This window comes from Natator depressus, chromosome 14, assembly GCF_965152275.1.
Source record: "Natator depressus isolate rNatDep1 chromosome 14, rNatDep2.hap1, whole genome shotgun sequence".
NCBI classification, from domain to species: domain Eukaryota; kingdom Metazoa; phylum Chordata; order Testudines; family Cheloniidae; genus Natator; species Natator depressus.
In genome coordinates this window covers 43,937,101-44,081,279 of record NC_134247.1, presented here as the reverse complement: position 1 = coordinate 44,081,279, position 144,179 = coordinate 43,937,101, and the positions used below count along the sequence as shown (strand labels likewise).

General features: G+C 46.4%; 3 protein-coding genes and 1 pseudogene across 3 annotated transcripts; 3 read left to right on the top strand and 1 right to left on the bottom strand.

Moving 5' to 3' along the window:
* Window positions 1-25,365: 25,365 nt before the first annotated feature.
* On the top strand, window positions 25,366-35,048 carry LOC141998067 (killer cell lectin-like receptor subfamily B member 1B allele B). Its single transcript, XM_074970705.1, has 7 exons — window positions 25,366-25,369; window positions 26,365-26,451; window positions 28,231-28,329; window positions 28,705-28,818; window positions 31,866-32,020; window positions 32,352-32,461; window positions 33,301-35,048. The coding sequence occupies exons 1-7, from the start codon at window positions 25,366-25,368 to the stop codon at window positions 33,419-33,421; spliced, it is 690 nt and encodes a 229-aa protein (XP_074826806.1). The 3' UTR covers window positions 33,422-35,048.
* A 26,036-nt stretch (window positions 35,049-61,084) lies between these two features.
* On the top strand, window positions 61,085-76,653 carry LOC141998632 (killer cell lectin-like receptor subfamily B member 1B allele C). Its single transcript, XM_074971483.1, has 6 exons — window positions 61,085-61,223; window positions 71,852-71,950; window positions 72,543-72,692; window positions 74,191-74,345; window positions 75,593-75,705; window positions 76,122-76,653. The coding sequence occupies exons 1-6, from the start codon at window positions 61,085-61,087 to the stop codon at window positions 76,243-76,245; spliced, it is 780 nt and encodes a 259-aa protein (XP_074827584.1). The 3' UTR covers window positions 76,246-76,653.
* On the top strand, window positions 76,254-79,845 carry LOC141998066 (uncharacterized). The gene is made up of 3 exons (XM_074970704.1): window positions 76,254-76,333; window positions 77,839-79,209; window positions 79,825-79,845. The coding sequence occupies exons 2-3, from the start codon at window positions 78,181-78,183 to the stop codon at window positions 79,843-79,845; spliced, it is 1,050 nt and encodes a 349-aa protein (XP_074826805.1). The 5' UTR covers window positions 76,254-76,333; window positions 77,839-78,180.
* Window positions 79,846-80,730: 885 nt separating this feature from the next.
* Window positions 80,731-132,268, bottom strand: LOC141998028 (killer cell lectin-like receptor subfamily B member 1B allele B; annotated as a pseudogene).
* Between the last annotated feature and the right edge of the window lie 11,911 nt (window positions 132,269-144,179).

The window sequence follows — 144,179 nt, the reverse complement described above, 5'->3', positions numbered from 1 at the left end:
CCTCCATGCAGGTACCATTATGAATACATATGGGAACATCACACCCTAATTGTGATTAGTGGGGGCGGAGTGGGGGGCAGAGTGGGGGGCAGGGCCTGGGGCAGAGCAGGGGTGGAGCATGGGCGGAGCCACAGGTGGGCTGGGGAGCTGGCCTCCCCAAGCGGCAGCTGCACCCCCCGCCCGTGACAGTGGGTAAGAGCGGGTCGGCTCCCACACACCCAGCCAGCGCTGCAGTGTCCTTAGGCAGGGGCCGTATAAACAGAGCCGAATGCACCGGCACCGCATATTCTGCGTGAGGGGGAGGGTCCAGGGGTCTCTGCAGGGAACTGTGACTCTCTGTGAGCCAGGCCAGGCGGCTCGGTATCCTTTACAGCCTCTTTCCCCACCTCCCCACCTCAGGCTGTGAGCCTGGGCTGCCGTCAGGCACAGGGGCACCAGTTTAATAATACTGCGTAGGGCCCCATAAATCCTAAGGACGGCCCAGGGCGGCTAGTGTGTGTGTGTAGGGGTGGGGGGAGACAGTCACTGGTATCACAGGTGGGGGGCCTCTGGGAGAGCCAGGGCAGTTAGTGTTTATGGGGTGGGGGGAGACAGTTGGTGGTATATCACTGCTGGGGGGGTGGAAGGTTTTGGAAGAGCCAGGGCAGTTACTGTGTGTGTAGGGGTGGGGGCAGACAATCACTGGTATCACGTTAGTGGGGGGGGGTCTCTGGGAGAGCCAGGGCAGTTAGTGTAGGGAGGGGATGGTGGGGGGACAGGCAGACTGTGATCACCATGTGAAGGAGGGCCTGGAAACAGCAGAGTCAATAGTGAATGGGGAGCAAATTGGAGGGTGTGGGCATGTTTAGGGATGGCAGGTTCAGAGCTGGGGCGGGGGATGTCACTCGTGAGGGCAGCGGATCCGTCACCGCAAGGGGAGTTCTGGCCATTCGTGAAGGGCAGACAGCCCGGCAGAGTTTGTCCAAGACCTCACAGGGGCCTGGAGGAGCAAAGGAGGATGCTTCTGGCAGAGCCAGGTGAGGAGGAAACCACCTGGCAGTTAGTCGGGGTGCCACGGGGCTGGAGAGAAGAGGGAAGTTGTCACAGAACAGACAGACTGACTGACATCGTGACAGCGTTGAACTACCCGTGACTGGGTTCCCTGTCCCCAACCCACCCGCCTGTGAACACAAAAATCCTGGCCGCCTCCTTCGTACCTGCAACCCCATTCAAGCTGCTGTGGTGACCTTCCCCTCCCCTGCTTCTGCCCCGGACTCCTTTGCTGCCAGCCCTGCAGTGTGGGCACTGTGAAGCCAAGAGGTGCAGCTTTCCGAACGGTGAGTGGGGAGGGAGACGGGAATCGGCCCTCGGCTGTGGCTGTGGGGTCAGACAAGATCAGGGCTGGCACTTGGGATGGTGAGCGGGTGTGTGGTGTAGGGTTCCTGAGAGAGCAGCAACAGGGGGCCATATGCTGCCACATACGTCCCTACTGGGGGTCAGGCAGGGACGACAGAGAGTGAGGGAAGGTCTGGAAGGGTGCAGCAGCTGCTCAGCGAGTGCCCATCCACACTGCAACGTCAGCCACGCTTGTTCTAACCTTTAATTCCAGTGACCAATGATGTTGCTGTGGCAGTTTGTGTATGATCTCTAGGTGCCGTTTTAAAAGCACCATTTTCTTTTGTTTGCCATTTCTTCCTGGTTGTCGGAATTGGGAATTCTTTGAACAGTCACCATTGCTCTTCCTCCGGGGGTTACTTGTTAGACAGCCAATAGCATTTGTTCTTTTGTGGCAGCCAGTTCCAGGGGCAGAATTTGCACCCAGGTCCCTTTGGCAGCTGGATTGGGGGCTGAGGGTGGGTGGGGGGGACTGAATAAGAAAAACTTTCCACACAGTAATTTGCGGGACCATCATGCTAAATAATTTGCACTGAATGCAGGAGTTACTATCTCAAATTCTCTAGTCTGGGTTATGCAGGAGGTCATATTAGATAAAGTGGCCGCTTCTGTTACTCTAATTTTATTTCTATATCTTTTGGTGTAGATAGGCTGCATCCTGGGAATAGGAAAGGCGGGTGGGTGGAAGCAACCAAACATAAATATTTTCAGTCTGTTATGGATTTTAGGGAAAAATTTAAGAGCAGAATGGGTTAATAATCAAAAGGGGCCAAGGGAAATCTGAAGGGCTTTTACAAATGTATATATAAGCACTAGAGAGCATTGGATGCAAATCTAATTTATCTGGGAAGATCTACAGAGAAACCTAAAAAGAAAAGGAGTACTTGTGGCACCTTAGAGACTAACAAATTTATTTGAGCATAAGCTTTCGTGAGCTACAGCTCATTTCATCGGATGCATTCAGTGGAAAATACAGTGGGGAGATTTATATACACAGAGAACATGAAACAATGGGTGTTACCATACACAGTGTAACCAGAGTGATCACTTAAGGTGAGCTATTACCAGCAGAAGAGCGGGGGAAAAAAAACTTTTGTAGTGATAATCAAGGTGGGCCATTTCCAGCAGTTGCCAAGAACAGTGGGGGTGGGATAAACATGGGGATATAGTTTTACTTTGTGTAATGACCCATCCACTCCCAGTCTCTATTCAAGCCTAAGTTAATTGTATCCAGTTTGCAAATTAATTCCAATTCAGCAGTCTCTCGTTGGAGTCTGTTTTTGAAGTTTTTTTGTTGAAGTATTGGCACTTTCAGGTCTGTAATCGAGTGACCAGAGAGATTGAAGTGTTCTCCGACTGGTTTTTGAATGTTATAATTCTTGACTAACACGGCTGCTACTCTGAAACCAGAGAAACCTAAGAGAGGGCCTGACCCAACTCCTGTAGAAATCAACTCTCATTGACTTCAAATCTAGCCTTACTGGACTGGGTCAATATTTTAACTTTTTTGCAAATATTATTGAATAAATGAAAACTTTAAACTTTGTTCAAAAACTTTCAGGACTTTTTACAAATTCAAAGCTCATTTTCTCTTCAGTTTTTCCCGCTATCATTTTTGATCTTTTTCCAGTTGAAAAGTCGGAGCAAGTTTATTTCTTTAAATGAGAAAACACTGTCAGGTTCTTTTCTCCCCTTTTCCAATGAAAGCGAGAACTTGCAAAACGGCAATGAATTTTTTTTTATCAAAAACCATAAAAACTGACAAATTTCCACAGGACACTTTTGTTTTTGTTTTTTGCTTTTGTGTTTTAAAATTTTTATTCAACCAGTTCTTGAAAGTAGGTCCATTAATACATGAGGAATATGGGACAGGGGAGAAATGACACATTTCCAGATGACAGCAAATTGGGAGGAGTTGTGTACACCAAAGAAGAAGAATACACAGGGATTAGAGCATTTAGAAATATGGATAGAAAACAGGATTCAGTCTGGGGGACAGGAAGGCAATACATGAGGGGAAAACTAGCAAACAAAAAACAACTTACAATATGTTCCTATACTGTTTTGTGTGTTTGATACTGTTATCCCTATTTTGTGGTGCTATAGAAATAACAATTTAATACTGTAGTCAGTAAAATGTACTACCTGACCACTAGATGGTGCTGCTGCTATAGACAATCAGAGTTGAGACTATATCTAGGCCAAGCTTTTCAAAAATAGGAGCCTAAAGTTGGGTATCTATATAGATTGAGAAGCTAAGTAAGTGACTTGGCTTGCAAGGGTGCTGAGCACCCAGTAGCTCCCACTAATGTCAGTGGCAGCTGTGGATGATCACCACCTCTGGAAAACACACCAAGATGCCTCAAGCTGGGAAACCAGAAATTGAGGCACCTGAACAGAGTGGACACTTTAAAAATCGTGGTAATGGAACTCAGATCTCCTAGCTCCAGTCGAGTGCTTCAACTGGAAGCCTGTCCTTTCTTTCTTCCTTCTGTCTCAAAATCAGTGAGTGTTGGAGCACCTTGGGTTTAGTAGGACTGAGGACCTAACAATAGTGTACTCGGTGCTTTAAGGAATAATGGTAATAGGCTTGCTCACAAGTCATAGCAAGTGTGTGGAGAACTCTTGCAGGATCTGAGATTACTTGTTATGCTACTGCATGGTGCCTTATGCAGAATTTGTTTCAAGTGAAACCAGAAATTCTCAAGGTGAATGGTGCCCTCTGCTCTGGCAGAATCTTAGTCAGAGGCATTTAGAGGTACTCTGGCCTGACCTTTCTGACTGGGTCCATGGAAAACTTAATAAAAGCATCTTTGTGGAGTGCATGGTAATGTCTGGGTGCAATAAAGCAGCAATTAATGTGCATCATAAACAGCACAACTGAGAGTAGCAGGGGGGAGAATCTGATTCTGTAGAATTTTAAGGGAAATTTTTATGGCTTTTCAGCATGTTGTGGAAGTGACACTGTTAAAGGTGACTTGTAACAACTAAGTAAATGCGGAGGGGGGTGTATTGAATGTGAGCCCTTTCTTGCTGTTTTCAGGTACATGAAGGTCTGAAGGGGTCTTTTATGTTAAATTATGGATGTGGGCATGTTCACAGCATATACACAGAAAAAATAGATAAGAACAGAACCACTCTTGCTGGAAGGTTACAATGTAACACTGTTTTATTTCTTAGAATTGAGAATAGTAACACAAGAACCCAAAACAGAGAGAGAGCAAACAGGCTGCTCCCTGCGGTGGCGAGACACAACTTACTCACCTTGCTTTACTCTGGCTCATTCACATGCTTTGCCACAGAGCCCCTTGTCTGAAAACAAGACCAGGAACCTCCTACTCTTAAAGAGAGCACTTGCAATTCTAATGCAGTCCTCAATACATGGGGGTCGGGGTGGGGTGGAAGGGATTTGCCTTTATATATTAGAAATGTGGATCTTGCCTGTCCTGTTTGTCGGGAGACTCTATGGCTAACCAGAGAACTAGTGCGTTTATTGTATCAATATCAGATTCTGAATGTGGGGTTTGTTAGTTGTGCTCCTTCTCCTGCCTGGCTCATCAGCAGCCGAGCTACAACATTGGATAGAGCTACGTAATTTGGGAGTACATTACTTGGCACAGTAGCCCCTTTAAAGTTAAAGGGCTTGTTGATCGGATGTTTTGAGCAGAACTGTTAACAATATCCTGTTTGAGGGGCCTCTCCTCTTGTGGTGGTGATAAGTATGAAGCATCAGTATGACTGGTATGAAAACATAATCTAGGCTGTGTTACTGAGTCTGCCACTTACCCAAAATACTCAGCTAACACAGCTAACCTCAGAAAGATGCTTCCAGCACCCAAAATTCCCATTGTCACTTTATACCAACACAGACTGACTGTCTCTAAAGCTCCATTTTGGGGTGAAATATTGTCATTGTCTCTTTGGAATAAAAATAGTCGCTGGGTATTTTAATGTTATATTGTGACATGTTGGTATTTTCCTAGATCAACAGCAGGGAATGAAAGAAACCCGTGGGGGAGAGGGGAAAACCGCAAGGGACGCTAGAAAAAATCTTCATTTATTTCAGTGCATATAATAGCTCCCACATCATTACCAAAAGTTAACTTTTCATTACTGAGATGTGCTGTATGATACATAAAGGATACACTGTCTGTGCCCCTTACAATATTAACAAAAGAAATGGTCAGACATAGGCTTGACAGAATTTGATTTTTATGTTTTACAATTTTGACAGATAATTCAACGTTTATTTTTAGCATTTTTCCATTTTTATCGATTTAAATTTTCACAGTTGTAGGAAATTATTGCAGAGGGTCAGACAACAATTATTTAACGATAGTAGATGTTGAGATTCAAAAAGTTAAAGCTTTATAACCGTTAAAACAAATTGTCAGTACCATATGTCACAGTATACAAAGTAAATATCCTTAAATCAAACTCTGAAGCCCCAACTACTTTGTCTATCTGTAAATTTTGATTATTATTGACTGGAAATATTTTTGGGTCAATTTGTGTGTGTGTGTGTGGTGAAATCTGTTTACTGATATTTACTGATAAGAATCTAATCTTTCCAAGCTTAGTCATAAGAATGGCCGTACAGGGTCAGACCAGTGGCTCATCTAGCCCAGCATTCTGCCTCTGACAGTGGCCAATTCCAGATGTTTCTGGCAGCTGGAGACTTATGGGCACCTGGACCATAGAGTTGTGTCCCTGATCGTCTTGGCTAATAGCCATTGATGGACCTAGTCTCCATGAATTTATCTACTTCTTTTTTGTACTTTTGGCCTTTACAACATCCCCTGGCAATGAGTCCTGCAGGTTGTCTGGGTATTGCATGAAGAAGTACTTCCTTTTGGTTTAAACCCGCCTATTAATGTTATTGGGTGACCTCTAGTTCCGTGTTCCCTATTCACTTTCTCCACACCATTCATGATTTTATAGACCCCTATCATATCCCCTGCCCTTAGTCATCACTTTTCTAGGATGAAAAGCCCCAGTTTTCTTAATCTCACCTCATATGGAAGCTGTTCCATCCCCCTAATCATTTTTTTTTGCCTTTTTTGAGATAGGGCGACCAGAACTGCACACCTGCCATGGATTTATATAGAGGTATTATGACATTTTGTATTTTATTACTTATCCCTTTCCTAATGGTTCCAAACATGGTTAGCTTTTTTGACTGTCGCTACACATTGAGCAGATGTTTTCAGAGAACTACCCATGATGACTCCAGGATCTCTTTCTTGAATGGTAATTTAGATCCCATAATTTTGTATGTATAGTTGGGATTATTTTTCCAATGTGCATTACTTTTCACTTACAAACACTGAATTTCATCTTCCATTTTGTTGCCCCGTCACCCAGGTTAGTGAGATCCCTTTGTAACTCTTCACAGCCAGTGTTGGCCTTAACAAACTTGAGTAATTTTGTATCATCTGCAACTAGTCTCTTACAATGTGTATAGTACTGCATCTAACACACTGACATAATGTACCGGAAGACCAGACAATGGTCAGTTGGCAGGTTTTTGCCACCTCATCCTTTCCGTTTTTTGGGCAGATTATCATTAAAGGAGTTAAGTATATGTACTTCCAAAGCCCATAGTCTCCCAGGCCCAGATCCACAAAGGTATTAGGCCCCCAACTTCTATTGGTTTCAATGGAAGTAATGAACCTAAATATCTTTGTGATCCTATTGACTACTTTGAGGTCTGTATGAGTCCCTAATAGCCCAGTCTTAAAAGATACTGAGCACTTATAGCTCCCACTGACTTCAGTTGGAGTTGAAGGTCCTTAGACTGTGTCTTACATGCTCAGCATCTCTCAGATGATTTGATCACGGCTATTTATTAAGCTAACAAAGATTGTTTCACTGCTTACCTCATCCCTTCATTCCCCCCATTTATTTGTTTAATCTACATGTTGCCAGTCTGCAGATGATGAAATTTCCTACCTCACAGAGCTACTGTCTTATGTGTACGATGCCTAACATGACTGGGGCCTTTAGGGGCACCATTACAGAAATACTTAGGAATGGGTTAAGCAACAAAATTAGCATTGACATATTGCCACAATTACGCATGCAACTGTGGGAATTGTATGCACAAACTAATTTTGCAATTGCACACTTTTCTGTACAACTGCACTCGTAAGGTTTTGAAGTTTAGGTAAATAACATCTAAAATAAGTGTCCTGAATTGCCTCTTCGTTACAGCTGTATTGGTTTCCTCTTTAAATTCATTTCTGGTTTAATACAACTGACAAGCATTCAGGTATAAAGTCTTTGTACATTACTAGGAAGTTAAATACATTTGTCTCACAACTGTCAAATAATGGTTTTTCTAAACTTATTCAGTGGCTTCTAACGTGAAGATTCTTTACATCAAATTATATTTTTATAAAAATATAAAGTAATTTCATTGTTTTATCCTCATCAAGTTGTTGATTGCATCCTAAGCATCTGTAGTTTATTTTGAGAGGGAACTGTTTGAGCATTTGCCTAAGGATCATCTTATGGTTAAACATAGACTTAGTCAGGCAACATTAGTATGGCTCCGAGCCCTGCCACAGACTTCCTGTGTGACTTTAAACGGATCCTGTCTCTCTGCCTCAGTTTCCCTATCTGTAAAATGGAGATATTTACCTACTCATAAAGCCATTGAGAGGATTTAACATGTGTTTATAAAGCTCTCTGAGGGCTCCAGATAGGATGTTATTTATTAGTACTAAATACTACATTTAATTGTAATTAGTCAGTTCTCTGAAAAAATGTACTACAGAAATGCTGAGTACAATAGTTATTATACCCTGAGTCCCTCTTTGAGACAGGTGGCTGGGGTTTCTCACTTTAGACTCAAGATTTAATGCGTGCAACCCTGTTCATCTTGCATCTCTTTATATTCCGCTAAATTATTAGATGTTAAAGGGTAGCTAAGCCCACGCTAAGACTGTCCAACTTAGGATATAGGCCTGTGGTGGAAACAGTGACATCTTATCAAAGGTTTGAACTGAGAAACCACTTGAAAATGTAGACAAGTTATAGCTGCAGATAGAAGAGCAATATTTAGACATTGTTAATCAGATTAGACAGAACTTCAGGATGCATGAAGATTATTTTCTGACCACACAATATAAAGTTAAACCAAAGAATCATACAGGTAACGATTGTGTAATGAAGCCAGACACACAACTCCATCATGTTATTCACTCTTAGATGTGGCTATCCTTCACTTCCTCCTTCCTCCCTTACCTGTTCCCCTTTGGAACACAGGGTTAGATGCTTTTTTTAATAGACCTAACACAAGTGTGAGCCTTTGAAAATGGGTGGGATTAAGCTCTAGGTGTTTGCCTTCACTCTGCTCAAAATCACTATTGTTTATTACTAGGAGTAGACATAGGGGCAGATTCACAAAGCTACTTAGACACACAGACTGAAGAATTAGACACCTAACTCCCAGTTTTAGGCTCCACGGAGATCCACAACACTCCCACCAAGCACTGCAGACACCTACCTTTTCATGGGAAAAATTCCCTAGGTGCTTTTGCCTCTGAGCATAGGCCGTGCTGCCTCATTGAAGGTGTCAGGATGCCGAGCTCCCGCCTAAGTCCCCACACAATCCACGACGCAGGGTAGGTAGGTGTTTGCCCATCTAGCTCTCATGCAGGCCCTGATCCGGTAAGTGTGCTCAGGGGCTGCCTCCCACATAGCCTCCCATTCAAGATGCGGGCAGCACTGGAGGTGAGAGCGGCACCCACCTTATAACTTTTAGCCCGGTGGGTGGAGCACTCACCTGGAATGTGGGAGACCCAGGTTCAATGTCCCTCTCTGCCTGAGGGGGAGAAGGGATATGAAGAGGGGTCTCTCGGGACTGTGCGCCAGCCACTGAGCTATGGGACAGTCTGATGGGGAGAGGGTCCCTAAGTCTCTCCTGTTGAAGCTGTTCCACTGTGGATAAATAAATATCCATTTGAACGGGGGGACTGGACCACGAGTCTCCCACCTCTCGAGTGGGTGTCCTAACCCTTGGACTACACAGCCATTTATTCTCTTTCCCCCAGAGGCGCCGACTTTCCAATGTGCTGCGGGGTGCTCGACCCCCCAGCTCTGCCCCAGGCCCCACCCCCACTCCACCCCTTCCCCCAAGCCCTCACCCCGCTCCACCCCCACCCCACCTCTTCCTGCCCCATTCCGCCCCCTCCCCAAAGTGCACCCACCCTCGCTCCTCCCCCTCCCTCCCAGTGCTTCCTGCACACCGCGGAACAGCTGATCCAAGGTGGGCGGGAGGCGCTGATCAGTAGGGCCGCTGGCAGGTGGGGGGCGGCAGGGAGCTGGCTGCAGCATCCACCATTTTTTCCCCTGGAGCCCTGGAGCACTCACGGAGTCGGCGCCTATGCTCTCCCCCCTTCTCTTGCTCCAGAAGCATATGATATGTGAGCAAGGGTCTGAATGAGCTCTCCCTTTCCCTCTTTTGATGCACTGGGGGCAAAAGACCTCAGGAGCAGACCGTATTTGCATAGACACACCTAATTTGCCAAGGTGATCAGCAGACAGACCTGCTTTGCCAAAATGACCAATTTTTGCTGTTTTGGGTTAAAAATCACTTTACTCTTGAATGTGGCAGTAATAAAATGTTGTTCTCCTTACTGTGTGACTGAAGGGCAGCAGAATTGTGGAGGGTCACCCTAACTGTAATCTCAATAGCTAAGCAGGGGGTAATGATGTCACATGTTAGTGAAAGGGGAGGGGACTGTTCAGTGATCACCAGAGGTGAAATTGCTGATTAATAGGTCTAAGGGGCTGAGCCTTAGCCCTGGTCTGGGGAGAACTACCTGGTGAAATTGCTAAGCGGTGGAGCCTCAGAACACGACATTGCTACTAGAGGGAGAGGCGACAGTAGAGACAAGGGTGAGCAGCAGCAGCAGCAGCAGCAGCAAAGAGGTGGCAGAGGCTACAGAGGTCAGCCACAGAGGCATTGATCAGTCCCCCCTTTCAGGGGTGGGAATGAGCCATGTGGACACACCCCGAATTCTGGGACTTTGCTGACTTCGGACAACCAACTGTGAGTGGGGTGCAGCAGAGGGAAAGGGGAGTTGTGTTTTAAAGGGACATTCATCCATCAGACTTCCACACCACAAGCTGGGAAACTGGGGCAACTGACACGGCCCAAGATATTGTGGAACAGTTTGCATACAGTTTGCATACTTTTGAATCATTGTTGCAGTGTTTTCCCAAAGAAATGCTGAGTGCCCTCTCCCTTTTATTGAAAGTTTTCGTTTGTTATACACAGACTCAGTGCTTGTGAGTGAGGTGCATGTTGCCTCTTAGAGGTGCCTGGGGTGGTGTTTAGTTTTCCCAGATTACTGGGTCGGGGCTTGAGCTGGTTCTCTTTTGCAGTGTTAAGAGGAATCCCTAGATATTGAAACTGGCCCTTGTTTCTGCCTACAGCACCTGGCAGAAGTATATCTGTACCCTTCTGCCAGGTGGTGTTGGCAGGAACAAGGGCCAGTTTCAATATCTAGGGATTCCTCTTAACACTGCAAAAGAGAACCAGCTCAAGCCCCCAACCAGTAATCTGGGAAAACTAAACACCACCCCAGGCACCTCTAAGAGGCAACATGCACCCCGTGTGTGCGTGTATATAATATATATCAAAAAAGGGACTTAAACTTGAGTGCAAAGGGTGTCCCACCTTCAGGTTTATTGCAGAGTTTGCGTGTGTGTGTCTCTCTCTCTGCTCCAAAAGCGTTTGATATATATCACTTGGACATAAACATGTGTACAAAGTGTCCAAAGCGGCCTTGCTACTTGGCTGCTAAATATGTTGTTTCATGCATGGCAGACAAAATCTATGCATCCAAACAAACTCTTTTATACATGAATTGGATAGAACTACGTGATTGGTATGAGCAAAGATCCTCTGCACATCACATGTGTTTTTCATGTACAAATACTTGCATGCAAATATATTGTAACCTTAAGGCCTTTTTTTTTTTTTTTTTTTTAAATGGCCGTCTTCTTCTGAGAGCTTTGCCTGAATAAGGCTTGGGCTGTATAGTACATGTCGTGCTCTGCTAAACAGCAGTTCTCCTGGAGTGAAATGTGCTGCTGAACAGTGGACAGCAATACTGCGCGGTACTTTAGGACAAGAACTGAAGATGATCACAGTAAGAGCAGGTTTATTGCAGTAGTGCCTGGGGACCATCAAGAAAGGAAGTGGTTTAGGGTGCTTTTGTAGGGCTTGGGCAATCTGGGTTTAAGTCCCTGCTTTGCCACAGACTCCCTCTGTGACCTTGGGCAAGTCACGTAGCCGTTCTGCGCTTTGGTTCCCCAACTGTAAAATGGGGATAATAACCCTGCCCTGCCCCACAGGGGTGAGTGGGGGTAAAGATTTTGACGAGTTCAGACCTATGATGATCATGGGTTCCATATAGGTATTTCTGACAGGTAGAATGGGCCCCCACTGTAGCAAGTGTTGTACAAATAGAGCTGATTGTCCCTGCCCCCAAAACCTTAACAGTCTAAATATACAGGACAGGGAATGGGCATAACAGACAAGCAGAGTAAACGAATGTGATGGCCTGGAAATATCCTGCTACTGCCCCAGTAATTTGTATTCCTTGGATGGGGTTTAGTTAGGAGGGGATTAGCTGCTGAACAGACAAAGGAAGGGGGTGAAGGGGCATAGGAGAGGGAGGAAAGGGAAGAGGAACATGGAAGCATGATGGGGTGAGGCTGAGGGGAAGGCACTGGAGGAAACCAGTCCCTGCTGTAGCACTTGTTGAGGCAGCTTCTGCGTCTGCTCCTGCAGGCTACTGTCTCTTTGGCCTCTGGGACTAGTTCCTCCATGGACGTTTTCTTTCCCCAGCCCCACATCATGGCTCGGGGTGGGGGGTTGCTGCTGCCTGGGTCCTGGTGCTCTTGTAGGTTGCGGTGGGAGAGATCGCTTCTGCACAGTTCTGGTTCTAGAGGTATTGGGCGGGGGGGGAGAGGGGGTCCTTCCAGCTGGGCCCCACCTCTTCCTCTTCCCCTTCCCCAGCCCACTGTGGCAATACCTGCTGCTTTTGGATCTGCTCTTGCTGTCCTTCGTAAACGTGAATTGTGACACTAGACGTAGGGGGTTGGGGGGTCACTGTTTGTTTATTTTGGGTTTTAAAAAGGTAGAGATGTTTATTTTACAGAGATTAAGAATCTATGTGGTGTTCTTTACTGGACTACAACAGTTTCCAGAGATGATAGATGTTGGTCTAAACTTTTTAATGTTGTCCCTCAAATTCTGCTTTTTATTTTGTATTTTCCATGAGAGTGGGTGTCACAACCCACACTGAGTTAAAGATAGCCCTGCAAAGTTTTCTGCTGTTTGCTTGCTGGTTTGTACAAGAAAGGAAACTGAGCATTTCACCTGCACAATTAACACTTCAGACTTCTGATACCGCAAGCCCCTGAGCCCAGCTACCTTTTTCCAGAGAGTTAGGCCCTGATTCTGCAAGCTCGTCTGCATGTTTACCTTAAAGCAGGGGTCAGCAACCTTTCAGAAGCGGTGTGCCGAGTCTTCTAAAAAGTTAAAATGTATTACTGGCATGTGAAACCTTAAATTAGAGTGAATAAATGAAGGTCTCTTTCTATAAGTCTTTAACCCATAACTAAACTATTGTTGTATGTAAAGTAAATAAGGTTTTAAAAATGTTTAAGAAGCTTCATTTAAAATTAAATTCAAATGCAGAGCCTCCCGGACCGGTGGCCAGGACCCGGGCAGTTTGAGTGCCACTGAAAATCAGCTTGCATGCTGCCTTCGGCACGCGTGCCATAGCTTGCCTACCCCTACCTTAAAGCAAGTGCATACTGCTCTTGATGCCAGTGGGACTGCTCACATGCGGAAAGCGAAGCATCTGCATAAATGTTTGCAGGGTGAGAACTTGTTTTGAAACCTACTGGAGAAAACAAAATCAGATGACAATTTTTTCGCACTTCTGGTCAACAGACGGGTGCCATAATGATTAACAGCTAGCAAAATCTCTTTTGTGCATCATCCTGTTAACCACAAATTCTTTCCCCTTATTGGCCACCTGCTTTTGCTAAACATCCGCAACATTTTTTCACTAATTGCTCTGCCCACAAAATACATGTTCCCAGACCTCTTTTTTTTTTTTTTTTTTTTTTTTTTTTTTTTTTTTTTTGCTGAATAACTGCACAGTTTGGTTTCCAACTATATGCTACTTACTCGAATTAAGTGGCGTCATTTCAGAAAAAAAAATTTGGGGGGGTTGGGGGGAGATTGTATCAGCAAATAGAACATTATATGTGATTATGTTCTATCCTGCAAGGTTGGAGGGGTGGGGAAGGAGCATATAGACTTATGAAAAGTTGGGTAGGGAGCAAACCAAGGCTAGTATGTATGTGGGGGGGGGCAACAGCCCCCTTTGCCCAAGATCAGATAATGCCCCTGCTCTAATGTTCACTGTAGAGGATCTTAAAGTAGCAAAATACTTTACATACAAACGCTCCCCATCGTATTGCTTTGTGCTGTAGAAACCTGCACGTTTGCCCTTCTTGCCTCTTGCTCACTTAAACTGCAACGTTTTGGTGACTTTAATAGTATAGGGCTTTTTGTGTCTAGACTGAGACTTCAAAGCAGCCTAAGGGAGTTAAGTACCCAATTCCTATTGAATTTCAGTGGGATTCGAGTGCTTAAATGTCAGGGTCAGATGAAATCTCCTAATTTTTTAAAAGGAAACCATATAAAATGAAACATGAACCTGTATTTCATTGTTGTATTTTGGAATAAAACTTCTTCTTCGAGTGCTTGCTCACGTTCACTCCAATCAGGTGTTTGCGCGCATGGGCACGGTAGCTGGAAGATTTTCCCCCTAGCAGCATCCGTGGGGAAAAATCTTCCAGCTACTGTGCCCGTGCATGGACGCACCTGATTGGAGTGGACGTGAACAACACATCTCGAAGAACAACACTTACCGAGAAGGTGAGTAACCATTTTTTTCAACAGATCATGCTTAAAAACGTCCCAGGGTTGATAGATAGAGCAGTGGCGGGTTCTGTGGTCAGAGTTAGACGTGGAGGCTTGTACCACAGCAGCCTGTTCAGAAGTTGTTGCTGAACCCCCCCTCCCCCCAATTCATGAGAACAAATTCACGCACGTTTTACAAACAACGAAGAACAAAATTGGGAGATTTTCATCTGAGCCTGAGATTTAAGCGCTCGAATCCCACTGAAATTCAGTAGGAATAATTGGGTACTTAACTTAACGCATCTCATTCAGACTCCTTTACACCTTCTTTGAGGTATTTCAATTACTCTGCTTCTAACAATGTTTTTTTTCATCCTCCATAACGGTTTCACTTTTCCGGAGGACGCAGAGTAAGAGGTCTCTTTACAAAATGCATCTGAAATAAAGAGCACGTGGTGACACCAGCAGAATCGTTACGTTTAGTGATCACACAGGAAAAGAGAACAAAATGAGTCAATGATCAGGCAGGATTTGGTCATTGCTGAGGCTTTTGTGGTATAGATTTCTCCAGCGGAGCTGACCCAAACACCAGCCTAGAACACAGGCCTGAGGTCAGAGTCTGAGGCTGTTTATTAAATAAAGTATTTTGTTCTTAGCATATCGGCCTATGGACACACAACAAATTATATTGGTGCAATGCAGTAGAGTACCTCAGTGTAAGGGTAGCGAGCTCAGGGCACTTCAGTCCCACTCTCCTTGTGCCTGGCAGCACTCAGGAATAACATGACTTCTGTCTTATAAAAGAATGATACTTGCCCCTTCCCTTTCTGTTACTGATGGACAACAATCCCACCGGCAGAATCGGAATGTGCTTTAAAAAATCCTCTTTGTGAGTGAAGTTTGAAAAATTGTTTCATTTCTGTTCCTCATCCCCCTTCCTGCTTCCATTTTAAGCCCCCTATGCACCTTCTATGCTGTCTCCTCTCCTTTCTCACCTGTCCCTTGTTCTCCTGCCCTCTTCTCGGTGTAAACATGTGTAAATGTCAAAGTGTAAAAGTGCAGGAGGGAGGGAGCAGAGCAGCTAACAGAATGTTTTTTAAAGGCATCAGGGCTGGCGACACTGTCGCGCTCCATCGGCGCAGCTGGACTGATACAGCTGCCCCGCTGCAGCACGTCTGGTGAAGACACGCTATGCTGATGGGAGAGCGTTCTCCCTTCAGCCTAATGATTCCACCACAGTGAGAGGTGTGCGCGTTGCTGGTGGGAGAGCGTCTCCTGCCCACATAGCCTGGTGTAGACACCGCTTTATGTTGATGTAACTGATGTCGCTTGGGGGGTGGTTTTTTCACACTGAGCGACGTAACTGACATCGACTTAAGCAGTAGTGTAGACAAGCCCTTTATGTTCGTATAATATTTTAAACATTTAAAAAAGAGACGAGAGCAGTGGTCCCATCTTTATATTTGCCAATCCACTTTTAAACAACCTTAACGCTAGAGCAGGGTGAAATTCTTTGGCCAAATCTATTTTTCAATTAAAAACGCAGATTCAGGGTGAGTGAAACATTTTGTGAATTCACGTCTAATTCACTAAATTGTTTTGATCAAAGACAAATCTAAAAAAGTTCCCCCCAAAATGGAACAATGGAAATGGAAATCTTTTAAAGATTTTTTTAAAAAACAAAACACTTTGAATCTAAATGGCTTTTCATTTTGAAATGTACTTCAAAAAACATTTTTTTTAAAAATGAAATGTTTGGTTTTGGGTCAAACAAAATGTTTTGTTCAATCTGGAACAATTTTTTGTTACTTTTTGGTTTGCTGTTTTATTTTTCAAATTTTTTGGGACAGTCCATGAACTGAAAAAACAGTTGTTTGCACAGCTCTCCCCATAGCAGCATCCGAAGAATACCCACTGTGAAATAACCCAGTTCATCCGAGCCAGGGCTGGAAATACAACCCAACCCCCTATTCTAACACCAGACGGTGCTGCTTTTTTCCTCACTTGACATGGTGAGTCTTTTAAAGATTTGGCCATTGATTTTTATGCCTAATTACAACATGAGATGTCGATAAAATTTCATATAAGGACTTAGGGGTCAAATCCTCAGCTGGTATGAATGGGCACAGTGACATTGACTTCAATGGATCTGCAGCAATTTACACCAACTGATATTCTGACTCTAGCACTTCCTTATGTGTGAATTATATATTTTTCTTTCAGTCTAACCTTTTTGTAGATCCACCTAAAAAATAAAATTATAGAAATGTAGGTCTGACAGGGACCTCAAAAAGTCATAAAGTGTTGAGGCAGGACAAAGTAAACCTAGACCATCCCTAACAGGTGATTGACCAAACTGTTCTTAAAAACCTCCAGTGATGGGGATTCCACAGCCTCCCTTGGAAGCCTGTTCCAGAGCTTAACTACCCAGAGAGTTAGAAAGTTTTTCCTAATGTTTAACCCAAATCTGCCTTGCTGCAGATTAAGCCCATTACATCTTATCCTACCTTCAGTGGACACGAAGAACAACTGATCACTGTCCTCTTTATAACAGTGTTATGGGAAAAGGGAAAATAGGAGAGAGATAAAGGACCCCTGGTAAAGGTAGTGTTCTGGTTCCCTGAGTTAGGGTCTATCACCCATGGACGCAGCAACAATGACACTTTACTAGAATTAAAGGTGAACCAAAGAGGGTTTATTAACATAACATTGGTAGGTAAATAAGGATAAATTTAGCAACAATAATAATAACTTGGTGGTCTGAGAAACAGAAGGCTCGGAGCTGGTCCCAGTATTCCCCAATACAGACTATGAACTAACAACAAAATTAATACTTGACACATGAGATGACAATCGGAACAAGGAAGGCAGGTGTGTCCGTCTGGTCTGCCACAGCTCCTGATGAGGTGGATCCGGACCTTCGACCGTGTGATGGATGAACACAGGAGGAACTTGGATCAGTTGGAACAATCTTTCAGGTAAGCTGGACCTCAGGTAAGTGCTGACGATGCTGCACTTGTCTCTCGAAGACCTCACAAACACAACTGACACGGGCCGCCTCTGGGGCGGACAGCACTCGGTGACTGGCGTGCAGGGTTCATATACCCAGCAGCATCTAGGCAGATTCGCCAGGTCATGTGCGCAGTCTTTTCCCGCCACACTTGAAAAGAGTGCCAAAAGCTGAACAAGAAGGAACCCCAGTGTGGCCCCCAAACTACAACATGTACAGATTCGAAATGGCGACGACAGGAAATTTTTCAAAATAAAAGTAAATGACAGCAAATGACCATAGAACCTTCCAACAGCTCTCAACATATTTGAAGACTGTTATCAGGTTCCCACCCCCCAGGGTTCTTTTCACACGACTAAATATAGCCAGGTCTTCAGGGTCGAGTGGGTTGGTTTCTTGAGGATTGAGCAAGCTCTTGCTGTCGTAGCCCTTCATAGATTCCATGGCCAGAAGGGGCCAGTGTTATCATCTAGTCTGACCTCCTATAGAACACAGGCCAGAGACCTGCCCCAAAATAATTCCTAGAGCAGATCTCTTAGGAAAAAAAACATCTGATCTTGACTTAAACATTGTCAGTGATGCAGAATCCACCATGATGCTTGGTAAGTTGTTCCAGTGGTTAATTACTCTCACTGTTAAAAATGTATGCCTTATTTCCTGTCTGAATTTGTCTCGCTTCAACTTCCAGCCATTGGATCATGTTCTACCTTTCTCTGCTGGACTGAAGAGCCCATTATTAAATATTTGTTCTTCCTGTAGGTACTTCTAGACTGTAATCAAGTCACCCTGAACCTTCTCTTTGTTTAGCTGTATAGATTGAGCTCCTTGAGTCTATTACTACAAGGCATATTTTCTAATCCTTTAATCATTTTCATGGATCTTCTCTGAACCCTTTCCAATTTATGACCACCCTTCTTAAATTGTGGACACTGGAACTGGACACAGTATTCCAGCAGCAGTCACATCAGTGTCAAATACAGAGATAAAATAACCTCTCTACACCTACTCTAGATTCCCCTCTTTATGCACCCCAGGATCTCATTAGCCCTTTTGGCCAGTGTTGCCCTGGGAGCTCATGGTCAGCTGACTATCCACCATGACCCCCAAATCTCTTTGAGTCCCTGCTTCCCAGGAGAGAGCTCCCCCCCAATTCTCTAATCATGCCCTGCAGACTTTGTTCCTAGATGTATACATTTACGTTTAGCCATATTAAAATGCATATTGTTTGTTTGTGCCCAGCTTACCAAGTGATCCAGATAGTTCTGTATCAACGACCTGTTCGCTTCATTATTTACCACTCCCCCAATTTTTGTGTCATCTGCCAACTTTATCAGTGATGATTTAATGTTTTCTTCTAGGTTATTTTTATTAATGTTAAATAGTGTGGGTCCAAGAACTGAACCCTACAGGACCCCACTGGAAACAGACCCGCTGGATGACGATTCCCCATTTATAACTACACGTTGAGACATATCCATTAGCCAGCTTTTAATCCATCTAATGTTTGCCATGTTAATTTTATAGCTCTCTAGTTTTTTAAATCAAAATGTCACTTGGTACCAAATCAAATGTTTAAGTATGTTATGTCAACACTATTACATTTATCAACTAAACTTGTAATGCCAACAAAAAAGATATCGAGTTAGTCTGACAGGATCTATTTTCCATAAACCCATATTGATTAACATTGATTATACTACCTTCCTTAAATTCTTTGTTAATAGATTAATTAATTAATTAGCCCTGGTAAAGCTCCCCCTGTTGGACACGCACCAGGCTTCTGAGTTTGGGTCCCATCATGCTAGACCCTTGTGTTGTAAGTTTCCTGACTCTGAGCAGGCCCCAGTGCTCTCTCTTTCATTGGCTTCTCTGGCATGCTCCCTAGATGCAGGCGCTATGTCTGTGGCCCCTTCATGGAAATGGGACCTTGTGTTCCAGTTACCCTAGGCCCCCAGGATCAGTGCTGACCCCCACATAGACATCCCAGTAGCTAAAGCACTCTTCTCCAGAGCTCTGACCTTACAGGTGTTTGGGGTTACAGTTTACCTCTCCAGGGAAGCATGAGAGTTAAAGCATGTAACACAGATATTGCAAAAGACTCCCAAACCAATCACTGTTCATTTTAGATAGCTCCAGAGATGTACAGCTCTTGTCAAAACACTAAAACATCTATACTCCATTCCTGTTTCAGTTTCCTCAGCATGCTGGAGTGTTCGTCAGGATTTGGGGCAGCGTCCTCTCAGGATTCCAAGTCCCCTCTCCTGAACCTCTCTCCTCACGACTTCTCCTCCGCGATGTGCAGTCTGCTCTCTCCTCCTGCCTGCTTCTTTGACCTTGGCTGGTCCCACAGTCAAAGAAGGTCCCCTCTGCTGCAAAAGCATCCCTCTCTATTCCTCTCTCCTGCTCGAACTTCCTCTGTCTCAGAGTCCCTCTGAGCCTTTGGAAAAAATCACCATCTGGTTTCTTTGTTCTCCTGTTTTTAGAGTTTCCATTCTCCAAAACCTGCTCCCTTCAGACCATCTGGGTCAAATTGGTTCTCCCAGACAAGGCACCCTCCTTAACATACCCACAATTTGGGCAGAGACCAGGTATTAAGGTTAATAATTTATTTTATTTGTTCTACAGGTTCTTCCAGACCATGGAAGGAAAGGAAGAGGGTGTGTTATACATCTCTGAGACCCTGCCAGACACTCTGAGGCTTTCAGTGATACAGGAATTTCATAAAATTAACCAGAGTTCATAAGCTGTACAGAGACAGAGTCCCCAAATCGTCTCAGTTGCATTTTTCAAGGAATTTGGCAGGTGAGCTTCTCTGAAGGAGGTGTTGATTATTCCTATGAATAGTGGGCATAGCTTTTCCTACCTGACTTTTACCAGCCAGGAGGGGCACGGATCTGTTTCACAGGTTGTATCTCTAATATTTTTCAGGATTTCTTGAGGTTCAGTGTGTATGATGGGGGCAAACTCAGAGATGGTGGGGTGAATAATACAGTCTGCTCAGCAATGGAATTTTCTTTCCCAGTCAGCTCCATTCGTACATATTGGGTTGATCTTATCAGTGAAGCATGTTGACAGCTCTTCACAGCAGTGGACGCCTGGGTCTCATGTCTGGGCTATGCAGCCTGGATTGCTTAACCAGTTCATGTGCAAAATAGCTCCATTGACCATGATTCTGCTGCATGGATGTTGGAGGATCAGAAGGGTTGTTTTGCCTCCTTTACTGCGGTGCCATAGTCTCTAAGATTGCTGTACAGAGGGGTGGATTTGCTGCAGTAACAGGAGGGGTATGAGGGATGGACAGAGAAGTGAGGTGGAGACGACTCTGGAGCTGCAGATTTATCAACCAAGTAGTTAATAAACTAATGTTACTAGCAAGTGCTACGTGAGACCTAGGGGTGCCGGCATTACTGCATAAGACCAGTTTCCTCCAACTGTTCTTCTTACTTGTCAGGTCACCGTGTGACAAGGGAACCTGACTATTTTACTGTGGGCACAAATTCTGCAGAACTTTGGCTGACTCCTACAACCCCGGCATCAGACACAGGGCTCTATCCTGTGAAGTGCTGAGCGCCCTTTCCTCCCGTTACTTCAGTAGGAGCTGATGTCGCTCGGTGCCTTGTAGGTTTGAGTCCTAATGCAACAGAGCAGCTTTTCCCTGGCCCAGGCGCAGCTTGCCAAGGAAGTGCTATTACAAGAGTCTGAATATCTCAAAGGAATGGTACTAATGCTGTTCTTGCAGGTTTAACCACTGGCCTTCATTTAAGTCACGGTGGTTCTCAAACTTTTGTACTGGTGACCCCTTTCCCACACAAGCCTTTGAGTGTGACCCCCCCCTTATAAATTTAAAAACACTTTTTTATATCTTTAACATCATTATAAATGCTGGAGGCCAAGCAGGGTTTGGAGTGGAGGTTGACAGCTCGTGACCCCCATGTAGTAACCTTGCGACCCCCTGAGGGGTCTCAACTCCCAGTTTGAGAACCCCTAATTTAAGATAAGTTAAGAAAAGCCATGGCTGGGATGATTTAGTTGTGGTTGGTCCTGCTTTGAGCAGGGGGTTAGACTAGATGACCTCCTGAGATCTCTTCCAACTCTAATCTATAATTCTATAATCACAAGTCCCCACTTAAGACAAAGGTGGACGTGAGCCCACGCAGAAATTAGCACTGTGTGGGAGAAGACTCCGCTGTGTATTGTTTGACTAGAAATATATGTGTGTGTCTGTGTGAAGAGATGCATCAGGCAGAGCAGAGAGAGAGAAACCTGGGGTGGAGGTTGAGAGGGGGACAGACACACAGGCTGAACAAGCCACTAGAAGCATGGTTTGGCCAGGGGAGTAGCCTAGAGAAAGGATTTGGGTTGGAAAGCTGAAAGGAGTTTTGGACCTGTGAACAAAGACACTGGCTCCTGTTTGGTTCCTCCTGTGTTTGGGGAAACAGGACTTTGTACATTCTTTGTAAATCAGATTGCATCAAAGGTAACAGGCTCCATCAGCAATTTCTCTTCCTAACTGGAATGACCCACAGAGCTCCCAACTTTGAGCAGACAGTCAGGTTAAAAGGGGTAACAATGTAGAACCTGAATAGAATAGCTAGAGAGAGGGGTATGACTGTCCCTAGTGATGAGATAAATTAAAGATGTCTGTCTCCAGTGGGAAATATGAATTGTAATTAAAAAGTTCTTATTTTTCAATCTGTTTTCCAGTTTTATGCAATGATAAGAATTTCTTATCTTAAAATGCCCAGAGCTTCTGAACCAAACACACCAGGGAGCAGCTTTCTTTTAATGTAGGAAAAATCAACAGTTTATGTGAAATCCCAGCACCAGCTCTAATGCATTGAGAGAATGTCTCAGATTAGCTAATGCAATTGTACTTTAAACACTCTTTATCTCTAGTGCCTGGATTTCTCTCTTAGATTGCTAGGAAAGAAGGAAGTCAAAACCTTCTGATAGACACTTCCTCTTACTGGATATGTCTGTCATCTTGGCTCATGCATAAATACGAGGCAACTCTTAGACAGTCTGTCTTCTTGTAGCCTCTTATCTTCCTCTGCACTTGCCATGGCTGGAGAAATAGTATGTGCTGATTTAAACATTCCTGGAGCTTTTTCCACTTCAAAGTCACTGCATCCATCTCAGCACCCCAGTAAGTATATTTAGCTTCTTAGTTTTGTACTGGTATGCTCTCCTTTTTTTGGTTTCAATTCCAATTTTTTGAATGTATTTTTTTGTTTTTACGGGTAGCACAGATATTTAAAGAAAGATTTTCTAGAAACAAAGAGCAGGTGTGAGTCTCTGTGTTTCATTCGAATGTTAGGACTCAGCAAATATGAGGTAATTTACCATCTGTCAGAACTAGGAACTGAATCTCTTTAATGCAATATTGTGCATTTTACTTTCACGTTAATACAAAGTGTCACAGAAATCTTCAGAGCTACTGCCAGTCTATACATGTAAATTACATGTGAAGAACAATACAGGGTTATATTATGGCATTTTTCTACTTACTTCATAAACACTTGGGGGTGGATACTCATGCTGTATTGAAGATGCAGTACATAGTATAGTGGGATAAGTCATAGGTAAAGAGTAATGCACTGATCCAGTCTTGGGAAGACTGAACACAAGGAGTCTGGGAGACTCATATAATTGTCTTTCATTTCTTGTTGGAGAGAATGTTATGTCACACAGATCAGGGAGAAGGGACTGGTTTTGGAAAATTGCTGAGAAGTCAGTGCAGAGGGTCATGGAGGTGATTCCACATGTGAGGGAAGTCTGGAGAAAAGGATCTGCTAAGATTCATGAAGAGGCAAGTAGGGAGACTGAAGTCTAGTATCCCAGGTTAGGAAATAGGTGAGGAGAAGAGAAAGAAATGAAGGGCAACTTGGTCAATAAAGGATGAAGAAAACTGTGGGGGATGCAGCGGGGGGTTGTACTGGATTCTGAATAGACCTGGATAGGGAAGATTTGTGAGGAGTCAAGTCATTACACTTCAGAGCAGTTAAAGTTTGGACAGCTCTTAACTCAGGGGAGACCAACGCAGCAGGAAGGAGAGGAGGAAAAATAATAGCTTTCAGTGTTCCAGGAATAATGAATATACAAGGAACTGTAAACTAAACTTAAAAGGATGTAAAATGTAAATATATAAATCATAGTATATTTTTTACAAGACTCTCCTGAAAAGATTGGTATCTGGAAATAAAAAATCCTAATAATATTTTGCAGAACTGTGGTAAAATAGTAAATATATTAGCTATTTTCAGAGCATATTTTCTACAGAGTCAGGCTACTAATGAGAGGACATTTTAGATGACTATTCTGCTGTTAATCTTAGAATCAAAATATATAAAGCTGATATTTCAGTTGATGAGCAAATTAAATACTAACAGTCCAGATATTGTATCACTCAGTCTGTGTACAGTACAGTATATGCAGGATTACATATAAAAAGTTAAAAACCATTATTTAGTTTGCGCAGTGAAGCATTCAAAAGTTAGGAAATGCCGGACATACAGTTGCTTGTACAACCTTAATTCTGCCCCACTGTGCAACCATTTTGTATATTCAATGAGGCAGGGATCCTTTGGAAAAAAGTGGTCTTTAATTACATGGACATATATTGTCGTCATGCACATGCACAAGGGAGCAGAGATAAGTTTCCGGCATTTCCTAACTTTTGAGGGGTTCACTTTGCAATCTAAATAACATTCTTTTGAGAAAAAACAAGGAGTCCTTAGAGACTAACAAATGTATTTGGGCATAAGCATTCATGGGCTATAACTCACTTCATCAGATGCATTATAGCCCACGAAAGCTTATGCCCAAATACATTTGTTAGTCTCTAAGGTGCCACAAGGACTCCTCGTTGTTTTTGCTTATACAGACTAACATGGCTACCCGTCTGAAACCATTCTTTTGAGAGGTTTTTTTGTATGTAATTTACCAGAGTGTTTTTTTTTAAAGGAAAAGGGTAAAACCAGATTCTGTTATGTGCCACTGTAGCACCCCCCATCGTGTATTTTCAGCGAAGTTTGAACCCTGAAGCTTCAGCACAAACTGCTACTGCTTGGACAGCAAGACTAATTCAATTCGCTGGCTGCTGCAAAACACGTATCGCAGGGGGAGGAAATAGACCACTGGGTTCAGGTGCTGGTTTTTGGGGTGGCTCTTGGTGGAGCCCAGTCCATGCCAGCTCTCTCTCCCTTCAGGCCTCTAGGAGTTGGAACTTCTGTCTCTTGTGATGCACCCAGGCCACTGGGGTCATGGGCTGGGTCCAGGACGTTGTTGGGGAAACCTGACCCAGCTCTCTACCCCCAGGGAGTTGCGGGAGCTCCAGCCCCATGCGGTGCCCCCTGGGGCTGGAAAATGGAAATGGGCTGGTGTGGCCAGGAGGTGGGTCTCTACACAGGTCCTTTGCTTCACTTGGAAGCTGGAGCTTAAACTGTGGAGCCACAGTAGTTACACTTGTCAAAGAGTTTCTAGTACAAGCCTAATTTTTTAACACCTTCTCTGACTCCCCCCCACCCCTTCTATCTTGAAATTTGTTAATCTGGGGCCAGAAAAGAATTTTTTTCTTTGAAAAATTGAAATCAATTTAACAAATCATTTAATTATTTTAATTAAAAAACAGAAAAGCAGCTTTTTACTTTTTTAAAAATACACCATTTTTTGTCCACGTATGTCTCCAGAACATCTTGTTCTATTAAGGACATAAGTTTTATTTATTAAGTCTCAATGAGAACTCTCACATAAGAAGGACTTTTATGAATAACGGGCTACAGTTTTTGAAGTTACTCGAAGTTAAGTTCTTTGATATTGAAAGTGCTGAAGTCTCCTGTCGTGATTACCAACTCGGTGGGGCCTAGAGACTGTTACTCTTTTTATTTTAAATGATGTTTTTAAGTCTCTTGCCCTTTTCCTCTTTGAGGACAGCTTTGAAAATGTAAAGCGACTTCTAGGGTTGTACTTCATGGTGGCTTTTCTAATTTTTTTACAGCAGTAGTAGTACTGGAGGGGCTGTACAATGGGTAAGCATCCTCTTAACATAGCATATGATGCCTTGGAGACCAATACAAGGGCTGTGGCCACTGGAATAGTCCTGTGTAGATATTCCTGACCCCACTCCCCAGGCCTCATTACAGCAGCCCAATGGAGGACAGAAGATCTGCCTTTTAAGGGCCAGTGAGAAGATCTGGAGAAGATCAAATCTACCCTTTGCCAGAAGCTGGGAATGGGTGACGGGATGGATCATTTGATGATCACCTGCTCTGTTCATTCCCTCTGGGGCACCTGGCATTGGCCACTGTCAGAAGACAGGATATTGGGCTAGATGGACCTTTGGTCTGACCCAGTATGGCCGTGCTTATTAGAAGCGTATGTACAACCCAGTCTGAAAATTATCTGAACCTTGACAGGTTTCAAAGGGTGGACTCAGCAACTTCTCAGGCCTGCTCCTCGCTAGGGAGGTTCCAACCTCTCTCCACAGTGGCCATGGGAGGAGACCTCAAAAGCACAAGAACAAACACTTCCAGCGTTCTTCATCACAGTCTTCCTCCTCTGTCTACAAGCAGCTGGTTTAATGGGACACACAGGAGCCACACAAGTCTCTAGCACCTTCCCCCCTGACATTCTCTGTCCCCTCCTGTACGGGGAGATTTCAGCAAACCAGGAAAGTGCCTGAAACCGCTATTGCTTATTGCTAAAAGCAGCCAAGTCAGCAGGCCATAAAGTGGCCATGCAGCAGGCTCAGCTTAACCAAGGCAGGAGGGGAGGGGGTTTTGGGTGCCACAGAAAGGGCAGCTTGACCCTGTGTGCTTCCTGTTAAGAATTGTGTTGAAGTTGCTGATGCATGCATTTTAGAGGCCTCAAGGCTGCAAACTCTGGGAAAAAAACCCCACACGTGGTTAATCAATAATCAGAAGGAAACCTCTTGCTTGGCCGTTGAAACTGCTTGCTTAACAAGGTTTCTTTAAGGGACATGTCTCTGTGTTACTAATGTATAAATAAGGGGGAAAAGTTTGAGGATTGGTCTCTCCCTCTGGATACATCTTGTGTTCCCCACCGGCAGACGGTCTGCCGCTGTGCCACTCGAGAGCCACACTCAGCTTCGGTAATTATCGAGGGTTGGGGGTGTTTTACTAACCTGTTGTGGACATGTGTAAGTGCTTGAGACTAAGTAAAGTTTAGCTTTAAGTGAAATCACCCTTGTGTTGTCCTGTTTGTGCCAGCCATCTATCGGTCGGACGGCCGTGTTTCCCCTGATTTACTCTGTGCAAGGTGATGTCAGGAAATAAGTTACCAAAAGCTTTGGGTTGAAAGAACTCTGGGTAACACTCCCTTCAGTCCTTGTCTATTCTTCTTCTACAGCGACTGGTGCACAATAAATAACTTCTGATTGCTGGGCTTTGGAGACTGTCACAAGGCAGGGCTTCTTCCCCGCTTGCCAAGGATTCACTGCCACACCCACAGTCTCCTTTAAGTAGGTTTATTGTCCAAACTTAAACAAACAGTTCCTCGGCTCACCCTTTAGATGTTAGACTCTTCCTGCCTCCCTTCCCAATGGACTCTGGCAGTCCTGCTTCCTGCAGCTTCCTAGATTTCTCTGTCAGCTTCCTTCTCGCAGCTGGTCCTCGCTCAGTGGAACTTCCCCTGTAGCCCCAGGTGCAATGCCTCCCCTCTTGACTGGCCCAACTGGGAGCACCTGCTATGGCACAGGACACTGGACCTGCTTCAAGTGACAGGAGCCAGCCACCCTGTGACAGAGACCATTCAAGATAGATATTCCATCCAGTTCTGCACCAGGTCCCCTCCTCAGGGACTCCCCCTCACAAGAAAGTCTTCCTGGAAGAAGGGGACTCACTCCTCTTGAAAGTAGCTATAGAAGTTCCTCTGTGTAACCGAGGGAAGGGACTCTACGCCCACTACTTCCTCATCCCCAAGAAGGAAGGTCTATAACCTATTCTGGGCCCCGAAGACCTGAACAAATATGTCAGGCTTCAAATCCTTCCCTCACTCTTCAGGAGACTTGTATTTATCTCTCAACATGAAAGATGGATACTTCCACCTGGCTATCGGGAAGAACCATTGCAAATACCTGAGATTCTGCATGGGAGTCAGGTACTTTCAATTCACAGTTCTTCCCATCACCTTGTCAACAGCACCATGGGTAGTTACCAAGTGTCTGCTGATGGGGTTGGCACACAGCAGACATTGAGGGATACATGTCTACATGGATGGATGGATGAAAAAAGCCAAGTCAGAGGCAGCCATTGCCGCCACTTGCAGCCTGTTTTTGCCATGCAGTTATATGGTGAAATATCTCCCCTTTACGAACACTATGGACCAAACCGCTGACAAAACTCCACGGAATGCCATTAACTTCACTGGAGTCACTGTCACAGTTTCACAGGATCGGAGCTGTGCCCCAGCTTTTGAACCTTCTCTTGGAGGATCCCCCTCAGTGTGCAGAGAATCTGTGATACAGGATGATGTGAACTTGCTAACTAGTAAACATTAAAAAGAAAAGGAGTACTTGTGGCACCTTAGAGACTAACAAATTTATTAGAGCATAAGCTGTAGCTCACAAAAGCTTATGTTCCTTTTCTTTTTACGGATACAGACTTACCCGGCTACTACTCTGAAACCTAGTAAACATTAGTTATCTTTGGTATTTTCTTCAGCTTTCCTCTACTTCCATCGAGTTAGACAACTAATGTTGCCCTTGTGAGGGTGATGTGGCCTCAGAGTTTTAAACTCTGAGCATGACCATTTTCCTCCTCATATTACATGAGCCTGAACTTTATCCTTATCTCCAGCTGAGCAGCCTCCAAAGGAGGAGAAGTTTCCATGTTTCATTATAAATCTTTACACTAGGTTTTGACTCTTGCAGATATCCCTCAGTGCCCACGCTGGCATCGGCTGACTCTATGGCTCGGATGGGCTGGGAACATCATCCTGGTGGCAGCTGTGATCGCGCTTCGTGTTTGGGGTGAGTATCTCAGCACCATAGATTCACTGGCTCAGTGAATTCTCCTTTTCCTCTGCAATTCCATTTAGATTCTATTTTTTGGCCTCCAAAACATTTCTGAATAAATTACCAGGCATTTCTTCACTGCCATAGACATCAAAAGTGTTACATAAACAAAGTAGAGTTGAGCGCTTGATACATGAAACATGCATTATTTGTCTGTAACAGCTCCACTGTGAGATGTGCAAAAATGTGGAATGAACCTTACAATGGACAATGAGTGAGATTCCATCTCACGCTGCTTCTCTGTCCCCATCATAACTCAATAGATATCCCATGGTATTTGGTGAGTTGATACTTTTTACCTTCTCTCTTTTGTTACACGTCCTTGTGAAGGTCAGACTGAAAGACAGAGAACAACAAATGGAACTGAATGTAATTCCAGCCTGAAGGATTCCCAGTCTTGCTTAAATCAAAGTTTGTATCCAAAGCCAAACAACAACTCAACAGGTAACTGTATCTGCTGTTCTTTGTGCTCTTTGCAACATTGTGTCCACCTGGAAGAACTCTCACTCCAAACTCACTGATTGAAAATTCAGCTACTGTGTCACAATAACTTATACATAGCTGAGATGTGCCATACCCTCATCTTCCCGTCTTTATTTTTCTGGTCATTTGTTCTGTTTGATGGCTGCAAAATAAATACTACAACTGGCTGAAACATTTCTGATTCTTAATCAGAAAAGAGGGTTTTGCCAAATTTTATTTTTCATGAGAACATTTATTTTTCAATTTTCTGAAATTTTTCCAAAGGGGAAATTTTCTGAGAAAAACTAAATATTTAGGTTCAAAATCATGGCCTTTTCAACACTTTCCTATACATTTTATCTTTTCACATCTTTTCTCCAGTGGGGAGAAAAATAGGAGAGAAAGGGAAAAAAAGGTAAAAAAGGGGAAAACCCTCTGATAATTTGCCAGGGAAATCCCACTTTTCAGGCAGCTCTAATAAATAAGTTTTCACCTGTTTGTGCAGAGTAGTAGGAGTGATATCTAGTGGTCATTCAAAGTACTTCCAATGAGTATGAAACATTTTATATCCTTTCACTTACCATTGTAGTGTGATCACATGTGGGGTGAAACTTGCTAGCTGTTTAGTAACACACAACATTATACGATACCACAGGAGAGGAATTGAAAAGCAATTCCAAATCCCAGGGAGTTTCAAATGTTTTTGCATGGTGCAGCATATTTTAATACAGAGCACCTAATGGATGCCTGCCTTCCCTTGTGTAAACTCCCAGACCCCACCCTCCTCACCTCCCTTTTGCAATCCTATAACATCCCAATGGCAACTACAGAAGTTGCTCATAGAAAAGTAGTACTGGGAAAAATTGTAGCTGTCTTGTAGAGAGATATAGCAGCTGGAAACAAGGAGAAGCCAGGCAGATGTGACCTGTCAGCTTTCATGGAGTACCTACAAGCACCCCATAGACCATAATTCGGAAATATTTGCCGCATCCAACTGAAATTTCCAGAGAGATTTTTAGGGAGGAAAAAATGTAGTTACACAAGCTGGTAAATCCTCTGTTAGTCAAAAGAGGATGCTGGGATTTTAATGATCACAAGCGTAGACACACCCAGAGTGGGGCAGTGTCAGAGCGGGGCTTAGAACCCAGGTGTTCAGCCTCCCTACTCCACCCCTAGGTAGCGCTGGCTTTCCCTATACTGGTTTTTGAGGCACTGAGTACGGGCACAATACTTCCCACTAGGAGAGCCTGTTTTCAGTTGCTTTTATTTTTGCTGAAGATTAAATGTTCAGGCTGAACCTTTCCATGCCAGGGGTCTGCCTCAGCCTGATTATTATTATTATTTTTTTTTTTAGTTTCAGACATAACTGTCCAGCTGTTTCTGAGAACCAGCCTAGTGAAAATACATTGTTTTTCTCATGTTAAAAAATTCTGGAGACTTTGTCTTTCAGAAGCTCTAGTGCTGTCCCCGTGCTGTGGAATAGGGACTTGACACTTGACAAGGGGGTGGCTTATGAATCAGGGATCTGTCTGCCTTTAGCTGCGCCTGTGAATATCTGCCCAAATTTGGCCAAGTGATAAGCCTTTGAAAATTCATGATTCTATCAACAATGAGCATGCTCCAGCCCAGAGCTACAGGGGGCTGAGTAGGACGTTCCATGCAGGTTTGGGTCCTGACAGCGGCGCTGAGAGTGGGGAGCCTGTCTCTCACACGCTTGCTGTGTCCTCCTGAGCCCTGGCAGCATGGAGGAGGAAGTTGCCTGAGTTGAATGCAGAAGGAACAAGAACCAGAAGACGGGGGAGAGAGTACATTTGGACTGGTGGTGGGGGAGAGTTACTTAAACCAATCCTCTCACAGGTGGTCACTCACTGTGTTCCTCCATTCATTGGGTGCCTCAGTTGAGAGCCTGGGGTGTGATTTGTAGCAGTGCTGAGCCGTCACAGCTGTAACTGAAATTGATGGGAGCTGTGCCCTGAACATATGAAGTACTATAGAATGCTAAGTACTTTAAATGCCTTGATTTTTCAGATACCTTATTCCTGCCTAAGTACCTTTTTGAGGGTCTGAGTCTCAGGTTGGGCACCCGGTATTAGTGGATACTTTTGACCTCAAACTCTCCGTGCCTAAGTTCCTCATCTGTAAAATGGAAATATTGCAATCCCCTGATCTCACAGGGGTGCTGTGAAAATTCATTACTGTTTTGTGAAGCACTCAGATACTATAGAGCAGGGTGCCAGAGGAGAGCCCAGGAGGAAATTAATAGTTCTGCCTTCAGAGCCGGCTTTGAATAGTGCACAGTACTACTGGGGCTACACATTGAATGAGAAGAAAACAAAATATTGAACAGCTGCTCAGTAAGTCAGCAGCACCGTCCGTCATGTGCCCTGAATGAAGCAGGGGTCTGGTGGAGAAAACTGGCATGTGGCTATGTAATTATGGACTGGATCATAATAAATATGCACAAGGGGGCGCAATAAAGATTGCACAGGCAACCTTAATTCTGACACTTACTAAGTTTTGAGTGCTTGACTTTGCAACTGTAATACTGTTCTTGTAAGGTGGTTTTGTGTGTGTGTGTGATCAGCACGCAGCCCTCAATTGTCTGGGAGCATTCTGGGAAGCCAGAACTTCCTACGAGAATCCCTTACCTCCCTCCTCCTACTTTTAAAATGCTCCAGAAGTGATTCAGCAGAGAAGGCAACAGTTTTGTTGTGTCTTTCATTTCAGAGGTTCGGTGCTCCTTGGGGGGAAATGCATTGTGTGATACTGAGCCTGCAAAATGTGAATTGTGGGCCCAATCTTATGAATTCATATTCACATTACAGCTCTGCCAGAGCACCTCTCTCCTGACCCGCACCTCCATCTGCTATTTGAATAATGGGCCTTTCCTCAAACAAACAATGAATAAAGAGAAATGTCTTGGCTGAGAATGTTTATAGTTTGAAAGCCCCTCGTGAACGTAGGGAAGCTCAGCACTCTTCAGAACTTTCCGGCCTATTTAATGTTGCCTTTTCCATGTCTGTTTCTAGAGGGCTGTGAGTGCAGACTGTGCCCCGCTGGCTGGCTGCCGCACAAGAACAAGTGCTATTGGGTCTCTAAAGAACGGAAAACATGGAATGAGAGTCGTGTGGACTGCTCAGCGAAGAGCTCTCAAATGCTCGTGATCCAAGACAAGGAGGAGATGGTACAGTAAATAAAAATGGCTTAACCCGCCCCTTGAGAGATGAGTGTCACTAGTTATAATGTAATACAATGAGCTTGCAGCAAAACAACAATGCCCCAGCTGTATGACATTTGGCTTAAGAAAAATCTTTTACAGAGCACATTAAAATATCACTGTTATGTGGAGGGGAAGGAGGGGGTGAGACTGGGAAAGGGAAATATCAGCAATTGGGTTTATATCTATTGCAGAGCTATGTAGCAGGTTCTCTTCCTTCATTTGCCGAGAGAGCAAAGAAGCCAGAGAATTCTAGCAGGTTATATTCACCCAGACTCCTCCGTCCTGTCACTTACAGGCGTATATACTGAGTATTCCACAATTGAACCTGGTTTGGCTTGGACTCCATGTTACATCCCCAGAGAGGAAATGGACCTGGGTGGACGGCACCACGTTCGATGAAACACTGTGAGTGTTCATGGTTCCTACTTTGGCTTTGAAACTGAGTGTGTCTTGCATGGTGCACAAGTGGGAACACAAGGTTAGTGCTCTCTAGTGCTAGCAGGAGCAGAGGCTGTCTGTGAGCACAAGTAAAGTTAAGCACCAGGCAGAGTCCTCCATGGAGAGATGGTCAGTCTCAAGCCCCCTGTGTGCTTGCAAAGCCACAGGATAAAGGGGGGTCAGGGTCTCTTTGGAGAATGGGCATGTCTGGGAAGACACTAGCTTAAGCCCAATCCTTGTCTTGCTGAAGAGGCACTTGCTGAAGAGTTCACACCTATGTTAGCTCTCAGCTGTGCTGCTCTGCCTGAGTAAGGTGGCCCTTGTCCAGCAATGCGCTCGTTAATGCAGGGTCAGGGTCCCCTCTCCTGCTGAGCAGTACAGTTTACCTCCACCAGGGCTGCCATGGGGGTGGGGGAAGGGGTGGTACTTTCCCAAGCCCCGCCCACCAACTAAGCTCCACCCACTTCAGACACCAGTCAGTGCACATGGCACAGTTGTACAAAACAGGACCACATGGGCGCTGCTGGGCTCCTCGGCTTGGCTCCCCAGCAGAGGGATTTGAATACACCCACGGGCAGTATTGGTCAATCATCGCAGTGGATTTTGCGATGTTTTCCAGCACTGAACCGAGCCTGCCCAGCTCCTTTCCCACTCTGTGAGGCATATTACTCACTAGGGCTCTGTAGAAAAGTACGAATGAAGGAAGCTAGTATGGAGACAGACCACCCCTCCGAATGAGGTATAGCTGCTAAAGATCTTGCTCAGTAAAGCTAAATACCCAGTGACTCCTGCTCTTTGTTCCCCAGGTTCCAGCTAACAGGAGCTGCTGAAAGGGAGAGCTGTGTGATGATCAAACGGAACCATGCTCTTTCGGAAACCTGCCTGGCTTTAGCTAAATGGATTTGTGAGAAAGTTGCCCTGAAATAAGCAGTCACACCAATGAGCTGCACTTGCATAACTGAAATAGCAAGTGTCCTTGTTTATTTTCTAAAAGAAAAACACATTTGCTAATTAAAGAATTCTAAAGCCTCCAACAAACCCATTTTCCAAGGAAGATCCTTTCACTTGTTCCTCAGGAGCTGGGTCTGATTTCATGAGGAGCTGGCTGCCTCCTGGGCATCGTGTGTGAGCAGACACACTTGGCTCTTAGGAACCGTTTGAAAATTAAAAGTTGTAAAGCACCAATGTTACCGCTGGAGACCTATATGCCATTTGGCCACATCTCAGAAAGGCACCATTTTGAACATTCTTCCACCCTGCCCTACTTTCAGTCGTAGCCTCTAATTCTGTGGGAGATTTAGGTGAAGAAGCACCAGTTTGTATTCCCACATCTGGTAGTTGTTTACCATTTATGCACCCAAATCTGAGCACACAATTGTTCTTGTCACAGACCCACAGGGTCTGGTCTATGCCCAGCCTGTAACTAGTCCCTGTACTGGGCTGGGCCTGGCCCGTGGCCTCCAAGACTCTCTGAAACTGGGCCCTCAGCAACCAGCTATCCCCCCACCCTTCTCTCTCTCTCTCTGTGGCTCCCTGAAGCAATTCTAGACTCCTCCGGGAGGCTTGTGTACACTGTACCCTGCAGCACACACTGCTCCCAGTGAGTATTAGCAGCAACACCGGGCAGCCTTTTCAAAACAAGGTAACAATTTATTAGTCACCTGGCTACAGAATCTGTAAGTCCTTAGGGCAGCATAGAGAGGCAAAGGTTAAGGCCTGGTCCGCAGTTGCCAAGCCAGTGCAATCAGCCAGCCAAGCTGGTTTGGGATCCATTTTTGTCTCCGTCTCCTTCTCAGTCCCAAGTGCAAGATTCTCTGTCTCTCCAGAGGCCAGTCCTTCTCCCAGCCATCACCTTTCCCCTTTGTTCTCTAGCTGGGGCCTTTGTCCTGCTTCTCTTCCAAGATGTGACAGGGGAAATCTCCTTCATTTTGGTTGGTGTTTGCTAGGTCTGAACATCATGGCCAGTGGGGTTCCCATTGCCTTTCCAGATTCTCCATTGATTTGGGTCAGTTTCTACCAGTCCTTTAACGACCCCTTCATACCATCCCAGACAGTTGTGTGATGCAAACACCTCCTGTCTCTTAATCTGCCCCCAAGAGCAGGTTTAACCCTTTTGCCCCCCCCCGTAGCAGTGCAAAGCGCACAGGGAAACTGAGGCACACGTGTCAAAATATTGCAGAAAATGCCCACTTTGTCACGGTATTTGCTCCCCAAAACACCCTTGTAGGTACAATTCTTTGTGTGCTAATCTATAGTCCATAGTGAGACCTCCCATTGGAAAATCTGATCCTAATCTCTGCAGACACTGCTCTGGGAATTCACAAGATTCAGAGCCGGCACTTGCTAGCCATTGAGAATCACCCTCTGTCCATAAACTGCTCGTCCAGCCGGACTGGCCAGTTTTTCAGCTTTTCTGGTTGGGCGGGGGCAGGGCAGGGCAGTGTCACTGACACACAGGGTCTGTGCTATGCCCAAACCTTCCATCAGTCTCCTGCTAGTAACTACTTTAACGTCCTGGACCCCAAGGATCCCCACTGTTCTGCAACAGCCGGCCTGTAGCCTCAACAACTCTGAGACCAGGGCCTTGGGGCCCAAGCAACCCATTTGGCAAGCTGAACTGAGGTAGGGTCTGTTCAGACTTTCCTCTCCAGGGTGCAGTGCCCTCAGTGAGTATCTGCAGTGACCCCAGGCAGCCTTTTCAACATAAGGTACCAATTCATCAGTCACCTGCAATACAGAAGCTGAAAGGCTGTAGGCTAGCATCAAAGAGGTAGTCGTAGACCAGAGATCCGATGGGGAAGGTTCCCATGGGTTCACCATGCCCTGCTTCCCTGGGTTCCATCTTTGTTCTCTCCTTGTCCTGCTCTGACTCCAGCAGCAACCTCACCCCTTTGCTCTCCAGCCACAGCCAGGGTCAGCTGCCTCAGCTTCCCCTTTGGTAGTGTGACATTGCACTCCATATGTTTATGGAAATATGCTTATGAGTGTAAATATAATGTAACTGGAATATGCTTTATGCAAAAGGTCTCTTGTAAATTATGATTACAAAGCTTATAATCTACTGAGTGCGGTCATCCTATTTGTATGAATGTATCATTCTTGTATCTAAAACTAGAAATATGAAGTATTACTCTGAAGTCCTATTGTAGTTATGCAAAGTGTGGGCCATTAATGGTGGCTTGGAATCTTAATGACAGGTTTCAGAGTAACAGCCGTGTTAGTCTGTATTCGTAAAAAGAAAAAAGAAAAGGAGTACTTGTGGCACCTTAGAGACTAACCAGTTTATTTGAGCATGAGCTTTCGTGAGCTACAGCTCACTTCATCGGATGCATAGCATATCGTGGAAACTGCAGAAGACATTATATACACACAGAGACCATGAAACAAAACTTCCTCCCACCCCACTCTCCTGCTGGTAACAGCTTATCTAAAGTGATCATCAAGTAGGGCCATTTCCAGCACTAATCCAGGTTTTCTCACCCCCCCCCACACCCCCCTCCAAAAACCACACACACAAACTCACTCTCCTGCTGGCAATAGCTCATCTTACAATGTGCACAGCAATAATCCAAGTTTAACCAGAACGTCTTGGGGGGGTTTGTAGGAAAAAACAAGGGGAGATAAGGGGAGATAGGCTACCTTGCATACCTATCTCCCCTTATCTCCCCTTGTTTTTTCCTACAAACCCCCCCCCCAAGACGTTCTGGTTAAACTTGGATTATTGCTGTGCACATTGTAAGATGAGCTATTGCCAGCAGGAGAGTGAGTTTGTGTGTGTGGTTTTTGGAGGGGGGTGTGGGGGGGGGTGAGAAAACCTGGATTAGTGCTGGAAATGGCCCTACTTGATGATCACTTTAGATAAGCTGTTACCAGCAGGAGAGTGGGGTGGGAGGAAGTTTTGTTTCATGGTCTCTGTGTGTATATAATGTCTTCTGCAGTTTCCACGATATGCTATGCATCCGATGAAGTGAGCTGTAGCTCACGAAAGCTTATGCTCAAATAAACTGGTTAGTCTCTAAGGTGCCACAAGTACTCCTTTTCTGGAATCTTAATGGCTCCCATTAACTAGGACAATTGGTTGTGAATGGCTCAGTTTACTTGCAAAACTTCCTGGGTACCTGCAGGCCAGTGCTGGAAGGATGAAGGCTGGGGTCTCACAGGGCATGTGACCATGTCACATGATACTGGAATCCATCTTAAACCTGGTGCTTTTCTATTTAGAAGACGGGGTGGTAACCCAGAGAAAGACAAAGGATTCCTGCCTTGTGCCAAAGCTATAAAAGGCGGTGGAACAGAACAAAGGGGTCCAATCATGTGAAATCTCCTGCTTTTCACCTAAGATGTCTGCTGGAACTAACAAGGTCTGTACCAGGGGAAAGGATTGGGCCCAGACTAGGAAGGAATCTAGTCTGTGAAAGAAGCTTATTGGAACATCTTTGAGGGTGAGATTTTACCTGTATTCAATTTCTTAATGTATTAGGCTTAAACGTACATGTTTTGTTTTAATATGCTTGGTAACTTATTTTGTTCTGTGGCACCTTATAGACTAACAGACGTATTGGAGCATAAGCTTTCATGGGTGAATACCCACTTCATAGTGGAGTCTAGGGAATTCCCCACGAAAGCTTATGCTCCAATATGTCTGTTAGTCTATAAGGTGCCACAGGACTCTTTGCCTCTTTTACAGATCCAGACTAACACGGCAACCCCTCTGATACTTTACTTTGTTCTGTCAGTTATTCCTTGAAACCACTTAAATCCTACTTTTTATACTTAATAAAATCACTTTTGTTTATTAATTAACCCAGAATACGTGATTAATACTTAGGGGAGCAAACAGCCATGCATATCTCTCTCTATCAGTGTTATAGAGGGCGGACAATTTATGAGTTTACCCTGTATAAGCTTTATACAGAGTAAAACGGATTTATTTGGGGTTTGGATCCCAATGGGAGTTGAGTGTCTGGGTGCTGGAGATAGGTGACCTGCTGAGCAGTTTTTGTTTAAAGCTGGCAGCTTTGGGGGCATGGACCAGACCTGGGTCTGTGTTTGCAGCTGGCAAGCATGTCTGCCTCAACAAGGCAGGGTTCTGGAGTCCCAAGCTGAAAGGAAAAATGGGCTCAAAGGCAAATTGAGCACGTCAGGTGACAGTCCCAAGGGGGTCTCTGTGACCGAACCCATCACAGGTAGGTGTTCAAGCCCAGGCATTGAGGTTTCCATTGTTCTGTAGGGTCTCCCGTTCAACCATGTGGATTGGAACCCAGACAGCCTGTGTGTTACTGAAAATCTGCCTCTGCATGGGGGGGAAGCGTCTGGAAGAGCGGGGCTCTGTCTGTGGGGGACAGACTGGCAGTTAGTCGGGGATATGGGGGAGGGTCTGGAAGAGCGGGGCTGTGTCTGTGGGGGGACAGACTGGCAGTTAGTCGGGGATATGGGGGAGGGTCTGGAAGAGCGGGGCTGTGTCTGTGGGGGGACAGACTGGCAGTTAGTCAGAGGCATGGGGGGAGGGTCTGGAAGAGCAGGGCTCTGTCTGTGGGGGTACAGACTGGCAGTTAGTCGGGGATATGGGGGAGGGTCAGGAAGAGTGGGGCTCTGTCTGTGGGGGACACTGGCAGTTAGGGATGTGGGGGGAACGGTGTGGAAGAGCAGGGCTCTGTCTGACAGACAGACTTGCACTTGGGTTCATTATGGGTGGATGGAAGTTTCTGAAAGAGCAACTTCCATTTGTGAAGAGCAGAGTGTCAGCCAGGCATATGGGGAGGAGGAAGGTTCTGGAAGTGCCAAGTTCTGTTTGTGACGAGGCAAGGGGGAGATGCTGGCAGTAAGTCAGTGATGGGGACAGTGGATGAAAGCTAGGCTCATGGGATGGGGGGCCCACGGGTGGTGGGGAGTTAGGGATCTCACCGGGGCTGTGGAGGGGAGTGGGGAAGAAGTGGCAGGGCTGGGGCAGTTAATCAGGTGGGGGCAGAGGACAGACTAGCAAGGCATCAGGTCAGGGATAGTGTGTGGAGGACAGCTTTTAGAAGTAATGGGGTTTATTAGTGAAGCACAGACTGAATGGCCATCAGGAATACAGAGATGGAAGGTTCTGGAAAAGCCTGGTTTTGTTGGGGGCAGAGCCTGGCAGTTAATCAGGCATTGTGAAGTCGGGGCTAGAAGATTGTGCCAGAGCCAGGGCAGTTCCAGGAGGTGGGGGTGGGGTAGAGAATAGACTAGCAGTTAGTCAGGAATAGCACAGGGGGGTGGGAAGGAAGCTCTGGGCTCTTAGTTTTGGGGAGACAGTCAGTCAGGGGTGTGTCTGTAGGGATGGAAGATTCTGGAAGAGCAAGAGTCTGACTGTGAATGGGAAACAGAATGAGGAGTAGAGCGTAGGAATGGCAGGCTCTTGCAGAGCCAGGGGAGTTACTAAGGAGGTACAGACATGAGCAACTGAGAAGGGGTTCTGGCAATGCATGAACAATAGACCGATTGGTGGTTAGCAGAGCTGGTCAAAATTTTCAATCAAAGCCTTTTTTTTTTTTTTTTTTTTTGTTAAGTCTTTTTCATCAAAACTAAAATTTGGTGGGGAAAAAATTGTTTACGCCAGTTTTGCATTTTTGTCTAAAAGCCAGCATATATTGATGATTCAGTTGCCAGAACCTGCAAATTCTTCCATTTTCAATAAAACCCTGAAAGCTTGATTTAAACAAGTTTTCAGTCAGTTCTATCAGTTAGTGCAGGATATCGCAGCACCTGGAGAAGCAGGGAATAGCTGAAGGAAAATGCTCCAGATGTACTGGATAGAGCAGGGTAGGGAGCAGTTTTCCCATCCTGTGAGAATTTTGCAGTCTTTGAAGTCTTCCCATCCTGAATCGAACCAAAAAGTCAAAATCCAAAAATGTTCATTAACCAATAATCTGGAGGAGAAAAAATATTCAGGTCAGTTGAAACACTTTATTTTGATTTTTGACCTTTTACTTTTTTTTTTACTATAAATTAACTAAAATGTCAAAATTAAAAGTTGTTTTGAATCAAAAAATGAAACTTCATTTTGACAACATCACAACAGGACACTTCAGGTTCAAAACTTTCTCACATTTCTTTCAAATCAGGAGGTTTGTCAAAACTAATCCTTCCTGCAAATAGTTTTGGTTTTTCTGATTTGAAAAACTTTGTTGGAAAATTTCCAACCAGCTCTAGTGCTGGGGCAGCTCCAGGGGTGGGGACTGGCAGATTAGTCAGGGGAATTGCAGGGGCCTGGAGAGGGAGGGGGAAGTTTTGGTAAAGCTGTAGGGTGACTAACTATCCCATTTTGGCAGAGACAGTCCCTTTTTAAAGCCCTGCCCTGGCCGTCCTGTTTTCACAAAAGTGGGCATTTGTCCCATTTGTTTTTGCCAACTTGATCAGTTAGCAAGAGCAAACAGGACAAATGCCCACTTTTGTCAAAAAAGTGGGGTGTGGAGGAACTTGCGGCAGAGGGGGGTGAGCAGCGATTCCAGTCCTGTGCAGGAGCGACTCCAGCCCTAGCCTTACACAGGGGACAGGCAGGGCTTGAGCGAGCAGCAATGCCAGCCCCAGCCTCGCACAGGGGAGCAGGCAGGGGCTCAGATGAGCAGTGATGCCAGCCCCAGCCTTGTGGGGGTGGGCAGGAGGGGGCAGGGCTCAGGCCAGGCCCAGCCTGAGAGTGGGAGGAAGGGGGCAGGGCTCGGGTAAGCCCCGCAGAGTGGGGGCTCAGATGTGCGGCTTGGGCCAGCCACGGGGACGGGGGATGCTCAGACTAGTCCCATGTGGTGTCCCATTTTTCCTTTGGGAAATATGGTCACCCTATAGAGTTGGGGCAGGCAGTGTGCCAGTCTACTTTAGTCCTATCCAGTTACCTCTGATTGGGCTCTCCCTGCAAATTCTCCTTTGTACCTGCAACAGCCTTCAAGCTCTGATAACCCTTCCTTCATCTGTTCCCTGCCCTGCATCAGCTGGTAACACCCTCACACCTGCAGCATGTGGATCGTGGAGTCAGGAGGTGGAACTGAACTGCAGCTTTCCAAACTGTGAGGGGGGAGCGGAGATGGGGAACTGGTTCTTGGCTGTAAATGCATAGAGTCAGCCAAGGCCGAGATTTGGGATCTAGGAGGTTGCTCTGACTACTGAGTAGGGAAAATAGGGGAATGGGGCCTAGGACACTACTGGCAATCAGTCAAGGACATTGGGGGGACCTGGCGTTGGGAGAAGGGGTTGGTCAGGTTGGGTCCATGTACACTAACTTCCACCATGTTGGATGTCTCCAAATCCAGTCACCACTATTGCGTTGTATACTGTACTGAACTGGGCTAGAGCTTTATAACTGAGATCACATGCAGCATGCCTAGAATCTGAATGGTTATTTGTGTAGGTACTAAATGCTTTTAATTCCAGTGTTCTTAACCTGGTAAAAACTTGCTTGCTAGGAATTGTTACCCTTGTCATTCGGACTAGATAGGGCCCAATAATTTTCCATCTCTAATATTTAGGATTGTGATTCTTAGCCTTGTCAGTGACTCGCTTCACTTCAGCTGTAACAAGCTGCTTAGAAGCATAACTATTTCAAATCAGAAACTTAAAAGCAACTAGAGGACTTATGTGCATTTAAAGATCTTGGAGGAAAACAGGATTGCAGATCTTCTATGCCACTACTGACCAACCCTAACGTAACAACAGGGTGCCTCAAATAGTGGTGTTAATAGTTCATTAGCTAGCTGTCCTCCTAAGGCCTGGTCTACACTAGAAACTTTTGCCAGTATAGTACTGTCGGTCAGGGGTGAGACTTTTTATCGTGACATCTCTATACTATACTGGCAAAATCCTAGATATAGATGCAGTTATACCAACGTAAAAGTACTTTTGATGGTGTATATATAATTTTGCTCAGGGAACTGGTATAAACTCTACTGGCAAAAGCGCTTTTTTGCTGGTATAAACTGCATTTACACTAGGAGGGTTTGCTGGTATAGTGTTACTGGCAAACGTTTTCTAGTGTAGACATGGCATAAGTTATTTCTGAATCAGTGTCCTAGCAAGGTGCTACAGATGCTGTGGTAATGGAAGAGCTGGTCTTGTTTTAAAAAGTAACTCAGTGCTTTGTATTGCTGTACTGGCAGCTTTTTACATAAAATGTAATGCTAAGCTCCTGCTTACTTTTTGGTCACTAAGCCAGATTTTCAAAAATGCGTAGAATCCACAATTGCAGTCAGATTTTTTCCAAAAGAGCTCATAAATTCAAGGCCAGAAGAGGGCCCATGAAGATGCCTTTGTGAACATTTAAGGTGGTGTAGAAATAATCCTTTTTTACAGTTTAGGCTATTTTTTTGTATTAGTTGGCAAGATTTACTCTGTCCACTAGGTAATATTGCTACAGCTTCATACAGTTACAGATGAGATTATATTTATCTAGTGGCCCCAAAAAGGACAGAGGGGGTTCTGGTGGTGTGACATGTAAACTTTGCAGCATGTTAACTTCTGGGGAAATAACTGGTTTCTGTGTGATTAATACCTGGAAACTGACTTCTGCATACTTAGATTCCGTAAAGGCCTGATAAGATTGTACCCTCAGCTAAGGGAGCCTGTTTTCCCCCTGGGGACTTGAACTTGGTTTTGTTTAAACTAATGGGACGACTATTGGAATCTCTAGCCATGTGCTCCTTACTACACTTTCCATGGAAGGTGATATTCCGAGTTACTATCCCTTCTGCCAGATGGGTCTCCGAACTGTGTGCCCTCACATCTGAACCACCATACACAGTCTTCTTTAAAGATAAGGTGGAACTTCATCAGAGTTTTCTCTCTAAGAAAGTTTCAGATTTTCATATCAATCGATTAACTTACATATATTTTATCCAAAACTACACACATAGCTCTACCAAATTCATGGCCATGGAAAACGCGTCACGGACTGTGAAATCTGGTCTCCCCCCGTGAAGTCTGGTCTTTTCTGTGCTTTTGCCCTATACTATACAGATTTCATGGGGGAGACCAGGGTTTCTCAAATAGGGGGTCCTGACCCAAAAGAGAGTTGTAGGGGGGTCACAAGGTTATTTCAGGGGGGCTGTGGTATTGCCACCCTTACTTCTGTGCTGCCTTCAGACCTGCGCAGCCAGAGAGCGGCGGCTGTTGGCTGGGCACCCAATTCTGAAGGCAGCGCCATCACGAGCAGCAGTGCAGAAGTAAGTGTAGCAGTACCGCAATCCCCCTTACAATAACCTCACAACCCCACCACAACTCCTTTTTGGGTCAGGACCCCTTCAGTTACACCACCGTGAAATTTCAGACTTAAATAGCTGAAATCATGACATTTTTTATTTTTAAAATCCTATGACCGTGAAATTGACCAAAATGGGACATGAATTTGGTAGGGTCCTACATATAGGGACAAGCGATGGCTACATGCATGGGATGTGAGATGTAATTGACTTAATTTGCAGCAGGGGAGACTCAGATTAGAAAGTTTTTCCTAATCTCTAACTCAAAGGATAGTTAATTATTTACTCCATTATCTTTCTGCGTACTGACGTTACATTTCTATGATTCTGGCCTGGTGATGCCCGTATCCAAAACCATAACTCTTCTTTGATTAAAACCTCATGTTTTCAATCCCTGCCCCACCCCAAATAATACATCATACCCCTAAGGTGCACCCCTCAGCCCTAAATAAATGCTGAGGAATTTTGGCATGTTATTGTGAGGAGAAATTGTTGTGTGGCTTCCTTTTCACTTGGAGGAATAAAAAGGTTACCTGAAGATGCAGTCCATCACTGTCAGTGGACCTGTCCTACATGGGCATTAGGATATGGTTAAGGGGGAGTTATGTTCCATCATAACTTACTTCCTTTTTTAGGATTTGCCTTGGTGTGGGATGTCATATCTGTGACATTTCACTCCATATTCTTTATGAAAATATGCTTATGATATAAATATGACATAACTGAGATGGCTCTTGTAAGATATCATTGGAAAGGCTATAATTTACTGAATGTGATTATCCCATTTGTATGCCTGTATCATTTCTGTATCTGAAGTTAGGAATATTGACCATGTATCTGTATTTCAACTATGCTGCTTTGGGTGATGTCCACTGCTAACACTTCAGGTATAACAATGGAAAAGTCAGACAGGGCTGATGGCCCATCAGCAAGGACAATGGGCTGGGAAAAGGCTTGGCCTTCCTGCGGATGCTCCATACTGCCACTGACTCATGGATGCTGAGATATTAGAGTCAGGTGGTCTTGTCACCTGATATTAAACATTACCTGGAACTTCTTGTAACTTTCCACTGGAAGGGAAGTGGGGTCAAGTTTGGGAAACAAAGGATTCCCACCTTATATAAATCCTATTTAAAGGTGGGGAGGAAGGCAAAGGGGACTCCTCCTCTCCATGGCCTGTCTGCCCAAAAAAAAAACTGCTAAAGCCATCTGAAGGGAAGGCGGGGGGCAGAGGGGTCTGAAAAGAAATATAACGGGAACTCTGAACCACAGAAACTTTGCAACCTGCCTAAAATAACATTTAGGGTAAGACATTACATTTTGTAACCTGTTTCTTAAGTATATTGAGCTTAGCTTCTGTATTTTGCTTTATTCGGTCAGTAATCTGCTTTGTTCTGTCTGTTCTCTTATATTCACTTAAAATTTACCTTTTGTAGTTAATAAAATTATTGCTTGTTTATAATATAACCCAGTTTATGTAATTTCTAACTGTGGGGGGCGGGGGTGGCAAGAAATGGTGAATATCTCCCTCCGCATTGAGGGAGGGGGTGAATTTCATAAAACTTTTGGGTTTGTACCCCTTAAAGGGAGTGGGCTCCAGAGTGTTGGGGTGAGCCCCAAAGGCTGAATCTTTCCAGAGCGGATCTCCATCTCTCTGTGCAGCTGGGTGTGGCCCTGCCTGTGTGCTTGGCTGGAAGAGGCTTGTGAGCCTAACCCAGCAAGGCCGGGTAAAGGGGACCCAGGCTGGCAGAATAGGCTGACTCAGTGGCACCCTAGCACATCAGGTGACACCCCAAAGGGCCCAAACCCATCACAACATCTACCCAGCTTCTTGTTTTTTTGTTTTAAAGCAAAGATTTTGTTAATGAAAAATATACTGAAGCAAAATGTTCAAAGTGACCTTATAACCTAGCTATTAAACGTGTCAGGATTTTGTATGCACAATCTTATCTGAGGTTTAAGTCGTATAAACTGACTTTTGTAAACTGGCCCTATATTTTTGAGTTTTGCTTGAATAAGGACTGCAGGATTAGACCCTCTAATGTAGAACATCATTCACTGCAATTGTCTCTGGGTTGAAATGTTTAATATACAGCAACATTACACAACACTTTAGATCAAGATGAGAAGAACAGTATGGTAACTGCAGGGCTGGAATTTGATTTTTTTTTTCTTCAGCTGCCAATCATGCGAATATTCATGTCGTAATACAACTACTTCAATGGGCACTGTATACTGAGAACTTCTTGTACGGAGATCTAGAGTCTACAGGCATTCCGTAACTGACTACACAATCTCAAGATAGGCTAGATGTGGTTAAGCATCTTGATGTCCCTCTAAATCTATCCTCTCATCCAGTAACTTCCATTTGAGTGGGCATTAAACCCATTCATTTAAATGCAGCTCCGCAAAACTTTCTGCGGTTTACTTCTTTTCAACGAAAGGAAATGCAGGGTGTCAACAATATAACTGTACACTTCAACGTGCAGTACCTCTAACTCCTCAGCTCAGCTCCCTTTTTATAGACATCTTAACACCGGTCAGTTCGGTAGAATAGACTTGTTTATTTACTACTGCCAAAAGCCTGTGTGACCGTGTATGCCTGTGTTACCACTTGTTAACCACGAATATTGCACATTTCTTTTCTGCCTGCCTCTACTAAGCAACCAGAGCACTTGCTGCTAGCTGTTCTGCACAGTCTCTCAAAACATTTCCGTGCAGCTTAAGGCTTTGTTTAAAAATGCACAGCCGCTTCCAGCTATATGCTGTTGTGGTGCTGTTCATTTTAAAGCTTTGTTTTTCAAGCTGTAAGGTGCGCTCTCCTGGGTTATGAGGCAAGTGTGAGGACCTGACTGGTTAACAATGCTGAGTCTCCTCCTCTACCTCTTGCTGCTGTTGCCTGGCTGGAAGAAGGAGGAGGAACGAGGAACAAATATAGTACCTATATTTAAGAGAGGGGGCAGAAGCAGTTCAGGAAACTAAAGGCCCATTAGTTTGACCTCAATTATATGTGAGGTCTTAGAACAAATTTTGTGAGAGTAATTAAAGACAGAGGTAAATGGCAACTGGGATAAAATACACCATGATTTTACAAAAGGTAGATGTGCCAGACAGCCAGACCAACCTGATCTGTCTTTGAGAAGATAACCACTGTTCTAAACAAAGAAAATGCAGGAGATTTAATCTGCCTGGAGTTTGGTAAAGCATTTGATACAATTCCACCTGGAAATCATTAGTTAAACTGGAGAAGGTGGGGATTAATATGAAAATCAAAAGGAGGGTAAGGAACTGGATAAAGTGGAGACTACACTGGGTCATACTGAAGGGTGAATTGTCAGGCTGGAGGGAGGTTACTAGTGGAGTTCCTCAAGGATCAGTCTTGGTACCAATTTTATTTAACATTTTCATTAATGACCTTGGCACACAGAGTGGGAGTGTGCTAATAAAATTTGCGAATGACACAGAGTTGGGCGGTATTGCCAATATGGAGGAGGAATGGAATATCATAACGAGTTGGGTGACCTTGAAAACTGGAGTAATAGAAATTGGATGAAATTTAATAGTGCAAGGTCATGCATTTAGGGACTAGCAACAAGAATAAACAGGGGATTATCAGTTGGAAGCGACAGAGGAGGAGACAGATCCGGGAGTGTTGGTGTATCACAGGATAACTGAGCCGCCAATGTGATGCAGCTGTGAAAACAGCCACTTCAATCCGAGGATGTCAGGCAAGGCATTTCCAGTAGAGATAGGGAACTTGGGAAGTGTTGTTATCATTGTACGAGCCACTGATGAGACTTTATCTGGAGTACTGGATGCAGTTCTGGTCTCCCATGTTTCACAAAGAGGATTTCAAACTGGAATAGGTGCAGAGAAGAGCTGCCAGGATGATCAGAGGAATGGAGAAACTCCTACAAGAAAGGACTTAAGGATATTGGCTTGGTTAGCCTAACAAAACGAAGGCTGAGGGGAGGTATAATTGCTCTCTATAAATATGTCAGAGGGATAAACTCCAGGGAGAGAGCAGTGCCATTTAAGTGAAGGGTCAGTGGTAGTACAAGAACAAATGGATATCAACCAGTCGTCAACAAATTTAGGCTTGAAATTAGATGAAAGTTTCTAACCATCAGAGGAGTGAAGCTCTGGAACAGCCTTTTAAGGGAAGTAGTGGGGGCAAAAAACCTACCTTGTTTTAAGATTGAGCTTGATAAGTTTATGGAGCGGGTGGTATGATGAGGTTGTCTATACTGGCAAATAGTCTATCCATTACTGCAGTTAGCAAATACCTCCATTAGCTGGTGATGGGACACTAGATAGGAAGAGTTCTGAGTTACCCATGGGAAAGAATTCTCTACTGTCTGGCTGTTGGGTCTCGCTAAAATGCTCAGCGTCTAACTCATTGCCATCTTTTGGGGTCAGGAAGTGGGTTAGATTTACAGAGACACTGGCAGGGGGTCACCTTTTTCTGAAGTATAGGGGATGGGACACTTGTTGGTTTGAAGTGGAGTAAATGATGGATTCTCTTTAACTAGAAGTCTTTAAATCAAGAGTTGTGGAATTCTGCACCTCAGCCAGCATTTATGGACCCACTACAGGAGTGGTTGGATGAGGTGCTGTAGCCTGCAATGTGCAGGAGGTCAGACTAGATGATCAAGAGGGTCCCTTCTGGCCTTATAGTCTATGATCAAGGGGGCAAGGCCTCTCCCTGAGCAGGAGAGGAGGATCTGGTCCATCTTGCTCACCTCTCCAGAGGCTGAAGTATAGGCATCCCCTTGGGAGGTAGTTCCTCCCTGCCCACAGGCTCTTGCATGTGTGCTGGAGATCGTGCCAGGAGCCTGAGGTCTGTGAGTGGTTCTGGAGGGTCCCAGGGCATGGGCATGAGAAGAGAGGCTCAGGCTGGCTGGCTGAGTCTTGCTGGGGCTGCCTGGCCAAAGCATGTGCCCGGCTGGGGATGCTTGTGTGCTGGGGAGCAGCGGGATGCCCCAGCCGGGATGGGCTATCAGGCCCTAAGCCTCTGCAGGAAAACTGTTTCCTTAGAGGTGTTCATGCATGGGACACGAATCTCTGGAGGGAAGATGCAGGAAAAATAGTGTGGGAACCTCTTCTAAGGGTTTTTCAAGTTACAAAATACTCTACTCTCTCCTACTCACATTTCTCTAGGCTTTTGGAGCCTTAACTTTTGCTTTTCTTGACTTTAACTGAGCATGGTTGCCACACTGAGGGTATATCTGCACTGCAGACCCAAGTTAATTCTGGAAATCCAGATTAGCTAAATCCAAGTACGAGAGTCCATAGTGCTAGGCCACACTCGAGTCTTTCTTGTCTAGCCAGATCCACCCTGGTGCTACACTAATGAGGGTGAGGTTCTAGGACTTCTAGAGGCATATCCCATGCTTCTTAGTGCCGCACAAAGCTACAATGTTGTATGAATTGTTTGGCAGTGTATTGTGGGAGAACTTGTCTGTCCTTTCTGGGCCCCTCTGCTGGAGTGTTCTTAGCCCACCAACTCAGTAAAGTAAAGCACTTCTGACTTGGCATGTTCTAGACTCCATGCCAACCAATAGCAAGGTATAGATCCAGCTCAAGATGGTGACCTGTTCCAGTTATTAGCACTCATGCAACCTGAGGCAGAGAGGGGGCATGAGATGTGGTGGAGGGCATTCTGGCAGCAGCTTTTTGCCCTGAGATGACTGTGATGTACTTTTTAAAGAGCAGCATCTAGGCTGCCTGCAGACATGGAGCAGTGGAAACACCTGAGTGGAATCCTCCAGTGTGGACTGGCAGTTTTGGATCAGAACCACAAGCACAGAGTTGTAGATCACATCATCATGCAGACCTGGGCTGACTGGCAGTGGCTCCAGTACTTTCACATAGAATCATAGGACTGGAAGGGACCTCGAGAGGTCATCTAGCCCAGTCCCCTGCACTCATGGCAGGACTAAGTATTATCTAGACCATCCTTGGCAGGTATTTGTCTGACCTAGTCTTAAATATCTCCATGATGGAGATTCCACAACCTCCCTCGGCAATTTATTCCAGTGCTTAACCATCCTGACAGGAAGTTTTTCCTAATGTCCAACCTAAATCTCCCTTACTGCAGTTTAAGCCCATTGCTTCTTGTCCTATCCTCAGAGGTTAAGAAGAACAATTTTTCTCCCTCCTCCTTGTATCAGCCTTTTATGTACTTGAAAACTGTTATCATGAGGAAGGACACTGTGGAGCTGTGTGAGGAACTTTCCCTGACCCTCCAGCACCAGGACATGCAGATGAGGGAGGCCATACCAGTGCCAAAGCGGGTCGCTGGAAGCTGGCTTGCCCCAACTGCTACAGATCAGTGGCTAACCAGTTTGGTGTAGGCGAGTCAACTGTTGGTGCAGTGATGAGGGAGGTTTGCAAGGCAATTATTGCTGTAGTTTACCCATGGATGATGAAAATTGCTAATGTCCCCAAAATAATAGCTGGCTTTCAGTGAATGAGCTTCCCAAACTGTGCTAGACTCATCAGTGGCACATATGCACATTAGTGTCCTTTCTGGTTTTCAATATTCATCACTCATTATGCAGGCCTTGGCTGACCATAGAGAAAGGTTTATGGATGCAAGTGTGGGATTCACCGGCAGGGTGCATGATGCCAGGATATTTCAGAGATCTAGTACTTTCATATTTGGACAAGAAAGGATTTATTCCTTCTCAATAGTATGTATATCATTCAATGGGGTGTGTGTGCCCACTCTTATTTTATGACACCCAACCTATCCTCTACTACCCTGGCGCGTGAAGCCCGACCCTGGTTTCAGAGCACCTGGCACAAGGTTTAACTAAACACTGAGCAGTTGCAGGACTGTGGTGGAATGTGCATTTGGCTGACTGAAGACACGGTGGCTCTGTCTACAAAACCATTTGGGTGCCAGTGTAGATAATGCAAATTATGTTAGTGGGGCATACTGTGCACTGCACGACAAAAGAGGATAAGGGAAAGGATTTCCACCAGGAGTAGGACACACACAGTGCTGGCTTACAGGCCTGATACAGGCAACAAGGAAGTGTGCCTCAGTGCAGGAGAGCAGTGGAAGTAAGGGACACCTGTGTGGACCATGTCCTTGGTGCGGAGGAAAAAATACAGGGCAAAATGGGATAGTGTGTGACACGTTTTGAGGATCACCCAAATCAGTGAGCGTCTGTCACCACCTGCCCTGTACCCTTGGGATTTCTTAATACTGTGCTGATATGGCTCAGAGCTCTGACAGCACTAGCCAGCCCACAAATATAAAGTTCTCACCCTGGCTTCCACCAGTCTAGCTACTCCTTGCAGAGTGACCTAAACAGCCCTTCTGGTCCCACGTCACCCCAGATCCATCTTAACTACCAAACACTCAGAATTTTCCCCTGAAGGTGTGAAAGGAGCTCCCAGTTATCAGTTTGCTTTGGCACACACACTCCACAAAGTTTGTACACCAGAGAAAAATCACAGATTCAATAAATGAAAGAGTAAGGAAAAGCAAACCCAAGTTACACAGAAAATAAACATAGAGATGCAAATTCAGGCTTTGCACTTCTATATCAGATAAATTCCCTTTTCTAATATGTTACCTCAGCAATTCCCAAACATTTTCCCTGCATGACCCCATTTTCAGCCTTATGGCTTCCTGCAACCCCAGACACCATGGAGGGTGCCCTGACAAAATGGTGGCCTCTGCATAGCGTGATCTTGCATGCAACGTACATGCAAGGTCATGGTGTGAAAAGCAAAAGGTCATCCTCTGTACACTCGGGATCAGCGGGACCCCCTACACTCATGGTGTGACCCCACTTGGAGTCCCAACCTCTAGTCTGGGAACCGCTGAGTTACCTGTTGCCTCTGAACAGTTTCCCAGTGTGCCCTTGTCAAGGACGGGATCCGGTGTTTCACAGACAGCTTAGAGGCTGTCCCTCAGTTTCTGGATACCTTTCACTTCAACTCCCTTCTTTTAACTGGGTTTGCAGGCTCTTCGTTTTTTCTTTCTCCCAGACTCTGGTAATTCATAATTATTCAGCAGGTGGGGAGTGGGGGTGAAATTCCCTCTTGACTTGGTAGCTGGGGCTTCTGTGTCTTACCACTAATGGTCCATCATTTGTCTTTTCCTGGGTTGTACCAGGGATCATTACTTGTGTCTGGTTTTATGTAAACACCTGGCTTGGGGGGAGCCCTTCCCTGCTGTGAGGTGTATTTGAAAGTGTAGTACAGGTTATGAGCATAGTATTCGATATACATAGATTCATAACCCCAGTCTGTATACATAATTTATAATGACAGGTTTCAGAGTAACAGCCATGTTAGTCTGTATTCGCAAAAAGAAAAGGAGTACTTGTGGCACCTTAGAGACTAACCAATTTATTTGAGCATAAGCTTTCGTGAGCTACAGCTCACTTCATCGGATGCATACTGTGGAAAATACAGAAGATGTTTTTATATACACAGACCATGAAAAAAATGGGTGTTTATCACTACAAAATGTTTTCTCTCCCCCACCCCACTCTCCTGCTGGTAATAGCTTATCTAAAGTGATCACTCTCCTTACAATGTGTATGATAATCAAGGTGGGCCATTTCCAGCACAAATCCAGGTTTTCTCCCTCCCATCCCCACAAAACCCACTCTCCTGTTGGTAATAGCTTATCTAAAGTGATCACTCTCCTTACAATATGTATGACAATCAAGGTGGGCCATTTCCAGCACAAATCCAGGGTTTAACAAGAACGTCTGAGGAACAGTGCGGGGGGGAAAGGAATAAACAAGGGGAAATAGGTTACTTTTTATAATGAATCAACCATTCCCAATCTCTATTCAAGCCTAAGTTAATTGTATCCAATTTGCAAATTAATTCCAATTCAGCAGTCTCTCTTTGGAGTCTGTTTTCAAAGTTTTTTTGTTGAAGGATAGTCACTCTGAGATCAGAAATCGGGTGACCAGAGAGATTGAAGTGTTCTCCGACTGGTTTATGAATGTTATAATTCTTGAGATCTGATTTGTGTCCATTTATTCTTTTACGTAGAGACTGTCCAGTTTGACCAATGTACATGGCAGAGGCACATGATGGCATATATCACATTGGTAGATGTGCAGGTGAACGAGCCTCTGATAGTGTGGCTGATGTGATTAGGCCCTGTGATGGTGTCCCCTGAATAGATATGTGGGCACAGTTGGCAACGGGCTTTTTTGCAAGGATAGGTTCCTGGGTTAGTGGTTGTGTTGTGTGGTGTGTGGTTGCTGGTGAGTATTCGCTTCAGGTTGGGGGGCTGTCTGTAGGCAAGGACTGGCCTGTCTCCCAAGATTTGTGAGAGTGTTGGGTCATCCTTCAGGATAGGTTGTAGATCCTTGATAATGCGTTGGAGGGGTTTTAGTTGGGGGCTGAAGGTGATGGCTAGTGGCGTTCTGTTATTTTCTTTGTTAGGCCTGTCCTGTAGTAGGTGACTTCTGGGAACTCTTCTGGCTCTATCAATCTGTTTCTTCACTTCCGCAGGTGGGTATTGTAGTTGTAAGAATGCTTGATAGAGATCACAAGATCTCTGTCACAAGAAGGTGTTTGTCTCTGTCTGAGGGGTTGGAGCAAATTCGGTTGTATCGCAGAAAACCTTTTGTAGTGATAAACACCCATTTTTTTCATGGTCTGTGTGTATAAAAACATCTTCTGTATTTTCCACAGTATGCATCCAATGAAGTGAGCTGTAGCTCACGAAAGCTTATGCTCAGATAAATTGGTTAGTCTCTAAGGTGCCACAAGTACTCATAATTTATAATGACCATCAAGTTCAGAACATTTCAAGTTTTCATAAAATACCTTACTTTTGATATTTTTATACACTAACATTGTATAAAACTAGTTGATTCAATTGCTTACTCTTTAGGGTTCAGAGCCTCTGTTCTCCCCTTGCAGTGTTTGGACCCTGATTGTTACAGTGTGGAGTAATGTGATTTACCTCTACTAGGCATATTAAGACACTTGCATTTAATTTCCTAGGCTGGCTTTTTAAGAAAACTTGCACTAATGTGCACTTCCTGGCTTTGAGAGAGCTAAACACCTTACGTTACTGATACAAGTTCAGGATGGTCATATTAGCCTCCATAATATCATCCCGAGATTCAGAAGACTGATTTATGGCTCTCTACCTCCAGAACACATACTTCCATATATCTGGTGCATAGGAAGTATTTAAGGTCCTTACTGGGACAAAACCATTATCTGTACAGGGTTCTACCCTTTTGGTCTCTTAACAGTACTGAGGATGCTCACCAATGTCGTGGCAGTGATTGTGGCCCATCTCAGAAGACGAAGCATAGCAGTTTATCCACACCTGGACGACTGGCTTGTCAGAGGGAAATCGCAACATAGGTACAAAGTTTCAGCCTTCAGATTTTCCAACTGTTCAGTAACCTCAGCCTGAAGGTCGACAAAGAAAAATCCACTTTTACTCCAACGCAATGAATAGAGTTCATAGGGGTGATTTTGTACTTCAAGGCAGGCCAAGCTCATCTGCCCCAGGGCAGATTTGTAACCATGTCCAGTCTCATCAAACAGCTTCAGTCGAATCCGTACACTACAGTAAGGACTTGTCCAAGTCTACTTGGACACATGGCCTCCTGCACTATTGTTATTCAGCATGCCAGATTACACCTACGCTGCATGCAGGATTGGCTAAAATCAGCATTCGAGCTGAGCAGATATAATTTAGACATGCTGCTACAGATTCCTGAGGATGTTCTCTCCTCCTTTAACTGATTGAAAGAACCGAGCAAGATGTGCAGAAGAGTACTCTTTTCACTGCCTCTCCCAACCTGATGCATCACTTCTGGGGAGGAGAGCATACCTAGATCACCATCAAGCACAAAGCAAATGGACTTGTGAGGAGGCTCACCTAGTTATTAATGTGTTGGAAATCAGAGTGGTTTGAAAGACCTGCATCAAGTTCTTACCTCTTATTAAAGGGCAGCCTATCTAGATTATGACAGACAACATGACTGTCATAGATTCCAAGGTGAGAGAGGACTATCATAATCGTCTAGTCTGGCCTCTTGTATAACACAGGCCAGAGACCTGCCCCACAATAATTCCCTTTGAATTAGAGCATACCTTTTAAAAAAATATCCAGTGATGGAGACCATGACACTTTGTAAATTGTTCCAATGGTTAATTACCCTCAGTGTTAAAAATCTTTTATATAAATGTGTAAGAGGAAGCACATTCATTCCTCACTGTGCCTGGAGGTGGTTAGATTTTGGAACTGGTGCAGTCATCTAGTATCTCCTAACAGCAAATCCCTTTTAGGTCTGTAGTATACGCTGGCAGACAACTTTGAGCAGACACTTGTTACCAGACTACGAATGGACAATCAGACTCCATGGTTTCCAAATTTTCAGAGTCTGGGGTCATCCATCAGACCTGTTTGAGACAAACCAACAGAAAATGCCAAACTTTCTGTTCCTGAGCCAAGTGCAGCACTGGATCTCTCTCAGATGTATTCCTCATTCAGTGGTCTCACCACACTTATGTATGAACCAATGATTCTGAGGGTGCTCAAGAAGATAAGACAAGATGCCTCCAGAATAAAATCTAGTTCCTGCCTGACCAAGACAGTTTTGGTACCAGGATTTGATGAGTTTACCATAGTGTCTTTCAAAGATCTTACCTGTAATCTCAGACTTGATATCCCAGGGCGACGGGCTCACACTCCATTTGAATCCATCCTCCCTCCATCTCACAGCATGACTTCTGGATGGGTGTCTGAGGTAGAGAGATCATGATCTTCACAAGTCCAGAACATTTTTATAATAGTAGGAAGGATTCCACCAGACAAACCTGTGCTGCTAAATAAAAAAGAATTACAGTTTGGTGGGAAGAGCACCAATTCTGTCCCATGGATACTATTTTAGATTTACTGTCTGAAGACCTCTGGACTTTCCATTGGCTCAGTTAAGGTATGCCTGGCAACCATCAGTGCATAGCACCCTTCTTTGGGAGACTATACAATTTACCCCACTTAGCTCTAGGTTCCTTAAGGTCTTATTGGTGGAAAAATCCTAATTAGGCAACTTGGTCCTAATATAGAGTTATCAAGATTGATGGGCCCACTTTCAAACCCCTAGCAACATGTTATTTGTAACTCTTAGTCATTAAAACCTCCTTTTTAGAAGCTATTACTTCATCTAGAACTGGGGAGACAACACGCATGTCAGGACCTCCATATCCAGCCTTCTATACTAATAAGGTGTGTCTCAGACCATACCCAAAATTCCTGCCAAAAATATCTGATTCCATTTAAATCAGACAATTCATCGAACAGTATTTTTTCCCAAACCACATTCTAATAATGGAGAATCAAGATTACACACATTTGATGGTCAGAGGGCCCTGGTTTTTTACTTGCAAAGAACTAAACCCTTTAGAGCATCTCCAAGGTTATTTTTGTCTTTTGCTGAGAGGATGAAGGCCAACCAGTTTCTGCCCAAAGACTGTCAAAATCAATTTTGGGGTGCATTATACTCTGTTACAAGTCAGCTAGATTACATCCTCCAGATAATATTGGAACCCATTCCACTAGGGCACAAGCAGCCTCTGCTGCTTTCTTGAGAAGCATTCCCATTCTAGGCATCTGCAAAGCAGACCCTTGGGTTGTCATACATATCTTTTCCAAATACTACTTCTTGGTGGAAGCATCCAGAGCAGATGCTTCCTTTGGAGAGCTGTATTGCAATCTCTTTTTAGATAGTCTGAGCACCCAACTTCTTATTTTAGATGTCTGTTTGTGAGTCGCCAAGAGTGGAATCTACATATGGACAAATACTTGAAGAGAGAAGTTACTTACTTGGAGAGTAGTTGGAGTTTGTCAAGATGTATTGTCCATATGTGTATTCCATGACTTGTCCTCTTTCCCTCTTACTTTAGAGTTCTATTACATACGTGGATGCTGTGGTGGGGAAGGAACTGAGTGGCAGTTGGATCCACACTGCCCTTTATAGCTTTGATACAGGGGCAGGAGGGCAATCAGGGCACATGTGGCCCGAACAAACAATGCTGGCCAGAACACCCCAATCTCAAGCACCTGGGGTGCATGCACACCAAGAGTAGAATATACAAATAGACAACTCTCGAACTCCAGTTACTATACAAGTTAGTAACTTTTCTATAAAAGTTCAAGTTTGGAATAGCTAGGGATTTGTGGTGGTGGTTGAAGTATGCTTGCAGAACTGTGTAGAGTACACAGAACGAGTCTGTACAATATTTGGATGTGGACAGCACTCTCATGGGAATCTGTTTCACTGACAAATTGTGAATATTTGCACATAGGTCTCAAAGTCTATTTTTGTATATGTTCTCTAAAAAATTTCAGTTCCCCTGTGGTAGGATTTTGGTCCACTTCAGTGATTATAAAGAAAGTGTAAGGGAAGAGGCCCTTCACTAATCTGAAATGCAGAGCACGGTCTGACACCTGAGATCACACAGGAAAGAAGCACAAAGTAAATCATTGCTTAGGCAGGATCCTGTTACTGTTGAAGATTCTGTGGTAGATAATTTCCACTACAGTAGTGGAGCAGACAGAAAAAATAGCATTAAAGAAAAGAAACTTCAAGCCAGAGTTTGAGGTAATATTTGCCTACCAGGGAAGCAGGGTGAATTGCATCATATTGATGCATTTCATTAAAGTATTTCAGTGTAAGGGTAGGTAACTAAGTCATAAGGGTCCCAGTCTCCTAGTTCCTACAGCTAATAATCTCTAGCTGTATTACATTTTTAAAAAAATTGTTAATAGAATATCATGGTTGGAAAGTCAAGCACTCCAGTTAAGAAATGCTAGAATTAAGATTGCCTGTGCAACCTTAATTTTGTCGCTTTGTGCATACATTGTGTTACTGTCTTTAATTATGTGATCAGCTACTCTGATCATGGGTGATCTGAGAGCAGAGGACTTCTTTTGGGAGGCGAGAGTCTGGCATCTGCACACAATGTCCAGCCCAGCAGAGTTGGTGCATGAGGATCATTGCTTCCATGCTGATGATATTGGCTTCAGTGAGGATGCTGGCGTTAGTGCAGTGATCTTCCCACTTGATGCGAAGGATCTTCCAGAGGCATTGTTGGTGGTACCTCTCCAGACTCTTGAGGTGCTGTCAATAGGTCACCCAGATTTCACATCCATAAAGGAGTGTAGGAATAACAATTGTCTTATAGACCTGGATCTTGGTGTCCTGCCATAGGTAATGGTCCGTGAAAACACATTGGAGCAATTTCCCAAAGGAAGCACTTGTGCACTGGATCCTGTGCTGGATCTCACTGTCAGTTTTTGCATTTTGAGAGAGTTGGTTACCAAGGTAGCAAATGTGCCTGACTGTCTCCAAAGTCTGTCCCTTGATAGTGATTTGTGGTGGGTCATGTGCAAGGTCTGAAGTAGGCTGATAGAGCACTTAAGTCTTCACAATACTGAGTGAGAGTCCTAGGCTTTGGTAAGCTTGTACAAAAAATTCAGTGTGGACTGAAGGTCATTCTCAGTGTGCAAAGGATGGCACAGTCACCAACTTACTGAAGATCAATAATGGACGCCCTGAGGACTTTAGACTTCGAGCAGAGATAGCGAAGATTAAAACGTCTTCCATCCATTCTGTATTGAATGTCAACTCCATGGGGGAGACAGTCTTTAATGAGGACCAAAATGACTGCTAAATAAATGGAGAACAGGGTTGGGGCAATAACGTATCCTTGCTTAACCCCAGTTTTGATGATGAAAGGGTCCGTCTCAAGATCATTACAGAGAACTGTGGCAGTCATCTGATCATGAAGAAACCTTAGGACCTTAATAAATTTTGGTGGGCATCCAAATCTGGCAAGCACCTTCGACAGGGCTTCGCGATTGACCAAGTCGAAGGCCTTTGTCAAATCGATGAAGGCCATGTACAGATCCTGATTTTGCTCCTGAGACTTTTCCTGGATTTGGCGGGTAACAAAGATCATGTCTGTTGTCCCGTGGGATGGTCTAAAACCACTGAGATTCTGGCAGTATTTCCTCAGCAAGGGGAAGTAATCCTTTTAAGAGGATACAGGCAAGAATTTTCCCTGCTGTAGATAATAAGGCCAGTGCCTCAATAATTTCCACACTCTGACTGATCTCCTTTCTTAAAGATTGCAACAGTATTGGCATTTCTCAAGTCTTCTGGAATCTTCTCATATCAGATATGAAGAAAAAGTTTGTGGAACTTCCTTACCAGTTCTTCTCCTCCAGACTTGTAAGCTTCAGCTGGTATGCCATCTGGTCCTGCTGCCTTGTTGTTCTTGGTATACATAATGGCTCTTATTACTTCTTCAAGGGCAGGGGGGTCAGCAAGAGATTCTCTTTCATGTTATTGAGGTATAGATTTGATAGTGGCATCAGAGACAGTTGACTCACGGTTCAGGAGTAACTCAAAATGCTCCTTCCATCTGACTTTGATGGCTTTGCTGTCCTTAAAAAATACGTCGACCCATCTTGGGTTCGGAGTGGTGTGGGACCATGGGAGCATCGACCATAAATGGCCCTTATTGCCTTGAAAAAAGCTCCTGATGTCATGTTTATCAGCATAAAGCTCAATCTCCTTGGTCTCTTCTCGCCACCACTTTTTTTTAATGTCACAGATTTTCCTTTGAGCTTCAGCTTTGAGTTGCTTGTATGACTCTTTCTTCTGCTGGTGTAATATGTCGTTTTGCCATATGCAATGAGCTTTTCTTTTCCGGTCGAGCAGGCCCTGAATCTCAGCATCGTTCTCATCGTTCTCATCAAACCAGTCTTGGTGATGGTGGGTGACATTGCCATTCTCTCAGCATGTGCTGAGTCCGTTGGCTGTCTTCCTGCTCAGTTGCTTTCTGGGATGGCACATGTGAAGTCCTGTCACATATAGGGGCTGTGATGGGATGGAGCATGCTCAGTGATTTGGGGGGTTAGCAGTGAAGCTCTAACAAGTCTCTACCGAAACTGCAAAATGCAATTTGTTAAAGGCTCATAACTTGGCCAAATTTGGGTGGTTTTTCATTGGAACAGCTAAAGCCATTCCCTGATACCAGGGTGATTTCTCCCACCCCGCAATGTCAATTGAAGTCCCTGCTCCAAAGCCTGGAGATGCTAGAGCTTCTGAAGAAAATTCTCATAACCAGGTCATTAACATGGGTAGAACAATATGTTTTTCCCTAATCTCACTGAAATGGCTGAATATTTTTGCTGAAACTTTCAAAAAAAAAAAAAATTCAGCCTGAGGCAGATACACAGCCAGAAATTTCAGCATGAACAGTTAAATCTGCCAAAGTTATAAGCAACTGAAAGTTATAATCAAAAGTGTGAAGCAACGTTAAGTTTAGGTGTCACTAGCTGTGTCACCTATAATACAGCACTTTTTATCCATGTATCTCAAAGCATGTGGTCAGTTAGCCAGATTTTCAAAGGCCCCAATATATCTCTGAAAATCTGGTCCAGTATCATTATCCTCATTTTACGGATGGGGAAACCAAGCCACAGGGATATTGATGTGACTTGCCAAGGTCACCCAGCAGGCTAATAGTAGAAGCCGGAACAGAACTCAGATCCCCTGAGTGCAAGTTTAGTAGCAGAGCCAGTGGACAACACTGCTTCCCACTGAGGAATAGAGAAGGCTTTTGGTCACTATAAGAGTGGATCAGGACTTTTTAAACTTTCTCTTCCTCTTAATCAGTTACTGGCAGGAAACCCACCAGAATTTTTCTCTATCTGTGTGAACAGACACACACACACACACACATATAACTATGTAAAGTATAAAAATTCTGAGAGCATTTGAAGTGGTTCCATTTCCATCTCTTCCATGCTTCCCCTTCCTGGCTCCTGCCATTAAAAGTCACCATGTAGCTGAACTCCTCACAAGAGGGGAGGTTCTGCTACTCCCCTCTGGGCAGTTCCTCAAAACCTCACAGTTCCCAAAAACAATTCCCTGGCAGTTCCCCAAACCTGGACAGCTCAGTAAAGCTGCATGAGAACAGTTGTAGCCACCACTCGCCAGTACAGCTAAGAGGCATAAGTACTTCCTTTTTAAAATGCCTTCCGCTGCTTCCCTTCAAGATTGTTGATGTAACCTTACCTTGTGTCTTCTTTCAACCTGAACATTTATGGATGTTTAATGTGTCTTGTTTTGAATTGCACTTAGCAGCCTTACCTATAAATTAAGACGGATTTTGTGGGGGAGTTATTTCCTTGTTGTACATAAGATGGTGGGCTTTCTGTACAGCTGAGACTTGAAACTTTATAGTTGTACCGTCAGCCTGCTAGTTAGCAAATTGAGAATGGTAGTGAGTGTTGTAGGAGATGCAGGGTACCAGCATATGACCAGTGTCCTCCAACTCTATTTCCCACTTGACATGACACTGAGTGAATGCAAACCTAACAGTTTTACTTTTTGTGGGCACGAATTTTATTGAACCAGTCTCAGTGCTGCCAACTCCCATGATTTTGTCACGCATCTCATGATAATTATTGTTTTCCTTAAAGCCCCAGCTCCTGGAGTCAAGTGGAGATGTGATGATTTCAGCCTTCATGCCTAAAGAAAAAGTTTCTAGCCCTCATGGCTGTGGAGAAAGGGTGCACTGGGGTCATGTTTTGAAGCTAAGGGCTGAAAAAGCAGAAGGCAAATAAAGAACATCAACTATTATTTTTACGTAATCTCATGATTTTAAAGCCAATCTAATGATTTTTGGTGAGCCTGACTCATGATTTTTGAATGTTTGGGGCTGGCAGTACTGCAGTCTATTGAACCGACTCTGGCATTATTGGTCCTCAGACATGGAGTCCTATCCTGAGAGGTGCTGAGTTCCCTGGCCTCCCATTGGCTTCAGTGGGAGCTGAGGTGGCACCACAACTCCTGCGTTCAGGTCCTGATCCAGCAGAGCCCCCTTTCCCTGGAGAAGGCAGTTCAGCCACCACATGAAAAAGAGTTTTTCACTCACACAAGAGTTGAGTGGCAACAACAGAGAGAGAACTAGAGTGAAAGGCATATATTAAAGATGGCTGCTCCACTGAAAGGTTAGGGAAATGCCAATTGACTATTTCCCTCTTTTATGCTTTCACAAGACTTTCTTGCCATGTGAATTTTCAGAGCTGCCATGCTAAATGCATCAGGACTCAGCTTACTTGTACTACTGAAAAATAATTGTGCTTTTGAAATCTTAAACACCCTAGTGCAGAACAGCTCTCCTGTCCTGAGTGTTTTCAAGAATAACTCAGACTGGTTGCTAGCACATAGGCATTAATTTATTAGCCTGGGTGCCTGGACTTCTCAAATCACCAGGGGAAAAGGAAGTAAAAAAGCTTCAAAAAGATGACAGACACTTCCTGATTTTGGATACATTAGCTCATATATAAATGAGGCTGCTCTTAGACTCCATCCTCTTCTGTACGTGCTCTCCCTCCTCTGCGCTCATCATGGCAGGTGAAATAGTTTATGCTGATTTAAACATTTTGAAAGCCTCTTCCAAACCATTGCATCCAGCTCGGCACCTCAGTAAGTCTTTAATTTCTTAGCTTTGTACTAGTATGATCTCTCTTTTCAATTAGAAAAATGGAATCCTAATGTACTTTTTTATTATTTGAATTGCAGCACAGATAGCTTAGAAAGAAGGTCTTTAGAACCAAGGAGCAGCTCTATATGCTATGTTCACAGAGTGGGACTTCTGAGAATGTGAAATCCCCTACTATTGTCAGAACTGGATACGGAATTTCTTTAAAGCATTATTATAGCAAGCATTATGTCAGTATTAAAACAGCCACATCACTACAAGAGTAGCTGCTGGCAGCCTATATATATATACAATTACAAGGGCAATACAATACGTTATCGTATGCCATCTTTCATACATATTTGGAGGATTGAAGTAAACTAGTGAATCTACAATTTACTATAGTGGGATAAGTCAGAGGGGTAAGGAGCAGGGCATTAGTCAAGTCTTGGGAAGAGTGAACAGAGCAGAAGGAACCTGGGAGGCTCCAGGAACAGGAAGGATTTCATTGTCTCATTAGAGAGGATTAGAAGAAAAGAGGTGGGGAGATATTTAGGTACACTGTGTCATGGAGCCTGTGTCACTAATAAGTGCAGAGTGAAGAAAAGGATTTACTGGCCTCTGGTTAAAGACCCAATGTTTATTTGAGGAGGTTAGGACCTGGGGCTGGAGAAAAGGGGAAATTTGGCTAATAGAGAAAATTACAAGCAACCATGGGATTTTGCACAGGATTCTGAAATGAGAACATATTCCCACCTTCCCTTCTATCTCTGAGTGCAGAACAGGAGTGGACATGTTTCATACCAAATTAATTTTGAAAAGCTGTAACTTAAAGGAGACTCTCAAGGAGGAACATAGTAGCAAGGATGAAAGGAGAGAGGGAAAATGAATATCAGAATAATGAAGAAATAAGAAACTGAGCTAAATGTTAATTTAAGGCAGGAGTTCTCAAGCTTTTCCATACTGTGATTCCATATTACTACAAGTTTTAGGGCACCCATCCATGTATCCAAAAAGAAAGTGAGTGTGGTCACGACGCCCTGAAACCTGTTTATGCCCCAGTGAAGCTAAGAATCCTTGACTTCAAAGGATGCAAAATGCAAGCATAAAAATTATAGAGCAATTTTTAAAGGATTTGCCAGAAAATTAGTATTATTTGAAACTTTAAAATCTTGATGATGCTCTTTTAGAACTGATAAATAGTGTAGATGTTAAATATCTCTTTTCAGGGTAGTACGGTGGAGTGATAACCCAGTAAGACTTTGGCAATTAGCCTTTTAATAGGAGTATTAAGCCTTTAGTTTTAAGAAATTATTTCAAAGTGGCAATGAACAAAACACAAATTAAAACTGATATTTGAATTTGACCTGTTAGTTTGACAAATGTAGGTCCATTACTTAACAGGAAAAGAGAGCAAATAAAGGATGACACAGAGAAAGTTGAGGTGTTTCATGCCCTTTTTGCTTCAGTCTTCACTAAAAAGATTAATTTAGAGCAGATACGTAACACAATATTAACAACAAGGGGGAAGGATCTTGGGCTAGAATATGGGAAGAACAGCTTAAGGAATGTTTAGATAAGATAGATGCATTCAAGTCAGCAGGGCCTGATTAAATTCACAATAGAGAATTTAAGGAAATAACCAAAGCAATATCAGAAGCATTAATTGGTTTTGAGAACTCACGGAGGAGGGTGAGGACCCAGGGGACTGGAGAAAGAAAAACACAGTACTTATCTTCAAAAAGAGGAAAAAGGAAGATCCAGGAAATTATAGACCGGTCAGTCTAACTTTGATACCTGGAAAGATACTGGAACAAATTATCAAACAATCAATTTGTTCAGATCTAGAGGAGAATAAGGTGATAATTAGTAGCAACATGGAATGTCAAGCACAAATCATACAAAACCAATCTAACTTCCTTTTTTGACAAGGTAACTGGCCTAGTGGCTGGAGGGAAGCAGTAGACACGATATATCTGGATTTTAGCAAGGCTTTTGACACAGTCGTCCATGATAGCCTCATAAGCAAACAAGGGAAATGTGGCTTAGATGAATTTACTAAAAAAATGAGTGTACAACTGGTTCAAAGACCATACTCAGAGAGTAGTTAACAATGCTTCACTGTCAAACTGGGAGATCGTATCAAGTGGAATTCCATGGGTGACTTTTCTGTGTCCAATACAATTCAATATTTTCATTAATGACTTAGATGATGGAGTGGAGACTAGACTAGTAAAATTTGTGAATGACAGTTTCTAGCTAGGAGTGGTGCAAGCATTTTAAAGGACGGGTTTAGAATTGAAAATGACCTTGATAAATGGAGAATTGGTCTGAAATCAAGAAGATGAAATTCAATAAAGATGTGCAAAGTACTACACTTAGGAAGGAAAAATCAAATGCATACCTCCAAAATGGCGAATAGCTGGCTAGGCACTAGTACTGCAGAAAAGGATTTGGTAGTTATAGTGGATCACACATTGAATATGAGTCAACAGTGTGATACTGCTGCAAAAACAGGCTAATGTCATTCGGGTTTGTATGAACAGGAGTGTCCTATGTACGAGCTTGTCCACTTGGGAACTTTACAAGCCCTTGTGTGCGTTAAACTAGGGTGTGACTCTACAGAGCACCAGCTTGCTACACACTAATGTCACGTCTGGATGCAGTTTGTCTGTTCTGAAAGTTCTGGCATGTGGTTTGGCTTAGTGTTCTTCCAGACACCGGTCAGGGATGGGCTAGGACCTGATATACTTAATCCTGCCTCAGCACAGCTGATAGGCTAGAAGATTTGTTAAGGTCCCTTCCATCCCTACATTTCTGTGATTAATCTGTGTTTATACCACCTCCAATTATCGGAAAAAAAATAAAATTAATGAGGTATATTACCTTTTTTCAGAGCTCTTTGGCAACAAATCTGACTTTTTGAACTGTTTGTTTTGTGTTTTTGCCTTGCAAATTATTTTCCACATGGCAATTGAATTAATACAATAACAATTATAAATATCTACTTCTGAGCTCAATGTTTTCTTCAAATAGTGGGTGTTAAAGACAAAAAGAGAACCCTGGAGTCTGATGCTGATCATGTAATGCTTTTTGGCACAAAAGTTCAGAAGACACTCTGTTACCGGCATAGGAGTTGTTCCCACAGAGGATTTTAGGAGTTAAGACGACACAGTGTTTCAGACATAGCGTTATTGTGGCAGAGGGTTTTCAGCAGAGGATTCACAGGACTGCCTCTTACAAAAAGAACCTGGCACATTCGACTGTCACACAATCCTTACTTGTGTAATGTTTTTCTACCATAATATTGGAGAGGTCCCTGTACCCTAATGCAGGACCTTCCTTGCCTTACCTGTCCTGATAGCTTGACAGGCTCCCTACATTGGGTCAGAAGGGGAGCTGATGGGTCAGGGTACAGATACAATCCAATTTCTCCCCTTACAGAAGGGCGGGGGAGGCCTCCAAGGGGTTGCCAACAGTAGCGTTGAGATGTGGGAGGGCATCCTGAAACAGCTGTATGGTATGTGACGCAGCAGGAAATTGTGAGTGTTGCTGAGGAAGAAGGGGGCTATTTGGTGATCAGGTTAGGGAACATCTCTTCTCCTGTCAGTGCTCCACGTGTACTAAGCTCAGACTGCCTGCTTTACTTTTAAATTGCAATTAAAAATTCAGCCACTTGACAAAGTACAATTAGACGTTAATGTGGACATAAAGACAATGAGACATAGACACCATTATATGGTTAAATGTGGAGGCTGGAACTTTATTTAAAACTATTACCTAACTAGGGTAACTACCCAAACTACCCAGAAAGGTTGTTCCAGTGCGGCTCTCCAGTTGGCACGAATGGCCTTGGTGTACTACAGACTAGAGGGTAAATGTGAAAGTCATGCCCCCTCTCCACCCTCACCCTGACTGGTAAGCCAGAGTCCCAACCCTTCCTCCCTAGAGATAGGAGAGACAAGATGAGGTGAGCCACAAGCTGCATGAGACATAGGGTATGTGCACAGTTCGAGCTGGGGTGAGATACCCAGCTTGAGGAGACAAACCCCGCACTAGTTCTGATCTAGCTAGTGTGCTAAAACTAGAGTGTATTTTAAAAGAGAGTGTGTGAAGCTCGAGCAGCAGGACGGGCTCACCACCCTGAGTACATCAGTACGAACCCAGCCGAGACCACAGGCACCTACTCAGAGTGGCTAACACCCTCCTACTAGTCACGTTGCTGCTGCTGCAGCTACGTGCGATTTTTAGGGCACTCGCTCAATCAGAGTTAGCACGGGGAACTGCTCCCCCAGCTCAAAGCATAGACAAACCCCTGCACCAATTAATACTGTGCTCAGGACCATGGCCCAGGCAGACCACTGGGTTACAGGAACCTGTAAACAAACCCTTTCTAATCTACCAGCCACATGGGAACCTGTCAAAGTTGCAACAATTATAATCTAAACCCAGACCACCTTGATGCTGAATGGAAGGTGGAAAAAACCCACATGGCAATTTGCCAATTCTGCCATATGGCAAATATCCCTTCCAGCCTCCAAAATGGTGATCAGCCGAACCCCTGGCATCACCAGCAACCCACCAACTATATTAAAGGTGCAACAGGGAGCTCACAATAGTTACCCCACATAGGTAACTCGAAGCAGAGTCAGGTAGTTTAGACACTGATTTTCTAGCAACAAAGGACAGGTCTATGTGTTCTATGCACCATGTATCTGGCAGGACTTAGCTAACCTGAATCCTTTACCACTCCTGGAGCTGGATACTGAATTTCTTTAATGCCCTGTGGTGCACTTTACTTCAGAGTTAATACAAACTGTCTCAGAAAATGTCATAGTCAGTGACAGGCTCTACATACAAATACAAGGGCCATGCTATTATATTTTGATGACCGTCTTTTCCTTCAAATTCCTCAAGCCCTATCTCTGCTATGATACCTACAGAAAAATCAGGCAATCAATGATGCCTAAGTTGAGTGATAGTTTGGAGTAACTGATTTAACTTTACCAAAGGAGGAAACAAATTTCAAATTACTTTATTTATTTAGATTTAAAATAACAAAGATTTTTACCCAAGTCTCCAGGTATCCTAACATAATTATACAATTAAATTCACCATCAAACTGTGCACACAGCTAATCTCTGTAATGTCTGATCTTATTATTGTTCTGCTCAGCCTCTCTCCCATTGTGTTCTGTACTCAGTGAGAGCGTCCCTGGCATGAGGAGATTATGATACAGTCTCTTAGGGCAGGTCTATGCTTAAAACGCTGCAGTGGTGCAGCTGCCTCGCTGCCACATTGCCAATGTAGCACTTCGGTGAGGATGCTACCTACGCTGACGGGAGGGCCTCTCCCATCGGTGTACGTGCTCCACCTCCCCGAGAGGCAGTAGCTACGTCAACGGCAGAAAGCCCTGCCATCAACACAGCACTGTCTATACTGGGGGTTAGGCTGGTGTAACTGCATCACTCGAGGTGTGGATTTTTCACACCCCTGAGTGACATTGTTATACCAACCCAATTTCCGAGTGCAGATCTGGCCTTAGTTAGCGTATAGGTTACTGCTCCAGACTGGAACCTTTGGGTGCTACCACAATACAAATAAATCATATATTTCATAAACCTGTTTGGAGGATGCAAATGAACTATTGCAGTTACAATATATACTATAGTAGGGCAAGGCAAATGGTAAAGACCAGTACATTTTGGTGAGTCTTGAGAGGAATGACTGGGCAGAAGGGATCTGACAGGACTTCATTGTTCTATTAGGAGAGGTATGGGAGTCTCACAGTCCAAGGAGGAATGATGGGATTTGACAATAGTTCGGCAGCCAATTCAGTGCAGAGGGTTGTGGAGCTTGTGCCACTTGATGGGCAAAGTGTGGAGCGGGACAAGCCTACTAGTGTCTGTGCAGACAAGAATAAAGTCTAGTATCTGAGAAATACAGAAAATGGGGCTGGAGAAAAGGAGGAAATGCGGAAAGCCTGGTCCAGGGGAAATGATGAAGGCACAAAGGGATATCTTCTCCTGGATTCTGAAATGGTCAGGATGCCAGGGACATTTGCAAGGCTAGGGACGAGGTGTTCACATTTCCTGAGTGCAGAGATAAGCTATAAGACTCGGTATTTGTGGATCAGTCAAAGTTTGGGAAGTTGTGACTTAGAACAGGCAGGAGGGAACCCGTGGTAAGGATGAGAGGAGATTGGGGGTGGGCAGTGAATATGCATCAGTATTGCTAAAATAACGAGGAAACTAGAAATCATGAATTAAATTTTAACATAAAGGATGGACACTTTTTTCTTAAAGGATTCCCTTGAAAATGGCTGGGTGTATTTGAAATGTAACTATACAAGTTATTTTACAAAACAGATGTCTTTGGAGTGTAACTTCTATAGGTACATGAGCTTACGGATATATGTGAGAAAATTTTCGATGATTATCTTGTCAGCCTCTATTTTTATTCTACTAACACTGCAGTTGCTAAATAAATATTAATATCCCAACTATGCTGTTACATTGGGCATATGGAACATATTAATGTTGTACTGTAATTGGCCAAACTTGCAAGGCCTTACACTCAACTGGATGGCATTTCTCTGTCTGTCTGTCTGTCTGTAACACAATAACTGTAGAGTGCCACTGTCACGCTGCCTGGTAAGGGACACAGCTGAGAGGGCCAATCTCAGGTGAGACTGCCAAAATACAGGGCAAGTACCCCAGACTGGTGGTATAGTCTATCATAGGGTGACCAGATGTCCCAGTTTTATAGGGACAGTACCGATATTCTGGGCTTTGTCTTCTATATGCACCAATTACCCCCCACTTCCTGTCCCGATTTTTCACCCTTGCCATCTGGTCACCCTATTCTATCATAAGATTTCACCAGCCAATAACAAATATGTGCTTCCAGAATACTATACGAGTTATCATGAAGCCACAGACAGTCCCTTTAGGCTCTACAGTCCCTGTTTACCACTCAGGCAAACTGGACTTTATGATAAAAGGTTATTAAAATCAAAAATCACATACATTGGGTTTTTCCAATCCCAGAGGATCAGTCACTTACCCTAGGTAACAGGCTGCTCAAGATCTTGCCAAAATACAGTGCTGGTAGCCAATCCTTAGTAAACTAACTAAAGATTTATTAATAAAAAAAGAAAAGAGAGCTGGTAAAAGTTAAAGCAGACAAGATATATTACTGTTGCATCAGAATGTATGAGTCCAGTTGTTAGCAGAGGTATAATGTCAGCTAACCCTCTGTCAGTCTCTTTGAGGCCTTTCAGGAATCTTTCAGGGCATCCCACTGGGGATCTCAGTTCAATGGCTTAAGCTCTCCCTGTGCCAGAGCTGAGGCTTTGTCTACACTACACAGCTTTTAGCGAAAGTCGGGCAGTGTAGCCGCTGTGCTTCCACCCCCAACGAGCAGCATTCACGTTGCTGGCAAGAGAGCGCAGTTCACACTGACACTTGCCGCAGCAAAACTTTTGTCTTTGGGGCCGGGGGAGAGGGGGGAGGGAGAAAGGGGGATGATTTAGCACCTCTGAACGACAAAAGTTTTGTCACTCAATTGCCAGCATAAACATAGCCTCAGCAGATCAGAGATAACAGGGCCATGCCCAAGGTCCAACATTTATCGCTCTCTTCATTGTTAAACCAAGGACCCTTGCTTTTTCCTTGCATGCACAAATAATCCCGTTACGTTGATTTACATAATGTAATTGCTGGCCAGCCATTGCAACAGGGACAGGTAGAAGAAGACCTATTGAAGACCATACAGGTAACATTATTACATTATTAACTGTAGCTCACGAAAGCTTATGCTCAAATAAACTGGTTAGTCTCTAAGGTGCCACAAGCCCTCCTTTTCTTTTTGCGAATACAGACTAACACGGCTGTTACTCTGAAACCTATTATTAGTTTCATGCAGTATACACACATCTTTGATCTTAAGGTTGATTGAGCACAGGACACATACATAATGTAAAGAGACATGAAAAAGATTTAGCAACTACAAGCTTAAATTTGGTTACATCTAACAGGAGGGAGGTAACTACAGACAAATGCAATTAGTATCTACTCTTGATTCTTACTAACACAAGTGAATGGGCCTATGTTTATGAACACAATTAACATTCTCTTGTTACTTACACACAGTAAATTAACACTCTTCGAGGTTGTGCCCTGAGCTGGCAAACTCTCAGCACCACAGCCACAGCCAATCAATTCTAATAGTTCAGGGAATGGCTAGACATCAGTGTGCAGAACCCTATTACGTTTGGGCAAAATCGATAAACCATATGGGGGGTGAAGGGGAAAAATGCGGGACATGGTCATCTCTTTAGCACAGCCACAGCCTCTGGCATTTTTGCAATTGTCTATAGATCAAAGAACTGGTTGATGGCAGCCATTAACACCTCTCAGCATAATACCCCTAAATTCTGCCCATCCTCCCAATAGAATTCAGTATGCTGATGCTCTGCATGACTCATGTCCCAGACAGACAGAAGGGGTTGCCAACATGGCCTTATGACAAGGGACAGCCCTTATTTTTTCATCTCTGTACAAGATCAGGAGTTGCTGAGTGCTGTAAAAAAGCAGCAAGAAATACCCCTGGTGAATGCGGTTGAGTGCCGATTATCGTTGTTATTTATTAATAATAATGATAATATTGGGAGCAGGGGTGGGGCGGGGGTGCTAAGAAAACAGTCCCTTATTTTTGAAATACAATTTTGACAACCCTAGACAGAAGAGACATAATGATGGTTGGAGGGGAGTGTGAAGGGGACAATGGAGGGGCATGGGGGAAGGAGGTGTGCACACAGCTTCTGGCCTGGGAGGAAAATGGGAGACTTTTGTATGGGGCACAGGGGGAAACGGGGTGCAGACCGAGCCCCTGCCATAGAGGGGAGAATGTGGGAAAGTGGGGCATGAGGGGAAAGGGGTGAAATGGGGGCACATGTAGACTCCTACATGGAGGGAAATGGGGGTTCCTGGTCTGGGAGGAGAGGGAAAGGGGGTGCACACAGAACCCCTGGTGGGAGTGGGAGATTGGGGGAACATGAGTGGAGAAAGGGGGAAATGGAAGGAGGAGAGAGCCCCTGGCATGGATGGAAGTGGGAGGAAGGGGGCATGCGGGTGCACACAGCATCCCTGTCTTGAGGGGAGAATGGGGGACCTGGAATGGGGAGGAGGGAGGAATGAGGGGAACACAGAACTGCTGACATGGGGAGAAATGGGGGACCCTGGTGTGGGAGAAGGACAGCATGGGGGAAAGAAAAGGGGACACTGGTATGGGAGATGGGGGAATGGAGGTCACAGATCTCCTGGCAGGGGGCGATTGAGGGAGTTGCAGGGAATCCCTGCAATACAGGGAGGTGGAAGGGGGCGCCCAGGGAGCTTGTGGGGGGAATGGAGGGATGGAAGGAGCTCCTGGCATGTACAATGAGCTCAGCCAACAGATGCTACAAAGTGTGTGACCCTCTGGTTATATTCAGCTGTTCTACGTCACTATGAAAATGTGCAACTATTTGGTATAGATCCAGTGATTCTGACTTCCTTGATATTGTTGCCGTTTTTCCAAGCGTTAGCAGACTTTGGGCCTGGCAGGTCAGTTTCCCATTGGAGGTGAAATTAGTGACCAGGTCTCAAGCTATTTTCTTAGTGGAACATGTTTATTTACAAACACCTGGCTGTCCTTGAACAGAGGCATAACAGACTGAACACAGGTAACTCCGTTGCAGAAAGGGGGGAAGGACTTGGGTTTCAGAGTGCACCCTGCATTCACCCCGCAGCTGTGGATCCTGCAGCTCCAGTCTACAAGGCTGGGTGGGCTCAGCGAGCTGCTCTGGGCGTTGTGACCTGCTGCACAGGAGCTCAGCGCCACTCAGGCTTGGCCCCTCCCTTACCTCAGTCATGATGACGGGGCTGACCAGGCAGTGACAGTATGAACCCGTGCGCCGGGTCACAATGCCACTCACACAAATTTGGCCCAGCTGCCCCCCATCAGGGAAGCCAGGCCAAACCTGAGCAGCACTGTGACCCTGGAAATCACAACACCCAGAGTGGGGAGCCAGCCCCACGGGACAGGAGCCGCAGACACTGCTGCTCTGGTATGTATGGTTTACTATTTAGTACGTGGTACACTAATGTGTACATTATATGTCGTGGGTAAGATATTTAGTAAGGCAGGTGTTTTTTGCACTAATGCTATTTACTGGGTCGTGACTGGCCATTGAGATTTACAAATGTGTCCTGACCCCAGAAAGGTTAAGAACCACTGTCCGGGTCAACACAAGGCCTGAGGGGGCTGATGCAAAGACTTGCCCTATAACATGGTCAAATATGCACCATTGTAAGTGGGATAGAACCGTGTTGTTAAATAATTGACAGTAGGGATTTGTTAGTATTGTCTTCACCTTTGCAGTATTTTGCTCTGTTTCGTCACAGGGGTGCCCTAAGGGTGACGTGGCCCTTAACTGACAGGTTTAAAACTATTCCGGGCACAGTATTATGTGAGGAGGAACACAAATGCCCATTTAAGGATGCTGCACGGGTTCCACAGGACAGCAGGTGGCCATTATTATTTCTTGCACTATATGCTGAAGATATTTCACTAAAACCTGACTCTTTTCCAGATCACACTCAGTGTCCCCACTGCCATCGACTTGCTGTAGGGCTTGGAGCAGCTGGGATCCTCATCCTGCTGGGAGCTGTGATAGCGATGGGCGTTTGGGGTAAGCAGTTCAAAATTAATTTGTGCAAAATGCAGCACCCTGAAATTTCCTCTCCCCCCATATTTCTGATTCCAACGTTCTTGTGAATAATATCCTGGACACTTCATTATCACCACAAAGGGAACAATATTCCATAAACAAGGTTGAGCCCCCTGTGATCCAGCTCTCACAACTTCACTGTTCAGTGTGCACAGGGAAAAGTGGAAGACACCTTACAATGTGTAATAAATGCAATTTTCTCTTTCTCTGTGTTCTATCTCTTTAGCCCAGTTCTGAATTTGATAGCGACAGTATGTAACGGTTTATTACACACAGCCTCATTCTCAGTTTGCTAATCCCTAAGTAGTAGTTTCAGAGTAACGGCCGCGTTAGTCTGTATTCGCAAAAAGAAAATGAGGACTTGTGGCATCTTAGAGACTAACCCATTTATTTGAGCATAAGCTTTCGCGAGCTACAGCTCACTTCATCGGATGAAGTGAGCTGCAGCTCGCGAAAGCTTATGCTCAAATAAATGGGTTAGTCTCTAAGGTGCCACAAGTCCTCCTGTTCTTTTTAAGTAGTAGTTGCCGCTCATGCTCATGCTCTTATGAAGTTTCTCAGCTCAAAGGATGTCTGAATTCACGGGAGAACAACAGGACCGGGGAGAGCATCATCCATCAATCCAACTGCAGCACGGGCCTAAAAGATTTCCATTTCCACTTGAAACAATTTGCGTGTGAATCATCTCACGACAACTCAGCAGGTAACCTGAGCGCCTTCTCTCTCCGCAGCTTCCTGCATTGCAGTGACATCTAGTGGTCAGTTAGGGTAACCCTAAGGGCAGAACGCAAACCACTTCAGTAAGTGCAATAAATATCGTGTTGCTTTACGAACGACATATAGGGTAGCTGGTAGTGACTCCTGGTTACCTTCCCTAATGCTTCCGTTATAAAAGGGTCTTGTCTTATCTTTGAGAAGCTCTCACGCTGCCATTGTTCGAAACATGCCTTTGAAATATGGGGTGAGGGGAGCTCTCAGGCTGGAGAAATGTTTTCTTTGGCTCATGAAATTTCATCCAGGTTTTGCTGAGATGTGAACTTCGGAAGAGTCGCCATTTCCCTCCTTCTTTGTGATGCTCAGGAAAAGTGACAAAATAACAGCATGAAAAGTCAAAAGTGCTGGGCTCACCTGCCACAGCAGCACACCCTGCACGGGGAGCTACCACAGCAGATGGAAATGGATGTGGGGAGGGGGTGAGAGCTGGGCCAGGCTCCCCCTGATCCAGCACATGACCCCAGGAACTCTCCTCCTAGGAACACCACATGGAGCAGAAGCTCCTCCTGGGGAGGGGGAGAGAGCTGGCTGTGCTCCCATTGACCACCCAGGCCCATTTCCTGCCTCCTCCCCTGAGGATAATAACAGACTTTCCCTGTTACCAGCTAGCATTGAGTGGTAGCAGTGTGGTGTGGTACTGAAGATCCAGGGTCCAAACCCTGCTGCTGATTCAGGCTGGGGAAGTTGTTCCAGTTGCATGTAATAGAATTGTTGTTTATATTTTTAAAAAACTAGGACATTAAACGCAATACTGCATTAAGAGCACAGGAAGGTTACAAAGCCAAGCTCTCGAAAGTTCGGAAATGCCAGATTTACAATTACTCATGCAACCTTAATTCAGCCCCCATTTGTGTTTGCATTATGATACGCTCTTTATTTTATGATTTCCTACTATTTTTTCCTCAGGGCTGCTGCCTCATTCAGTGCACAGCCCTATTTTGTTCCCACGTACATTATGGATCCCCAAGCATTCAGTGTACAGAACTCACACAGGCTGAATTACAGCTGCATGGGCAACCATGAATGTAGTATTCCCAGCTCTGACTTTGCAACCTAAATAAAATTCTTTTAACTCTTTTATATGTAGTATTATCTACTACCCCAACTGGCATGCAGCCATCTCTAAGGGGAAACGTAATAGCTGTTAAGCAGTGCACAGGAACACTACACTAAAGGGGAGGGAGTGAAGGAGGATTCCAGTTGAGCCTGACCTATGTTAGCCTGTGCTATTTGGCACTGAGGTACTCACAGCTTCACCAATACCCCTCCTGGCCTGCAGCACCTGCTGCTAGTTGACTATTGGCCCTGTCCTCAAGCAAAACCAAGGCAATAGCTCTCTTGGAAATGGTGAGGCTGAAGGCCTGTCCATGAATGTAATGCAGTTCAGAACCTTCAGCTCCATTAAGTGTTTCCATTTCCCCCTCCAGAGGGATCAAGGTGTAGGCTCTGCCCCCCAAACTGGCTGCTGCACAGGGACAAGTGCTACTGGGTGTCTAAAGAAAAAACTTCCTGGAACAAGAGTCGCGATGACTGTTCAAGGAGGAGCTCTCGGCTGCTGGTGATCCGGGACCAGGATGAGATGGTAAATAAAACTTGTCCTGGGGATATGAGCATCACTAGTAATAATTAATACACAAAACCAATGTGTTGTGTGTCTGTCAGTGTTGCTTTATATTGGGGTGGCCAAACTTACCGACCCTCCGAGCTGCATACAACAATCTTCGGAAGTTCAAAAGCCGGGGTGCTCCTGCCGGGACTCGGAGCTTCATCCCTGCAAGGAGGGGGGTCTCAGGGCTTCAGCCCCGAAGGGGGCAACTGACAAGGCTCGTGGCTTCAAGCCTGTGGGGATGGGGGGGTCTCAAGGCTTCAGCCCCACAGGAGGCACCTGTCCAGGCTTGGGGCTTCAGCCCTGCTTCTGCTGAAACCCCGAGCCCCAGGAGGCGCACACTGCAGGGCTACAGACTCAAGCCCCACCACCTCCCCGCTGGACAGGAAGCCAGAGGTGACGTGTGAGGGGGCACATGCCCCCCCAGATTTTTCCCAGGGCTTGCTGTCCCCACCCAGTCACATGGTGCTGCCAGCCCCTTTCCCTGCACTGGGAGCTGTGGCTGTGGGGAGAGGCAGCAGCAGACAGCTGGGAGCTACCTCTCCCCATGGAGCTAAAGCAGTGGCTCCTCACTGCAGCTCCCAGCGGTTTGGTGTTGCCCCTCCACATGGAGCTAACCCTGGGAGCAGCAGGGTGGGGGCACTGAGGGTAAGGGGCGGGGGTGTGCCTGTGGGGATTTGACTCAAGCTGTTGGGAGAGGGAACCTTTCAATTGTGCCCCCCACTCTCAGCAGGCACCAGTCATCTGTAGCAGAAGCCCCTCCTAGCCCCACCACCCTGCTGCAGGGCAGAAGTCCTGACTCTCCTCCCCCTGCCCCCCAGTCTGGTAGGCAGAGAATGGGGAGCACATGGGGGTGCTCCACAAGCCACAGTTTAACTGTAAAAAGATGCATGTGGTTCATGAGCCACTGTTTGGCCACCCCTGCTCTATACATACCTACATAAGCTAAAAAGCAAGGAAATGAAAAGTTAAGGCCAGCAACAGTACATAACCTGTGCCCTGCCACCCAGCAGCAGACACCTCACTGATAGCATGACCCCCAGACACCACAAAGACTGTACCAAGGCCTGAATTCTGCCCCAGTCAGGACAGAAACTAAATAACTGGCCCATGGTCATGCAGAGAGTCTGGGGAATTGAACCCAGTTCCCAGAGTCTCTAGCTAGCACCTAAACCACTAACCCCTCCTCCCCCCGTCACTTCATTTTTCCATGTCATTTACAGATGTTCATTCGAAATACTTCCAAAGGCACAAACCAGATCTGGCTTGGACTCACTGTTACATCCTCCTCGAGGAACTGGACTTGGGTGGACGGCTCCCTGTTCAATCAAACACTGTGCGTGTTTTTATCCCATGAGTCCATGTAAGATGTGCAGCAGGGGGCACAGGGTTGTTGCTTTCCAGAACTGGTGTCAGCAGAGGCTATGTTTGGGCGCAATGGATATTAAGTGCTAGGCACAGTCCTCTGCACAGAGAGATGAGTCCTGAGCCTCATTCAATGGCTTCCATCAGTAGTTGGGCTAATGCTGAGGGCTGGGTTTTGTAATATGGACAAGTGTTTTCCAGAAATAGACCAAGGCCAACCAGCTGCTACTACAGGATTGTGAGCTAGGAAGTGTTTTATCAACTAGGGCTCTATAGGAACAATTTAGTGCTTAAGGAAGAAATTCGAGGTGTCATTTTTAGCAACTTTGCCTCATTCTCTTGTTCAAAAATTCTAAACAGCGATTATTTATTTATTTTGTTTTCCAGATTCAGTGTACAGGATCCTGCTGAAGGGAACAGCTGTGGGGTGATAAAACCAGATGAAATTTATTTTGAAACCTGCACGATTGTATCTAAATGGATTTGTGAAAAATATGCTCTCCCGATATAGACAGTGACATTAATTAACTGTATTTTCTATGTGTGAATGAGAAATCTTCTGTAGTTTCAGTCTGCCCCATGAATGATGAATATTGAAGGTGAGCTTCAAAGGGGAAAATTGGGCTTGTGCCCTTCCCCCTCTCCCCTGCTTTTATAACATGGATAAAGACGGCACAAAAGGCTTTTCTTGCATTTGAAATTCAGGTCCTGTCTGGGCTGGAAGATTATGGTGAAGGGAGAACTAGTGAAATGACATCACAAGTAGAGCTGGGGGAATATTTTCCACTGAATAGTTTATTTGTCAAAAAATGCAGTTTTAGGTCAAACAAGACTATTCACAAACTGGTGTTGACTTCACTGAATAGATTCAGGCAAAATAAAATAATAATTTAAAAAAATCAGGCTAGGTTCACAAGAGGACTGGAGGAGGAGACAGCAGCTAACTCCATCCAATAGCCAAGTGGTTTATGCACCAGATTTGCATCCCTTCTCTGGAACACTGCTAATAAATTAGCCATATATATCTAGACGTGGAATTTGCAATAATTGGCATTTGTTTAAAACTAACATTCCAGCACTGCAATGTCTTTATAAAAGACATGTAAGAAAATATTTTACATTAAGAAGTTCCTTAAAGAAATCTGTCCCTGAAGTGCAGCCTGCAGATGTGAAAATCGGCAGTCAGTGAACAGGGGCAACACAAAAGTTTGGGCAGGGAGGGGAAAGAGGAGCCTCCTGAAAAAAAAAATAAAATGAAGGGATTGCAAGCTGTCTCTAGGGCCACATTTTCACGAAAGGAGGCTCCCAGGCACAAATTCAGAGGCTGGGTTTGCATGAAGACACCCACACTCCGTATCTCACAGGGCAGCACAGCTGCATTGCTCGCTGTAGATAGCGGAGGTGGACAAAGCTTGAAAGTGCCAACACCATGTAGAACCCAACACCCAGGGCCCAAGGTCCAAGCCAGCCTATGGCACCCAAGGGGTTGCAGGGATGGCTGTCTGCAGAAATAAATATATTGCAGTTTGTGGATATAGCAAGGAGCATGACCCAGTCTGAAGGGGACAAACCCCAGAAGGGCAACAAATCAATAAAGGCACCAGGGAGCAACAGGAGCCAATGGGATGAATTGAGCAAGGGGGGAAATTTCAGGCTGGCCCTGAGGAGACGATCCCCAGCAGTGAGGGGGACTGAGAATCTGGGATATCGCAACCCCCTGCAATCTCTTTGGGGACCAGTGTGTCAAATTTATGAATGGCTTCTCTTGTGTTCTACTCCATACAGAAGAGTGACCACAGCTGTATTCACACTATTGTAATAATAAAATAATAATATAAAATTCATACCCCCTACACATTACTGTAATAATCTTTATATAAAATACACTTTTTAAAGGCATCATTTGAAAACTAATAACTTGCTCGTCAACAATATCATGGGGAAATGGATGTAGCAACATTATATGTAAAGTTATGAATTCCCCCTAAATGATATTGGTGGCACACGTTCTAACACATATAGCCCTGATTAGGAAGAACTGGTCAAGCAGATCTTAAACAAAGGAATGTTGGTTTCCCTCAGTTTACATGTATGTTGTAAACAGGGTCCTCAGACAGCAAGAGGGGGAAGACAGGAGACAAGGAAAATATGCATTTCAGGAAACAGGAGAGCAGAAACAGCACAGAACTTTTCACCACCAGACATCATGTTGCCTTCTTTACTGTTTGAATAAACTTTGCTTTGAGGGGGTGTCCTTCAGGAAACTGCATCTCAAATGGGGCCTGGACTATAAAAGTGTGGGGCAAAAATACCCCAAATTCTCTGTCCCTCTTTTCACCTAAGAGGGCAAAAGAAAGAGCCGTTGGACTTTGGGAGCAGATGCTGGCCTGAGAATTTGGTCAGCAATGCTACTGGGAACCTGTGGTCAGGGAGTTCACCTTGAATCATGGCCCCACAGTATGCCAACATTTTTATGGCTGACTTAGAACAACGCTTCCTCAGCTCTCGTCCCGTAACGCCCCTACTCTACTCGTGCTACATTGATGACATCTTCATCATCTGGACCCATGGAAAAGAAGCCCTTGAGGAATTCCACCATGATTTCAACAATTTCCATCCCACCATCAACCTCAGCCTGGTCCAGTCCACACAAGTGGTCCATTTCCTGGACACTACTGTGCTAATAAGCGATGGTCACATAAACACCACCCTATACCGGAAACCTACTGACCACTATACTTACCTACATGCCTCCAGCTTCCATCCAGGACACACCACACGATCCATTGTCTACAGCCAAGCTCTAAGATACAACCGCATATGCTCCAATCCCTCAGACAAACACCTACAAGATCTCTATCAAGCATTCTTAAAACTACAATACCCACCTGCTGAAGTGAAGAAACAGATTGACAGAGCCAGAAGAGTACCCAGAAGTCACCTACTACAGGACAGGCCCAACAAAGAAAACAACAGAACACCACTAGCCGTCACCTTCAGCCCCCAACTAAAACCTCTCCAGCGCATCATCAAAGATCTACAACCTATCCTGAAAGATGAGCCCTCACTCTCACAGATATTGGGAGACAGGCCAGTCCTTGCTTACAGACAGCCCCCCAACCTGAAGCAAATTCTCACCAGCAACCACACACCATACAACAAAAACTCTAACCCAGGAACCTATCCTTGCAACAAAGCCCGATGCCAACTCTGTCCACATATCTATTCAAGTGACACCATCATAGGACCTAATCACATCAGCCATGCCATCAGGGGCTCGTTCACCTGCGCATCTACCAATGTGATATATGCCATCATGTGCCAGCAATGCCCCTCTGCCGTGTACATTGGCCAAACCGGACAGTCTCTATACAAAAGAATAAACGGACACAAATCTGACATTGGGAATCATAACATTCAAAAACCACTAAGAGAACACTTCAACCTCTCTAATCACTCAGTGACGGACTTAAAGGTGGCAATTTTGCAACAGAAAAGCTTCAAAAACAGACTCCAACGAGAAGCTGCTGAACTTGAATTAAGATGCAAACTAGATACCATTAACTTAGGTTTGAACAGAGACTGGGAATGGCTCGGTCATTACACTAATTGAATCTATTTCCCCATGTTAAGTATCCTCACACCTTCATGTCAACTGTCCGAAATGGGCCATCTTGATTATCACTTCAAAAGTTTTTTTCCCCCGCTGTTAATAGATCCTCTTAATTAGCCTCTTACAGTTGGTATGGGTACTTCCACCTTTTCATGTTCTCTGTATGTATAAATATCTTCTTACTATATGTTCCATTCTATGCATCCGATGAAGTGGGCTGTAGCCCACGAAAACTTATGCTCAAATAAATTTGTTAGTCTCTAAGGTGCCACAAGTACGCCTGTTCTTTTTACCTTGAATCAAGTCTAGTTTGCTAAATTTAGAAAGCGTTTTATCTTTATTGTTCTTGTAACCATTCCTGACTTTAATGCCTCATTACTTGTACTCACTTAAAATCTCTTTGTAAGTAAATAAACTTGTTTTAGTCTTTAATTACAACTAATCCAGTGCTGTGACTTGTTTGCGTAACTATCTAAGGTAGCAGACTGTGTATGTTGATGCCCTTAGAGGTGCAATAGACCAAGTATATCTGGACTGTCCAGAAGAGGGCTGGACAGTGAAGAACATGTTTTGGGAGGACATTCAGGACTGGGAGTGTGTAGGGGTCACCCTGCAAGTAGTGACCCAGGCTGGTGGACCCAGTGTGGAGTGGGTGCTTGCTGACAGGCTGCTGGACCTGTGGCTATGGACAGCCACACAGACCTGCAGGCTGTTTGGCCCAGGTTGGGAGCTTCTGCACAGGACTGCGAGGCACCCCAGGCTGCAGGGCAAGCTGTGACACAGCCTCTCTCTGGTTGGGATTGCACCCTGGAACGTTTGGTTCCCACACACTGGCTCACAGGGGTTTTTCCAGAGACAGAACTTAGGACACACAAAGGCTGAGTTTGAACACATCCACGACATTAATTTTTATACAAACAGACAGGACCTGCTCTTGGCCAATAGCACAGCACAATAGCACCTTCTTTCAATGTGACTAGTTTGAAATGTGAGGATGTGACCATTCGCTTCTCAGCTTATGGCTGCCTCTGTTGCTTAGCCAAAGGCCTTAGCCTAAGAACTGGGCCTCAGACTGTCACAGTAAGAGAAGGCAGACAGTGATTTTGATTCTTTTATACCTCTATAACTAGCCAAGTGATAGGAATACACCTAAATTCTTAGAGTATAGGCCTTTACAGACAGGCCTGAATATTTATATCCTAACAGGTGGGATAGAGATGCAGTTATCCTGAAACTGTGACAGTGTCCCCGAGAGAAGGGTCACAAACCGCAGCATTAGGGTCACTGACAACTAGGACTGGACAAACCCTGGAGGCAGAGTAAGAAACAAGGAACCAGACTGCAGCATGGAGGGGCCATGAAGGGGACTAGAACAAGGTTTTGTCACAGCTGGTCTCCAATTCCCTTGAGTTCACGAATCCACTGCATGCTCCCCTCACTTCCCAGAGGTATCAGGTTTACAGCAGATCCATTTTCTTGGTGTGCTGCAGCTTGATGTGGTGACTGTGAGGTCTTCGTCCAGCTGCACACAGTCTGCTTCTCCTTGTATTTCAAACCTGTAACCCAGACGCAATTGGAGCTAGAGTCAGTGTGTGCCAGGCAGAGACCAGGGGAGACACCCCAAGTCAGGGAGAGGAGCTGCTGCACTCACAGCCCCTCAGGATCCCCCTCCCTGCAGCAGCACCAGGTCCCGCTCCCGGCAGGAGGGGAAGTTAAAGCAGCTAGTGGGGCATTTCCATCACCTCTGACTCAACACAAAGGAAAAAGAGACTCACCGATGGTCAAACTCGGTCCCGTTGGCCCATTTCCAGACCTGGCCTGTATCCTTCCAGAGGCCGATCCAGTGGTCCAGTTTGCCTTCATATGGCAGCAGGGAACCCTTACAAAGGCAATAAACACTATCAGCTGTGTTAGACTCTGACTCCGTGCTGCTCCCCACCTTGGGCAGCAGGGGATTTCTACAGGCCTCTTCCATTGTTTTTGGGTGAAGGGATCAGATAAGTATTAACCCTTCACCCTCCCCCGTCCTCTTTTTTTGGGGCTGTGGCACCTACTGGGTGAAGGAGGAATTGAGCTGCAAGGTCACTGTCCACCCAGCAGCCCCTTCTCAGAGCACAGCAGGGCCAGGAGGGAAAGGTAGCTGCAGGGCGCAGGCAAAGACACCCCTCCCACCAGGGCAGGTAAGCTGAAGGGATGAAGCATACAGCAGGCCTCACCTTCAGCTGGAGTCCCCCCACCTCACCCAGGAAGAAACCCTGGGGCTGGGCTGGGCTGAGCTGGGGAGGCAGGTTCTCACCCCCTCCAGCCCCCAGGCAGCCCATTGGCCTGCAGCTGACTGAGCCTGCACAGGGGGAGTCTCCCACCTGGGGCTCTGGAACATGCAGGGTCGAGGGGGCTGGAGCCCCAGGTCCAGCCAGGATTCAGCTGCCAGAACCGCACTGACTCTGGCCGCCCAGCCTGGGAGGCAGCTGGGGTCCCCTCTGCCCTACAGGGGCTGAGCCCAGCCTGACTCCCACCTAGACTGTGGTGCCAGCGATCGCTGGGCTTGACACAAAGCATCTATCTGGGCTTCTCACCAGCTCCTGCGGACTCTCAATCCTGGCCAGGGAGGCAGCGTGTAAAGAGCAGAAGCTCCGGCTGTAGGTCCAGTTGCCTTTGGCCTTAGAAAAATAGTAACATTTCCCTTGGATCCGGATCCAGCCATCCGGGCACCAGGAGGCAGTAGGGGGACATGGAGGAGACTGCCTAGATTGTTTCACTCGAAAAAACAAAACACAAGGTGAGAGATCATCCCATCTTTCATCTCTGTGGAGAACAAACAGGGACAGAAACAGGAACTGCCCAATGGGATCAGACTGATGGGAGAGATGGGCCAGTCTGAGAGTGGCCAGCAGCAGCTGCTTCAGAGGACATGGCCCACCGATCTGACAAACAGTGTAGTTGGAGTTTGTTATAACACACACACTGCGGTAGTGCCAGAGGCCAACCAGGCCACAGCCCCCATCGGGCTGGGGGATGTACAAAGTGTGCAGTGAAGGGAATGGGAAAGGCCAGGCCAGAAGCCAGAGCCAGGGTGTGGTAAGAGCCGCCCAGGGAACCCGGGCTGCTGTGGGGAGCCCCAGACACTCCACCGGCCCTGGGGGGAAAGAAGTGGAGGAGGGGACACAGTTCCTGCACCGGTGCTCTTTCCTCCCTCCCCCACACACACCCCCAGCAGGTCCGACGCTCCTGCTGCCCAGTAAATGGATTCTCAGGGCTAATGGCAGTTTCATATGCTCACACCCTCCACAGCCACATCTACAGAGCTGGGCAGCTCAGTCCAGAAGGCAGTGCAGGGTGAATACTGAGCGGGTCACTTCTGTGACTGATCTCATGGGGGCAGGTACAATAGGCAGAGGCACAATTTTAGAAGTTCAGAGCCCCCGAAACACCAGCCGGCAGCAGCAGAGAGGCTGCCAGACCTGCTGGGCCCCAGACAAGACGAGGGGCACTCAGATCCAACAGGTCTCTGAGCGGGTTTCCCTCCTCACCCATCTCATGTATCAAAGCGTCAGACCCCCTGGAACGCAGCCTGCAGCGTGTGACTACACTAGAGGGGAATGTGGGAGCAGTGAGAGCATCTTCTAATAACCCCAGAAAGCAGCACTCAGACCCCTCACCCACCTGCTAAACACCCTAGCATCCCACTGATAACCCTACAGCCCCACACCTTGCTGCACATTATAGTAAGGCTCACACTGAATGGAAATACCCTGTAATCGCACATCCTGTGCGCACCAACTGGCCAAGTTTAACGTCCCTGGGGAGCCTCCCCTTTGGACATTCCTGACTCCTGGGGTTAAATTCTCAGCAACACCACTGCAGTGATGGGGGCTTCCCCCCACAGCTGAATAAAGCTTGTCCCAGTGATGCTGTAGCCATTGCCAGCCCTGTGTGGGGACAACCAGGGGGAGGGGAGGCAGGAAGGCCAGGCCAGGCCAGCAACCTCAGAGCCCTGAGCTGCAGACAAGTTTCCCTGCTCAGTGAAGATCGGACACTGGATCAGTGTCAGTCCATCAATCCAAACGGGTGTGAAGAGAAAGTCCCCAAGTGTAAAAGGGAGCAACAGAGGGGGCTGGAATCTGGAAAAGAGCGACTGTCTTGTGTTCACTGCCCTGGACGACTGGGACTCAGGAGATCTGGATTCAATTCCAAGCTCTGCCAGACTCCCTGCCTGACCCAGGGCAAATCCCTGAGGCCCAGATCCACAAAGGGACTGAGGTGTTTGCGGTTCAGCATCACAACACTGAACTTTTACTAGCCTAGGAAACCCCTGGAACAACAACGGGATCCACAAGGCCTGAGCTGGGTGCCCAGGTGCCCCACACAATGAATGGGGAGGGAGAGGGGCCTAAGAATGGGATCCACAACAGCCAGCTCGCTAGACAGGGGCTGCCCAAGCCAGCCAATAGGAGACAGTGACAAGGCCTCTGCCCTACGCCCCACCCCTCTCAGAGCTCAACACCTAAGCCCTGACTGCAGGGAGGTGCCCAGCCCTGATAACAACCTGCGGCGGGAACCCCCTGCCCTGGAGTCAGGTACCTAAGTCACTTCTTGTGAGAGCAGGTGCAGCAGACACCTAAATCCACTGAAAATGGCTGGGGGGAGAAGACGACCTCCCAGATAACCTTTAACCCACTGGCAGGGCTCTCACCCCAGATGTGAGACCCTGCTTCAGGCCCCCCTCTCCCTGGTGAGCAGGGATTTGAGAACAGGGGGTCCCACCTCTCAGGTGGGTGCCCTACTCACTAGATCAGAGGGATTCTAACTCTCTGGCCCAATTAATATTTAATTATTCAATTAAATCAAAGTGGAACAACTTCAGCAGGAAATATTGAGGGACCCCCCCCTCCCCATCAGACTGTCCCACAGCTCAGTGGCTGGGCACTCACCTGGGAAGTGGGAGACCCCTGTTCAGATCCTGTCTCCCCTCAGACAGTGGGGGGACTGGAACTGGGTTCTCACATCCCAGGGGAGGGCCCTAATCACTGGGGCAGGGTTAAGGGTGGTGGGTTTTCTTGCCCCGCACCTGTTTCACAGATGCCAGCAGCCTAAGGGCTGTGAGGAGAAATCCACTGGTGTCTGTGATGCTCTCAGGTACGACAGTGATGTGGTGTAGGGGGGCCCTGAAAGAGCCTAGAGAGACTCCTGTCTGACCTCACTGCTAAAGCAGAGGCCAGGAGATGACGACGTGGAGCTGTGAGCCAAGAAGGATGAAAGCTCCATACCCAGAGACTAAATCACCAGCAGTTGGGAACTTACCTATCAAAGCTGCTACGAGAGCAATGTTGAAGACAGTCATAAGCACAATTATGGCTCTGAGGACAGCTGGACGTTCCCATACTGCAGGTTTCCTGGAGCTGGAATTAGCTGGATGACCCGGAAGACAAAAACCTGTTAATGCTCCTGCGGTGACTCAGACCAGAATTGTTTGCCATCAGGCTCTGATCTGACACACAGCAGATATTTATTTTGACATCTTAAATGGTTCTGTCCCAGCTCTGGACACAAATATTAACTCAAACTCCCATCCCGATTGCAAAGGAGAACATCACTCCCCAAATCACCACTGTGAGATTAATTAGCTCAATCCCTAGAAAGGACCCTGCAGAATGCAGAGGGATTTGGAGGAGGATGATCAAGGGCCTGGAAAATCCATGACAAGAGTTTGAAAAACCTGGGGATTGTTCACCATGGAGAGGAGGTGAATGAGGGGCGACAGGATAAACAGTCTATCCAATAACGGATGGGACAGAAGGCAGACTGGGAGCTTTTGTTGATAAAGGTGTGGGCAGTCCCTGCACGCCCCCTTGTGGCCTGGTGTGGCACTGTGGGTGCACCCCTCCTTGATTTCCCTTGATAGGCAGTAGTACGTTTGCTTTAACAGCCCAAGTCAAGGAGATGCAAACATTAATTAACAAAACAGCACTTCCCTTTTCAATAAGGCTTCAGAACAGGAGCAACCAAAGTTAACATCCAGAAAACCAAGTCTCAGGCTGATTAGACTGGTCTCCTAGAGCCTCTGAGAAACTACTACTATCACCTACTACAGCCTGCCTGGTTTCTCTATTCCTCTCTCTCCTCAGCTCCCTCTTCAAATAGCCCAGGCCTACGGTGGGGCAGGGTTGCCTTGATTACACCTGTGCCAGATGTAGCCTCTTGCCTGTCCCTTAAAGGGGTAGTTATCCCCTTCCAATTGTTCTCCTTGTCTCATAACACAAGAACAACGGGATATTCAATGAGATTAAAAAGGTGGGAAAAGAACAATTTTTTCCAGCCAATGTATAAGTAGACTGTGGAACTCACTGCCACAGGAAATCGATAAAAAGAATTTAGGAAAGTTAAAGGGATTGAGCATTTATATGGTTAACATGAATATCCAGAGTTGTCATAATTAACAACCAAAGGTTGGCAGGAACTTTGGAGGAGCACCTGCATCCCAGGGAGAGTAAATCCAGGGAACCCCTACTGTAGATCAATCTTAGCAAATCCTCTTCCCTAGCTCCCAGAGCCACATCTGAGGGCATGTAGCGGGGTGGTCACCTGCTCCGGCCGTAAAGGGCTTAAAACAGCCCAGGAGAGGGCTGTGGCTGGGAGCAAGCAGTTCCCAGGCTGATTGGGGAAGCAGGCTCATCTGTGGCCACCCCCCAATCAGGGCTCTGCTGGCCCTTATAAGTGGGCAGTGGGCCACAAGCAGTGAGTCTCTCTACCTCTAGAGAGGGAAGGGCCTGGCTGCTTAGGAGCTCCGCTCTGGAAACCCCCCAGGCTGCAGGCCTTGTTAAAGGTCAAGAAGGGTACTGCAGTTGCAGGGGCAGCCCAGGGGTGGGCTAAGGCAGCAGGTCCAAAACCCCCTTGCCTGTGATGAGTGACATATACACTGCAGTCTGCCCCAGTGAATGGGGGCTAGATGGTGACTGGCAGTAGCCTGGTACTGAGGTGAGGTGGGGATAGTGGGTGGGGGTTCCCCTGGGTGGGGAGACCCAGAAACTGGGGATACTGCCAGGGGGCAGCCCCCAAGAGAAAGGGGCACTGGGGTCCAGGAGGGGCATGGGGCCCAGTGGCAAGTGGGACACTGGCCTGCAGAGGGTGCTCTGGAGGCCAGCGAGCTAATTCCCAGGACGGCCAGAAGGAGGCACTGTGGAGGTGAGCATTGCCCCATTACAGGACATGATAAATTCACTGGCAAAACACAAATGAATGTGTTGTGGCCACAGGCTGCTACATCTGCTCCTTGCCCTGCATGAAGGCAGGGCTCTGTATGTGTTATGAGTGCATATACCTCAACTCACACACTGGAAGGACAAACAAACAGAAGGAAAGAACAGTGACAGGAGCGACCCAGGGAGACGTGAGCCAAATGTTTTCCAGGGGGCAGAACATGTGCAGTCCTAAAAACCATCTGTGCAACTGCCACACAAGAGAGCATATGCAGCAGGAGATGAGTCCATTGGAGCAATACAGCCTCTGCTGCACAGGGCGGGGGCTGGGGGGAGGAGGAGGAGGAAAGGCATCTCCTCTCTCCAGCCTGTTCCTAGGCAGGGAAGCTCCAGTTACCTGGTTCTCCTCCACTCTTCATCTTTATGGAGCTGTTAAGAGGCTGTCTACGGGGATCTGCTTCTGCTCCCTCCCACATCTCTCCTCTCAGTGAGGCAGCGGTGGGTGCTGGGCTCTGATCAACTTGGAGCCAGCTGCAAGAAATGGCTCTTTGCAGCTATGGCAGAGTCAGTTCCAGTCAGCTGCAGTGTCCCTGGCTTTGGCTCCTGTCATAAACATAAAGGAAAGGGTAACCACCTTTCTGAATACAGTGCTATAAAATTCCTCCTGGCCAGAGGCAAAACCCTTTCACCTGTAAAGGGTTAAGGAGCTAAGATAACCTTGCTGGCACCTGACCAAAATGACCAATGAGGAGACAAGATACTTTCAAAGCTGGAGCGGGGGGGGGGGAGACAGACCACAAAGGTTTGTCTGTCTGTGTGATGCTTTTGCCAGGAACAGATCAGGAATGCAGCCTGACAACTTCTGTTAGTTAGTAAGTAATCTAGCTAGAAATGCATTAGATTTCCTTTTGTTTAATGGCTGGTAAAATAAGCTGTGTTGGATGGAATGCAGATTCCTGTTTTTGTGTCTTTTTGTAACTTAAGGTTTTGCCTGGAGGGATTCTTTATGTATTGAATCTGATTACCCTGTAAGGTATTTACTGTCCTGATTTTAGAGGTGATTCTTTTACCTTTTCTTTTAAGAACCTGATTGATTTTTCATTGTTCTTAAGATCCAAGGGTTTGGGTCTGTGTTCACCTGTACAAATTGGTGAGGATTTTTATCAAGCCTTCCCCAGGAAAGGGGGTGTAGGGCTTGGGGGATATATTGAGGAAAGACGTCTCCAAGTGGGCTCTTTCCCTGGTCTTTGTGTAAGACGCTTGGTGGTGGCAGCATACTTGCTCAAGGACAAGGCAAAGTTTGTACCTTGGGGAAGTTCAGAGTGGGGAAGGAACCTTGACAGCTCCTCTCCCAGCTGACCTAGAATCTGCAATGACGCAGTCAGGACAGCATAAGGGTCAGTGGGTTTGTCTGTGGTGTCCCATCTTCCATTCATCATAACAAAAGCCCAGAGCTAAGAACAGTGTAGTAACCAACACCCTCCTCTGTCATCAGGCCCCTCATAGAAGATTCCCCATTTCCTCTCACTCCTCAATTCGGAGTTGGGCAGTGGAGGGACGCACTGATGCTGGGTGTGGTGTGAAGGCAGGGATGTGCACATGCCTTCTATGTCTGGAGCGCACGGGAACACAATGCAGAAGTGCACTGGCAACTCTGGGAACTTGGAGGGGGGGTGAGTTTGAGATGCAGCTTTGGGAGGGGCACAGACACAGCACCTTGGAAGGACTCTAAGAGACAGAGTCTCCCCTATCCCGCCCATTGGATAAAAATCAGTGGTTTAAAATTTGATTTTATTTAAATACTGTTTTAAAATTAAATGTGAAATAATGACAATCTATGTTAAGGCCTAAACCTACTATAATCCATTAAAATAATTTACATTTAATTAAAAAGAATAATATTCCAGCAGAACATGTTTGCTGATGAAGTCTTGAAGAAAGTCAAACCACTGAACTGGTGACAGTCACTGGCTAAGCACCGGTGACAGAGTTTGTTAAAACAGCTTTTGACAGCAGTAGCCTCTTGTGCAAGTACAGAGAGACCACTTTCTTCATTTCAGTTTATTCAAAGTTAAGAAACTGATCACGTCAAGGGACGTGATCGTTCCCCTTTGTTCGACATTGGTGAGGCCTCATCTGGAGTACTGTGTCCAGGTTTGGGCCCCACACTACAAGAAAGATGTGGAAAATGTCCAGCGGAGGGCAACAAAAATGATTAGGGGACTGGAACATATGATTTATGAGGATAGGCTGAGGGAACTGGGATTGTTTAGTCTGCGGAAGAGAAGAATGAGGGGGGATTTGATAGCTGCTTTCAACTACCTGAAAGGGGGTTCCAAAGAGGATGGATCGAGACTGTTCTCAGTGGTAGCAGATGACAGAACGAGGAGTAATGGTCTCAAGTTGCAGTGGGGGAGGTTTAGGTTGGATATTAGGAAAAACTTTCACTAGGAGGGTGGTGAAACACTGGAATGGGTTACCTAGGGAGGTGGTGGAATCTCCTTCCTTTGAAGTTTTTAAGATCAGGCTTGACAAAGCCCTGGCTGGGATGATTTAGTTGGGGATCGGTCCTGCTTTGAGCAGGGGGTTGGACTAGATACCTCCTGAGGTCCCTTCCAACCCTGATATTCTATGATTGGGAGCTGAAAAAGCAGAAAAACTTGTTTTGCTCTTCCAATCTATGGATGAAAACTAGGCGTGAGAAGATGAGCTCTATAGCTGTGGCTCTCAACCTGCGGCTCAATCAGCACACAGCTGCGGCCCATGAGACTTCAGCAGGGCCATACACGTAGTACTGGATGCAGCCCACAATGGCAAATAGGTTGAGGACCACTGCTCGAAAGTCTTAACAAACATGGAGCGGGAACCACAAAGGACTCAGGCATTGCATCACAGCTCCTAGCTTTTAGCTGGCTAGAAAATCCAAGAAACACCACTGCGATCCACGAAGCTGATTTAGGCACACAGGCTCCTATAATATGAATGGGGAGCCAGGACGTTAGGTGGAGAGTCACCTAAGCCAACCAATGGGAGATATTGACCAGTGGGGTGTGTCCTAAACCCTGCCCCTCTCTCAGGGCAGGTCTACACTACAGCAGGATCAACGCTCAGATCAATCCACCGGCGGTCGATTTAGTGGGTCTAGTAAAGACCCGCCAAATCGACTGCAGATCACTCTCCAGTCAACCCCTGTACTCTACCGCCAACGAGAGGAGTAAGGTAAGTCCACCGGAGATTTTCTCCCTTTGACCCCCGTGGTGTAGACCCCACGGTAACTCGACCTAAGATGCATCGACTCCAGCTACGTTATTCACATAGCTGGAGTTGCATAGCGTAGATCTACTTACTGTGGTAGTGTAGACATAGCCCCAGAGATAGCCTCCCTGTGGTCTGGATTTAGGTGCCTATTCACCACAAAAGCCAGAGAAAGAGGAGATGCCACATTATAACGTTTAGCCGAGTGGTTAGATCACCACCTGAGACGTTCAGATGACTCTCATGAGGCAGCAGTACATGTTCTCAAAGGCTAAAACAGACACCTAGAAAACTTTTACTCTTATAAACTTAGGGGCCAAGTTTAGGTGCCTATCGGGTTCGTCAGAAGTTTTGTGGATAGCAGCAGAGCTGAAACTGGGATTTAGGCATCTAAATACTTTTGCTGATCCCACCCATGGTGACTAAAAACAATCAGTTCAATTCACTAACTACAGGTAATTAATCGTTAGGCATAGGCAGCATACAAGGCTGCGTAGGACACCAGAAAATTTGGGGCACCCCTGGGTCTTGGTGTCCACCTTCTGCAGGCTCCCACCACAGCTCACTTCATCGGAAGCTTATGCTCAAATAAATTGGTTAGTCTCTAAGGTGCCACAAGTACTCCTTTTTTTTTTAAAAAAAGTGAACAAGCCTTCCAGCCTGCCAACCTATTAGCACCACACTGAACCTGTTAAAGAGCCATTCAAGTGGCAAAGAAGCCATTTAACAGGCATTTGCCAACCCCCAGGTATATACTGTCAATTTCTGAATTTACAGACAAAAACAGTTGTGCATTACGGTCATATTTACTCAGAACATGTTCATCTACAGGACCTTAGTTTAAAATTTGCTTTAAAAATATTTCATTAGTGTGTTGCTGAAGATTATAAAATCACATCTCTAAAAAAATCCTTGCATAGATTTTTAGATGCACAATCTGAGTATTCACCTTTAGCCTTAAATGCTTGGATCTTCAGACATAGTTTTTTAAATAAATCCTTCAAAAGACCACCCTTATCTAAAATATACATTTTATTTTAATTACTATAGTACAAAAAACTTGCTGCCAAAGTCTGCCTGTCCTTTCTGTCCATCCCGTTCTCCCTTCACCCCCCTGTTCAACGGAGCCCTTAAAGGGACAACACCCCCTTTCCTTCCAGATAGCTGGACAAACAAGTTTCCCTTTCTTTACTTCTGACTATTTGATGAACTGGTTCTAAGAGAACCCTTCAGCAAAATCAGTACCTTCATAAGAGATAAAATCCTTTGTTATGCCTAAAATCTTTGAAAACATTTTTTAAAGTTGGTGAAGTCTCATAAACATGTCTATTGTTATGGAGATCACACAAAGTAAATTAATGTTCCCTTTTTCGAAAAGCAATGAACAGGGCAGGGGTAGTCCATTATTTTTTGTCAAGCTCCACATTTCTTGGTCAAGGTATAGTAAAGATCCAGACGCCAGAGAAAATAATACCAAAAAAATTAACAATAATGATAAGAAGAAAATAAAAAGATTTCACGGCCCATTCAAAAGTGTCTGTTGGTCCAGATTTGGCCTGTGGTTCACCTATTGACTGTCCCTGGTGTAGGCCGTGGAGGGACTTCAGCCCACCCCCATGCACTGAGAGCTCTGGGGCCTAGGTGCGGGAGGGGGCTCTGCATGGGGGTAGGGAGTCAGCCCAACCCCCCGCCCCCCCCCCCCGCAGTGACAGCTCTGGGGGCAAGGTGCAGGAGGGAGCTCTGCATGGGTTTGGTGGGGGGGGCAGACTCCCCCTCTCCACACTGAGAGCTCTGGGACCGGGCAGGGTGTGTGTTTGGGCACCCGGTTACACACACCCATGGCTACAGCCGCACGTCCCGGGCTGCTCCTCCCGCCAGTCCTGGGCTGAGCTCCCCGCGGCCGCCGCAGAGGTCGCTGGGCCGGGTCCGTGTTCCTCCGCGGGCGGCTCGGGGCTGTTCCCCTCCCTCACCAAGGGCCGCCATGGCTCGGGAAGATCCAGCGCCCTGCAGAGAGCCCGCGTCCGCTTCCCTTCCCCCCTTCCGGCGCCGCTCACTGCCACCATGACAGGGGTGAGGGCAATGGCCGCAACCCCCCCTCCAGCCTCCCCGTTTCTCGTCTCTGGCAGGGCCCTGCTCCCCCGCACCCCAGGGAAACCAGCACCTGCGGCGGGTGCCGCAGCCCCATCCCGGCTATCTCTGGCCGGCTGCGCCGCCTCCCCCCCAACGGCAGCTTCCGGAGCCAAAGGTTCAGCAGGGCAGGAAGTGCCTTGGGGTGGCCGCGTCCCCGGAGCGGACTCCGCGCTGCCCTGACCCGGCTTGGAGACACGCGCTGCCCGGCCCTCACCTGAGACCCGAGCCGGCGGCACGAGGCCTGGCACACATGGAGCCCTGCGCCTGCAACCCCAAGAAAATGGCAGGAGCGGAAGTCAGGCCAGGCCCGCCCACTCTCCCCTTCTGATTGGCGCGGCTCTGACTTCGGAGCAAAGACACACACACACACACACACACCCGCCGAGAAAGGACATCCCACTCTCGCTCCCTGCCAGGGAGAACCTGACCCAGGGGACAAGCCGGGGCCCACGCTGCCGGGTGCACGTGCAAAACCTGCCTTCCCGGCCCCCAGCCCACTGGGCACGCTGAGGAAAAGGAGGCATGTTGGAAAACAATCCCAGCTACACATATCAAATGATGGGGTGTAAATTAGCCGTTACCACTCAAGAAAGGGATCTTGGAGTCACCATCTGAGTGGATGTTTTTAGAGAACTGGCCACGACATGCCGTGGCCCTCAAAACAGCTAACAGGCTGTTAGGAACCATTAGGAAAGGGAGAGAGATTTTCTGTCTTCTTATCATAATTCCAATATATAAACCCAGGGTACACCCACACCTTCCATAGTGCATGCAATTCTGGTAGCCCCATCTCAAAAGCAGAGACTGAGAAAGGTCCAGGTGCAGGAGTGCCCAACCACAGATTACCCAACAAACAGAGGGGAAGCGCTGTGACAAGAATGACACTCCAAACTGACACACACACACACACACCCCCCCAAATAACAGACCAATACTCTGAAACAAACCAACCAACCAGTTCAAAAAAGTGAAACAACCTACCCCATGCAGAGTTTTTACCTCAAAAGGTAAGAGTGCTGGAGTCTCCAGGAAGACCATAAGGGGCTTCACAATTACTATTGATTTTACATGGGAGGCACCCAGATCCTATGATGGGGGCCAAACCTTCCTTTTCAAAAAAGCCGTTTCCACCATTACAAGAATGACACTCAGAGCATTAACCCCTCCATCTTCCATAATACCCCCAACTTCAAAAAGACCCTGTCACAAGCCAGCCAACCAGCCCCAAAACCCTGAACACCTTACTCCAAGCAGAGATTTTACCCCATAAAAGGAAGACATGCCAGAGACTCCTTGAAGACCACTAGAAGCTTAGCTATTGATTTTACATGCAAGGTACATAGATACCAGAGCGAAGAGTGTCTATACAGTACACTAAAGTAAAACAGGCAGTTCTCCTTCTGGGGAGAGGAACAGAGACAAAGGAAAGCACTCTGGTTTACATGGTGTAGCCCATAGGGCTAGCTTGCCTTTATTATATTCACAGCTTTGCATTATAGTCAGTAGTAATGCAAGGAACTTACAGGCCTGTATCCTTCAGCACGCTAGCACAAGGCTTGAGGCCTATGAACAGATAAACAGCCCAACGGAAAACTCCAAGTACTGGGGAGCTGAAAATAGGGCATTTAAGGGGAATTTCTCATCACAGGAACATGACCCAGCCACAAGAGGGCCATGGTAACAACTTGAAATCACTGATATACTAACCCAGGGGTGGCCAACCTGCGCCTAAGAAGGAGCCAGAATTTACCTATGTACATTGCCAAAGAGCCACAGTAATACGTCAGCAGCCCCCCATGAGCGCCCCAGCCCCAGGCTGCCAGCAGCCCTGCTGATCAGCACCTCCCCCTCGCTGGGGGGAGGGGAGGGCAGGAGGAGCGAGGGCACAGCAAGCTCAGGGAGGGGGCTGGAAGGGGTGGAGTGGGGGCAGGGCCTGTGGCAAAGTCAGGGGTTGAGCAGTGAAAACACACACACACGCACACACACACACGCACACACACCCTGGCACACTGAAAAGTTGGTGCCTGTAGCTCCAGGCCCGGAGTTGGCGCCTAGACAAGGAGCCGGATGTTAACCTCTGAAGAGCCGCACATGGCTCCGGAGCCATAGGTTGGCCACCCCTGTACTAACCTATAGGAGAAGGACACGCCAACATTAGTAAGGCGAGGATGTACAAATAAGGAAAATGGGAAAAACCCCTACTGAATATGCATCAGACATAGGGGCGTCAGCGTATCATACTATAAAAGTGGCATCCCAGCCTAGGGGCAGTAGGAGGAAGATGTAGTCCTTGGGAGAGGCCAGAATGGTGGCCACTGATGAGGGGGAAAATGAGGGACAAGAGGAAGATGATGGCTAATATTTCAGGTGGTTCTACGAGGGATGGTGTGAGTATACGGGATCTCGGCAGTACCTATAGCTCCCTCACTGAGTTGGGGTGTTTGTGACGGTGCTAAATCTATTAATGAACTATCTGTAAATAGAGAAGAGTTCCTATAGTGTAAGTGTTGCAAGTGTGCACATCGGGGTTCCCAACTATACAATAGTTTGAATAATACTGGGCCTGATCTTGGGACAAGAACCTGTCAACCCTCAAAGTGATGACTGGGGATTCTTAACTAATCTATCTATCTATCTGTCTAAAATCTATAGATTGGGCTACAATGGAGGACACTCAGATATTGTGGGGGGTGCTTTGGGTGAGCCCCTCTCCCCGTCCCTCCCCCCAGGGCCACCCCTCTTCCCCCCTTCCCTCCCCCCTGATGGCCCCTCTCCCCCTCGCTCCCCCCCAGGCCACCCTTTCCCCTCCCCCCCCGATGGCCCCTCTCCCCCTCGCTCCTTCCCTCTTTCCTTCCCCATGGCCGCCACTCCCCACAGAGCCACCCCTCCTCTCAGGGCTGCCCCTCTCCTCCTCTCCCGTCATGGCTCCCCCTCTCCCCCTCCCTCCCCTCTGGGGCCACCCCCTTCCCTCTGCCTGCCTCCCTCCCTCCCTCCCCGGGGCCACCCCTTCCGTGAGGCTGCCCCTTTTCTTTCTCCCCAGCACCACTCCTCTCCCCCTCCCTCCTTCCCCTCTGGGCTGTCCCTTCTCCCCCCATCCCCAGAGCCGCTCCTCTCCTCCCTCCCTCCCTCCCTGGAGCTGCCCCTCTCCCCCTCCCTCCTTCCCACCACCCCTGGGGGCCACCCCTCTCCCCCTCTCTGCACCCCGGGGGCCGCCCTTCTCCCTCTCTCCCCCACAGGCCACCCCTCCCCCCCAGGGCCACCCCTTTCTCCCTCCCTCCCCCCTCCCGGGGGCCACTCCAGGACTGGGTCTCTTCCCCCACACCCAGGCCTGCCTTCCTGCTCCTAGTATCTGGGGGGCTGGGTCTCCCCCTCAGCTAAAACAGCTGCTTATCGACTCTTGGCACACAGGAGGACGTGGCCGTTGGGGTTTGCTGCCTTTATACAGCTACTTCCCCAGTGCACCTCCCACAGCTCCTCATCCTCTTGTCCCCGGTCTATGGAGTTTCTGCCCTTTCCCAGCAGTTTCCCTTCCTTAAAATTTTCTGTCCTTATATGGCCTGGCCAGCTCATTTCTGAGTCGCTGTCCTGTGGGGTTTTCAGGTCTCTGGCCTGGTTCCCTGCTCCCTGTGCACCATGGTACTGTCCCCGCCATCCCTCACTATGTATTGTATATACACACACACATATACACACACACGTACACAGTATACGTAAGGGGTTCTCAAACTGGAGGTCGGCACCCCTCAGCGGAGGTCGTGAGGTTATTACATGGGGGGCGGGGGGGTCCTGAGCTGTCAGCCTGAACCTCAAGTCCCGCTTTGCATCCAGCATTTATAATGGTGTTAAATATATAAAAAAGTGTTTTTAATTTATGAGGGGGGGTCGCACTCAGAGGCTTGCTATGTGAAAGGGGTCACCAGTACAAAGTTTTGAGAACTGCTGGTATACGTTTTAAACAAACAATTTAATACTGTACACAGCAGTGATGAGTGTGAAGCTTGGTTGAGGGGCTGGAGTCAGAGGGTGGAAGGGGGTGGGATATTTCCCAGGGAATGCCTTCCTGCTAAATGATGAACCAGCACTCGGCTGCGCCCTCCAGGGTTAACACGTTGTTATTAATGTAGCCTCACACTCTACAAGGTCGCACAAGTGGAGGGAGGAGGCACGGCATGGCAGAGAGAGACAGAGACACACACCGTGTGTGTGAGTGTGTGTGAGAGAGAGCGAGAGACGCGCATTGCCCCTTAAAGTACGTTGACCCCACTCTAAGTACATTGCCTTTTTAAGTAGATCAGCAAGTTGAGACTGCAGCTGCTACCTGCAAGCTCCCTCCATCCTGAGCCCTGTTGTGTCTTCCCCCCCACCCACTGCTCTGTGGAGATGGGGGTCAGGAGCGGGGGGAGCAGGACACCCTGACATTTGCACCCCTCTTCCCTCCCCGCTGCACAGCAAGCAGGAGGCTCCTGGGAGCAGCTCCAAGGCAGAGGGCAGGAGCAGCCCAGGGCAGGGTGGGGAGGGACCGCTGAACTGCCCGGCAATTGACAGCCTGCTGGGCGGCTGCCCCACAGGGAACGTAGGGGAGCCGGTGGGGGGCTGCCGGCCCACCCTGGTTCCAAGCCCCCCCCAGCTCGCTCCAACGGGCTGCTCTTCCTGCAAGCAGCGGAAAAAGCAGGCGGCTGCCATACAGTGTTATAAGGGAGCATTGCACAACTTGAAACGAGCATGTTCCCTAACTGATCAGCAACAAAATAACATGAACCGTTAACTGAGGAGTTACTGAAACAGAAAATGTGGAACTGGAAGCATTGCTTAATAACTTCTTTGTTTCAGTTTTCACCAAGAAGGTTGGTGGTGGTTGGACGTCTAACATAGTGAATGCCAGTGAAAATGAGGTAGGATTAGAGTCAAAAATAGGAAAAGAACAAGTTAAAAATGACTAGACAAATTAGATGTCTTCAAGTCACCAGAGCCTGATTAAATGCATCCTAGAATACTCCAGGAGGTGACTGAGGACATATCTGAGCCATTAGCAATTATCTTTGAAAAGTCATGGAAGATGGGAGAGATTCCAGAAGACTGGAAAAGGGCAATTATAGTGCCCATCTATAAGAAAGGGAAATAAGGACAACCCAGGGAATTACAGAGCAGTCAGCTTAACTTGTGAACCCGGAAAGATAATAGAGACAATAATTAAGCAATCAGTTTGCAAACATCTACAAGAAAATAAGGTGATAAGTAACACTCAGCATGGATTTGTCAAGAACAAATCTGTGTCAATCCAATCTGATAGCTTTCTTTGACAGAGTAACAAGCCTCGTGGATGGGGGGAAGTGGTCGACGTGGTATTCTGAATTTTGTAAAGTTTTTGATACTGTGTTGCACTGACCTTCTCATAAACAAACCAGGGAAATGCAACCTAGATGGAGCTACAATAAGGTGGGTGCAAAGCTAGTTGGAAAACTGTTCCCAAAGAGTAGTTATCAGTGGTTCACAGTATGTGGGAAGGGCATAATGAGTGGGGTCCTGCAAGGGTCAGTTTTGGATAGGTTTCTGTTCAATATCTTCATCAATGCTTTAGATAATGGCATAGAGAGTACACTTATAATTTTTGCGACTGATACCACGCTGGGAGGGGTTGCAAGTGCTTTGGAGGATGGGATGAAAATTCAAAATGATCTGGACAAACTGGAGAAATGGTCTGAAGTAAATAGGATGAAATTCAATAAGGACAAGTGCAAAGTACTCCACTTAGGAAGGAACAATCAGTTGCACGTATCCAAAATTGGAAATGACTTCCTAGGAAGGAGTACTGCAAAAAGGATCTGGGGGTAATAGTGGATCAAAAGCTAAATATGAGTCTACAGTGTAACACTGCTGAAAAAAAAAGGGAACATAATTCTGGGATGTATTAGCAGGAGTGCTGTAAGCAAGACATGAGAAGTAATTCTTCCGCTCTACTCCACATTGATTAGGCCTTACCTGGAGTACTGTGTTCAGTTCTGGGTGCCACATTTCAGGAAAGATGTGGACAAATTGGAGAAAGTCCAGAGAAGAGCAACAAAAATGATTAAAGGGCTAGAAAAGATGACCTATGAGGGAAGACTGAAACATGATAACCCTTTTCAAGTACATAAAAGGTTGTTACAAGGAGGAGGGAGAAGAATTGTTCTCCTTAACCTCTGAGGATAGGACAAGAAGCAATGGGCTTAAATTGCAGCAAGGGAGGTTTAGGTTGGACATTAGGAAAACCTTCCTAACTGTCAGGGTCGTTAAGCACTGGAATAAATTGCCTAGGGAAGGAATCTCCATCCGTGGAGATTTTTAAGAGCGGGTTGGACAAACACATGTCAGGAATGGTCTAGATAATACTTTGTCCTGCCATGAGTGCAGGGGACAACAAAGGAGTGCAGGGGACAAAGTGCTATCTGCAGGCATTTGCTACATCAGACAGCAGTTTCTTACAATCCATTACATATCAATAACTGCTCCAGGTAGCACATTCCTACGGGGAGCAGTTTCCAACACTACACTGGCCAGCGAGTGTCTGATTTCTGGGGCCAGTGAGGAGAGGGGAGAGACCCAGCCCCATAGACCGGCCCGGGGAAGGGAGATACTGAGGGGAGGGGATGGGGGAAGAAGGGTGGGGTGGGGACTTAGACACCCATCCCGGGGTGCAGGGGAAATGGGGTGGGGAGGAGGGAGCTGGGGGAGAGAAGGGACACGGGGTGGGGGGGTGACACGCTGTGAGGGGAGGGCTGCGTCACCCCCAGTACCTGCTGTGGTGGTGGGTGGGGTTCCAGGGTAACTTCCGGCTGTGTCTGCTTCTAGCGAGTAGTAGGATAGAACTGGGGGGCTGTGTGCACGCGCTGGGGGCATTGGGCGAGGGCACAGCCAATGGGCTGTGTGTGGGTTGCCAGCTGGGGGAGCTGATCAGTTCAGGGCGCTCACCTGTCCCAAAATGGCGTCTCCCTCCGTCCGGTTGCATCTCGGGGCCAGCCTGGCTCTCCTAGTGCTGTGTGAGTGCCTGGCTCTCCTGTGGCCCGGGCCGGGGACAGCTCTCTACGGACTCAGAGAACTAACAGCGCCCTTGGGTGAGCTAGGGCTTGCCGATATTGAAATGCTGCAGCACCGCAGGAGAACCATGTCGTTGCCCTTTCACGGACAATCAGTATCTCCTCTGCTCATCGGGCTGCTGCAGACACTCCCCACCCTCTGCTGCAATGCGGAACGTGTAATGCTGACACAACGGGGTCTTATAACATTGCAGCAGAATGGTGACCCCTGACGCAATACAGACACTCGTTGCGTTACACTCGCAACTTCAGCTTTTCTTGATGGCTGTCTGGAGAGGCAATAATGCACAAGGCTCCAATGTGGCTGGTGGGCTGTGCAGGCCGGCTATAGGCCCTGGGAGTGGAGCTAGGGCTGCAGATGCCTTGCAGAGCTCCAGCTGTCCTTCAGGCAAGTCCCTGCTCCCAGTGTAACTGTTGGCTCGGTATTGCCCATGAGCTCGTCCTACAGACTAACCAATGGAGTTAGCAGGAAAGGCGTGAGAAGGAGAGTACGGGCTGCAGAGTGGGGCGGCAGCCGCAGAATTCTGAATTTTACAGTCTCCATTTGGGGACTTCAGTGTAAAAAGGGGAAATGTTCCGTACTGTCCTTCACCAGATCTCCACAGAATCCATACTTAGCACATACAGCGTTCTTCAGTGCCGGCCCCACAATCCCCAGCAAGGGCCTAGCAACACGCCTCAGAACTAGGCCCCTGGGCGATTGCTTCCACCCCCCTGGCATTGGGACTCCTCTGTTTTCAAGTCTCAAAGAAGCCTCCGACCCTCTGGGCAGCTTCTCTCAATGGATATCAAAGGGCATTAAAGCCGTCATAGATGTTAAGGCCACTAGGCACCCTTGTGTTAGTCTTGTTTGACCTTGTGCATAACGCAGACCTGAGAATTTCACCCAGTGACGTAAGCATCCAGTCTGGATTTAAAGTGATGGAAAATCTACTGCATCCCTTTGTCGTCTGTTGTATGTGTGTGTTTGTGTTTGTTGTGGTGTGCTTGCTGCTGGACTGAAATATACAGAAAGTTGCCAAGTCTCATGAGATAAATATGTGACTCTGCCTTTCAAAAACAAGCCCAAGCTGCCCGAAAACAAGCAGCTCAGTAAGAGGTGACTTGAGCTCCCCCCCCTCGACCAGCCACCCTGAGCTCCTGGTTCCACTTCCCCTTTCCCGCTGCCTCTTCTCATCTCTGCTCTGTCCCTCCCTCCAGTTTCCCAACCAGGATCGCGCCTCTCCAGCTCCTCCCCCCAGGCTCCCAACCAAGGGCTCGCACCTCTCTCTGCTCCCCCCTGCCCCCCCCACCACTGTAGGAGCGCTAAGTAAACACATGGCCTGCAGGTAAAGCGCTATGCTTTTAATTTAAAAGGTGGGGGGGGGTGTGAGGGGGGGAGAAGTAAATTGGCCCCTTCTAGTTGGATTTAGAAACCGGCCAAAGGAACTTAGCACAGTTTCCCACAGATTAGGTTCCTTTGAAACTAATGGTTATGAAAGGACGAAACCTCCCGTGATACAGCAGAAAGGGAACTCTGAGCCTTCCTCTGCACCACGGGCAGCCCTCCCCTCACAGATGCTAAGGCACATGAAAGTTCTCAGTACAGCATCGACATGCCAGGCTCTTAGAAAGGTAATAAGACCCGGTCCCTGCCCGCAGAGAGTTTACAGTAGGTAGGCAACATGCCAATGCAGGGAGTTGGAAAGAAGGCACTAGAAAGCCACAAACCTGAACATCAGAGTAAGGCACAGTGTCTGGTTAGTTCCCTAATTGTTTTGAAGCATGTGTTGGGAGGGAAGTGAGAGGAATGGTGGGAAGATCGGGGTTTGAAGGAAGACATGCATGTTAAAGGCGGGCATGGAGGAGAGAGTGGGTACATGGCAGCTTTGTGCTTTGAGAGGGGGATTATCCAAAGTGCATGGAGTAAGTGTCGGTTCTCCCACTCCCGGGTTCTTGGTTCCCTGAATCTCTTCCCTCATTGGCCTGTAGTGCCCTGTCAGTCGGGCTGAGCTGGAGCATTGGCCTCTCCCCATTGGTCCTGGGGACTGTCAGTCTCCTCCAGATCCTTTCTTTTGGTTAGAGGGATTGTGCAACCAGGAGCTCTCCAGAGGGAAATTCAAAAAAAAGCAGCAGCCACTCCTTTGGAAGCTCAAAACAAGCAACAATCAATCAGCCACTTCAAGCAGGAAGCCCAAAACAAGAAGCAACAAGCCCCTTAAAGAGCCGGAAAAACCCCAAAACAAGCAACTCAAAGAAATTACAAGCCAAGTCCAAAGAAATTACAAGCCAAGTCCACTTAAAAACAAGCGGAAATTGGTGACTGCGGGAGTAAGTGCTCTTTAAAGAACATTAATGGCTTTGTTAAGTCAACACATAGACCAAACCCTGGAATCATTAAAGTGTTTCACAAAGTATGGACTAAGTTTTTGGCTGGGGCTAAAGCATGCCTCAATAATTTCGCCTTAAAAAGAATTCAATGTAAACACAGCTCGTATCAATGTTGGGAGATCCTTGAGGTGTATCCAGGAGCTCTAATTTCGCCCTTCCACACCAGTCTCACATTGGGGGTGTGACGCATGGCTAGAAAGGGTTAAACATCCTGCAAAATAAATAACCCACAGAAGACATGTGGGAGATCATGTTTGTGTTTTTGTGTATTTACATATGTATGAGTAGGGTGGACAATGTAATCAACAGTCCCTGTCTATACTGTATTCTGATATGACCTTGAGCGGATCTCTGCAGACTACGTGGCTCTGGGAAAAAGGATAAAGGAGTTTGAGGTACAAGTGGTGTTCTCGTCCATCCTCCCCATGGAAGGAAAAGGCCTGGGTAGAGACCGTGGAAGTCAACGAATGGCTACGCAGGTGGTGTCGGAGAGAAGGCTTTGGATTCTTTGACCATGGGATGGTGTTCCAAGAAGGAGGAGTGCTAGGCAGAGATGGGCTCCATCTAACAAAGAGAGGGAAGAGCATCTTCGCAAGCAGGCTGGCTAACCTAGTGAGGAGGGCTTTAAACTAGGTTCACCGGGGGAAGGAGACCAAAGCCCTGAGGTAAGTGGGGAAGTGGGATACCGGGAGGAAGCACGAGCAGGAGCGTGCAAGAGGGGAGGGCTCCTGCTTCATACTGAGAAAGAGGGACGATCAGCGACTTATCTCAGGTGCCTATACACAAATGCAAGAAGCCTGGGAAACAAGCAGGGAGAACTGGAAGTCCTGGCACAGTCAAGGAATTATGATGCGATTGGAATAACAGAGACTTGGTGGGATAACTCACATGACTGGAGTACTGTCATGGATGGATATAAACTGTTCAGGAAGGACAGGCAGGGCAGAAAAGGTCGGGGAGTTGCATTGTATGTAAGGGAGCAGTATGACTGCTCAGAGCTCAAGTATGAAACTGCAGAAAAACCTGAGAGTCTCTGGATTAAATTTAGAAGCGTGAGCAACAAGGGTGATGTTGTGGTGGGAGTCTGCTATAGACCACCGGACCAGGGGGATGAGGTGGACGAGGCTTTCTTCCGGCAACTCACGGAAGTTACTAGATCGCAGGCCCTGGTTCTCATGGGAGACTTCAATCACCCTGATATCTGAGAGCAATACAGCGGTGCACAGACAATCCAGGAAGATTTTGGAAAGTGTAGGGGACAATTTCCTGGTGCAAGTGCTAGAGGAACCAACTAGGGGCAGAGCTCTTCTTGACCTGCTGCTCACAAACCGGGAAGAATTAGTAGGGGAAGCAAAAGTGGACGGGAATCTGGGAGGCAGTGACCATGAGATGGTCAAGTTCAGGATCCTGACACAGGGAAGAAAGGAGAGCAGCAGAATACGGACGCTGGACTTCAGAAAAGCAGACTTTGACTCCCTCAGGGAACTGATGGGCAGGATCATGTAGTGATGTAGGCATCCAGTCTTCATTTAAAGTGATGGAAAATCTGCTGCATCCCTTTGTTGTCTGTTGTGTGTGTGTGTTTGTGTTTGTTGTGGTGTGCTTGCTGCTGGACTGAAATATACAGAAAGTTGCCAAGTCTCATGAGATAAATGTGCGACCCTGCCTTTCTAAAACAAGCCCAAGCTGCCCGAAAACAAGCAGCTCAGTAAGGCCTGGCGGTCTATTACTGAGGGGGGAGCCCCAACTCCCCATTTCACGCACATCATGTCTTCCCCCCTTGCTAGTGCAAGGGGAAGCACACGAGGTAGCCAGCCAACCAGAAAGGGACTGCACTGCAACAATACACCAGGGGCGTGGCCATACACTGTATTAGCATACTGCTCCTGGATTGGACAAAAAGAACAAGGAGGCCAGTGGCCCCTCACAGTGTGGCCACCAACTCTTCTGGTGGCCGTTCTCACGCTTGTTTCTAAAATACTTAATTAGCTTTAAGAAAAACTTAAATATGCACACACTAACAAACATAAATGTATCACTTCTTACAACAGACTTACTCAGCCCCGGCAAGCCTGGAGACAAATTAAGCCCAGGATAGGGGGGTCAGGGTAGGCAGTAGGGGCCAGGGGCGATGGAGTTGGTGGGGGGGGGCAGGACAGATAGTTGTGGGGCCGGAGTCTGAAGCCCCATAGCCAGAGCCCAAAGCCCTATGGCCAGGGGACAGGGATGGAGCCTGAAGCCAGGCAGCCGGAGCCTGCTGCCCCACCCACATCACTCCAGGGGTGAAGCCCAAAGCCTGAGCCCCACCACCCCTGGAAAGGTGGGGAACTCACCAGCTGCCTGCTCCTCCAGTGTTGTACCCCAGCTGTCTCCAAAGGGGGGCAGGGCCCAACCCCTGTTGCAGCCCCAGCAGCCAACACCAAGGTGGTGCATCCAAGAGCAACAGGGAGGGGGAGGGGCTGCTGCTTCCCCCCCGCCCCCATCACAGCCCAGGACAAGACTAACAGTTGCTAGAGCTTTTCTAACTGATTAGATTTCAAATTGATGGTGTCCTTTAAAATACCAGTCTCTCCCCAAAATTTGCACATATTCTGCCATCAGTGATAAAAGTGAAGCAACCAATGGGCAATATAGTGGAGTCTCTCTCCTGCCATTGGTGGGAAGTTTTAGCCACTCCAGGAACGATGCTGTAGCCATTCTTTTTAGGTGACAAATCTGAGGAACTGTCCCAGACTGAGGTGTCAGTAGTGGAGGTTTTGGAACAAACTGATAAACTAAACAGTCATAGTCACGAGGAACACATGATATTTGCGCAAGAGTTCTGAAGGAACTCAAATGTGAAATTGCAGAATTACTGGTATATAACCTATTGTTTAAATCAGCTTCTGTACCCGATGACTGGAGGATAGCTAATGTGATGCCAACTTTAAAAAAGGGCTCCAGAGGCATCCTGGCAATTACAGGCTGGTAAGCCTGACTTCAGTACCAGGCAAATTGGTTGAAACGATAGTAAAGAACAGAATTATCAGACACATAGATTAATGTGATTTGTTGGGGAAGAGTCAACATGTTTTTTGTAAAGGGAAATCATGCCTCACCAATCCACTAGAATACTTTGAGGGGGTCAATAAGCATGTGGACAAGGGGGATCCAGTGGATATAGTGTACTTAGATTTTCAGAAAGCCTTTGACAAGGTCCCTCACCAAAGGATCTTAAGCAAAGTAAGCTGTCATGGGATAAGAGGGAAGGTCCTCTCATGGACCAATAACTGCTTAAAAGATAGGAAACTAAGGGTAGGAATAAATTATCAGTTTTAGGAATGGAGAGAGGTAAATAGTGGTGTCCCCCAGTGGTCTGTATTGGGACCAGTGCTATTCAACATATACAAAAAATTATCTGGAAAAAGGGTTAAAGAGTGAGGTAGCAAAATTTGCAGATGATACAAAACTACTCAAGATAGTTATGTCCAAAGCTAACTGAAGGAATTACAAAGGAATCTCACAAAACTGGGTGACTGCTGGGCAACAAAATGGCAGCTGAAATTAAATGTTGATAAATGCAAAGTAATTAGCACATTGGAAAATATAATCCCAACTATACATATAAAATGGTGGCATCTAAATTAGCTGTTATAACTAGAGAGAGATCTTGGAGTCATTGTGGATAGTTCTCTGAAAACATCCACTCAATGTGCAGCGGCAGTCAAAAAAGCAAACAGAATGTTGGGAATCATTAGGAAAGGGATAGATAATAAGACAGAAAATATCATATTGCCTCTATAGAAATCCATGGTACGCCCACATAGAATCATAGAATATCAGGGTTGGAAGGGATCTCAGAAGGTCATCTAGTCCAACCCCCTGCTCAAAGCACGACCAATCCCCACCTAAATCATCCCAGACAGGGCTTTGTCAAGCCTGATCTTAAAAACATCTAAGAAAGGAGATTCCACCACCTCCCTAGGTAACCCATTCCAGTGCTTCACCACCCTCCAAGTGAAAAGTTTTTCCTAATATCCAACCTAAATCTCCCCTACTGCAACTTGAGAACATTACTCCTTGTTCTGTCATTTGGTACCACTGAGAACAGTCTAGATCCATCCTCTTTGGATATTGCATGCAGATGTGGTCACTCCATCTCAAAAAAGATATATTGGAATTGGAAAAGGTACAGAAAAGGGCAACACAAGTTATTAAGGTATGTAACATCTTCCATATGAGGAGAGATTACTAAAACTGGGACTTTTCAACTTGGAAAAGAGACAACTAAGGGGAGATATGATCGAGAGGTCTATAAAATAATAACTGGTGTGGAGAAAGTAAATAAAGAAGTGTTATTTACTCCTCATAATACAAGAACTAGGTGTCACCAAATGAAATGAATAGGCAGCAGGTTTAGAACAAACAAAAGGAAGTATTTCTTCACATAACACACTCAGCCTGTGGAACTCCTTGCCAGAGGATGTTGTGAAGGCCCAGCATGGACGGCAGGTATTAAAGGCCAGGGTAGGTTAAGCCAACTGAATCTTAACTTGGATGATGACTTGATAAAGGTCCCAGTGCTTTAAATGTCCTTTATCTGCATACTTTTCCTTTTTATAAGCATGGAAGTGCTTTATTTCCCCAGTGAGGTTAACATCAACATCTTCAGGATAGTTTTTCATCAGGAGCATTACTCTTTCATTTGCTGTTTCTCCGAGGCATCTAAATCAACCAAAAATGAAAATTTGTTTGCAACATTTTCATATACGATTTCTCTTTTCTTCAAATTGGTTTCAAGTGCATCCGTTACAGGGACAAAGGATTTCACCCGAAATTTGTCTCTTGAAGAAAATGTTTCACCAGCATTAGGTGCATCACCATCATTGACTTCTTTTTTTCTAATTCTTTTGGGTTTATCTGCACATTTGTAATCTACATCAGACAGGTTTTTTTTTGCTTTACGTTCAAATTCGTCAAAACTTTCACAGGTTTCTTTCAAGAAGTGGAGGAGTGATGTGTAAAGTTTTGCACATGAACTAAGAGCTCTCGGTGCATCCTGTAGGGCCTTGCGGAATTGATTCAACAGATGATTCCAAAATTCTAACATGAACACAAACTCTAATTCCTCCATATTCTGGTTAACTAAGAGTTATAATTATCAATGGAATACCAATGTTCAAAGAATGAGAATACAATAAAATGAATAAACTATAATATAGTATACAGGTACTCGCCAATCCAACAGTAGTACTGCACTGCAGAGTGGTTGGTGTCTTGAAGTACTTAGGTGTATACAGTAAAGTTTTCTATACAGTAGGTTATCACTAAAAATACACTTAACACTAAAACCGTACTGAACGTAATTTAATCTTTCTTTGATGATTCAGAAGGCACTTCAGGATCTTGCAGTGCCTCAGGGTCATCATTATCAACATCAATTATCGTTGTAGATGTAGAAGGTGTAAGAGATTGGGCTGAACCTGTACTTACCCTATGACACACCCTGGAAGCTGCTTTTTTAAATAAATCCCTGATATGAGCTTGCTGACTTGTCTTCTGCCTCTTTTGCATAAAAGCAGAGTGCAGAATGTGAAATTGCGTAACCTCTGGGGGCAGTATACTAGTCCCGGTCACTAGATTGAATATTTGTATTGGGAGATATCAGAAATGCCAGTTAATAAAGCTTTCCAGTTAATAAAATGCCGGATAACACAGCTTTTACTGTATCACCTTTTTCACTGTCATCAGTATGAAGATGATTAAGCACTTCAATAACTGAACCATAACTATCTGCTGTAGCCGAGGTAGCCTTTGCATGTGCTTCCCATCTAGTGTCAAAAAGACAATTTTGTACGGTGGACTCAGGACCCAAAAATGATTTGAGCACTGCCCAGCAATGTGACGAGGCAGAAAAGAATGTGTATATCTGTTGCACAATAGCAAAAAAATTAACTGCATCTATGCAGCAATCAGCCGCAGCACGGCCAACAAGAGCAAGTGAATGTCCAGCACATGGAATATATATAGCACGCTTATTTTTCTCTAGAAGTTTTTGCAGCATGCCATTATACCAACCTGCCATGTTAGCTGCATTGTCATATGACTGTCCTCTAACTTACTGAGGTCAACTTTGCACTCATTTCATGGATAATCCAGCACTATGTTGGCCATATTTTCACCACTATGATTTTTTAGTTCAAGGAAAGTTAGAAAGCACCCAATGGGAAAAACCATCATCGGGTGACACATATCCTACAATAACAGCTAGTGATCTACATGTGAAAGATCCAGTATAGAGTCAACAGACAAACTGAAATATCCTGCTTCTCTTAAGTCATCCAAAACTGATCCTCTCACTTTTTTAGCCATAAACTGGATGAATTCATCACATATTGTTTTAGACAAGTATGAAGACTTCCCATATCCTCTGCTTCCATAATGTTTTATGTGGTTAGACAGAAATGGATCAAACTTAGTTTTTTTCTCAGCCCTTGCCTCCTGCCTGTCAATAATGAACAATTAGTGAAGGGTAAGGGTAGGGTAAGGGTATTTGTGTAGCTAGATGTGTATATTTTTGTCATATTTGAACAAAAATGGCTATATTTAGAGAGAATCTGCTTTTTCCCATATCTCCTTTATTTATCAATGGATTTTGATAAAATTTGGAATGGAGTATGCTTTTTCTTTTTTAGAGGCTTCTCAGATTCATAGAATCATAGACCTGGAAGGGACCTCGAGAAGTCATCTAGTCCAGTCCCCTGCACTCAAGGCAGGACTAAGTATTATCTAGACAGATGTTTGTCCAACCTGCTCTTAAAAATCCCCAATGATGAAGATTCCACAGCCTCCCTTGACAATTTATTCCAGTGCTTAACCACTCTGACAGTTAGGAAGTTTTTCCTAATGTCCAACCTAAACCGCCTTTGCTGCAATTTAAGCCCATTGCTTCTTGTCCTAACCTCAGAGGTTAAGAAAAACAATTTTTCTCCCTCCTTCTTGTAACAACTTTTTATGAACTTGAAAACTGTTACCAGGACGGGGGCGGGTGTTGAGACCAGGCCAGGGTCACATTCTCTCGGGTTTCCATTCAATAGGGATGCAGCTGACAAACAGCTCATGCCATGAAACCCAGAACAGAGAGCTGGGCCCAAGCTCAGTGTTACAGCCAGGGGTGGGAAGGGAGCTGCAGAGGGAGGGGACAGTTATTGGGGGGCCTGCAGGACAATAATTAATAGATTAGAGGTCAAGTTCAACACAATTTGCCAGGTCTGTTACCCCGAGGAATCCTGCTAGCCTGGGCCGCTGCCCCCCTCTCCCTGCTCTGCGCTTGGCTTCCCAGGAGAGGCAGGTTGAGATGAAGATGGGAACAAACTCCCTTCCCTTCAGGAGACAACGCCCGCTGTCCAGGACCATCCAGCACAGCCAGATGCAGGGCGATGGAGACGTTTGTTGTGATAAGTTTGCCTGGCAGGAAAGATTCCTGTGACACTCCCAGCCGGGGGGTGGAACTAACACAGCTCAGAGCATTTCCTCCCAGTCACAAGACCAACAGCCGCAGGTTCAGAGCAATAAAAGGCAGATGAATAACTGAGAAAGACGTGAAGCGACTTTCAGTCAGGGAGATAAGATGACCACAAGGTGGTGCCAGAGCTCCAGCAACAGGGAATGGCCGGTGACACTGACTGGTTGGGTTGCCAACTTTCTAATGGCACAAAACTGCCCTGCCCCTTCCCTGAGGCCTCACCCTGCGCTCGCTTCATTCCCCCTCCCTCCCTGCCTTTCACTGGGATGGGGCAGGGAGTTGGGAGGGGTTATGGGCACTGAGCTGGGGATGCGGGCTGTGGGTGGGGCCAGAAATGAGGGGTTCAGGGTGTGGGAGGGGTTCAGGATCTGGGCTGGGGCACGGGCTTAGGGTGCAGGAGGGGGTGCGGGCTCCAGCTGGGGGTGTGAGCTGTGGTGTGAGGCCGGGGATGAGGGGTTTGGAGTGCAGGAAGGGGCTGGGGCAGGGGGTTGGGGTGTGGTAGGCGGTTCGGGGTCCAAGCAGCGCTTACTGCGGCTCCCGGCATAGGCACCAACTTCCCCTCTAGCCGGGGGTGCTTGACCCCCCACTCCACCCAAGCCCCAGCCCCCATCCCTCCTCTTTCCGACCCGCTCTGCCCCCATTCCACCCCTTCACCCAAGCCCCAGCCCCCGCTCTGCCCCATCCCTGCTCTTTCCTGCCTCCTCCCCGAAGCGTGCACCATCCCTGCTCCTCCCCCTCCCTGGAGTTTCCTACATGCCGCAAAACAGCTGTTCACGGTGGGTGGGGGGTGCTGGGAGGGAGGGAGAGGAGTTGGTCAGCTGGGCCGCTGGCAGGTGAGAGACGCTAGGCCGTGGGGGGAGAGGGGAACTTGGCTGCTGGTGGGTGCTAAGCACCCACTAATTTTTTCTGGAGCATGCACGGAATCGGCGCCTATGGCTCCCGGGAAGCATCCAGCAGGTCCCTGCAGCCCCTAGGCACAGGGGTGGCCAGGGAGAGTCTGCGCTGCCCTCGCACCTGCAGGCACTGCCCCCGCAGCTCCCATTGGTCGCAGTTCCCAGAGCTCAGGGCGGGGGCAGCATGCAGAACCTCCCTGGCTGCCCCTGTGCCTAGGGGCTGCAGGGACCTGCCGGATGCTTCTGGGAGCCACGCAGAGCTAGGGCAGGTAGGAAGCCTGCCTTAGCCCCGGGCCCCTGCTGTGCCGCCGGCCGGACTTTTATCAGCCTGGTCGGCACTGCCAACCGGAGCCGCCACGGTCCCTTTTCGACTGGGCGTTCTGGTCAAAAACTGGACACCTGGCAACCCAACTGGTCAATTGTAACTTGATATACTTCTTATGTAGGGACATGTCCCCCCTCCTCCTGCCCCACCCCAAATACAGCAGCTAGAAGAAAACTCCCTAGCTCAGGAGTTCTCAAACTTCATTGCACCACGACCCTCTTCTGACAACAAAACTTACTACACGACCCCAGGAAAGGGGACCGAAACCTGAGCCTGCCCGAGCCCCTCTGCCCCGCGTAGGGGAGCCAAAGCCGAAGCACGAGCCCCCCCGCCCTGGGCAAGGAGGCCAAAGCTGAAGCCCAACGGCTTCAGCCCTAGGCAGGGGGCCTGTAACCTGAGCCCCGATGCCCGGGACTGAAGCCCTCAGGCTTCAGCTTCAGCCCTGGGATGTGGGGCTCAGGCTTCAGTTCTGGCCCTGGGCCCCAGCAAGTCTAAGCTAGCCCTGGTGACCCCATTACAGTGGGGTTGCAATAAATATAAAGGGAAGGGTAAACACCTTTAAATCCCTCCTGGCCAGAGGGCAAAATCCTTTCACCTGTAAAGGGTTAAGAAGCTAAGATAACCTCACTGGCACCTGACCAAAATGACCAATGAGGAGACAAGATACTTTCAAAGCTGGAGGGGGGGGGGGAACAAAGGGTTCGCTCTGTCTGTGTGATGCTTTTGCCGGGACCAGAGCAGGAATTCAGGTCAGAACTCCTGTAAAGAGTTAGTAAGCAATCTAGTTAGATATCCGTTAGATTCTGTTTTGTTTAAATGGCTGATAAAAGAAGTTGTGCTGAATGGAATGTATATTCCTGTTTTTGTGTCTTTTTGTAACTTAAGGTTTTGCCTAGAGGGATTCTCTATGTTTTGAATCTAATTACCCTGTAAGGTATTTACCATCCTGATTTTACAGAGGTGATTCTTTTACTTTTTCTTTAATTAAAATTCTCTTTTAAGAACCTGATTGATTTTTTTATTGTTCTTAAGATCCAAGGGTTTGGGTCTGTGTTCACCTATGTAAATTGGTGAGGATTTTTATCAAGCCTTCCCCAGGAAAGGGGGTGTAGGTCTTGGGGGGATTTTGGGGGGAAAGACGTTTCCAAGTGAGCACTTCCCCTATTATTTTTGTTAGATGCTTAGTGGTGGCAGCAATAAGGTCCAGGGACAAAAGGTAAAATAGTTTGTACCTTGGGGAAGTTTTAACCCAAGCTGGTAAGAATAAGCTTAGGGGGTCTTTCATGCAGGTCCCCGCATCTGTACCTTAGAGTTCAGGGTGGGGAGGGAAGCTTGACAGGGGTCCTGACCTACAGTTTGAGAACCGCTGCCCTTGATGCTCTCCCTGCAGTGTAACCCTTTCAGTGCCAGAGAGAGCAGCGGCAGTGGGGTCACCCATAACTCACACCAAGCAACTATTGGCAAGGTCGGTGCAGTAGGTGAAGGTTATTAGAGTCACTATGAGGCAGGGGTTGCTAAGCCAGTCCAAACACCATGTCAGTGAGTGATCCCCCTCCTCCCCCCAGAATCACTGCTGCTCGCTCTCAGCCGCAGGGAGATCTCATGTTGTATCCTTTTTGGGGTGGGGTCGGGGAGGAGTCTGACTCAAATCCCTCCAGTCATTTTTTGTGCATGTTGTTTTTCTTGCTCCTCATGTTGCAGCAGTAACTCCACAGGTGGATTTTAAGCCTTCCCCTGGGGCTGGGACACAAGTAAGTTTGGGAGAACATTAGCAGCTGAGGCAGCGGTGATCAAAGAACGAGCAGGTCGTGTGCCAGGCATGTACTTCCCTGGATGAGTAATGGGTGCAGTGTGCTGTACATGCTAATGCTCACACACAGAACGGAGCAGGGCACTCAGTGCATATGATGCTTTATAGTCCTGCTCGGTGTGTGATGTGTCACTCATTTCAGGGAGCGGCTGCAGCTGTGTGGGCCAAAATTTCACGTTTCACACCCTGTACAGGAAATACACAGGACCCCGGGAGAAAGGCTCCCAGACCTGCAGGGCCCTTTCCAGTACTGCCTAGGAGGGGTAGGGCACAGCAAGGAGCCTTTCAGTTCTGGGAGCCCCTGACTGGTGCCATCTCCACCATCTGCTCCCACTGCGTTCTGGGGGCTCCCTGACCCGCAGGTGGGGAACCCCAAGCTCTCAGATCTCACCTTACGCTGTGTGAGCCAATGCTGCCCATTCCAATAGCCGGCCAGTCCAGCAGGGAGCTGGGACTCACAGCCCACCTGTAGCAGGGCAGCTGGCACCCGTGTATTGATGGGGAGGAAGATACATCTGTGAAAACCCCTCACACAGATGTGCTGGTAACTTACTGCAGTGAATGGCACCAGGGGAAGCTCCTTTCTGCACCGCTGCAGCCCATCTACGTTAGCAGCGTGCACCAATTCAATTGCACTAATGTCGTGACATTGCACAGAGGATTCCTAATGCAGACAGACCTGGATTCACCCCCCTCAGCCAGCTGCTAAACCCTCCTGGGGCCCAGTGATCAGATCCCAGGGCAATAGATAAATCCCAACCCTGACAATCTTACAGCACCCCCTTCCCCAGACTATTGGCAGATACAGTAGGGTTCATGTTCACCATGAACAGCCGCCCTCTGCCCTAGCACACGCTGTCTGTGCAGGTGGTGAAGGCAATCGTGCTATGGGACCCTGCACTCCCGAGGTCACCAGTGGGTGGGTTTCACACTGCGTTAACGGAGGTGTCTGTACTGCGTTCCACGGCTCATTTCAGTGACACGCCAGCACCTGCCAGCCCCACCCTGGGCGTGACCTAGGGATGCAGGAAGGCCAGGCTGGTACCTCAGGGCGACACGCTGCAGGCAGAGGGCCCAGCTCATTGCTGCCCTGCACCGTCAATCGCCCCCACTCTGCACGGTGACTGTGCCTGGGGCCCGGCAATAGAGACTTGGGTCCAAAGTGCTCAGAGATGGGCTGGGGGGAGCTAATTTCAGTCCCAACCCAGAGAGTGCCCAGCTGCAGGGGTCTGGGAGGGAGCGGGGGGGGGGGTGGGGGGTGGAGGAACATCCCCCAGGAATCCTCTGTCCCAGGGGCAGAAGCCAGACAGGCCAGGAGGAGAGACTGTGACTGTGGTGGCTCCATGGGGAATGGGATGCACAGAGAGGGGGGCAGAGAGGGCTGAGAACTCACCTGCCAGGACAATAACAGCGATGATGAGAACTAAGAACACAATTGCGAGGGTGACTGCGAGACTGACTCTATGTTTCTTGCAATTACGACGAGGGTCTGAAACAGAAAGACCCGTCAGGCAGGGCTGCGAGGACGCGTCTCACTGACAGCACCGGGGCTGGAGCTGCCCTGGAACATGCCCCGTTCTGCCGATTACTCCTTCCCTCAGACGCTCTGGGAGATGAGCCCGGAGGGTCAGGCCGGCTGGGGCTGGCAGAACAGCCCCTCCTTCCCCTCAGCCCAGTGCCCTCCCTGGGCACCCCCAGCCAGGCTGTCACGGGGCCTGGTGAGCTCAGGGTGGCAGGAGCCTGGTGAGCATGTTCTGGTGGAAGGAGCTCAAGCTGCCCCCCATCCCCACCCCGCTCTACCCCTGCCGAGCGCTGGCTGGGCCCACACTGCCGAGTGCGCCTGTCCCCGCACACTGGGGTCTCACACTGGCCATACACAGCAGAAGGGGGGAGAACGAACCAGGCAGAGATGGGCCAGGGCTGTCACAGGGGGTCTGACACACCCAGCCCAAAAGGCCCCTGCACAGCCACATGGCTACCGCTGTGTGCACCAGACAGCAGCTGTGAGCCAGGGATCGGTGCCCTGAGAGCCCCTGGGGGTGATCCAGTCCCTGCTGCCCACAAACGGGGGTTGGGCAGTTGCTGCTGCCACTGAGAACATGGACCCATGGCCTGCAGCTCAACCCCCTGCCAGAGGCGGTTCCATGATGATTAAAACCACCTTAAACTCCATTGGCCCCTCCCCACCCAAAGGGCTTCAGAGACCTGATCTGCTATGGGATCTGCCTGACAGGCACCCAGCTGGTGGGGAGGGGGTAGAGCCCTCCAGGAGTGAGCCGAGAATCAAAGGGGGCAGCAGCCCGGCAACCACCGGAGCAGGGAACCGCGATGCCCAGCCACTAGCTGCCCTGTTTCCCATCACAACACATGGGGAGGAAGCGGGAGGGGAAGAATCGCTGCCAAGCCGTCTGAATACACTGGCTGGGGAGAGGGAGGCGGGTTGCTCGCATACAGCACATGCTAACAGAAAGCAACGCATCGCGCCCACTGTGGACCCTGGCTGCACACGGGCAGGATTGTCCTGGGGCAGTGGCTCCGTCAGGGCATTGGCTGTTTTGTAATCTGCTGCTCCATAGAGATCCCCGGCAGCATCTCCCATTGGCAGCTGCAATGTGATAATCACAGCAATGCACAAAGCATGGTTCAAATCTACAATCCAACCACAGAGCCCGGCAGCTGGGTTAGAGGCCGAGTGCACAGAAGTTTGTGCTGCTCATGCAGGCAGAGGGATGAAGGCAAAAATTCAAGCCAGGAACAAGGAACCGACACTGACAACCATGACAGGCTATGAGCTGTGTCCATGTAGACAAAGATCTCATGCCCCTCAATCCCGACCTGCAGCTCCCTGCTATCCCAGTTTTGTCAATACTCCTCAGTCCCACCCCAGAGCCCCCTGCAGTTCTGGCCCTAGGTTACCCCATACAGCTCTCTTGACTCTCTTCACTCCTTCTGTGGCAGATACAGGATACACAGTGGGTTGGGGTGTGGGTTTCCTTGGCACTCACTTGGAGTGAGCTCCATAACTTGGGGCTTCAATCTTCATAAGTAATATGGCCATTGCAACCCCATGCCAGCCAAACCCATACATGGCGCCAGCAGGGCTTCCGGAGGCTATTTCTTGTGCTGTGCAGGCCACAGAGAAATGTTTTATGCCATATTTTATGCCCTCAAAAAAGAAAGGTTTTACTTTTTTAAACGCGGCCTGTTTTTTTTTGTTTGTTTGTTTTGGTCTCCTTCTGCACCACTAGCCAGGCCCTGGGCAGAGATTTTCAGAGCTGCTTAAGGGGCCTGGATGCCTAGTTCATCACAAGTCTTAAAAACCTCTTTAAAATGAGCTTCCTAGTGCCCTGACTGGGGGTTGCCTCCTGGGGCTGACCCAGTGACCTCTGGATCTAGAAAGCAGGTGCCTCTAACAGAAGGGAGATAAACCCAGTTGCTCCCAGCAAGCAACCTGCCCACATGCTGCAGACAAAGATGAAACACCCCCAAGGTCCCTGCCAAACTGACCTGGGGGAAATTCCTTCCTGACCCCATATATGGTGATCACTTAGACCCTGAGCATGTGAGCAAGAACCAGCCAGCCAAGCCCCTGAGACAGAGAAAACTTGGTAACACTCCAGAGCATTGGCCCACCCCATCCAGTGTCCCATCTCCAACCACGGCCAATGCTGATGCTTCAGAGGATGGAGACAAAAAGCAAACACCTCTCCCGCACCCCTAAAAACATACACTGTGGGGGGGGGATCCCTTCCTGACCCCTTCAAGTGACCAGCTGAAGCCCTGAAGCATGAGATTTAGGACCATAAGACATATACCAGAAGAGACCCCAACCTTGTCCAGCCCATACCCACCATCACAGGCAACCCCCTCATACAATCACACTCATAAATGTGTCCAGCTCCCTCATAAAACTAAGTTGTTTGCCCCCCACAACTCCTATCGGGAGGCTGTTCCAGAACATCCCTCCTTTGATGGTTAGAAACCTTCTAATCTCCAGCCTGGACTTGTTCTTGGCCAGTTGAGCCCCATTTGTTCTTATATCGACATTATCCTTTAGCTAGAACAGCTCTGCACCCTCCCTGGTGTTTAATAACCCCCCACCCCCACCTATTTATAGAGAGCCATCAGATCACCTCTCAGCCTTTGTTTTGCTAGACTAAACCAGCCAAGCTCTTCCAGTCTCCTGTTATAAAACAAGCCCTTTATTCCCCATGTGACATTACGCCCCACTTATGCTTATGATATGAGTATGGCATAACTAAGATGTATTTTATGCAAGATGCATCTTGAGAGATATCATTGGAAAGGTTATGATTTACTGAATGTGATTATCCAATTTGTGGGCATGTATCATTTCTGTATCTGGAGTTAGGAATATTGACAATGTAACAATTACAACTCTGGTAACACATGGGAAACGCCCACCAGACAGTAAGCAATCAGCCTGGATGGGCCATTAGGAAAGACAATGGGTCTTTGAAGATGCTGATCTCCCATCTTCCTGGAGTTCCTTCCTCTGAACATTACAAATAAACCTTGTCTCATGATTGCTTTAACACCACAAGGTCATGTGATCATAGAATCATAGAATATCAGGGTTGGAAAGGACCTCAGGAGGTCATCTAGTCCAACCCCCTGCTCAAAGCAGGACCAATCCCCAACTAAATCATCCCAGCCAGGGCTTTGTCAAGCCTGACCATAAAAACCTCAAAGGAAGGAGATTCCACCACCTCCCTAGGTAACACATTCCAGTGCTTCACCACCCTCCTAGTGAAAAAGTTTTTCCTCATATCCAACCTAAACCTCCCCCACTGCAAGTTGAGACCATTACTCCTTGTTCTGCCATCTGCTACCACTGAGAACAGTCTAGATCCATCCTCTTTGGAACCCCCTTTCAGGTAGTTGAAAGCAGCTATCAAATCCCCACTCATTCTTCTATTCTGCAGACTAAACAATCCCAGTTCCCTCAGGTGATGTCACCTGGTACAAAATACCACCTTGGACACTGCTGGTACTTTTCCACTGAAAGGGGGGTGGAGGGGCGGGGAGATCAAGCAGGGAAACAAAAGATTCCCAGTGGGGGAAGTTTAGGTTGGATATTAGGAAAAACTTTTTCACTAGGAGGGTGGTGAAACACTGGAATGCGTTACCTAGGGAGGTGGTAGAATCTCCTTCCTTAGAAGTTTTTAAGGTCAGGCTTGACAAAGCCCTGGCTGGGATGATTTAATTGGGGATTGGTCCTGCTTTGAGCAGGGGGTTGGACTAGATGACCTCCTGAGGTCCCTTCCAACCCTGATATTCTATGATTCTATGATTCCTGCCATATGTAAATCCTATTTAAGACTGGAGAGTGAGTTAATCCAGGTCGCCAGTTCTTCATTGAATCCCCGCCCAGGATGGCTGCTGTAAACACCTAAAACTGATCTAAGGAGAAAGGTCTGGGGCCCAGGCTGAGACAGGGGTCTAGCCTGTGAAGAGAAATATCTGGAACTCTATGCTGCAGAAACTCTGCAACCTGCCTAAACCAATATTTAGGGTGAGAAAATACTATTTGTAACCAGTTTCTTTAGTGAATTAAGCTTAGGTTGTGTGTTTGTTTATTTTGCTCAGTAATCTGCTTTGTTCTGTTTGCTATCCCTTATAATCTCTTAAAATTCATCCTTTGTAGTTAATAAATGTGTTTTGTTTTCTAAAACCCAGTTTGTGCAATTCATAACTGGGGGAGCAAAGAACTGTGCATATCTTCCTCCATATGGATGGAGGGGATGATTTTCATGAGCTTACGCGACATAGATCTCTATACAAGGCAAGACAATATAATTTTGGGTTTACATTCAAGAGAGTGTGTACATTCACTCTGGGCAGTCCCCTAGCTGAATCCTCCCACAGAGAGCTGATTGCAGACTCTGTGTGATTCTACAGCTGGGTGTGTCCCGACCTGTGTGTGTGCTGGAAGGGGGCTTGAGAGCCTGTCATAGCAGCACAGAGTAAGGGGAATCCAGGCTGGTGGGACAGGCAGGCTCAGTGGGACCCCAGAACATCGGTTGGCACCCCAAAAGGGGGGTCCAACCCGTCACACCCCAATCATCCTAGTAGCTCTTCTCTGCACCTGTTCCAGTCTGAATTCGATGTTCTTAAGGTCTTGGAGTTAATGCAGGTCACCAGGTTTCAGGACCTGTCAGGCAGGTGGTAACTAAGGTTATCTCCCTGTCTGGCCATCTGTGTATTGTGTGCCTGATGCTGGATACTGTGAGTACTGAGCCAGGTGAAAACTGAGAGATTGCAAAATCCACAAAAATAGAAATCTACATGAAGAAACAAACTGCAGGGTGTCTCATGAAATAAAGGTCACACTCTGCCTGGCTGTACAATGCTGCAAGGATTTCGGGTGAGCAGGACATGGTTAGACAGGAGAATATCTTGTTAAATAAGTCTAGGATCTAGAATGCATGTTATGATTTTATTTTATGTATAACCATTTGTTTCCAAGACTTCTACTTGAATCTCTGCTTTGTTAAACTGATCCTTGATTTCACTATGAACATATGTAAGTGCCGTGTGTTAAGCGGAGCAGTGATCTGAGGTGGAACTGTTCCTTTGGAAGCCATGAATCTGTAAATAATACAGGTGACCAGGGGCTGGACGCTCCAGGAGGATGCTCAGAGGGTCTGAGGGCAGGATGGGCCTATTGCTAACCTGCAGTGACTGCAAACTCAGCAGCAAGTGTGCGTGTGGCACAGACAAGGCTCTCTCACACAAAGGGCAGATGGTCATGAGCAGGGGTGAAAATAATTTAAAGGACTTACCCGTACGCAGGGTAGCCGGGCTCCTGGGCAAGGTGGGCCTGTGTCAGTATATTTGTGTGGCTCTGGGCCCCTGGAAGGGGCGGGGCCTTGGGTGGAAGGGGCAGTGCTGGGGCCAGACTCCCCCAGCCAGCCCTTCAGTGCTGCCCACCCTGCGCTACCCAGGGCCCCGGCAGCGATTTAAGGGGCCCGGGGCTCCCGGCCACCACTACCATGGCAGTGGCTGGAGCCCCGGGCCCTTTAAATCACTGACGGAGCCCCAGGGTAATGGCAGCGGTGGCCAGGAGTCCCGGGGCTCCGGTGGCGATTTAAAAGGGCCTGGGGCTCTGGCCGCTGCCTGGAGTCCCAGGCCCTTTTAAATTGCCAGACCCTGGGGCAGCTGCCCCTTTTGCCCCGCCCCCCATCAGCAGCCCTGCCGATACGGTGCTTAAAGCACTGCTGCAGCGGCCACTTTCTTACTGGTATGCCGTACCAGCCCGTACTGGCTTACGTTCACCTCTGGTCACGAGATGCCTCACTGCCCTGGGAAGCATCACGGGTTAGTAATTTCTTCCAGGTTTAGGACAGTTATAAATTACAACTCAACACCCCAAACCAGTAAGAAGGACCGAGGGGAGGAACTGTGACTGTGAGGTGTACCTGAGTCCCAGTGCCTCCTGGGGTTCTGCTCTGCCCCCGGCTTAGAGCTCTGCCTAAAGCCACAATCCCACCCCGGGAGCCTAAACACCAGTATTTCATGTTACAGATACACAAATAAAGATCCTCAGCCCGACTGTTTATATCACAGCAGCTTCTTTCTGGCAGATCCATTTGAGCACAGCAGAACACGTCTCAGACCGAATCTGGGTGCCTTTTATATACCCGCAGCTGTTCCCATCAGTAGAGCCTGAGAAGCTGCAAAATTAAAGAGAGAGTCAGTGTCATTGTGGTCCCTGTAACAAGGAAAGGCCTAGAGGTGAGTCTTTCTTCCCCCTCACTCTTAATGGGACGCTTGGCTCTGGTATTGTCCTTCATCTCTGTAACTTTCCTGCAGAGCTTAAGTCGAAAAGACAACCCTGGAGGTGAGAGGAGCTAGGGGGTCTCTGGCAAGGAATGGAGTAGGCTGAATCTCATGGGTCAGTGATCTGGTACTTTCTCATTGGAAGCAGCCACCTTGAGCTCCCGCATCTCGGCTTTCCTTTAAAAACCAAATCTGAGTCTCAGGGGAGAGTGGAAATCTGCACCACGTGATCTGGGTAACAGATGGCTGCAGGGAGCCTGAGGACTTGTCCAGATGAACGGTTAGGGCTGGGTTCACAAAGGGATTTAAGAGCCTAACAGGGGTGCCAGAACAGGGGGGACCAGGGGGCCATGGCCCTCCCACTTTTCGCCATGAGCATGGCCCCTGCCCCTCCTAATCCCACCAAAGCTCCAAACCCCGAGCCTGGGCAGCTGTGGAGAGCCACGGACCTGTCACCTGCCAGGGGTGGAGGGGCCCAAGAGCAGCCCCCGGCCTGTGTCCCTGCCCCCCAGACTCCCCGCCCAGGGCAGGTAGAGGATCCACAACTCCCCACAGCTGCCCGCGCAGCTCTTACCATGGCCGGGCTGTGGCTCCGAGGCCCCGCCCCTGGACGGAGCCAGGTCGGGGTAAGAGCAGTGCAGGCAGCTGTGGGGAGCCACGGACCCTCCACCTGCCCTGGACGGACGGTCTGGGGCGTGGGGACTCCAGCCGGGGGCTGCTCTTGGCCCCCCACCCCAGGCAGTTGGAGGGGCCTGGGCTCCCTGGCCTGCTTCCAGCTTCCAGCTTGACTGGGGCGGGGCCTTGGGGGAAGAGGAGGGGCAGGAGTTTGGCCATGGAGGGGGTGGGGCCCCCTAGGCCCCCCACTTTTGGGAAGGCTACATCACTCCTGGAGCCTAACAGCCACTTTAGGCACCTACATCCCAGAACCATGTCCAAAACCCTGGCTCAGCTGCAACCAAACCCTTGAGGCACCTAAACTTTTTCAGTGCCTCAGTTTTCATAGTGAAGGTTTCCTAGGCACCTGTGTGTCTGCCTGTCCGCCGGCTCGCTGCTGCCTCCCTCTAGGCTGCTGGCTGCCTAAGCCCCAGCATGATGCAGGAGCCAGCAGCAGACAGACATTCCTCCACCTAACGCGCCTGTGAGCCCCGAGCCGGTAGCGCATGTTCAAAGGCCACTTACCAGATTGGGCCCCATAGGTGAACTCCTACAAAATGGAAGGGAGGATCAAGCGCTCCCTGGTAACTTTTAGCCCAGGAGTTTGGGCACAAACCTGAAAAGTGAGAGACCCCCAGTTCAAGTCCACTTGTGGCTGCAGGGATTTGAACAGGGGTCTACTACCTCTTAGGAGGAGCAGCCTCTAACCACTGAGCTAAGGGCTTCCTCAGTATGTTCCACTGAGGATAAATAATTTAAAGAGTGATTGGAGCAGAGGGACTAAATGTCACCTCAGGATGGGATGGAGAGAGATGATTTTTAGCCCCCATCAATGAACTGCTGCTTGGAGCAGCCGGCCTGGGCACCCGCAAGGAGAGAGGCAATTCCTGATTTAGTCCTCAGTGGAGGACAGGATCTGCCCCAAGAGGTGAATGGAGCTGAACTGCCTAGTAACAGTGACACGGTAATTAAATTTAACAGATTTATCTGAGCATAAGCTTTCGTGGGTAAAAACCCCACTTCTTCAGATGCATGGAGTGAAAATTACAGATGCAGACATAAATATACTGACACACGAAGAGAAGGGAGTTACCTCACAAAGTGGAGAACCAGTGCTGACAGGGCCAATTCGATCAGGGTGGATGTAGTCCACTCCCAATAATAGATGAGGAGGTGTCAATTCCAGGAGAGGCAAAACTGCTTTTGTAATGAGCCAGCCACTCCCAGTCCCTATTCAAACCCAAATTAATGGTGTTAAATTTGCAAATGAATTTTAGTTCTGCTGTTTCTCTTTGAAGTTTGTTTCTGAAGCAATGCCCCTCTGCCATGTACATTGGCCAAACCAGACAGTCCCTACATAAAAGAATAAATGGACACAAATCAGGCATCAGGAACGGTAACATACAAAAGCCAGTAGGAGAACACTTCAATCTTCCTGGACATTCTATAACAGATGTGAAAGTAGCTATACTTGAACAAAAAAACTTCAGAAACAGACTTCAAAGAGAAACAACAGAACTAAAATTCGTTTTCAAATTTAACACTATTAATTTAGGCTTGAATAGGGACTGGGAGTGGCTGGCTCATTACAAAAGCAGTTTTGCCTCTCCTGGAATTTACACCTCCTCATCAATTATTGGGAGTGGACTACATCCACACTGATCGAATTGGCCCTGTCAGCACTGGTTCTCCACTTGTGAGGTAACTCCCTTCTCTTCCTGTGTCAGTATATTTATGTCTGCATCTGTAATTTTCACTCCATGCATCTGAAGAAGTGGGGTTTTTACCCATGAAAGCTTATGCTCAAATAAAACTGTTAGTCTTTAAGGTGCCACCAGACTCTTTGTTGTTTTTGTGGATACAGACTAACACGGCTACCCCCTGATACTTGTCAGTAACTAAATTTAGCATCCCTGTAGGGTGGATAATACCAAAAAAGCCCCAGACAGTTACATTTAACTTCAAAAGGGGAGCTACATAAGCAAGAAGATACTTGTTGGATGGAAATTAAACAGAGCTGTCACATGTGTAAAATGCCTCCTAGCAGCATGGACACTACTTAAAAACACCGTAAGAGAGGCTCAGACTAAGGGCTTGTCTACACTTACAGTGCTGCAGTGAAGACACCACCTACACTGACCAGAGAGTTTCTCCCATCAGCGTAGTCAATCCACCTCCCCAAGAGCGGTAGCTATGGCCACAGGAGAAGCACTCCCATCAATGTAGTGCTGTCTACACCCAGGGTTAGGTCGGTACCTGTGTCACTTGGGGGGGTGGATTTTTCACATCCCTGAGTGACTTAGTTAGACTGACACAAGTTTGTAGTGTAGACCAAGGCTAAATGGGTACCCCAAATAAATAAAGACCGTTGGAGGACCAAAAAAATGCCACCATGGCTAAACAGTAGAGTAACGGAGGCCATTACAGGCAAAAAGGCATTCTTTAAAATTTGGAAGTCGAATCCTAATGAGGAAAATAGGAAGGAGCATGAACTCTGGCAAGTGAATTGTAAATGTTTAAGAAGGCAGGCCAAGGAACAGTTTGAGAAACAACTTGCTGAAGGTGCAAAAACTAACGAAAAATTGTTCCAAGTACATTCGAAGCAGGAAACCTGTCAAACAGACAGTGGTTACATGCAGTGTTGTTCCAGCCGTGTTGGTGCCAGGATATTAGAGAGACAAGGTGGGTGAGGAAATATCTTCTATTGGATCAAGTCCATTGACCTAGCTACTGCCTTCCGAGGGGGTGGCTTTACTGCAGCGATGAAAAAGCCCCTAATGTTGCTGTAGAAAATGTCTACTCCACTGTGGCCCTGTAATGTAGATAATGCTGCAGTTGTAGCATTTGTAATGTAGTCCAGGGATTCTCAAGATTTTACTTTCTGAACCCCAACCCCAACATGCTCTAAAACCCCCATGGCCGGGGGTCGGGGCTTCAGCTGCTGGAGCGGTGGTCGGGGCCAGGGCTGGGAGCTCCAGGTTTCAGCTGCCAGGGCTCGGGGCTTCTGCCCCATGGGACTTGGGACTCAGGGCTCCCGGCTTTAGCCCCACGGGGCAGGGAACTCAGGGCTTCTGCCCCACAGGGACACCAGGGCTTGTGGCTCCAGGCTTCACCCCCACGACTCCGGGCTTCAGCCCCATGCAGGAGGGCAGGACTTGTGGCTCTGGATTTCAGCCCTTTGGCACTAGGCTTCAGCCTGGCAGGGGCACTGGGTCTCCAATCTTTAGACCCGCAGGAGTTCAGGGGCGCTGGGGCTGGAGGCTCCGGGCTTCAGCCCTGCAGGCTCAGGACTCCAGGTTTCAGCCCCTCGGCTCCGACTTCAGCCCCCTGGGGAGCGCCAGGGCTCAAGGCTTCAGCCCCCAGGCTCAGCTCCTGGTTTCAGCCCCACGGAGGCACCAGGCTTCGGCCACGGGGGCCCTCAGCCCCTTGAAACCAGCTCCCGTCCCCCAAAGAGGACACGGACCCCTGGTTGAGAACCACTGGTGTAGACATACTTAGGCACCTAATTCCCTGAGAGAGGCAGTGGTTGGCCTCTTGTATTGGCATCTGCCATTGGCTAGCTCAGGCAATTCCCCACCTAGTGTGCTGGTTTCTGTGAATCGCATTGTGAGGTGCTTGTCTCTCCCCATGCATTGTACAAGGGAGCCTGGGCACTTGATGCGGGCTTTGAGAATCCCAGGGATTTTCTTGGTGCCTAAAACGTAGGTGCTGATACACTCAGCGTCCCATCCCATAAAAGTCTGTTTGTGAATCTAGCCCTTACGGCACAGCAGGCTGCGGTGTAAATCTAGCTTGTGCTCACTGGCCGTGTGGACAGTCTGACTGCACACTGAAAACATGGTAGGAAATTTTTAGTGCACAACAGCAGGGTCCACAGGGCAGTCAGTCTATGGCCACCTTGTGTGACTGAGGTAGGTTTAGAGCCCAGCCTGCTGCCAACCAACTGCTTGTCTAGACAAGCCCAAAGACAATGCTGGGGGGAGCTGCCCCATACACCTCAGGGGGACGGTAACGCAGATCTGCAATGGTGATAAATTCCACTGATCTAATGCAAGGAAGGAGAGGGAGGATCAAGGGATAAGAATCTGCCCAAGTTCCTAAGAGCAGCAGCTCACTGTGACCCCACAAATGGGTGGTGCCTGAGAGAAATCGTCAAATTTCTTCCCCTTCCCCCACATCTAATACTGGGAGCAGAAAGACCAGAGAGAGGAGCAGAGCCCAAGGGAACACAGCAGAGCCAGATCAGCACCTTAGGCCTTGTCTACACTAGGACGTGTTTCTGGTGCAGTTATATTGGAAACCCTGTAGTGTGGACACAGCTATATCCATATCTAAGGGCTTGTCTACATTACCTGCTGGATCGACGGGCAGTGATCGATCCAGCGGTGGTTGATTTATTGGGTCTAGTATAGAAGCGATAAATCGACCGCCAAGCACTCTCCTGTCGACTCCGGTACTCCACCGGAGCGAGAGGCGCAAGCCGAGTTGACGGGGGAGCGTCAGCAGTTGACTCACCTCAGTGAAGACACTGCGGTGAGTAGATCTAAGGGCGTCGACTTCAGCTACGTTATTTACGTAGCTGAAGTTGCGTAACTTAGCTCAATCCCCTCTCCCTAGTGTAGACTAGACCTCAGTGTTTCTACCACTGCAGCTTATGCCAGTTCCCCCGATCGGCATAAGCTACATTTCTATAAGCACAGGTATATTGGTATAACTGCAGCTATACTAGGGCCTTTGCTGGCACAGCAAAAATACTCTTAACCAACATAGCTATGCTGGTAAAACTTTTAAGTGTAGATCAGGCCTTAGACAGACGTTGGACATTTAACATCAGCGATTTATACAATGGAGCTTTTCCCAAACATCTATCAAACAGTAAACATCAGGCAGCACTTACAGCATTGGATCTAATGGGGAACCGTCCACCCAGGTCCATTTCCCCCCTGGGGGTGTCACTTTAAGTCCAATCCAGGCACTATTTACACCTTGTGTAACATTCTGTATGGAAGCCTGTGAAGTGCAAAGCAGAGGAGGTGGGGTGAATATGCTGTAACATGCTCAAATTCCCTTAGTGCTCCCGTCAAATGCCTGCTCTTGGCTTCAGTGGCTCTGCCCATAACGCAGCAGGAGAACCCATCAGCACCTGAGCTAATTCACTCTCTCCCCTGGGCGGGCAGAGTCCCAGTGCAGGTGCTGGGAAATGTGGCTCTCTTTGTGCAGGCATGGTAACACCAGTACCAGTCCTTGGTGTCACAGGGTGAGCTGGCTCTTTAAGGGAGTCCTGGGTTCAGCCTCACCTGTGACTAGGTATCCCTGGTCTGAGAGGTTCAGGTGATGGAAGCAGATGACCAGGAGCCAGGCCTGGTGGGGCTACAAGGGCAGCCCGAGGTCAGTCAAGGCAGGGAGAGATTTGATGGAGTGGGGGGGGGTTCTGTGAGTAGCTCTATGCAGAATTCAGAGTGGTAGCCATGTTAGTCTGTATCAGCAAAAACAACGAGGAGTCCTTATGGCACCTTAGAGACTAACACATTTATTTGGGCATAAGCTTTCGTGGGCTAGAACCCACTTCATCAGATGCATGGAGTGGAAAATACAGGAGCAGGTATAAATACATGAAAAGATGTGAATTGCCTTACCAAGTGTGAGGTTAGTCTAACGAGACAATTAAATTGACAGCAAGATACCAAGGGAGGAAAAATAACTTTTGAAGTGGTAATGAGAGTGACCGATTTCAGACAGTTGACAAGAAGGTGTGAGTAACAGTAGGGGGAAATTAGTATTGGGGAAATTAGGTTTAGGTTTTATAATGACCCAACCACTCCCAGTCTTTATTCAGGCCTAATCTGATGGTGTCCAGTATGCAAATTAATTCCAGTTCTGCAGTTCCAACTCCCATAAAGACTGGGACTGGTTGGGTCATTATAAAACCTAAACCTAATTTCCCCAATACTAATTTCCCCCTACCGTTACTCACACCTTCTTGTCAACTGTCTGAAATGGGCCACTCTCATTACCACTTCAAAAGTTTTTTTCCCTCCCTTGGTATCCTGCTGTCAATTGAATTGTCTCATTAAACTAACCTCACACTTGGTAAGGCAATTCACATCTTTTCATGTATTTATACCTACTCCTGTATTTTCCACTCCATGCATCTCATGAAGTGGGTTCTAGCCCACGAAAGCTTATGCCCAAATAAATTTGTTAGTCTCTAAGGTGCCACAAGGACTCCTCATTGTCTATGCAGAATGACTCTGCTGAGCTCTCAGAGAGGGCTTAGGGGGTGCAAAGCCTGCAGGAGCCAGCTGGGAAGTCTGGGGTGGAAAAGCTCTGGGGTTCTTGTTCTGAATTATATGTTAATCAGCCAGATGCCCCAGAAGGGGGGAAAAGGAGAAATGGGGAAGAAGGGGTAGAGCCAGGCTGCATAAACCCTGGTGCACTGGGATTGTAACTAGTGACACACGTCTCTCTCCAGCTGGAGTTGGATGAGCCTGTATTTTATGTTACCATCTCCTCCCGGTTCTGGATCACGAGCATGCGAGAGCTCTTCCCCGAGCAGTCGTCACGGCTCCCAGTCCAGTCTTTACTCTCTTTAGACAGCCAGTAGCAGTTGTCCCCAAGCAGCAGCCAGTCCCTGGGGCAGAGTTTGCACTTGGAGCCCCCTGGAGGGAGAGATGGGAACGGGGTGTCGTCAATTCTGAAAATTCAAACTACAGCTGGCTGAAAACTTTTGTTCAAAGCTGGTTTTTAATGGCAAAATGCCATTTTGACCAAAATAAAAGTTTTTATTTTGGTATCATTTTTCATTTTTTGATGGGGGGAGGGGACTCAAAATGGAAATACTGATTTTTTTGTGGGGTGGGAGAAGATTTCATTCACTTTTGGAGGGGAAATCAACACTTACTCTTAACATTTCCCCCCATTGGAAAAGAGGGGGAGGACTTTCACTTTTCCATTTCCTTCAAAGGACATCAAACTGTCATTTCTTTTCATATTTTTCATGAACGAGGTTTGCAGTGTACCAGCTCTAGTTCTAGATATTGCTGAAGTTTCCCCTACAGCTGAGTAAAAGTCAATGTACTGGCAAGGGCTTTTTTCAGAGGTCAGCACACAAACAGGCAGGCATGCTGTAGGTCACGACTGAGCGGTGCTGGCAGAGCTGGGAGGGCAGAGAGAAGAGAATTCATTTGAAGTCTTTACACAGAGTTGCTCTCTTATTAAAGATCTGCTCTAACTCAGTCACAAGTTCCAGGTTCTATGCAGGAATCACTGGGTGGGATTTTCTGGATTGGTGCAGTAAATGTAGTTCACTGAGGTTTGGTCATGTGAGATCATAAAAGCTGAACAGAGACAGGCTCTGCCTATACTCCAATGGGAGACCTCATGGGAAAATCAGTGTGGAAACAAATATTGATGACAGAGAGTGAGATGGAGGGACACCACCTACTAGGGCAGAACTGAACCCAGTGCCCCAGCCTGGCAGTAGGGGGCACTGTACCACTGCTACTGCCATGGTTCAGCTGAGAACGAAAAGCAAGGTCCACATCAGGTAATTAAGAGCATAAAAGATGCCATATTGGGTCAGACCACCGTCCATCTTGCTCAGTATCCTGTCTCTGACAGTGGCCCATACCAGAGTTTCCTGGGGAGTTTACAGAACAGGGCAATTACGGAGTTACCCACCCAACTTCCACTCCCAGCTTCTGGTAGTCAGAAGTTCAGCATCGCAACAATTATGGGATTGCATTCCTGACAATCTTGGCTAATAGTCATTGATGGATCTATTTCTTTTTTGAGCCCAGTCACTGTTTTGGCCATCATAACATCCTATGGCAATGAGTTCCACAGTTTAGTGTGTGAAAAAGTACTTCCTCTCATTGTATTAAACCTGCTGCCTATTAATTTCATTGGATGACCCCTGGTTTTTGTTTTGTGTGAAGGGTAAATAATAGGGCTGTCAATTAATCACAGTTAACTCACCCGATTAACTCAACAAAATTAATCGCGATTAATCGCACTTATAACAATAGAATACCAATTGAAATGTATTAAATATTTTTGGCTGTTTTTCCACATTTTCAATGTTGATTTCAATTACAACACAGAATACAAAGTGCACAGTGCTCACTTTATATTATTATTTTTATTACAAATATATGCACTGTAAAAATGAGAAACAAAAGAAATAGTATTTTTCAATTCACCTCATACAAGTACTAAAGTGCAATCTCTTTATCTGAAAGTTGAATTTAATATATTTCAAAATGTAGTAAACATCCAAAAATATTTAAAATAAATGTTATTCTATTATTGTTTAACAGCACAATTAATCGCGCGATTAATTTTTTTAATCGCTTGACAGCCCTAGTAAATTCTAAATCGCTTGACAGCCCTAGTAAACTTCTCTATTCACTTTTTCCACACCATTCATGTCCTATCACATTTCCACCCCCTCCCCGTTGTCTCTTTTCTAAGTGGAACAGCCCTTATCTTTTCTAGTGTTTCCTTGTATGGAAGCTGTTCCATACCATTGATCATCTTTGTTGCCCTTCTCTGAACCAGTTCCACTACATCCTTTTTGAGATGGGGTGACCAGAACTGCACACAGTATCCAAGGTACACCATGGATTTATACAGAGGCACTATGATATTTTCTGTCTTATTTTCTATCCTTTTCCTAATAGTTCCTAATATACTGTTAGCCTTTTTGACCACTGATGTATATTAAGTGGAAGCTTTCATATAACTATCCACGGTGACTCCAAGATCTCTTTTTTGGGTGGTAACAGCTAATTTAGAACCCATCAGTGTATACGTATAGTTGGGATGATTTTTTTCCCAATGTGTATTACCTTGCACTTATCCATGCTGAATTTCATCTGCCATTTTGTTGCCAAGTAACCCAGTTGTGAGAGATTCCTCGGCACCTCCTCACAGTCAGCTTTGGACTTAACTATCTGGAATAATTTTGTATCGTCTGCAAACTTTGCCACTTCTCTGTTCACCACCTTTTTTCAAATCCTTAATATGTTCAACAGCTCTGGTCCCAGTACAGATCCTTGGGGGACCCTCTATTTACCTCTCTCCACTGTGAAAACTGACCATTTATTCCTACTCGTTGTTTCCTATCTGTCAACCAGTCACTGATACATGAAAGGACCTCACCATAGCTACTTAGTTACCTTAAGAGCCTTTGTTGAGGGACCTTGTCAAAGACTTTCTGAATACCCAGCTATACTATATCCACTGGATCAGCCTCATCCACCCGCTTGTTGACTCCCTTGAAGAATTCCCTTGACAAAAGCCATGTTCACTCTTCCCCAACAAATCGTGTTGATCTATGTGTCTGTTAATTCTGTCCTTTACTATAGTTTCTACCAATTTGCCCAGTACTGAAGTCCGGCTCACTAGGCTGTAATTGCCAGGATCACCTCTGGAGCCTTTTTAAAAAAATGGCATTACATTAGCTACCTTCCAGTCATCTGGCTCTTCTTGAATACTGGAAGGTCTGAACCTGTTCAGATTCCAGCCTGGGTGACTTCAGTTTGCCTCTCTAAAACGCCCCCTGCAATTCCAACAGGCTATGCGATTCTTCTTCAGTCGTTTGCCTAAGACAAACAGCTGTTGAGTTTCACCCCAGAGCTGGCTGCATTTCAGTAGTGGGGGAAATGATTCCTGAGAGTATTACATAATTGGAAAAACACTTTGTGATCCAATCTCTACAGAAATTGTATTATTAAAACTGTCTGTGCTCTGGCAATGGGAGTTACTCTGACCACTAGATGTCACTGCTGATCCTCTGCACAAACAGCTGAGAATTATTAATTTTACTTAGATTGTAAATTCTTTGGGGCAGGGACTGTCTTTTTATTATGTGTTTTTACAGCACCTTGCACAGTGGGGCCCTGAATGCTGAGCCTTTGGGCACTGTTGCAATACAAATCAATAATAATGAATATTAGTATTACAGTAGGACAGAGAGGCCACAACAATGGATAGGACCCCATTGTGGTAGGTGTTGCACACGCACATAGTATGACAAGCTCTGCTTCAATGAGCTACCAATCTAAACATAGGATGGGAAACAGACAGAGATACACAAAGAGGAGCAGGAAGACAGGGAGAATGAAATAACCCTACTGGTACAGAAAGAGGCAGCCACATCATTTACCTTGCACCCACCAACTGGGACTCATGAAAAGAAAAAAGACAGAGGATCTTTGGGTGTATAGTACATCACTACCACACCTAAAGCATTAGAGCACATTAAAAAACATTCCATTTACTTAAAAATCACCCTGTTGTCTGAACATTGTTTTCCCTGCTATAGTTATGAGTAGAGTTGACTGGCAAAAAATTGCTTTTCTTCAAAATGAAATTCTTCACAGGAAACTTGTTTCGTTTGAATTTTTCTAGTTTTTGTTGAAGTAACCTTCTGCCTCCCAAACTCTTTGATTAAAAAAGAAAACGTTTACTCCCATGGTTAGCCCCCTTTACACTGTCACTTTGGCAATGTTGCCATCTCTCATATTTTTATCACACGTCCTGTGAAGTTTGGTGTTTTCTTTTACGCCCTAGCTCCTGGAGTCAGGGGATTATGTGAGAATCTCAGTTTCATTACAGAAAGTTTCTAGTCCTCATAATTCTGAGAAAAGCCTGATAGCAGGACCCAAGTGCAACCTAAAGGCTCAGAAACCAGAAGGCAAACATAAAGAACCCAAAATGTATAATTTTTCTAAAATAAGCCAATCTCATGATTTTTAGGGCCTGATTCATGGTTTTTGAATGCTTGGGGATCGCAGCACTGGAGTATTGTATATAAAGGGGCCTCAGTAAAGCTGACAGTGTCCCTTTAACATGGTGCCTGGATTTTCAGTCACAGCCAGAGTGCTGGAAACTCTTTAAGGGAGAGTGACTCATGGCTCTGGGACAGTAGGAGCTGTGGTTACCTGCCAAGCTGTCATTGTGGGGTTCACATAGAATTGGTTTCAGGTGAGACCGGAAATCCTCTGGGCAGGAGCATGCAGTGCTGCTGTTGATTCTGGTTTCATTATTCTCCGATGTATTCAGAGTTCCTCTGGTCTTTCCTTCACAAGAGACATGCAACTGGGAAACTTCAAAACAGCATCAGCGTCAATAAAAAATCACTTCTATTGCAGCTATTTAGGGATTAAAAAAACAATCATGGGAGGTGTAAAATCAAACAATGTAGTATCCATCACAGCTAGGGTAGGGACAGAGGAAGAGGGAATCCCATTCACTTCACAGTATAGGTGCATTTCTGTCTTCCCACCCACATGTAATAGTGAACCTGTTTTAGCTGGATCATATGAGTTTCATGCATCCAGCTCTTAACTGCACATTGTTCCTGTAACATTTTGACCTGGGTGGTGATGTAATGCCTAGGATTTCATTCGCAAATGGACAGGAATCAGGAATGGAATATCATTCAGATTTGGGAATGAGAAGAGAATTCATGGAGCACCATGAAGCCCAAATGGATAAATAGATTGGCTCTACTTACCCCAAACCCCCAGTGCTATCACAGCTATTGTCAGGACGATGTTCCCAGTCCATCCGACCCCTACAGCGATGCGATGCCACCAGGGACATGGAGGGGAACCTGTAAGAGACAATGTTTGGCGAAACACCATCAGTCCCAGTGTGAGAAATAACAATGAAACTTGTTCTTCTCTGGAGCCTGTCCCAGTCTCCTTACCTGGGAATTCCACTCCTCTTCGTATAACATTAGGGGCAGCTTTGCCAATGGCAGCTTCTTTCACACATTTCTCCCAGAAGCACCTCCACACCTTCTCCCCACGCTGTTCCTTATGCATGGATGGCCCCCCTGAAATCATTCTACACAGCCACTGCTCTGCCCTGCTTCAGATCCTTTCTTACGTTCCCGCTGTAACCTGATACCCATGGTAAACTGCCTAGTAATAACGGCTAGGCAAGTGGCCTGTTAATGATTCATTAATATAGCTTACTTCATTTAAAACCAACAACTACGAAGCCTCCAAATTGTTAACCTAGCTAATACATATCACCTTATGTCCTTGTGACCATCCCCCTTGTCCTCCCTCTCCTCTATCTTTCCCTTCATGTTCAAAATACACCTGTTGTGTTTTGACCCTATTTAAACCTCAATCCTATAAATACTGTTATGTCAGGAGTCACCAGGTGGTGCTGTTACACACAGTCATACATATTCCTTTTCTCAATGTGTGAACACTTTGAAGAAATGTTATACTATTGTTCATTTTGTGGTATAGGTTCTTTGTGGGGGAACTGTTGCACCACTAGGGGAGTTTGCTCTCTGCCTTAATTTCTCTAACTAGAGTCACAACTTGGGGCAGAGTTGCTTCCTGTGAACCAGGCATGGTGTTTTGGCTGAGATTCCTGAAAGAGGGGTTTGGTTGCATGCCATTTGTGACCACCTCTGTTCCAGGACCGGTGTACACAGGGTAAATAAACAAATTCCACTAAGAAAATACCCAGCCTCCATGTCACTGAATTCTTCTCCATTGTGAAAACAAACCAGGCTCAAATGTCTATTATTACTAAGCACACCTTAGTGATAAGGTGACAATACTTGTGCCTGCACTTAACTTTAAACACGTAAGTAGTCCCATTGACTTCAAAAGGACCACTTATATGAGAAAAGTAAAGTATGTGTGTAAGTGTTAGCAGGACTGGGGCCTTAGTTTGTAAATGATCTGGTTGAGAAATTTTCCATTGAAACTGTTTTTTTGATAGAAAACTGGGTTCGGGACTAAATTTTTTTTGCTAAAAAAATGTTTGCTTTCTGCAGAAAATTGATTTTTTTTTTTTTTTTTGGTATTTTGATTCTGAAATGCCACCCACTGTGGTGTCTCATAGAAGTGAAGTTTGGATGCCTTATTCCCCCATTCTCCTCTATGGGCTGCAGGGCCACACAGAGAGGATGCCAAAAATGGAAGTTTGCCCCAGGCATCATGTTTAAGTGTGTCCCCAAACCCGTGGAACAATATGATTATTGGATGAAACACAGAAAGGTGGGGAGTCTCAGTTTCAAACATTGCCCCAGGCCCCCAGAAACTTCTGTGCAGCCCTGATGGACCAGGCTCCCCAGCCAAACTTCATCTTTTGTGATGCACGATGGCCACGTGAGTGCTGTTGTGATAACTGGGCCTACAAATTTACCCTAACTGTGAGAAGTGTGTGAAAGTTCATTAAATGTCGCAATAACCTATAATAATAAATGTTGATAGGAAAAGGTGCAAAAGGGAGACAGAAAGACTGAACTAATCCAAACAAAAAGGCCTACTGCTATAAATTAAGACCTGTGTTAAGATCATGCATGGTAAAGGTTGCACATGAAAGGTGCCAGAGAGCTGCATCATCAAACAACATAGATATGAACTTTGCATGCTCTCGGTGTGGCTGATTCTGCATCAGGATTTGGACTTTCGTCATATGTAGAGCCATAGATGAGAATTGCGACATCAGCAGCAATGTACTACTAACACACAGAGTTAATTTGTGAATAAAATAATGAGGGGACGGCTATTCCACCCATCAATCCTTTACGGGGTCCTTAAAAAAAAAGACTTTTTGGGGGGGCGGGAGGGATCAAGAAAAAGCCAAGAAGAAGCTGTCTGCCAACATCTGCTACCACAAGTGTTACCGCCAGGGCTGCCGCCACTACCATATCCTGGGACCCACTGCTACACCACTGGGCCTTTGTCATCCTGATCTTGAAAGATGTCCTGACCAGCCTGGCCCAGAGAGAGGAGCCCAGAGGACATTGCTACTTCCACCTGCTCTGGCTAAATTCCAAACACCTCCTGGCATGTGAGACTGTCACCCCCACTCCCCCTTGTTTGTTCTTTTTTTCCTCTACCTTATTTCTTCTCTTTCCTATCCGTTTCCTTTTGCCTTCTGTGTAATAAGAGTCTGGCTTAGGCAGCCAAGACTGTACATTTTGCAACACTGCTATAAGCCTGTGACCAGAAAAAGACAACCAGCCATAATACCCTAAACAATCCTATTCTGCTACAAGTTTACCAGGACTCTGAGCAGCTGATATGATTGTGTGCCATGCTTGTGTTTCTGCAGAAGCAAGGTTACAACTGAGAGTTAATACCAAAAACAGAAGTTGTATTTTCTATCTTTGCTGTTTCTTTTCCCTCACCTTTTGTTTGTCTTGTTTTCTCTTTTAGAGGAACAGGATTAGACTTTAAACAACAGTAACAATAGCTCCAGCCCATCTCAACTAACCTTTTTTCGTTTCCCTCAAAAGAACAGTTATTATCATCATTAATACTATCTAAAGACTGTCAAATAGGGGGCTTTTCTCCAGCTAAAGGGAAAGGAAATAAGGAATGTTGTTAAAATGAAAGCCTTACTTAATATGTTAGATTTCAAATGCTTCAACTGCTTTATTAAAGATACAGAAAAAGAAAGAAAGAAAAAGATTAAAATGATTTTTAATGGTGTATTTGCCATGGGACTAACCAAGCTGAGATACTTGTATGTCAAACCCTGGACCTTGTTTACCAGTGTTTAATGTCAGACAGTGACAGGATCACATTAACACCTTTGATCCTTTGGGCCCATTTAGTCCATGAAAATTAACACAAAAGTGCCATAAATGGACTGCGCCCCCCTCCCTTGCCAAGAGGGGAGACCACGATGAATCATGGGAGTTGTATTCCAAGCAGGGAGCCAAGCCCATAGAGGAAAACGGAGACATGAGGCACGCAAATCATAGACACCGAGTTTCTAATGTGTTGGGGGGGGGTGGAACTCCACCCCAGGCCCCACCCCCACCCCTTTCCCCAAGGCCCCACCCCTACCTGCCGTTCCGCCCCCACTCTGCCCTGCCCTCCCACCCCTGATCGCGGTGGGCGGGAGGCACTGGGAGGAGAGGGGGAGGCGCTGATCAGCTGGGCCACTGATGGGCGGGAGGTGCTGGGGAGGAGCGGGTGGCGCTGATAGTGGGGCTGCCAATGGGTGCTAAACACCCACCATTTCCCCCCCTCCCCCCGGGGAGTTCCAAAGTGCTTTCAAAGTAGGCTAGCGGAGTTTCAATGATGGCTGAAACCCCTTAGGCTTCTTTGAAAATCCCAGCCAAAATACTTTAGTGGTTTCCTATTTTCCCGAGAATTATATTGTGAAATGAAGATAGCGAGCCAGAGTCTATTCTGTTACCCAGGTGTACTCTAAATATAAAGACATTCCACTAAGGTTCCATCCAAATTTACACTGAAGTGACAGTGCTATTACATTGACTCAGTGTCTTGATTTTGAGTGGTAATCTTTTGTAACTTTTTGTAAACAGAAGCATCTTTAAACCAAACTCACTCTATACTTTCAAACTATGTTTTCTAGGGAAAGGGTTGGAAACTAACTTCTTGTTTCAAATGAAGCTTGTGACACTCTTAAAGCCACTCACAGAGTTTATAATCACTACAGGAGAATTAAATTTCTTCCTGTCGTAACCACTATTAATTCTAAGTCAATTCAAAAATTGCATCCTTCTGCTCATAAAAGTGCATCCTTATGTGTGGATTTTCACAGAGACCTAATTCAGATCACTACTGTGAACTTCAGAGAACTAATTGTTCTGAAATTATGAGTGGACAAAAATAGCGGAAGTAATTTTTGAAAAGTGAAAAATATTGTCTGGTCTATACGTGTTCAGTACCTAAGACAACGAGGCCCCTGCTCCTAACTAGAGCCTTTTAGCAACACCACCTGGCAAATTTCATATTAATTAATGGTGGTGGTGGTGGTTGTGTTTTCTGTCTTCAATTTAAAATTGCTTGTTGAATTTTGTTTAACGTTTCTAAGGAAAATTATCTTGTAGCTTTGGACTAACAAATTATTTCGAGCTAAAAGGAGAGGGGTTTTCAGGAAAAGGAAGTGGGAAGGTTAAAGTCATCCTTATATTGGAATCTGTCTTCCACTTTTAACTGCTATATGAAGTCAATACTGTGACTTCATGATTTTAACAAGTATCAGGGGGTAGCCGTGTTAGTCTGTATCCACAAAAAAAAACGAGGAGTCCGGTGGCACCTTAAAGACTAACAGATTTATTTGGTCATAAGATTTTAACAACAACTTATGAGACAAGTTAATTTTAATTTCAGCATTAGACCCTGATCCTGAAAAGATTTGAGCACAGGTGTAATTTTAAACATATGAGTGACTGCTTCATTGGGATGACTCATTTAATGAAGTAAAACTTGTGCATAACTGTCTGCAGGTTCGGGCCTTTGGATGACCCACCTTACAAAGCTCACGGCTAGCCACAAGCATTTGGAGGATCAGGCCTACCCTTAGTTGTAGGACTGGAAATACATTATTGCCAAGGGTCGTGGTAGATTCTTCATCACTGAATTTTAAAATCAAGACTGGATTTTTTTTTCTAAAAGATACTCTAGGAATTATGTTGGGGAAATTCTACAGCCTGTTATACAGGACATCAGACTAAATGATCACATGTCCCTTCTGGCCTTGGACTCTGTGAATTAAGGCCCCAGTCCTGCAATTGGATCCATGTGGGTGGACTCTTATGCCCATTGACTTCAGTGGGATTCTGTACAGGTGTGAATGAAGACCAACCATAAGGATCAAATCAGATCACAGGATTGGGGCCTAAGTTTCCATTCATTAACATAAGTCTTCAACATAACAAAATGATATAACGGCAGCTAAAAAAGTCATTTAAAGTCAACTTCAGCTCTTGGATACATTGGTGTAAAAAGTTTAGAGCAAATTCACTGACTTCTATGAAGTCACGCTGGACTTACACTGATGTAACAAGCAGAATCTAACTCCTAAAATATTTTTCAAGAGTAGATCAGATCCTGTCTGAAAATAATATCTAAAGTGCATGGATACAATTTCATGAAGGCTCACAACAAGAGTTAAATTAGACTAGACAGCCCCATATTATGCTAGTTATTACTGTGATGTAAACAGATACCAAAGCAAGATCCGTTGGAAAATATCAACTGCTAATAAAATTCTATCAGGCACTTCTTTAAGAAACCATTTCAGAGGCTGTACAATAATTCCGTTATGTTCACAATGTGTAAGCGTACAGCAAGAATTTTTAATTATAATACACTTGTAGCTATACTTAAAGAAGGAAAATGTGTGAGATAAAGGAAGACAGAATCATTGGCAATATACAAGTATAATTGTAAACATAGAGTATGTTTGACTATAGTATGTCACACTTGATATACAGCTTGATGAAATATCTGGACTATTAGTGTGTGATTTTTAGAAATACCTAAGTCACTTAGGAATTTCTGAAAATTTTACCCTTCGTGTAAATCTGTAGCCTTACTGTATTTATGGAAAATATACTCTAAAATAATTATTTAATATATAAATTATTTTTTTCCCAAACAGCCTCCAAACTATCAAGATTTTTAACTGATTTAATATCATTTTTCAGGGGAATCACAAGTTATGATACTCAGTTTACATCCTTTAAGTTGCAATACATACTTCCTTGTATTTTCAATATTCCTAAAACACTGACAACTCTTCATGGTCCCCATCTCCGCCACGGTCTTCTCCTTGACAGTCTTCCCTAACTCCTGACTGTCCATGCTTCAATGGAGCTACAGTACAATAACTCGCTGTCTCTCCTGCACTTAGAAACAGAACACATCATCTCTGTTCTTGGAAAGCTTTCCTGGGTTTTTGTCCACTTTAGAATCCAGTAAAAAAAATTCCCTTCATTACCTCTATCATTCCCACCTACACACCCCACACTCCATTGGCCAGGTTCTTCTCATTTCTTCTTCTTCTCCTCTGGGCCCAGTTCCTACTTTCCTCAGAGATACTAGGCTTCTCTCTCCCTACTTCCATCAGTACACAGAGGTTTGTAGACCCTTCCTCCTCAATCCCCAGTACCTACCATCTGCCACAGTCTCAATGACCCTCCGCACATAGTTTGGCTCCCTCCTGAATTTCTGATTCCACCTCTTCTCTCAGACCTATGTGGATTTTAACCTTCTCTCTAATAATTAAATTATATTCTATGAGCCTCCCACATTCCCTGTGTTCATTCTTCTCAGATTCACCCAACATACTGCTCTCTGCCCCCTAACTATAACCCACCATACTATGTATTATTACCTCAACAGTTTGCTTATATGCCACAAATACGTACTAAATAAGTAGGAAGGGTATCATAGAAAGTACAGCTATATTTTTGCACTTGTATTTGCATGTTTAGATTGTCAGTGACTGAAGTTTTCTGTGACACACTATACTAACAAACTAAAGTGCATTATATTACCTTAACAGAATTCAGTTGCCAGATGCTGAGAGTGGTAAAGAATTTCACATTAGCTAAGTCCTACCATACATAAAGCACAGAGCTGCTCCTTGGCTCTGGACACAGTTTCTCTAAACTATCTGTGCTGCAAGTCAAACAAAAAATATCTTAGAAACATGGAACCCTAACCAAGGACTGACCATACTGGTACAAAAATAAGAAACCTAATGCACTTACTGAGGTGCTGAGATCGTTGTGGTGACCTTGAAGAGGAACTGGCTCCAGGAATGTTTAAATCAGCATAAACTATTTCTCCAGCCATGGCAAGTACAGAGGAAGGTCTGAGCATACAGAAGGGGGGTCTGTGCCTAAGAGCAGTCTCATGTGTATGTCTGCCCTCTTCTGAGCAGTAACATATTTCTGTTCTGTTCTATGCAGGATCTTACACCACGCTCATCGTCTAAGTATCTGTGAGACTTCTAGTAGTGCACTAAGCAATGTGACTAACATCTGTCACGTTTGTTCTCTCATCACCTCCCCAGAGGGAGAAATGTGCAGTTGAGTGTCTTGGTTTCGTAGGGTGTGGGTTTTTTTGTTTTGCTTTTTCCTATAAATATACCTGTTGCGATGTGTTTATATTATAGATGGCAAGGTCAAAGAAATGTGCCCTGCACTTGGAGTGGAAGATGGTGAAGATCCTTAGTTCTTGGGGGAGTTCATTCCAGAAAAAGTTCTGTCTCCTTCACAGACAAGCTTTGCCCTTACTGTTGAGAGTTTCATTGAGCCAGAGCAATGGAGTTGTCAACCAGTCTTCATCCCAGAGCTTTAGATGATTATTTAGATACCCTAGGTCCAGGCCACAAAGCGCTTTGAAGACAAAGACTGACTCTTTGAACTTGATGCAAAATTCTATGGGAAGCCAGTGTGGAGAGTGGAAGACAAGTTTGATGTGTTCATGGTAGCCTGTGCTGCTGAGGACACACACTGCAGCATTCTGTACTAGTTGGCGTTAGTACAGATTATAGCTGTAATCCATCTGAGAAGTAACAAAAGTGTGAATAACTGAGGCTAGGTCTTCACCTGCCAGGGTGGGATGGAGTCCCTAACTGAGTAGAGATGGCAGAAAGTGTTACTCACAGATGCTGCTCTATGAGTGCCCAGTGTCAGAGAGGAATCCAAGAGTACTCTTATATTACAGACTGAATTGACCAATTGTCTGTGTGTACCTTCAACCAAAGGAGACTGCACCATGGCTGCAAGCTTTTCAAAATACTTTCCTCTGCCCATCAGCATCACATCTGTCCTACTCCGGTTCAGCTTCAGCCACCTGCTCTTCATCCAAGCTGATCTCATCCATTTTTTCCTCCTTTGAGTGACTGTACATGTTACACTGTAGGTAACTCACAAGCACTTTCCCTTAAAGGAGGTGGGACTTTGGATTTCTTGAAGAGAGTCAGCAGCACTGGCTTGTTAAAGTTGGCACCATCCCGGGAAGTTTGAGTGATAATATCTGGAAAAAGTTATGTACAGACAACCATATTGCTGCTTTGCAAATGGCTACTACCATATGTTGCTCAAGAAGGCTGACAAAGTGGAATGAACTCGAGGGGAATGGGCTGTTACCCTTGGAGGAGCAGAAACCTTTGTTAGATTACAGCAGAGATGATCAATTCTGACTGTATCACACACTGGGCTGTAATCACTTGCCCTTTAATCCCTTCAGAGAAGACCACAGAAAGTCTAGGCAAAGACCTGAAAGACTTTATATGATCCAGGTAAAAGGACAGAGCACTCTGAACACATCCAAACTATGAAATTTCTCATCTGCTTTGTTAGAATGAGAGTAAGGAAATAAAAGTGGAAGATGAATGGTCTAATTGAGGCAGAATGCAGATACAACATTAGACATGAATTTAGGGTGCGGTCAAAGGGAGACCTAGTCCTGGTGAAATATTGTGAAAGGGTGGTCAGCTAGTAGTGCCTGGAGCTGTGATACCTTCCTCACAGAAGTAATTGCTACCAAAATTGCTTTCATTGATAGCAATGATAAGGAAGTTGTTGCTAAAAGTTTGAAAGGGGAACGCATTAAACAAGACAAAACTAAATTCAAGTCCCATGAAGGTACTGGATCAGACACAAAAGGGTCCATGTGAATAAGGGCCTTTAAAACTTTAGATACCAAGGGATGTGAAAAGACAGAAATAACTCATCTACCGGAAGATGTATAACAGAGATGGAAGCTAAATTGACTGTCACAGAACCAGTGGAGAGATCAGAACATTTCAAATGCGGCAGGTAGTCCTTGGGTTGGACTGGAGGGTTTCAGACAGAGATACTATGGACTAGAATCTGTCCATCAGAAGATAAGCCATAGATCACAGAGGCCAGATCCACCCCTACAAAATGTATTCTTTGTGTTGGTTGTAATGTTCATTTTTCCCCATTCACTTTTAGACCAAGATGAGAAAACAGATGTCTGATGACCAGGATGTTGTTCTGGACATAGAACCTTGACCTTCCCCAAACTTTGCCAATCATCCAGGTAAGGAAATATCTGAATTCCTGAACAGTGAAAATAGGCTGCTACCACTGCTATATGCTTGGTGAGCATCCTCAAGGCTGAAGGGCAGTATCATGTACTGGTACTGCATGTTGCCTACTATGACTCAAAGATACTTTCATGTGGAACACATCCCAGCACAGAAAGTAACATCCTGCAGATTGAAGGCAGCATACCAATCTTTCTTCTCAAGGGAACTGATAATAGAGTGAAGGGTAACCATCCTGAACTTGATTTTCTTGATAAATCTGTTCAGCTTTCATAAGTCCAGGAAGGGATGAAGACAACCTCTCTTTCTGGAAAGCAGGAAGTAGTAGGAAGAGAAGCCTTTCCCTCTGTGATGGTAAGGAACTTCATCATCTATTGCTCCCAAGCCCAAAAGAGACTACTTCCTGCATTAATACCACTCATGTCCCTGAAATGGGACCAGGAAGGTGGGCTGGGGAAGGGGAGAGAAGTGAATTGAATAACATATCCCTCTGTCGTAGTGCTGAGCACCCAGTTGTCCATGTACTATAAAAGAAAGATAGGTAATTTCCAAAGGGGGGTGGTCTCTAAAAATTGGAGGAGAGACATTGTCAGTATGCTGTTCTTGAGTGTGATGTCAAAATGATTGCTCCAAAGTAGATGAAGGCTGGTGAGAAGGACCTGCTGTGGATGATGCTGATGGGCAACATCTAGGAGGCTCAGAACTCTGTCTAGAGACATCCTGAGGTCTCAGCTGGTAATAAGGTCTGTGTTGCACCTGAGATGTGAACGGTTTCTTCTTAGTTACTGGGGTGCAGATGCACAGCAAATGAAGAGTCACACAGGAAACTTAACTTGCACATGCTATCATAGGTCTTTTGAGAAAATAGTTTAATTCCCTCAAAAGATTTTGTAGCTCTCTTGGCATGCCAGAGGCTTGCAACTAAAAAGAGTGTCTCATTCAGATGGTTGTTGCCATAGAACATAAAGCTGTATCAGATGTGTCAATAGCCACTCGGAGAGACATCCGGGCAGTGAAGCATCCTTTGGAAACTATGCCCAAGATCTGTTCTTTGTATTCTTTAGGCTACTTGTATGTGAGTTTTGAAACTGCTGACCAATTAAGAAAAATATATTGGGCCAATAATACCTGATAATTTGCACCTTAATTTAAAGGCCCACAGTGATATAAGCCTTTGTCCCATATAAATCCATTCTCTTAAACTCCTTTTCTTTCGGGGTAGCCTTTGGGTGCAACTGCCTCAAATGTTCATGTGCTGCCGTGACTACTAGAGAAACTGGGGCAGGGTGGGTGAAGAAATAATCATATTCTTTCTGAGTAACTTGATATTGTCTAATCCACCTGTTTGGCAGTGGGTGGAACAGAAGCTGATGTCTGCCAAAGAGTCTTGGCAGTTTCCAGCCAAGCTGCATTAATGGGAAGGGCAGGAGTGTATTGTCTCGCAAAAGTTCTGTGTGCAGTCCCAGAGAAGCAGCCACTCACCTCATGAGGTCTTGAAAGACCTTAAAGTCTTCATGGGTAGGTGATGTTGACTCCAGTGTGATGGTCTCATCCGGAGAAGAGGAAGAAATATCTAGGGACTCCTCCCTTGCTGCCTCCTACTCTGTGGGCTCCAGTGAGAAGGGACATGGAGATCCTAAAGAAGAATGCTCTCTTGGAGCTACTGGAGCTGGAGAAGGTGATTTCCTTCTGGATTGTGCAGCTGAGCGGTCCAGAGGGCCTTGGAGCAGTCCAGGAGGCCCAATACTGCCCCTGGTGATGGGCACCATAAGAGGGCATCTTTATAAGAATACTGACCTTGCTCAATGTTTTGAGCAAGTCTAGAGCATAATCTATATGGAGACCTGAAAGACCTTGGAGGAGATAGAAGTCTATCATGTGCAGAGTCTGAAGAGGAGGACGAAATATAACTCTCCTCTGTGAATGGGGGAGCACTTCCTGTGACTTTGGTGGAGGTCTCAGCATTGGCGACACATGGTGTTGTCCAAAGGGTACAGACATTGAAGTATCTGACAGTGCCAGTAGAAGTGAACGAGGCAGATTGAAGGCCAAAAAGGTGAGTCGATGTTGAATGCCAGTAGAGCCAGTGCTGACTGCATCAAGGATGCAGGAGAAACTGATGGTGCCTTAGTGGTACACAATGACAGCAGTGCCTACATAGTTGAGGCTGCTGTGACTTGTATCGGACAATGTACTTGCAGCAAAGGTGAGAATGGCCGAGGGAGACACAAATGCTTGTGGTGTTGATGGCACTAACAGGGGAGGTGAGTGCACAGCTGCCAACACTGGTACCAGACCTGACGGTGTGGGGATCAAAGATCTCTCCAGTAAAAGTGAAGGCACCAGTCTCGATGACGCCTCCTCAGAGGTGTCAGTACTTATGACCAGACATCAAACCGGAACTGAAGGACTTTTTTAGTGCCTTTTTGTGAGGTGAAGAGCACGACTTCAGTCTCTGATGGTTCTGAGTGCTTTGAGGAGACCACAGGAGAGGAAGATGAGTGAGATTTCTCACACAAATCCAGTTTCAGAGCCAGGGCAGCTGCAGGGATGCTCCATGTGGAGGCGGAGGCAGGGCTGGATTAACCTTTTGCGGGCCCGGCACCAAACATATTTGTGGGCCCCCATGGGACACTACAGCAGGAGTACCGGAACCTCCCCCAGCCCCAGCTCAGAGAGACTCACAGTACCAGTGTCTCCCTGGAGCTTGTGGACACCTCAGACGGGGAGGTGCAGGGCACAGGCAATGTCCCTACATCCAGCTGATCAGAGGTCAGGGAACCTGCTCCCAGCACCTTCCCCAGTGACCCCTCTCCCTGTGCCCAGCCCAGGGCTGCTGCAATCTCCCCGCCCCACCAGAGTTACATGCAGGGAGTGTGCTGGGGGGCAGGAGCAGCGGGAGAAGGACAGAGTTCCTTTCCCTCCCCCATGACAGGCCAAGCAGAAATGGGGGGCACTTGACTCTGCATGCCCCCCCCACCCAAGTG

What these genes read in the sequence shown, in the direction of transcription:
- LOC141998067 (XM_074970705.1), top strand. An exon ending in GAGAGCCACACTCAGCTTCG is followed by an intron (nt 26,452 to 28,230) that starts GTAATTATCGAG and finishes TGACTCTTGCAG; the next exon opens with ATATCCCTCAGTGCCCACGC. An exon ending in TCCAAGACAAGGAGGAGATG is followed by an intron (nt 32,021 to 32,351) that starts GTACAGTAAATA and finishes TGTCACTTACAG; the next exon opens with GCGTATATACTGAGTATTCC.
- LOC141998632 (XM_074971483.1), top strand. Translation starts at nt 61,085, where the DNA reads ATGAGGCTGCTCTTAGACTCCATCCTCTTCTGTACGTGCTCTCCCTCC. An exon ending in GATAGCGATGGGCGTTTGGG is followed by an intron (nt 71,951 to 72,542) that starts GTAAGCAGTTCA and finishes GCTCTTATGAAG; the next exon opens with TTTCTCAGCTCAAAGGATGT. An exon ending in TCCGGGACCAGGATGAGATG is followed by an intron (nt 74,346 to 75,592) that starts GTAAATAAAACT and finishes TGTCATTTACAG; the next exon opens with ATGTTCATTCGAAATACTTC.
- LOC141998066 (XM_074970704.1), top strand. Translation starts at nt 78,181, where the DNA reads ATGGCCCCACAGTATGCCAACATTTTTATGGCTGACTTAGAACAACGC. An exon ending in ACTCAGTGACGGACTTAAAG is followed by an intron (nt 79,210 to 79,824) that starts GTGGCAATTTTG and finishes TAACTATCTAAG; the next exon opens with GTAGCAGACTGTGTATGTTG.